Source organism: Plecotus auritus, assembly GCF_963455305.1.
Source record: "Plecotus auritus genome assembly, chromosome: 9".
Lineage (NCBI taxonomy): Eukaryota > Metazoa > Chordata > Mammalia > Chiroptera > Vespertilionidae > Plecotus > Plecotus auritus.
The window spans coordinates 117,331,078-117,452,973 of record NC_137783.1 but is presented as its reverse complement, the minus strand read 5'-3'; the positions used below and the strand labels follow the sequence as shown (position 1 = coordinate 117,452,973).

At 44.1% G+C, this 121,896-nt stretch overlaps 1 protein-coding gene and 1 pseudogene across 2 annotated transcripts; one reads left to right on the top strand and one right to left on the bottom strand.

The window, feature by feature from the left end:
* Window positions 1-1,928: 1,928 nt before the first annotated feature.
* Window positions 1,929-77,756, bottom strand: SWAP70 (switching B cell complex subunit SWAP70). The gene is made up of 12 exons (XM_080641994.1): window positions 77,577-77,756; window positions 47,760-47,900; window positions 35,025-35,198; window positions 25,828-26,055; window positions 22,061-22,207; window positions 20,624-20,732; window positions 18,256-18,437; window positions 13,594-13,701; window positions 11,940-12,106; window positions 4,858-5,056; window positions 3,630-3,726; window positions 1,929-3,331 (listed from the first exon to the last, which is right to left on the bottom strand). Exons 1-12 carry the CDS (start codon window positions 77,673-77,675, stop codon window positions 3,225-3,227), a joined length of 1,758 nt encoding a protein of 585 aa, XP_080498120.1. The 5' UTR covers window positions 77,676-77,756; the 3' UTR covers window positions 1,929-3,224.
* Window positions 77,757-105,127: 27,371 nt separating this feature from the next.
* LOC308234038 (melanoma-associated antigen B16-like) lies at window positions 105,128-106,009 on the top strand (annotated as a pseudogene). The gene has a single exon. The product of its transcript is annotated as a melanoma-associated antigen B16-like (transcript).
* The last annotated feature ends 15,887 nt before the right edge of the window (window positions 106,010-121,896 follow it).

Genomic DNA, 121,896 nt, shown 5'->3' with positions numbered 1-121,896 from the left:
GCAGGGGGTGTGATGAACTCATCCTGGGAAAGGGTCAGGATCTGATCTGTCCCCTCCGGGTCCTTCTCTGCACACTGAGGGGCCTGGGCCCGCTGACCTCTCGGGACGAGCCAGCTGCCGCATCCGAGAAGCACTGAGGCCACAGGCAGCAAGCTGCACGCATCTGGAGTATAGAGCTGACAGTTTATTGTATAACCACTGCCCGTTCCAGCATCCCAGGTTCTCTTGTGCCCTTTTCCAGTTAACACCCTCCCACACACACACCCCTGGGACCCACGATTCTGACCTCGGCGTCCACATATTAGCTGGGCCAGTTCTGCAAGTCAATACGAATGGAATCATTCAGATGTTCTGTTTGGCTTCTTTGCACAACAGAATGTCTGAGGTCCATCCTCGTGGCTGCACCTCTCAGCGATGTTATTTTAATTACAGTGTGGCCTCCAGTCTGACTGTGCCACGATTCACCCACCTGTTCTCTGCTGATGGGCATTCGTGGTGCTTCTGGCTTGGGGCCATCCTAAAGGTGCGGTGACCCTCCTCGTGGGGTCTCTGGTGGACTCGTGCCTCCTCCTGGTTGTGGAACCACGGGCCTGGAAGGCGGCTGTGTCTTCAGTAGATACTACCATCTAGTTTCCCCGAGGTTGAGGGGTGACTTTTGCAGGTCTCCAACTGAACATATAAAGAAGGACGTAGAAGCGGGGAGAGGAAAGAACATTCCTTAAACTAATCTCAAGACAGATTCTTTCAACAAGTTTTGGGCTCCTGCTATGAAGTGGTAAGAGCTGAGCAGAGCCTATCCCCCTTCCCTGCGGCCTGACCTTGGCCGATCCTCACTCCTCTGGGCAGCTGTGCCGTGTTGGAGGCTTTGCACCAGCGCTCGGCTCCGTGAGGTACATCACCAGCTGGTGGTGCACAGAACACACCCTCGCCAGCTGCTGGATGGTTCTGGCGGACCATCCGGGTGCAGAGCTCAGCCACTCCTGGAGAGAAACCAACGTCACAGCAGCTTTTACACTTCCCGCCTCTGCAACCTGCATCACAGACTTTCAGACAGACCCAAAGCAGCTCCGCCGATCTCCGTGGAAAAGGCATTCAGCGTTTCTGAAGCACAGGGCCCCACGCAGGTGCCAAAGCCCCGGCCCACCGCTCTCTGCCAGCTCACGGAGCAAACGGCCTCTCTCCCTTCCAGGTGCACCCCATTTAGACCAACTCCTGGGGCGCCTTATGGGGAAACCTGCCTCCCGGAGCCGGTCGTGTTCTGGGCAGTAGAACCACCTCAGCACTGCTGACATCTTAGGCCGGACAATTCTTTGCAACCGGGGGCCGTCCTGTGAACTGAGGGACATTTGGCAGCATCCCTGGCCTCTACCCCCTGGATGCCAGGAACACCCCCCGCTGTGACAACCGAAACTGTCTCCGGACATTGCCAAGTGTCCCCTGGGGGGCAAACTCATGCTGGTGGAGAGCCACTGCAGCAGCGAAACCGGTTTTTAACAAAACACCGGCCAGCACACCCTCTCCCTCTCGAAGGGAGAGTTCAGCTTCCCGAGACTCCACCAAGTTGGAGGAGTGGCCTCCTGTGTCCACAGCAGGAGTTTGACTCTGGGCAACCAAAACAGAACCAATCTTGGCACCAAACAGAAACCCACACTGTTTACTCTGGGAAAACTGAAAGGCACATGAATCTGGGAAGCAGAGGTAAGAGGGCTTGGAGGTAAGGGCAACAGTGAGGGAGAAATTGTCTCTGTCAGTTCCCGTCTGTGAGCTGACATGGTTCCCCACATCAGTGACTCAGACACCGGACACAAGGCCACAGTCAACTCAGTGGCAACATTGGTGTGAGGCCCACTCCCCGCACCCAGCGTTTTCAGGAAGTGCCCCTCTCCCAAGCCCATCTCCTTGTATGAAAATACACACACACACACAACTCCATGGTCCTATTTTATTAAATCAGACAGTTTTAAATGTATGTTGTTCTGGGGTGTTTTTTGTTTTTTTTCTTAAAAGTCCATTTTTTAAAAATCATACAAAATATGTTTAATATATCTTAGAAAATTAGCAAAAAAATTAAGATTGTTCAGCATATTACATTGTACATTTAGATAAGAATGTTTGAAAACTTATAAATATTTTGTTCCCTCTCAAGATGGCACGTGACAAAAATACAGTTTTAAAATGTTTTCATAAGTAATTCCTATAAATGATCATATTCCTGTTTATTACGTAAAAGGCCCGATTAGGACAAGCATGCCCACACCCCTGAAACGTTCTGTACAGTAACTACAAAAGTAACACAAGGGGTCCGTCAGCACGCTGACAACTGAAACCATTTTAAATTGTAGGAGGAATTCAGTTACTTTCAAAATATCATTCCAAACGGGATCTACTTAGTTCATCTGTGGGCTTTGATTCATAAATACAGCAGGTCCTTGAATAACATCGTTTTGTGCAACACTGTTTTGTTACCATGTTGAGGCGATACCACGAAAACTTAACTCTGGTCTTTATGGATCAGCCTGTGGGAAAACTGGCTTTGCTGTATATGTCACTTCACTTAGGGTCGGAGAACCTGTCCATAATGTTAAGTGAGGACTTCCTGTATCTGTCTGAGCCAAAGCACTGTTTAAAAGGATGCCTACCGCCCAGACAGTGCCCCCGAAGCCGGATGTAAGTCAGCGGCACGGTGCTTTACACAGACACCTCTGCACAGCCCCACCCTCGGACTGCGACCGCTCAGTCGAGGCACAGGCCACATGCAGCTGCTGGCTCCTGTCTCGGAGCAGTACGGTCAGGGGCACCCCGCATGAACGGCAGGGCAACTGCCAATCTAGCTTAGAAACCAGTTCTGGGAGGAGGACGCGAGCTGCAGAAGGAGATGGCGGACCCGAGTCCACAGAGGTCCGAGCATCCGGGGACCCAGAGCACCAACCCGCCCCCCCAACAGGACGGCGGCGACGCTGACAAGAATCTGAGAGCTACCAAGGGATTTCCAGAAGCGGCAGTTTTCAGAGAAAGAGTCTGTGAAGAGCCTGGCAGGGTGGACTTTTTCCTTCCCAGATAAGCCCTCGTCTGCAGGGAGATGACCAAGGCTTCCGCGGCGTCTGGACCGAATGGGAGGCTGAAGGAAGAAAAGTTAGAAGCAGCAAAGCCAGTTCCTGTTGTCTTTCGCCTAAAGCCGTCCAGCTGCACGCGGAGCCCACGCGGCGGCCGGGACGCGGCGGCGGTCACTCGGTGCCCTTCTTCCCTTTCCAGCTCTTCTCTCGCTCCTCCAGCTCCGCCTGGGTGAACGCGGCAGGGCCCCAGTGGGTGATGAGGTGGGGGTTTTTGGAACCTGAAAGACAAGCAGGCTTCAGATACCGGAAGTACCGTGTCCTGTCACTGACGTGATCGTGACAAAACAGGGCCTTTTCCACGGGTTTCTTCTCGGAGGGACGTCCGAGTGCCCGGCAGCCAGAGATGTGCGCCAGGGAGCACCGGCCTCCGGTCTGTTCAAGGGCAAGGAAGTCAGAGACGCTCACCCTGCACAGCGTGGCTTCTTACGTTTGGGCTGAAGAAGCTTCTTTGCACAATTCTGATTCCCGTCCCGTAAGGAAACAGAGAGAGACACCGAGTACACACACGGCCGTTACCTGGTTCTATCAGGCGGATGAGCCCTTCGTGCTGGGCCACTTTGTCCTTCCAGCTCTTGGTCTTACTAGTTGCCATCTCCAGCTTCTTTTTAACCCCCTGCAACAGAGGAGGCTTTTGGTTTGGCAACACACACTGGTAGCTGAGGAGACAAATAACTGGCCCCTTCCCATAGCTCGGGCTTTCTCTGTAAGTCACTCTAAGAAGCAGGAACCATCAGCGCCCCCATTTGCAGGTGGGAAAACTAGGATTCAGAACAGCTGAGTGCCTGCCTGAGGTCACACCGAGGACCTCGCCCACACTGATCACAGGTGAGTGTCAAGTCCCGTGTGCCTGCCTCTCAGCTCCAAGTCCACCCTCCACTGCCCAGCCGCAGCTCCAGGGTAAGTCTCCCCCGCAGCGGGCACCCTCTCAGCTCTGTCAGCAGAGGGGGCTGAAGGGGGAAGGGGCTTGGCTTCCCAGTTCCACTGGGCTCTTCGCAGCGGCTCCCGTGACATGTGGGACACCCGTGGTGACCCCAAGGGGTTTCAGTGGCAGCTCCCTGTGGCAGCTTCGGCCAGGGCCCCAGAGGCGGCCCCCAGTGAGCTCCACAGGCACAGCACCTCGGGGAGCTTCCCTGCCGTCCAGTGGCCACGGCTGTGCCTCCCCAAGGAGGCCCGGCTCCCAGCACTGGGCTTACGGGGACCCTCCAGGCGTGTCCTTCCTGGGTGCTCTGCCTCAGTCCTGCACCTGCTGTTCCCATGTTCTTAGAGTTTTCTTTACCGCTTCATAGGTAATCCGGTTATAGTTAATACTTGTTTATATTAAATTTTCCCCGTTCCAGTTACTGTGTGGGTTCCATCTCCTGAGTGGACTCTAACTGACACGCCTCACCGCCTTTTTCTTTCTTCCAGCTAAGCAAAATTCTTACTACGGCTTCTTGCCGCTAAGCAAATGTTCTCTTATTTTAAAAAAGCTTGTTTGCCCGGCCGGTGTGGCTCAGTGGATAGAGCATCCACCTGCAGACTGAAGGTTCCCGGGTACGATTCCGGTCAAGGGCATGCACCTCAGTTGCAGGGGCACGTGCAGGAGGCAACCAATAGATGTGTCTCTCACATCGATGTTTCACTCTCTCTCCTCCTCCCTTCCACTCTCGCTAAAAATCAATGGAAACATGTCCTGGGTGAGGATTAACAACAAAACAAAAAGCCTGTTTTTAACCATTTAAATGCACTTTGCCGGGGAGGTTACCTCGTACTGCTCGAGTGCCTGCTTCCGCTCTAGCTCCAGCTGCTCCAGCTGCGCCATGGCTTCCTGAAGGGCCCGCTCCTTGATGATGCGCTGGTTCTCCAGCTCCTGCTTCTCTGCCTCGGTCATCTCGATGGCCTGCTGCTGCTCCAGGTGCCACCTCTCCAGCTCCGCCCTCTTGGAAGACTCCTCCTCCAGCAACCTGCAACGCAGGGAGCTCAGGATCGTGGGCCCAGGCCTCCACATCTGACCCCACGTGACGAGGCACTCCGAGCGAAGAGACTCTCGAGGTCACCTGTCCGCCTCTCTCGTGCTGCAAGGAGGAAACTTGGACCCAGAGAGGCCCGTGTTCACAGGACGTGACCCACGCCTCCCGCTCCAAACTGTTTCACCCTCTTTTGCAAAAAAAATTAATGGCACTTAAGGAGGCTCACTGTGCCTCGAGCTGAGCCAACAGTTACGTGTATTCCTAGTTAATCCTCACAATAAGCTGAAGGTGAAGACAGTGAGGCACAAAGGTTAAGTGACCTCACCCAGGCCATTTGCCTGGCAGGTGACAGGGCCACGTTCTGGAATTTCCCTGGTTCCTCCAACATTCAAACATTTTTCATCTGTAAAAACCTGTTACAGAGGAAAAGGCTGATAAACTAACGAAGGTGAGGGAAGAAGGAACTAACAAAAGGTAGAATAATAATAGAAACCATTTACTAAACAATTACTACATGCCAAGCACTTTACCTTCATCATCACCAACCCCACAAACAAGGTGCTATCATTTCTACGTTACACGTGAAGCCACTGAAAAGCAAACTGCACACGTAGCCATGGGTTTCAACCCAGGTCTGTGTGACTCCAAATCCTATATAATAAAAGGCTAATATGCAAATGGACCGAACAAAAATGGCAGAACAACTGGAACCACCGAACAACTGGTCGCTATGACGTGTGCTGACCACCAGGGGGCGTGCGCAGAACATGGTAGGCGTCAGCCATGGCGGGATGGTGGAGCAGGTGAGCGAGGGTACCAGACCAAGGCCGGGCGCCGGTCACTGTCATCAGGGCGAGCCTCTGGTGGTTACTGAACATTCTTTGCTCCCATGCACCACGTTCCCACCTGGCTCGCACCTGCTGCTGGCGCCGGCTCCGCTCACACCCACTGATGGCGCCCGCCCCACTCGCACCCACTGCTGGCGCCGGCCCCACTCGCACCCACTGCTGGCGCCGGCCCCACTCGCACCCACTGCTGGCGCCGGCCCCGCTCGCACCCACTGCTGGCGCCGGCCCCGCTCGCACCCACTGCTGGCGCCGGCCCCGCTCGCACCCACTGCTGGCGCCGGCCCCGCTCGCTCCCACTGCTGGCGCCGGCCCCGCTCGCTCCCACTGCTGGCGCCGGCCCCGCTCGCTCCCACTGCTGGCGCCGGCCCCGCTCGCATCCACTGCTGGCGCCGGCCCCAATCGCTCCACGCCATCAGTGTCAGCGGGTGCGAGCGGGGCGGGCATCGTCAGTGCGTGGGAAAAGCGGTGGTGGGAGTGGGGCTGCAGGCAGACAGGGGTTGAGGGGGGTGGGGCCGCAGCAGGAGGGGGCAAGTGGGGGCACAGAGGATGGGCCGAGACCTGCCACTGTGCCCACCGCAGCCTCATGGCCCACAGTTCCTTTCAAGGTGCATGAATTGGTGCCCTGGGCCCCTAGTGTTACTATAACAGGCTACCCGTCTGAGAATTTGCAGATACTTAGGTATTTAAATCAACTAAACCAACAGACAACCCAAACCTGTACCCAAAGTACAGACTCTGTGGTCAGATGCCAGCCCAGGACAGGATGCACCTCTAGTGTCTGGACCATCAGTCACAAGCCACACAGCAGGCCAGTTTCTACTCGAGAACGTCTGCTCTTCTAAAACCAACAGCCAAGGAAGTAAAGTAACAGACTCCACACCCCTTATCTGAGCCCCCCCGCACCAACTGCCCCACCCTAACCCCAACCGCAGCTCTGTCAAAATTCCCTCTACAACATCCTGCGATGTGGTTAACCAACTCAGCTCGAATGCCCTGTGTGATGGGCCACTCGCTGCTTTGTAGATTGGGCCAGTTGCTTTGTGGGCAGCCTCAGTCCTTGGAAAGATCTTCCTCAGCCAAGACGAGCCCTCCCGCCTCCCATCCCCCGCTCCACAAAGGCCAGTTGGTGCCCCTTCGATGTCTCCTGGGCTGCGATGTCCACACCTGCAAGTGTGGTCTGACCAGCACAGCCTATTCCCGGGCTCGCGTGGACCTATTCCCCCTCCGTGGTCCTTTCTAGGTGCTGGGACACAGCAGTGAACAAGACTGGAAGGGCTGCTTCTTCACCCCAGTGAGAAAGGATGGAGGCGGATGGACACTGGCAGCGTGTAGGCGCCCAGCATCTGAATCGCCTTCACACGTCTCGAGAACCTGGCATAGAAGGTGTCTCGATGGAAAGTAGGGAGCGTCTCCCGCTACAGAAGCCACAGGCGACACCTGCTCCCCCTGCCCCTTGGCAGCCTGGGCTTGGCTAAGCAGCTGCCCCTCCTGGATCTTTGTCCTGAGGAACGGACACAAAGAAGCAGAGACAGTGGGGAACTTACCGTGGCAGCACTATCCACAATCCAGTGGTGGCAGGAGCAACCACCGGCACGGTGCCATGTCGGCACCACAGGCCTCCGGACTGGACTCTCCCCATGGCCTGGTCTGAGCTGGGGTTTGGTTCCCGCCTGGGTCCCAGGCCTGGCCACCTGCTGTTCTGTGGAACTGGTGAACTACTTAAGAACCTTCCACGGGCCCTAACCGGTTTGGCTCAGTGGATAGAGCGTCGACCTGCAGACTGAAGGGTCCCAGGTTCGATTCCGGTCAAGGCCATGTACCTGGGTTGCGGACACATCCCCAGTAGGAGGTGTGCAGGAGGCAGCTGATCGATGTTTCTCTCTCATTGATGTTTCTAACTCTCTATCCCTCTCCCTTCCTCTCTGTAAAAAAAATCAATAAATGTATTAAAAAAAAATAAGAACCTTCCACAGAATTGTTTTATTACTTTAGCTAATGCAAGTTGGTTTCTGTGGTTTGCAAACAAGCCCCTGACCAAAGAATCTAACCTCTCTGTTTCCTCATTTACAGAAAAATTATAGGAACAACACCCACCATCAAAGGTTTGCTGGTGCATTAAATGTGACAATGCGTGTACGGTCTTAGAACAGTACCTATCACGTAGAAAATGCTGACTAAAGCAGCTTTTGTTATTACGGAGGAATTATTGCCTCATTAGCTCTGGATTCTCACATTCACTGAGGCTACCTGAGAGTAGATGACGTTTTTGGCAATCACATCACAAGGAAGTAAAACTCCGAATCTTTTCGAATGAATTTCTATTCAGCCAGGTCTCCTGGACCCTGTACTTGCTCTGTTGATATTTTTTTTTAATTTTTTTTTTATTGATTTCAGAGAGGAAGGGAGAGGGAGAATAGAAACATCAATGATGAGAGAGAATCATTGATCAGCTGCCTCCTGCACACCCCACACTGGGGACTGAGCTCCCAACCCAGGCATGTGCCCTGACCAGGAATCTAACCGTGACCTCCTGGTTCATATGTCGAGGCTCAACCACTGAGTCATGCCAGCCGGGCTTCTGTTGCTATTTTAAACTATCTTCTTGGTATCAAACCATCACTGCAGCCTGTCAGTATCTTTTGAAGAATTCTTATTTTGACATTCTACATATTATCTCTCTTCCTCATCTGCAAACGAGATAAAGGAACAGAAGCCAACACTCTGAGTGACTAGCAAACGCCAGGCCTTCCACAAGCCGTCTGCATGCATTATCGCATCTCCTCACCCCTGCAAGGTTGGCAGTTAGCCTTCGTCTATGGATAAGGAACTGAAGGCTCAACACAGTGAAATAGCTTTTCTAAAGTTACACAGCTAGAAAGCAGCTGGGAACCAAACCCAGACCTCATTCCAGAGCTCAGTTCCTCACCACCTTCACATACATGAAAAGTATCACACGTGGAAGAGACTGTTGTTCCGAGAGGCCCCAGTGAGTAGAACTTGGATCCGTTTAGTTACTCACAAAATACCTGTGGGCACTTGCCGTGTGCCAGGCACGGCACCAGCTGCTGAGACTGCAGACATGACTGAAATATGCCACAGGCCTTACAGGTCCGAAAACATAGTGGGCAGAAGCTATAATGGGACAAGTAATGGCTCAGCCTCAAGAATGTTCCAATAGTTGGGTTTTCCCAATGTCAACTGAACAGTTTTCTTCTGAGTTCCCATTCAGAAGAGGCTAGCGAACCTTCAGGTTACACATCAAAAAAAATAAACTTCAATTTTAATATATCAAGAAATTGACAAGACCCAGATGGCTCAAGTCAAAGTTCTTGTACTTAAACAAGTTACTATATAAAGCATCTCTGGGGAGCCTGGCCGGAGTGGCTCGGCGGTTGAGCATTGACCCAGGACCAAGAGGTCGCTGGATGGATTCCCGGTCAGGGCACATGCCTGGGTGGTAGGCTCGATCCCCAGTGAGGGATGTGCAGGAGGCAGCCAATTAGTGATGTTCCTCTCTCATCAATGTTTCTATCTGTCCCTCTCCCTTCCTCTCTCTCTAAAATCAATGAAAACATATTTTAAAATAAAAATAAATAAAGTATCTCTGGGGAAATACTGAGATAATGTTAAGACACTGACAGAGATGCCAACTATTTCAAGAACAATGTAATATTGCTAGAAGAAAGGGCGGAGGATTAACTAAAAAGCCCTCGACATATGCCCTTCACCTAAGGTTGTTTCATTTCCTCAGAGGGAGACTTAAGTGTTTCTATCTCAACTCCATGAGGACTTCCCTTGATTTGCTACCGAGAAAGGCCTGTTCTGGGAGTGGGAGCAAGGAGAAAGCCCCCTGTGCCAATCTGACAAAATGACCCTCTGAACCACGCCCCGCCTTCCGGGACTGCCATGCCTAAAAATGACCACCAGAGGGCGTCAGTTTATCCATTTCAAGTTCCAAAAACTAAGTTGAAAGAAAAATAATTTATAGTAAAATAATTATATTCATAAAGTGGCCTTTGCATATCAAGAAAAAGTTAATTTTTGTGCAGTAATTTCAGCTTACTGGTGCAAATCTGTGCATATGTAATAGCTACATTTGCATTCAAAAGGTTAAGTACATTTTGCTATGGACTTAAATCAGAATGTACAAAATAATCAGCCAGAGTTTTTTAAATAGCAATACTCATTCTTGGCTCCTACCCACAGATACTTTGATTCAGTAAATGTGGGACAGGCCCTACATGTGTATTTTTTTTTTTTAAACTTTACAGGTGATTCTAATATTTACCACTAGTTAAAATCTACAAGTTTTATCCAAAATTATCCCTCAAAGAGCACCCATTTGATAAATACAAAATAACTAATAATAACAAAAGCATAATATGCTAATTAGACCAGACATCTTTCCGGCCGGACGAAGCCGGGGCCGCGAGGGAAACCCGGGTCCCGGGTGCGGGAGGGAAGCCAGTGCCGGCAGCAGGGGGAAGGAAGGCAGATTCTTGCATGAATTTCGTGCACTGGGCCTCTAGTATTTTAATAAATTTCTAGAGCTATCTGGTTCCCTCTGTGATCAAATCTCTGCTGTGTTATAATCAACCTCTCTCAAAACTGCAGGGAAGTAAAATATATATCATAGCTCACCTGCTAATTCTCTGCACAGGGTAATCTATAAACTCCCAACACACCAAAAATTATAAAGAGGCCCAAATCCATCTTGTGCCCGTAGAATGCCTCTCTTTGGAAGTCACATGGGACTCAAACCTTCCCAGTAAGTGAACCTTGTGCCAACATCACTGCCAATGGCAACTGGGTGGCAGTTCTAAGAATCTAGTTAACATCACAGGACACTGAGCACACACCTGTGGGACTGTAAATGCCAGGCAAAATGCTAAGCATTTGATTTTCTACTCAGAAGATAATTTTTCCTTAATAGAATTAAAATTTTCAAAACCTATTTATTTTTAAAGTCGTTTTGGCAAAGCATACAACGAAGACCTCCTCTCTTCTCTTCCTGCCTAAGTATTAAACGAGCCTCCTCTGCCGCTCCACGGGAGAACGGCAGCCGTGGGAAATCTACCCCAGGCCGTCCCGCAGCTGTTCCCCAAAGCAGAGTCACAGCTCACAGCCCGCGTGCACCTGCACTGACCAGCCGGGCCACTGGGGTCAATGTTTTCAGTGTGGACAAGACATCTTAAGGAACGCAAATGGGGAAGCAAGTGGAGAGCTCCAATTTCACGTTCGGGTCTTCATTCTACCCCGTCCTCCCTGCTGCTACAAAGACCAAAAACTCAGCGTTCTCATCCAAAAACATGACTATCATAAATAGTAAACCTGACTTTAAAAGCTCTAAGCAGGGGTGGGGAACCTTGTTGCTGCCAAGGGCCATTTAGATATTTATAACATCATCCACTTAATATAATTCACTTAATATAAATGTATGTTGCTAAGACAAAAGCTCCTAGATTTATTGAATTTCGAGTCCCACCTGCAGTTGCCTTGGCAGGGCCAGACCAGATGATTTCATGGGCCTTGTACGGCCCATGGGCCAGACCATCCCCACCCCTGCTCTAAGGGAAAAAACAGTCTAGCTTTAAGAAGTTCTAAAAGTAAGATTTTGAATAATAATTATTTAAAGAATCTCACTAATCCTGAATGACCAACCGAAAACTGCTTATTTCCTCCTTATCCCCCAAAAGCGGCTGCAACTCTGGCGTGAAGCAGGCCCCTGTCTCCATACCAAGGACCCTTCTCTGGTCCGGAACATGCCGGTGAAGCCAGGGTCTCACCAGAGCTGATCCTGGGTCCCTGGGCATTCTAACTGGGCACCCCATCCAACACACGGAGACTGCTCTGAAATACAGGTCAGCCCGCAGCCCCAGAAGCGAGGCTCTCCCAGCGCCCGGGACTGAGAATAGACAATGCAGCCACCGAGCCTCCAGGTCTCTCCAATCTGGCACCCCCCTCCCTCTCCACCAGCGTGAGTCATTCCCAGAAACTATGCAAAGGCGAGTACACAAACGGAGCGGTACCTGGCCTGAAGCTTCCGCACAGTCTCTTCGTCTTGCCGGGCCTGCCGCTCATCCTCAAGGGCCTCCTGCAGCTTCAGGTACATGTCTTCCAGCTCCCGCACTCGTTGCAAATACTGTTCCAGTTCACAGGACTTTTGGGCAACCTGTTCTTCCATCTGCTGCCGGATCTGACGGTAGAAAAGGGTCATGTTCAGATGCAGGCTGGCCCCACCCTCAGAGAAACCCTCCCACTCCACCACCGTCCTGAGGGGTTGCCACTGCCCACAGCTGCAGCCCAGCAGGATGGGGGGGCCCTGCCCTTCGTCCTTGTCAGAAAAATAGAGGAATCGAGCACCCCCCTCCCAGTACCAACACCAGAACCAAACCCAGAGAGTCCGGGACAAACTACAACCCCGATGCTGTGTTCCTGCCCTAGTACATTCTCCATCCTTTCCGCTCCACACCTTAGAATCAAGTCAAGGGAAAAAAATGTATGTTTCTCTGTATAATTTCTCTTTAGATTATTTTCTGTCTTAAAGCTACAAGCCCTTTACCAACAGCGTCTTCTCTGAAAGGAATGACCCTTTCCCCAGTCGGAACTGCTGAAGGAAAAAGGAAACACTGATGTGCTGAGCCTCCTGCACTTACCTGGCAGCCCAGCACCCACCTCCCTCCCTCTCTAGGGCACCACCAGCCCTGGGGAGACTCAGGCAGGGAATTTAGTGTCCTGACAAGTTTATGGCTTCTCCCTTCGGGGTTTAAGTTTGGATCTCTGCCTTAACAAGGAAAAGACAAGGGCATCCTAAATATAATAGCGCACGCACGAGCATATCCAGCTTATAAAATATTTGCACTTGTATTAGCTCACGTCATCCTCATAACAGTCATGACGGATCATATGATAACCCCCTATTTAAAGACGAGAAACTAGTGCTCAGTAAGAGGGAGCAGAGGGGAAACAAACCCCGACCCCTGGCCGTGAGGGTGGCCCTCCTCTGTGCGCTGTTCTCTCACAGCTCAAACATGTCCATTTCAACGCTGAGGGACAAAAAGTACCAAAGGCAACGGGATGAGCATCTGCTTAATAGGCGCTGGGCTCAGCACTCTGCCACACGGTCAGAACTCAATGTGAGTCCTGCTACCTACGGGAGTCTTGGGGAGGGGAACCTCTTAGATGAATCAGAGCTGCTGAGGGCAGCAGACCAGAATCCGTATGTTTTCATGATTTCAGGACCTCGGACTCGGCTCATTACCGAGGAGAAATGTCATGGAACCGATGTGCACTTTTTCCATAGCTATTTATTTTCCACTTTGAGAAGGAAAAGGGATGCTGGTAATAATTATACCAGGATGGCAGAGACTGTCCCAGTCAAACCAAGACATAGTCACCCTAACCACAGCCCTTATCACCCCCTTCCTTAAATTTCCACTTCAGGGTCTTGAAAGCAAGGTTTATGTCTTTTACCTTTACATCCTGGGCATGGTGCCCAGCACATAGAAGGTGCTCAATAAACCAACAATGGATGAATGAACAGACACGTAACTTCCCCAAAGGCCCACTGCAAGACAGTAGCAGAGCCACGCAGACAACACGACCTCACTGCAGCCTCGCAGGCCCACCAACCAGGCTGGCTCTGGGAGGCGCCAGCAGCATTCCCCAGAGTGCGGTACTCACGAGCTTCTCTCGCTCCAGCTCTGTGCTGAACCTGGCCTGTAGTTCCACTTGCGTCTCAAGGCGTTTCTTTTCTTCTTCTGCTGCCCGAGATGCTGCTTCTTCCAGTTTCTACCCAACCGAAAGCCATCCATAGAAATGCATTTGGAGAGAGAAATGGTCACACTTAAACATGTGCGAGAATCCAAACATTCTTAATGCTCCATAAATACAGAACAAAAACTTTAGATCTGCTGGACTTCCATTCCAATAATTTTCCCAGGCAACATACAAAACAAATTAGCTAAATCAATGACTATTTATAAGTCTGAACAGCATTTTGCAATGGAGTCACTGAGTCACATTCACTTGCAAACGCATTCATGAGGTTCGAGACCCACTTCTTGGGTTCTTACTGCACAGTATTGTCATCTTACACGTTATTCCTTAAGCCTTACGAGAGCCCGACTCCCAGAAGGGTGGCCTGAGGAGCTCCATATTCCCTTTCCCTGTGAAACAACAATTAAAAACAACCACTTAAGCCCAGCCTCGGTGGCTCAGTAGTTGAGCCTTGACCTATGAACCAGGAGGTCATGGTTCGATTCCGGGTTGGGGCACATGCCCGGCTTGGGGGCTCCATCCCCAGTGTGGGATGTACAGGAGGCAGCCGATTGATGTTTTTCTCTCATCATGGTTGTTTCTATCTTTTCTCTCCCTCTCCCTTCCTCTCTGAAATCAATAAAAATATATATAAAAAAAAAGAATGGGGAGAATGTATGTTCATATTTTCTTGTAAATATTAAATAAACCTAGAAGGATACACAAGAAATAAAAAATAATGGTTACCTTAGGCAAGGGGTGGGAGCTAGGCAAAGGGAGAAAAGAAGTGGGAGGAAATATCTTCGCCAAATCCTTTTTTAATTTTTAATTTTGAACCATATAATTATATTACCTATACCAGTGGTCGGCAAACTCATTAGTCAACAGAGCCAAATATCAACAGTACAACGATTGAAATTTCTTTTGAGAGCCAAATTTTTTAAACTTAAACTTGTTCTAACACCACTTCTTCAAAATAGACTCGCCCAGGCCATGGTATTTTGTGGAAGAGCCACATGCAAGGGGCCAAAGAGCCGCATGTGGCTCGCAAGCCGCAGTTTGCCGACCACGGACCTATACAAATGATTATATTTTTTAAAGAAACAACAGTAGAAGTGAAACATTATTTTGGGAGGAGGAATGAATAGACAGAACAAAATTCTCTTGATGATACTCTAATGGTAGATGTACGTCATTACACGTGTCCAAACCACAGAATGTAGAACACAAAGAGTGAACCCTAAAATAAACTATGGCTCTGGGTGATCATGAGTATCAGACTCATCAATTGTAACAAATGTACCCACTCTGGTGGGGGGTGTTGAGCATGGGGGAAGCTATGCATGTGTTGGGGCAGAGGCATATGGGAAATCTCTGTACCTTCCAGTTAATTTTATTGTGAACCTAAAACTGACCGACAAAAATAAAGCCTTTTTAAAAAAGTATTTAAGTAAAGCCTTTAAAGAAATCTATAAAAAAAAAAATACCAGGATTTCTTATAGCTTCTTCTCGATCAACTAAGGCCTAGCAAGTCATACAAAATTCACCAATATGTAGCCCAATTCCAGGCTAGGGCAAGAATTTCATTTCTTGATAAGAAAAAGAAAATTAAAGATTTTTAAGGGATCTGTAACAATTTTTCAATACCTATCCATCAAATCCCAAATCAGTTGCTTAAATAATTCTATGAAGCCCGGCCAGCATGGCTCAGTGGTTGAGTGTCGACTATAAACCAGGAGGCCAGGGGTTTGATTCCCAGTCAGGGCACATGCCCGGGTTGTGAGCTCAATCCCAAATAGGGGCCATAAAGGAGGCAGCTGATCGATGATTCTCTCTCGTCATTGATGTTTCTATCTATCTCTCCCTCTCTCTTCCTCTCTGGAGTCAATAACAATATAAATAAAAATAATTCTATGAAGCTATGTAATCAGAAAGCTGTCCAAGTGGCCTAGGCCCTGTCAACTCAGGCAGGCACTCACATAACAAAGCAGGAAGGGAGACCTATATGCTACTGGGAGACCAAGTTCAAAAGAATTTAAAAGGACAACAGATAGATGAATCTCAAATGCATGATGCTAAGTGAAAGAACTCCTGAAAACAAACATGCTGACTTATTCCATTTATATGAGCATTTGGAAAAGGCCAAAATACAGGAACAGAACAGATCGGTGGTTTCCAGGGATTGGGGGGAGGGGAGGGTCTGAATACAAGGAGCAGAGTGAGGAAATGCTTTGGGGCATTGGAGTTTGTCTGGATTCTGTCTGTGGTAGTTACAGGAGTCTAGGCGTGTATAAAAACTCATAAAACCAAACATAAACCACAAACTTGCTGCTTGCAAATTCCTTTTAAAGACAGGACACAGAAGCTTCTAAACTACTGGCAATATTCTATCTTCACTTGGTTAGTACTTTCAGAAATAGTCGCTGTATTTGTATACACATATTTCATGCTCTCCTTTGTATGTATGACCCATTTCGTAAGTTATAAAGGAGGGGCACCATGTTCAGATCCCCACTCGTAACACCCACCACACTCTGTGCACAGTGGGTGGAGGGAGCAGCAATCTCATGCTGCAGGTGTTCATCCGAGCCTGTGAAGGGAGGTTTTTTTTGTTTGTTTGTTTTTTATTGCTTTTTTTACAGAGAGGAAGGGAGAGGGATAGAGAGTTAGAACATCGATGAGAAACATCTATCAGCTGCCTCCTGCACACCCCCCACTGGGGATGTGCCCGCAACCAAGGTACATGCCCTTGACCGGAATCGAACCTGGGACCTTCAGTCCGCAGGCCGAGGCTCTATCCACCGAGCCAAACCGGGTTCGGCGTGAAGGGAGTTTTTAAAGAAGACGTACTACAGCAGGAAGAGGCGAGATGCAGGAGTGATTTGGAAGAAGAGCAGCAAGACCTTAGAGCTGCTTTTAGAAAGTAGTTGTGCTGGATAGGAACAGCTATTTTTAAGATTGTATGTCCACATGGTTCTTAATGTTATAAAACTATATTTTAAAATTCTTTGGGAGTCCACGAGGAGGAAGTCAGCATGAAGTGTGGCATTTCCATGGGTTGCAAGGAGAGAACCGCACCAGGAATGAGGGGCCTTATGCGGACTCCGTTGTAATTAACCTGGTTACGAACAACAGGAAAGGAGCAACGGGAAGGCCAAACATTATGGGCATGTCATTTGTGCAGCTTCGCCAGGAAGGGGCAGCTCTGCACTCCCCAGGGAGTCACTGGTCTGGTCTAGTCCCTGCGAATCTCTGCGGGAAGGAGTGGGGCTGATACATAGCCGCTGGCCCGGTCAAGTTTGGATGAAATAGGGAGGGTGCTTTCCTGTCGGTCACACCTGGGAACAGATCATTGGCCAGAGTGGGCATGGCCACTGCAAGCGCGGGTAGATTTGAGACACTTAATCCCCTAAACAAAGAAGTTCGCGCTCTTGTGCTCGTGCACTCTTGGCCGCTGGCTCTCTCGGGACTCTTGGTGCAGGAGGCATCCTCTCTGGGCTCCCCGTGGAGCCCAGATGGCCCATGGCCACGTGCACCTCACCCACGAAGGACTAACGGACTACAACCAGCCTGATGCTGAACTGGACCCGGCTGCAACATGGAACCGAAACGCGGGCCACTGGCTCTGATTTTAGCTTTACTGAATCCCTAGCTGCCCTCCTTCCAGGACTGGACTAAGGGAAATGGGACTTGGGAAACCCAGAGATGTAATTCCACGCAAATAAAAGTCACTCATCTTCCCATGCGAGTCTCAGAAAATTCTTTTCCTTGAGATGTCGTAAGGATCCCACCCAAAGCACTCAGTGGGGAAAGGACATCCCCCTTCCACCGATAACAATACTATAAGCAACCCCATATCCCAGGGCAAAGGTGCTGCAGAGGAGGAACAAAGGTCTTTCGGCTCATGGTTCACATGTGCTCAGTGATTCAGGCAGACAGGCTCAACCCAGAGGTATCCCAGGTAAAGACCAGGGCCACACAGTGGGCACTCACCACCAACCCCCCCGTCAAAACCATGACATAACCAAGGAACAAGGTCGCCCAGTGACCATTAACAACTACCCTGTACAGCCTATGGTACTTGACCCCTAGCCCTGAGATGGGAGGAGAAGCTGCCGCAGACTGGACCTCTGACTCTGAACAGTAAGTAAAACCCGCAATTCTACACTAAGGGTCTTATAAGGTCCTCCCGAGTGAAGATGAGAGCAAAGGGGAAAAACTGAAAAAGCAACAGACTCTCCCTGGTCGTCCAAAGTGACCTTGACATCTTTGGGGAACAAAGTTTCTCAACCTTCTCTGACAAAATTCAAGTGTGCTTTCTTATAAATATGCTCTCTGGGCAATACAGTGTCCCTGCTGCCCTGAGGCCCTCATACTTTCAGGGCTGGGAAACCAGGGTGTCTTGAGGGTGTAGATACACTTCCTGAGAACACAGTTCACCGAAAAAATCTCCCCAAAACTGCAGTAAGCTGGTCTTGGTAAAACCAAGCTCGGAAGTGAGGCAGCTGTGGCTCCTGCAATGCAAAGAGCCCTCCGAGCCCAGCCCAGCGTCCGGGCCCAGCCCAGCGTCCACTCCCCTCTCCTCACCTTCCTCACGGTCTCCAGCTCCCGCTGCTTGTTCTCGTTGGCAGCCTGGAGCTCCTTCATCTGCCGCTCCAGCTCCTCCTGCTCAGCCAGCAGCTTCTTCCGGCGTTCTCTCCGACCCTGGCGGGCTTCTTTGTGTGGTGGGGGGCTGCCCAACTTCAGCAGATGGATGGTAGAATGAATGGCTGTGAAAGGTGTGGGAGAAAGCACAGGAAATGCCCGTTACTCTGTGTAACCCTTACATGCAAATGGCACAGTGGGAAGAAAGCCAGCAGACCTCAGTGTAGATTCTGACTCTGCCACTGAGTATCGGTGTGACCTTGAGCAAGTCACCAAGGTCACCGTGGCTTGAGCATCAGTTTCCTCATCTCTAAAATGAGAGAGATCATCTCTGAAGTCACTTTTAGCTCCAAAATTCCAAAATTATATATCTGTGCTTAAATAGATGCTTGATTCAGGAATACCACACACTTTTGAAGAATTTATTTAAAACAACACTTTCAAATAAATAACACTTTCAACTCCCTTCCCCATACTTCTCAAAAGGCTAAGATTTAGCCATAGTAAGGGCTCAGATTCAAAGCTCCGGAATCTGATTTGCTACCTGCTGTGTTGAGTTTGCCCGACAACTATGCCTTTTGAAACCGGCTCCCTTATACCTGCTTCCTGAGATGTTAATAGTAGCGACCATTTATTGAATCCTGACTATATGTGTACCCTTTCCGTGCATTATCTAATTTTTATATAAAACCTAATTTCTTTCCTGATGGTTTCAATTGTATAAATTTGTTTAATAGTTAATACTTTTGTTCCAATTCAGAAGCATGAAAGGACATAGAGGAAGTCTCTCTCCTATTCCTATCCCCAAGTACCGGGTTCCCTCTCCACCAGCAACTACTGCTAACAGTTCCTTCTGCATCTTTCCTGAAATAGATTAAGAATATACAAGTAAATATGTATATACATCCTCCACCTCCTTTGGACACAAACAGTGGCATAAGCACACTCTTCTGAGCCTTGGTTTTCTCATTTAATTTATCCTTGAGAGCTTTCATATCACTACACAAAGTATACTGCACAGTACTCCACTGCGTACCTGTACCATAACGTATTCAACCATTTCCCAGTTAATGGACATTTAGGTTGCTTGCAACATATCACAAGCATTTCTGCACGGATGTATCATTTTAAATACATTACATATCATTTTAAGTATAACTTCATTATTTAATTATTAATCTTTACAACAACCCTGGGGGGCAGTACTGTTATTGTTCCCATTCCACAGGAGAGGAAAGCAGCTACAGAATTCATAACTCAGACCACGTGACTCAGGAAAGACAATTCAAACCCAGCTGGGCTTGCCTCACACTCTTAAACCACATCAAAAAAGAGCAAGCTTTCAATGTAATCTTTTCTTGCCTGACACTGAGGGTCCCTATGACTTTGATTAAATTTAGTTTTAAATCCTAGCTCTAAAAATACTAGTTCTCTCTGTATACCCCTCAGAAACCTAGCCTTTCTCCTGGATAAGCAGCCACCCCCGAGGCAGCAGAATACAGCCCAGACCTGACTAATGGTCACAAGGTCCAGACTAAAGATAACATCTTGACCTAAGTTATGTTTCGGCTCCTGAGCCCTAAAATGGAGACACCCAGCTACTTTCCCAAGAGCCCAGACAGAGGGTCGCCTGAGCAGACCTCAGAACTGTCCTCTAGACCTGAAGAAATGATTCATTACCCTTACCTCCCCTCCAACCAATCAGCTCCCAGCATGACCTGAACCCCCAACCCTCAGTGTCTTGTGATTTTTGCCCTATATAATCTTAACCTATGTGCCACAGAGGTTTTTAGCATTAGCTGCCCATCTCTGGATTGGTTACTTCAATATTAAACTATTTTTCTTTCTATACTGCAAACTCCTGCGCCTGCTTTTGTTTGGGCCAGTGCACACAGGCACGTGGACTCAAAAAAAAAAAAAAAAATGGGGTCCCAGGAACATAACTAAGTCCAAGAATACCATATTCAGAATCTCCCCATCATTTAAAAATGTATAACATATAGTGTCTCATTCTTGATAGTCACTTTAAAATTCTTCACAGTTGTTAAAAGGGGAAATTCCACACTCTTCAAATAGTACGAGTAAATAAAACTCAAAATGTCCAGCTTACAATTTTCCCGTAAGATGATTACAAAAATGAAATTGACTAAAAATTTGGAAACTGCTCTTGATTTTTCTTTAAGCTACCATGTTACACCCAGTACTAACACAGACAATGAGGGAACAAGGCCTTAGTATCTTTCATGAACTTCAAAAATAGAAAGTCAGAGCTTTCAAGTTATATCACGACCAATAGTAAAAGTTACCTTACCTTGAATCCACTCCTGCTTCTTCTTCTTATCTGAAGCACTGATCTCAAAGGTCTTATCAAGACACTTTATGAGAAAAAGGCATTTCTTTCCATCTTTGTCAGGCAAAGACTAAAACAGAAAGCTAAGTTAGTTCTTTAAGATTTTTATTTATTTTTTATTTTTCATTTTTTTTACAGAGAGAGAGAGGGAGGAAGAAACATAGATTTCTGTTGTTCCACTTATTTATGCATTCATTGGTTGCTTCTTGTATGTGCCTGACCCGGGATCAATCCCACAACCCTGGCATATCAGGCCAATGCCCTAACAGTTATGGAGCCACTTGGGCAAGGCTAAGATATTACTTTTACGTTTTTAAATTAAATTCAGTCTTAATTATTTATACAAATCTGGCTGAATGCAATGTCAATGAAAAATATCTCTAAATGCATTTAACTGATTCACTAATTCTATCCCCTGAGCAACTTTACTTACGGGAACAATGGCTCCCGATGAGTATACCAAATCCTGACTGGGAGAACGACCACCTGATGGGGATGCCATGCTTTGGGCTTCCCTCAGCACAGTGATGACACCTGAGCACGTCCCTTACAAGAACCCTGGGAGGTATACCCACGGAGTTACTACAGGAACTCGCTCCCATGAGCTATGCGGCTTCTAAGCCAGAGTGATGCCCACACCTGCCAGAGGTGTGCACTCCTCCTCTCCTCGCACCTGGATTCTATGCTGGCAAGCTGTGGCTGCTGACCTACATCCTTATGAGGAGACTGGTATGGCCTATTGTAATCTTTGTGACTTTCCATGTTTAGCTGAATCTAAAAAAAAACCAACCCTTAATGGGCATTTGCACACCTCAGAACATTAATATCTATACCATTTCATCCATCAAAATACATTATCGTTTATGAGTAAGATCGGAGGTATTCAAAATGTTCTTCAACAAAGACAGGCCCAGTAATAGTTCAGATATAAATACTCAAAAATGTATGTTCTTGAGGACTTCACTTCTTGACAGAATTAACAGTTATGAATAAGATGTACTGAAAGTCACTCAAAATATTCAAAGATATTGCTCACTTCCTCTTCAGTTTTAGTCATTGCACTCAAAATGGCCCAGAATTTCTGGCATGTTCATTATTTCAATTGATTTTTTTGCTTTATTTTCTTTTGATGACTCCGTTTTATTCAATAAATGATTCCGTAAATGTACAAACAAACGCTATTTAATCCCTATCCTTTGTTCACGAGTATAAGACCAAAGACAAACTCATATTAGAAAAAAATTCTGTCAGGTATCTTTAATTTTTATTGCAACTTTAGCCTATATTATGTTGAAACGGAAGTTTTCAGATTATTCTAAGGCCCTGAAGTCTACAAGGAAGATAAGCTACTTGAGCAGCAGGGGGCAGCACCACAAAGAGGTAACAGTAGGCTCTTACCTCCACACAGCAGTTTTCATCCAAGACAATGTCTCCTTTCTTATCTTTCAGATCCTCACTCACATAATAAGAAATCATGTTGGGTTTTAGTACAAACCAGCGTTCAGTCCAGTTTTTCCGTCTATGGCCTTTTTTCATCATGTAACCCTATAAGAGATTAAGTCTGACATAAATGCCTGTCCTTTTATTTATAAGAGCTACTATCTCTCTTCCTTGATATTACCTACTCCATTATCTGATGTATTGTTCTTGCCCTTTGTGGATCATGAACCCTTTGAGGATCTATGAAAGCCAGGGACACTATTCCCAGTCAAATTCACATAAGCACATGTAAACAAAAGCCTATGCAGAATTTTAGACACCCCTCTCTTCCCCTTCCTGCAAAGCTAAATAGACAATAGACTTTTTAAAATATATATATTTGTATTGATTTCAGAGAAGAAAGGAGAGGGTGAGAGAGAGAAACATCAACGATGAGAGAGAATCATCGATTGAATCCCCATTGGGGGTTCACCCTGCAACTCGGGCTTGTGCCCTGACCAGGAATCGAACCATGACCTCCTGGTTCCTAGGTCAATGCTCAACCACTGAGCCATGCCAGCCAGGCAGATAGTAAACTTTAGAATCCCTGATGTTAATAGCATTGTAGTTTTTTTAAATTCCATACCTTTTAGGGATACTTATTGAAATATCCTATCTAATAAAGAGGGAATATGCTAATTTACCCTCACACCATCACAAAGATGGTGGCACCCACAGCCAATAAGGAGGGAATATGCTAATTGACTGCCCCACCCTCAAAGATGGTGGTGCCCACAGTCACAACATGGCGGCACCCAGTCTCCTCAGCCCTGCCAGGGTGGCAGGCACATGGCAAGGCCAGGCCCACCCCACACACCTGCCTCTGGAGTCCCCCAGTCCTCTCAGCCCCCCAGCCGCCCAGGGCCAGCCCAAGGTGCAGGCAAGCCTCCGATGGCGGCTGCCCAGCCGCCCAGGGCCACCCGAGACTCAGGTAACCAGGGCCGGCCGAGGCTTGCGCTGCCAGCAGGGGCAGCAGCAGAAGTGCAATGGGGTGTCGCCTTCCCCTGATCGCTGGGTCGCCTCCCACCCCTGAGGGCTCCCAGACTGTGAGAGGGGGCAGGCCAGCTGAGGGACCGCCCCCCTCCTCTAGTGCATGAATTTTCATGCACTGGGCCTCTAGTTTATAAATATTGCCCTAGCTCAGCCTTGGGCAAACTACGGCCCGCAGGCCGGATCCGGCTGTTCTATCCGGTTCTCTTGCTCTCCCCTCTCTCTGCTCCTTTACTTTGAATTTATATTAGTTCACACAAACACTCCATCCATGCTTTTGTTCTGGCCCTCCAGTCCAGTTTAAGAACCCATTGTGGCCCTCGAGTCAAAAAGTTTGCCCACTCCTGCCCTAGCTGGTCTGGTTTAGTGAATAGAGCGTCAGCCTGCAGACTGAAAGGTCCCGGGTTCAATTCTGATCAAGGGGGCACATGCCTGGGTTGTAGGCTCAATCCCCAGTAGAGGGCATGCTGGAGGCTGCCAATCAATGATTCTTTCTCATCATTGATGTTTCTATTTCTCTCTTCCTCTCCCTTCCTCTCTGACATTAATAAAAATATTTTTTAAAATAAATATTTATAAAATGAAATATCTGAGATTTGTTTCAAGACAATACAGGAGAAGCAAAAGTAGGCAGTGTAGGATTCACCATGTATTGGTGGTTGCTGGGACTGGGTGGTGGGTATACAGGAGTTCATTATACTATTCAGTCTATTCTGCTTAACACACACACACACACACACACACACACACACACACACCAACAGTACTCTCAGTAAATTAAAACCTCAGTCAATAAAAATGCTAAAAGGTGTTAACGGCCAAGTATTATCTACTCAGCCAATCACCTTCTAGCACCAACCTACCTTTCTACCTGACCTCACAGTATTCTGGAGGATGAACTCTGCTCCAGATGAGCAAAGAAAGAATGAAGCGATAGTTCACGATACTGGCTTCTACGTGTAGCTTCTATGCATACTTATAAGTCTGTACTTCCTCCCCATATATCAGCCTCAAAGGTGTATAATTCAAACTTTTACTTCAACAAAATTACACCTTATTATAGCCTTTCAAGGCTGTTCAAGAATAGCTGGCATTTAAATATTAAATGTACTGGGGGCAGAGCAAAAAAGGCTAACGGAGTAAGAAGAACTAATTGGTAGTTACAAAATAAGCACAGAGATGTAAGGTGAAGCAGAGGGAATAGTTAACAATGTTGTAATTACTACGTATGGTGCCAGGTGGGTAACGGAAATAACAGGAGGAACACTCTGTAAAGTATATGATTGTCTAACCACAATGCTGTACACCTGAAACTAATACAAAATAATACTGAAAGTAAACTGTAATTTTTTTAATGTTTTTAAGCCATCTCATTCTGAAATCCATCCATAGTCCTTATCCTGCTGTCCTGATGGGCTTAGTCCTCCTTCACAAAGATCATGTCTTATATCTCCTCGAAGCACCAAAAACCTATATAAATTAAGCCTCAACTACTGGTTATTAATGGGCTCCACTAGGAAAAAAGAACAAAGATGACAATATCACCTACTGAGCAAAAAAAGGACCAAAGTAAGGAAATCACAAATTGGAGTTGTTATTCAATATTATAATACTAGTGGCCCGGTGCACAAATTTGTGCATGGGTGGGGTCCAGCCAGCCCGCCCCAATGGGGGGGGGGCCTGATCAGGGATGGGGCCGGCTGGGGGAAGGGGCTGCGGGTGGTTGGCTGGTCAGCCCTGCCCCCTGGTCAACGCCCGGTCAAACTCCTGGTCGAGGGGACAATTTCCATATTAGCCTTTTATTATGTAGGATAAGAAATTTGAAAGATCCACTAATAAATATATACATTCCATTTAACAAGCATTAAGCTCCCCATATGATTACCAGTTGCTTTGTAGGTGCTGAGAAAACAAACATCATAATCTAATAAGTGCAATTTTGTTACATAAAGGGGTTTTCTTCCCAAAATAAGGGTATTTTTCTGATTTTATTTAAACAATATACAACCATATACATAAATTCATGTATAGTAGTAAGTCCAATAATAAGAAAGGAGCCAAGAAGAAAATAAAGTTTTCAGAACTTCCACAATCCAGAGGCGATCACTCTAACACTCTGCTGAGCGCCCTTCCTGACAGCTCTGTGCTGTGAAAGGGACTACAAAACGATGCTCAGCAGCATGCCATGGAGATCTTTCCGGTGAATAGGTATGGATGTACACATGACATGAGAGTACTTTAAAATCAGTTGGAAATGTGATCATTTAAACAGTTCTTTCAAAATAGCAACTCCGCCTGGCCGCTGTGGCCCAGTGGTTGAGCATCAACCTAGGAACCAGGAGGTCAGTTTGATTCCTGTCAGGGCATATGCCGGATTTGGGGGCTCAAGCCCCAATCAGGCAGAAAGCAGCTGATCAATGATTCTCCCTCATCGTTGATATTTCTATCTCTCTCTCTCCTCCCTTCCTCTCTGAAATCAATATTTTTTTAAAAAAATAGCAATTCCAATGCTTAACCATACTTCAGAAATGCACCTGTAATTCTGCAAAAAGAAAGCCTGAGAAAATAAGAATCTTTGTTCAGCTCTAAATCAGTGTAAAAGTGACTTATACTCATCTTTGTGATGAAAATTTGTCTGATTTCAAACATGTCAAATTCCAAAGGTGAGAAGAAACACAGTGTTATAGGAGTCTTACCTGTTTCAACACATCTAATATCAGCTCATTGAAGACTTCATTAATGGCCATGGACACGGTCTGCCGGTCCATGCCTTTGCTAAACTGTCCGGTTCCAATGAGCTCAATCAGCTCCCACGCCGAAAGGCCATCTTTCCCATCATCAAAGTTGACTTTATAATCTTCAAATTGTTCTTGCTGCCAAACTCCTCCCATGGCATCTGTCAGTTTCTTAAGCAGGTATTCAATCTATAGAAAGAATTTAGAAGTTATTATTTACTAGTTAAAAAAATAACTTTTTAACTTAGGTACATATCTAAGTTATTTACACTGATAAGGTCCATTTGAGAAACATTCTTTTACAATTCCAACAGTGGATCATGACACTGTCAGGGAGAAGGGTATGGACAAATGCCACCTGTTCTATATTTACCTAGAATAAGTAAAGGAATCAAGCCCTGATAACCCTCTGATAGTATATTTGTATACATTTCTAAAGCAAACTTCACACATACACTACCATACGCAAACTAATTAATGTGATCTGATTACTCTCTCTTGGATAAATATTTTAATATATCAGGATATTCATTTTTTAAAAAGAAGAATATTCGTCTTTTTCTAATATGCAAGCACCCAATTATATAAGCATCTCAAAGTAAGATGTGCGCCGAAACCGGTTTGGCTCAGTGGATAGAGCGTCGGCCTGCGGACTGAAGGGTCCCGGGTTCGATTCCGGTCAAGGGCACGTGCCTTGGTTGCGGGCATATCCCCAGTGGGGGGTGTGCAGGAGGCAGCTGGTCCATGTTTCTCTCTCATCGATGTTTCTAGCTCTCTATCCCTCTCCCTTCCTCTCTGTAAAATATCAATAAAAATTTATTTTTTTTAAAAAAAAAAAAGATGTGCAAGTTACTCCCCAATTTACACATTTTCGATATAAGGCAGTTATTTTAAATTCATGCTGCCTCCTCCCGTTAAGAACTCTGACAATGTTGTAAACAATGTAGAATTTCTAGCTTGGCCTGGAAGAGCTTATTAAATCCTAAACACTGAGTCATAGCCCCCTTCCAAATGGCTTCCCTTCCTATTACTGATTTTGGTTGGGAGGAGAACCATTCACCATGGCAGGATCCTTGTTCCCCACGGCCTTACATCAAATCGGTGACAAAATCCTACTGTGTTTACCTCCCTGGATAGGTGGTTTTCAAACTGCAGGTTATGACTCAATATGAAATCAACTTAGTGGGCAGTAAGCAGCATTTTCTTTAAGGAAATGAAAAAATGTTTCAGTTTATCCACAATAAAGACAAATGTTGAGTGACAAGTCTTGCTTTGTGTGTGCATGTATCTGTGTATGCTGGGTCGTGAAATAAAATGTTTATCTTCCTATAGGTTGCAGTCAAAAGAGAATGAAAAACTGTCCGAGACAGTTCTCAACTCCATCTCCTCCTACCCCATCTGCCTGTGTTCAGGCCTCCCAGTTGGTACCCTGGCCTCCAGCATCGCCCCCCTTGTGTCTGTATTCTGCCAGAGAGATTTTTCTAAAACAAAACCTGAGCCTGTGACCCTTACCTTGAAACCCTGCTTCAAAGATAAGGGCTAAGCTCCTCTGCATCCATCGGTGTCATTGCCCTGCCTACTGTCTCGCCCATGACACATTTACACTCCCCAGTACTATCAACACCACTGGGCAGGGGCCCCCACTTGTTCTTTGAAGGACTGGGTAGTAAATATTTCAAGCTTTGTGCATCTCCGTTTTATTTTCTACTTTGTTTTGGGGTGGGGTTTTTTTACAACCCTTTGAAAACCGTAAAAACAATTCTACACACAGACAATATGAAACAGACCGTGGGCTGGCTTCAGTCAGCGAGCCATAGGTAGCCAATACTTGCCATAGATTATAAGTAGTTTACCCACATGACACACTTGCTTATGCTCCGATGCCTTTCCCCACACTGCTCTCTCTGTCTAGAATACCTTCACCCATTTCTCTACCTAACAGATATTTATTCACATCCTACATCGTCTAAGATATGCCTACCCAAACTGAGATGTGTGGACCAACAGCAGCAGCACTGAGAAACCTATTAACATTAAGTGTCTCAGATCCCACTAAAGACCCAAAAGCCAGAATCTGCCTTTGAACAAGAACCCCAGGAACTTATAGGCACACTAAAGTTTGAGAAGCAAACCTGCTCTGACCAACCCTAACCCAGGGCAGGTGTTCTATGTTGCTGCATTTAGCATACTGAATTAAAATGATCTTCTTACTAACTGGCTTCCCCACTGTTTTATGAATTCCATATAGGAGGGACCATGTCCCACTCATCTTTGAATCCCCAGAACTCAATATAGTACCTAGAACGTAGCAGAGCTCAATTAATGTTTGTTAAACTGAAATAAATTAAGCTAAGCCTTGCCTCATCAATTAAATGAGTCTAATAACACTCATCAGCCCCGCCAGCATGGCTCAGTTGGTTGAGCTTCGACCTACGAACCAGGAGGTCACAGTTGGATTCCTGGTCAGGGCACATGCCCAGGTTGCAGGCTCGATCCTCAATAGGGGGTGTGCAGGAGGCAGCCGATCAAAGATTCTCTCTCATCATTGATGTTTCTATCTCTCTCTCCCTCTTCCTTCCTCTCTGAAATCAATTAAAAAAATATATTTTTAAAAATAAAATAAAATTCATCACATATACCTAATATGGAGATAAAATGAAACAAATAACAGGACATTTTGCACAGTGCCAGGCACACTAGGTACTCCATCAATGTTACTTCCCTTCTGCACTGAGTGGACTATTATACCACCATTTAAAATTACTTTTAAGAAAGCATTTATAGCCCTGGCTGGTTTGGCTCAATAGATAGAGCATCGGCCTGGGGACTGGAGGGTCCCAGGTTCGATTTCGATCAAGGGCACATGCCTGGGTTGTGGGCTCGATCCCCATTAGGGGTGTGCAGGAGGCTGCTGATCAACGATTCTCATCATTGATGTTTCAATCTCCCTCTCTCTTCTTCTCTGAAATCAATAAAAATACATTTTTTTAAAAAAAGAAAGCATTTATGAAAGTACATAAAGTGAAGAAGAATGAAAAATTAAATTTACCTATGATTTATACTCCATAACGATTATGTAAATATTTTGACAAATATTAGTACAAACATAGAAACAGTAAGTCTGTTACAGATAGGATTGTGAATTATTTTTTTTTCTCTTCTTAACATTTCCATTAACTTGGTTAAAACTTTGTGAAATAAACTTTAACAGAAAAATAATACAAAAATAGAAAAAACATATTTGCAAAGAAATGTACATTCATAAAATATCACAAAGTCAAAAATATCCTGAGTTCTACGATTTAATTTGATAAGATTGTAAAAATCCTCTGGTATGGAGATTACCTAATCCTTTAAATCTAACGTATGTTTACTTATTGGAGAAAGACACATTTAGGTCTTTCCTTCTCTTGTTGGAGATCTATCATCTACTATTAAGCTTATCAGAGATTATTTTCTTGGCTCTTAAACAGAAGAAAGAGGGATTGTCAGCGGAAGAGAGAAAAAGGACATGTTAAGAGGAAGACAAAGGAAGAAAGGAACAGGGAAGAAGAGAATGAGACAAATAAGAGAGAAAAAAATATAAAGGCAAGAAGAGATTGAAAAAAGACAAAGGAAAGAAAGAAATAACATTAAAATAAATAACTGCCCATGGTAAACTAACTTAGAGGCATTAACAGGTACAGAAATTTGGTGGAGAAACCAAGATGGCAGCATAGGTAAACACCTAAACTGCTGCCTTGCACAACAATTTCAAAACTACAACTAAGGAAAACCAAGATGGCGCTGTACGTGCTGCCTCTCACAATCACACCAAAACTACAACTAAAAGACAAAACGTCTATCACCCAGAACCACGGGAAAGCTGGCTGAGTAGAAGTTTGACATCTAGAAAGAAAGAGAAAAGAGCATTGAGACGTGCACAAGCGCAGGAATCATTGTTTACTGCACTGGGGCGCGGGGCGCGGAAACTCGGAGAAGAGGAAGAAGAAAAAGGTAAAGATAAAAATTATGAACAACAAATACATATCTATCAACAAGTGAATCTAAAAATCAAGTGAATAAAAAATCTGATGAACAGAATACACTGGTGAATATAATAGAATCAGGGGCATAGAAAGGGAGTGGACTGACAATTCTCGGGGGGAATGAGGTATGGGGGGTGAGGGAAGAGACTGGACAAAAATCGTACACCTAAGGATGAGGAAAGTGGGGTGGGGGGCGGTAAAGGCAGTTGGTAGGGTGGGAACCAGGTGGAGGGGAGCTATGGGGGGGGGGGGAAAAAGAGGAACAATTGTAATAATCTGAACAATAAAGATTTATTAAAAAAAAAAACAAAAAAACAGAAATTCAATCTCCCCAAGGCAACAAAATGAAGGGCCAATGCTGCCTGATCACAACGTGGGGTAAGTGTAGTAACGGCACAACTAGAAGTTTCAGTAGGAAGCCAGCATTGCATACGGCCACAAGTATGAGGAAAAGTGGACGTGGCAAGGAGGTGCATCCAACTGACCATTTGTATTTGTGGACACCCAGCCTCAGCTCTGCCTCACCTGCCCCTAGTGAACGAACCCGAGCCGCACAGTCCAAGCTTTAGTTCTTCTTGCCTATCAGACAACCTTCTATAATGTTTGTAACCCAGAAAGGACCTATTACTAGCAAACCTTTCTGAAGGTGACCTCCCAAACCTTTCTGAGTTGGTCATCAGCACCAGCATCTGCTCAGCATTGCCAGTAACTGTGCCAGACAACCAATTAGATTCATTTCCTGATGACTTTCCACACAATCGTTTACTTATCATAACCAAGTAACTTAAGGACCTCTTAAATCATCATATTGGGCCAAGGAGAGACAAGCATTCTCAGCTATTCAATTACACTAATAAATCACGTGCTGCATGTTAGTCTGGAATGGCCTGCATCAATTCTAAGAGCTCATTCAGTTTCAGGAAGCAGCTTACTTCCTCCTTCCAAGCAAGTTTCACCAAAAATAACAAAGAATAAACTTTTAAACTGCATGTGATTTGCAATGCCTTTGGCTCCAAAATTTATTTTCTTAAATGTTCTTTCCCTGTCATCATTTAAAAGGGCCTTTATTGGCGTAACAATTCAGGTTTTATTTCACAGAGGGTCTCTTAAAACTATTTCAGGTTTGATATTTATTTCAAGGCAACTCTTCCAAATAAGCTCACAACAGACACATCCTGTTTTTGTTCTTGGCTCTGTGGGAAGTGAATACTAATGTGAAAACTATACTTTGACACATATTTCCAGGAATACCATTTGACAAAAATTACAAACCCATCTCAAATAAGGACATGCCATTTCTTGACTTTTGCGTAGTAAGTAACTTAAATATTTATTCAATATTCTTGACACTACTTTCTGGGTGATGGAAAACTAAGTCAAAAGCAAACTTATTTATACCACTTACGTTATTCATAAACTACTGCTGTTACTTATATAGCATTAATCGAAGCTGGAGAACAAAATCTTACTTAAAAACATTCTGGACTTAAAATGCAAATGATCATTATGGTACTTAAGAGTATTGGAAAAATAAAAAAATTACTTTAATTGTATAAAGTCTAAAAACTGTTGAAAAGATTACAATTAAACTTAGTATATACTCATAACAAAGACATTACATTTCAAGTTTTATATTTTAAATACATCTTTTTTCACATTAAATTTTATTAAAATCTATAAGTCTAAAACTAGACCAAAATATAGTTTTTTAAATGTTATTACAGCATTTAGGAAGAAAGCAAAATCTAAGAGAGATGGCCACTTTAAGAAATATTATGATTCTAGTGTTTTCCATAAAATAGTGTGACCTCGAGTCTGCAGTGCTTGATCAAAGAACAGGAGATGTGCTGAGAGTACAAAAATTCAAGGCCACATTTTAAACTCCAGGAGGCTGGCTCAGCAGCCAGACAAAGCATTTCCACATACATCTGTTTCAACAATCCCTTCTTTCCACACACAAGTACTCCTGGCCATGGAGGGAAAATCTGTAAAACTAACTCTAATTCGCCTTTTAACTGGAAGAAACGTCGAGGGAGTTAAGGATGTCAAAACACAGAATAAGTCCAAACAATAACATGACAAGGTAGGCTGCCTGGCTATTCTATCACATCAAAGACAGGCTGTTCCCTTCCCAAATGAGACTAATTTGTTTGGAAAGAGGACCAAGACGTTCCTGTCAGCCTGCCAAGATGAAGGTGAGCCTGCCACGGAGTTCTGGCTAGGCCCAGCTGCAGAAAGGATAGTCACGTGGGCCCCAGGTCTTCGAGCCACCTGGGAAACAAATCTTTCGAGTTTCTTAAGCAGAGAAGTCAGGAAGATGATGCTGACTGGCTCCCTTCACAGCCTGTGGCTCCGTGATGATTTAAAGCCAATGACAAGTCCTTCTCATCAATCAGTGCTGCCCTGAGGAATAAGGTAAGTCTCCTTACTCACTAATTTTGAGTTCTGAAATCAGGATAAGATCACTTTCAAGTTCACCCGGAATATTTTAGTAATGGAAAGAACCAAAACATCACAGGTCAGAGACCACCCCTCCTCCAGTTCCAAGGAAAACACTAATAAATTTGGAGCACTTAGTGTAACTACAAAATGTCTTAAAAGATGATACTGGAGATTTTACTAGCATAATTCGTCCAAGCAGCAGCTTAGTTTTTATAATAGCATTGGTATATCTTTTTCTATACCTATAAATATTCTATCCCCTTCTACTGGTATATTTCTCTGTATTAAGCTGGACATTTTTTTAACTTTTCTATTCTTTTTTTTTTTTTAAGGTTTTTAAAATTGATTTTTAGGGAGAGGAAGAAACATCGATTGGCTGCCTTCCGCAAGCCCCCTACTGGGGATCAAATCCACAAGTATATGCCCCCTGACTGGGAATCGAACTGGCCACCCTTTGGTGCACGGGACCATGCCCAGCCAACTGAGCCACACCGGCCAGGGCAAGCTAGACAATTTCTGTGGACAAAAATTCCACAGCATGTTTTACTTTGTATTTCCCCTTTTATATCCATGGGCAATTACATCACCATGGCTGTCAAGCACTAAGAAACTGCTCCCACCTGCAGTGAATCTGCCTTGCCCTTGATAACCAATGACCACCTCATTGCTAAATCCAAGGCCAACTTCTCCCTCATCACACTCTAATTTTTCTGTAACAGTGAATGCCAGTAACTACTTTTCTGCTTCTTAGAACTTTTTCTTTCTTGAGCACCCATGACTCAACACTCTCTCAGTTCTCCCACTTCACCCTCCATACAATTCAGCTTCCTTTACCAAATCTACTTCCTCCTCCTGCTGTCAAAATGACCCCAAAATTACGCACAGCCTTATCTACTACCACTCTTCTTCACAGCTATCATGTTTCACTTAGAAAGGATATATGCCCTAGCCGGTGTAGCTCAGTGTATAGAGCATCAGCCTGCAGACTGAAGGGTCCCAGGTTCAATTCCAGTCAAGGGCACATGCCTGGGTGTGGGCTCGATCCCCAATAGGGGGCGTGCAGGAAGCAGCCGATCCGTGATTCTCTCTCATCATTGATGTTTCTCTCTCTCTCTCCCTCTCCTTTCCTCTTTGTCAATAAAAATATGTTAAAAGAAATTATATGTATCAGTCTTCTTGACTGCCCAGCATCTAAAACCCTTCGTATGTCTGGGGAATCCCATACCTCCCAATGTAAGAGTAAAAATGTAAATGTACCCTTTCCAAGCCTCCTTTGCAGCTAGCTTATGGCACGTGACTAGGCCATACCAATTAGATGCATCATCCCAAATGTGAACTGGATAGTGGGCACCATAGAGAACTCTCCTTGGTAACAAGAAAGCTGCAGGAGGACCTGAGTCTCTGGGCAGCACCCAGTGTGCAGGGCCAGAGGTGTTCCTTGGTACAAGTGCAACACCTACCCTCTGGTGGCAGCAACCTCTTCCTTGTGGTTCCTCACTGGAGCAACCAGTACAGTTCCAGCCACCACACCTGGTTTTCAGGCCTTCGTGGCAATTCTTTGAACTACCCAACATCCTTTTTGCACATTTATTTTTGCCTTGAATCATCTAGTCCTGGTGTTTCCAAGTAAGCATCCTTCACGCATCTCAGAACATGCCCTTTGCTTTCCTGCCCCGCATAACCTTGCCCACTGTGTTTCTTCCATCCAGAATTCTTCTCTATTAGTCAAAACTCTTCCGATCTTTTTAAGACCCAGCACTAGTACTGCTTTCCCCATAGATATAATGGCTAATACTTGAATGAGCACTAAGGACCAGGCATTCTTCTCATTTGATCTTCACAAGTACAGTGGGAGGTAAATATTTGCATTAGCGCCATTTTACAGTTGAGGAAAATGCAACAAAAACAAATGAAGAAAATTGTCTTTATTGATTTCAGAGAGAGGAAGGGAGAGCGTGAAAGGTATAGAAACATCAATGATGAGAGAGAATCGTTGATCAGCCATCTCCTGCACCACCCCTACTGGGGATGGGGCCCGCAACTCGGGCATGTGCCCTGACCAGAATCAAACTGTGACCTCCTGGTTCATGCATCAACACTCAACCACTGAGCCACACCGGCTGGGCTACAGGTATAATTTTTAAAGGGCAGTAAGACATCACAAAACCTTACTCCTCTATTTGTTTTCTTTTGGAAGCTTAGGAAAAATAACTCAGAACAAAACAAGCAATGTCCTTTTTCATCTACTTTGGGAAGTACAGTTAAAAGTCACCATCCTGGACTTTGAAACAAGAATAGTATTTCCTTACATAAAACAGCCTTGAAAACATTCTGGATCCTATATGTTGCCCATATTGCATCACTTGACCAGTTCTTACGGTTTTATCAATATGCAGGTAGACAAAAAATTATGATGTAACTTGTACTGAATAAATATTCTTTGGACATGAGGATGCATTGGTCTATAATTACAGCAGTTTTAAAGAGGAAGAGTCCCACCCTGTCTGCAAGTCTCCAGGGATATTACATGACCCCAAATCACTTAAGTTTTGGACTTTTTTTAGATTCAAGCCTTTCTGCCTCTGATCCAAAAAGTCTAGTCCAATACTTTGTATCTACAGTGACTTAACACAAACACTTCCAAGTTCGATCTATTAAAAGCAAAGATGGCCCAGAGCCACACCTTACCTCTTCTGGCACAATAATTAATGGATACTTGTCCTCAGATAAAAAGTTGAAAATAACCCACACTTTAAATGAATCTTCTTCCTCAATGAGCAGGGGACTCTTTGTGAGGTTTTTTTTGACACAGAGGGTCCAACACATCCTATTTAATTCAAGCTTGTCAAAGTTGTCTTGGACCTAAAAAGGAATAAGGAAAAATTCTAATGAACCAATCCAAAATAAATAATATAATATAAGCCCAGTAAAACAGAAAAACAAAGCCTACTATATGCTTCCATTTTAATCAATCCAGTTAACCAATACATTTTCAGTGTATATGCTTAGGTACCACACTTTTAAAGGCTCAAATAAGAATTTATATTAAGCCCAGCTGGCATGGCTCAGTGTTGAGTGTCAACCTATGAACCAGGAGGTCAAGGTTCGATTCCTGGTCAAGGCACATGCCCAGGTTATGGGCTTAATCCCCAGTGGGGGGCGTGCAGGAGGCAGCCAATCAATGATTCTCTCTCATCATTAATGTCTATGTCTCTCTCTCTCTCTCTCTCTCTCTCTCTCTCTCTCTCTCTCTCTCTCTCTCTCCCTTCCTCTCTAAAATCAACAAATATTTAAAAAACAGAGTTTAAATCAAAGTTTAAATGCTGTCTGTTAATTCCATGCCAAATTGCTTGTAGAACTCAGTAGATGGACAACATCTATATGATGAAAGACATCTCTATAGGATTCGTTTCAAAGGCCACCACCATCAACTCCATCCACCCGCACCCCTAAAAAAACATTATGTGGAAGACATGCCACACAGGAAATGACAGGCACACAAAAGCACACAGCCTTGCTCTGAGGAACCAGAGATTCCGTGTGGATTCTGTGGTGAATTGTAGGGTTCCTGGCGGCGAGTGGCTAAATTTATGGCTGGAAAAGCAAATACAGAACAAATCACAAAGAGCTCCATAATTTTTTTTTAATAGCCTATAGGAAAACCCGAGTGGAAGGATTTTGGAGCAGAGAATGAGCAGGTCATCTGCAGCCCAGATTACTACTCTGCAGAAAAGAGGTGTTAAAGGTGACCCTTGGAGCATAAGAGTTCAAGGTAAAGTATTCCAAAGGACGGAAAGGAAATGGCATCAGCAAAAGCACGGCAGGAGCAGCACACCCTCCCTGCTTGGGAAATAGCCACAGGATGAAGGACACAGAAACAAGGGCAAAGGAAAGATAAAGTTTTCCGTTTGGGAAGTTCTGGTAAGACATTAGATGGAGGTGTCCCAGGACCATAGAAGAGGTGAAACTAAAGAGGAGAGGCAGATCTGTGCATCAACTGCCCGCCAAAGATGACTGAAACCACGACGGCCAATGACACCACTCAGAGAGACCACAAAGGGAGAAAAGAGAGATCAGAAACAGGACCGCAGGGGATACACCCATTGGTAAAGCAAGAGGAGGAAGAGGAATCAGGATAACTGAAAAAGCACTCAGAGTGGTAGAAGAACCACAAAGATCTGAGAACTGGGTGAGGAAACAGTTGAGAAGGTTTGATAAGTAGTGTGAAATGCTGCAGAGAGACTAAGGAGGGGCTGTTTAAAAGACCACTGGTTCTGCATGCACTTCGATGATCTCTAGTTATCTTCAAGACAGCTGAAGAGCGTGGGTAAAAGATTGCAGTGGGATCAGAAACCAAGAAAATTCTCCATAAATTAGTTTTCCTAGGAAATAAGTTGTGTGTTTGGCTTCTTCCTCCTCTAAAACCTAATTCACTATTCCTTAGTTTAATGATACTCAGGTGAAAGAGTATTAAATGATAGCATTTACATCTTTTTTAAAAGTACAAGAATCAGATCATATATGAAAAGCCCACAGCTAACATCATACTCATCAGTGAAAGACTGAAAGCTTTCCTCTAAGATCAGGAACAAGGCAAAGATGCCCACTCTCACCACTTCCTTTCTACACAGTACTGGTCAGAACAATTAGGCAAGAAAAAAAATAAAAGTCATCCAAATTGGAAAGGAAAAAGTAAAATTATCTCTGTTTGCGGATGATATGCTCTTTTTTTATTTTTTTATATATTTTTATTGATTTCAGAGAGGGAGAGAGAGAAACATCAATGATGAGAGAGAATCATTGATCTGCTGCCTCCTGCATGCCCCACACTGGGGATTGAGCCCGCAATGTGGGCATGTGCCCTGACCGAAATTGAACCATGACCTCTTGGTTCATAGGTCAGTACTCAATCACCGAGCCACACCAGCTGGGCTGCCTTTTTTATATATCTGTAGTCAACTCTAAAGAGTCTACAAAAAACTATTAGAACAAATAAACAAATAGAGCAAAATTACAGGATATAAAATCAACATTCAAATATCAGTTATATTTCTATACACTAATAATGAACAATCTGAAAAAGAAATTAAGAAAACAATCCATTTACAATGGCATAAAAAAGAATAAAGTACTTAGGAATAAACTTTTCCAAGGAGGCAAAAGTCTTGTACATTGAAAACTACAAAACATTACTGAAAGAAATTAAAGATGACAAATAAATGGAAAGACATCCCATATTCATGGATTAGGAGACAATATTGTTAAAAATGTCCGTATTCCCAAAGCAATTTAGATCTAATGCAATCCCTATCAAAATCCCAATGGTATTTTTTGCAGAAACAAAAAACATTATCTTAAAATTCATATGGAATCTCAAAGGACCATGAATATCCAAACAATCTGGAGAAGAAGAACAAAGCTAGAGGACTTGCACTTCCTAATTTCAAAACATATTACACAGCCACAGTAATCAAAACAGTTTGCTACGGGCATAAAAACAGACCGACTAATAAAACAGAAAAGAGAGCCCAGAAATAAGCCTTCATGTGTATGGTCAATGATCTTTAACAAGGGTGCCAAAGCTACACAGTGAGGAAAGGAGAGTCTCTCTTCAACAAATGGTGTTGGAAGAAAATATCCATATGCAAGAGAATGAAGATGAACCCTTACCCTAGATCAGTGGTTCTCAACCTTCCTAATGCCGCGACCCTTCAATACAGTTCCTCATGTTGTGGTGACCCCCAACCATAAAATTATTTTCGTTGCTACTTCATAACTGTAATTTTACTACTGTTAATGAATCGTAATGTAAATATCTGTGTTTTCTGATGGTCTTAGGCTCTACAGCAGCGGTTCTCAACCTGTGGGTCGCGACCCACAGGTTGAGAACCGCTAGCAGGGTCGCCTAAGACCATCGAAAATAATTTTATGGTTGGGGGTCACCACAACATGAGGAACTGTATTAAAGCGTCGCGGCATTAGAAAGGTTGAGAACCACTGCCCTAGATCATATACAAAAATTAATTCAAAAACGGAGGCAAGATATAAATGGAAGACCTGAAACTCCTAGAAGAAAACATAGGGAGAAAGCTTCATGACATTGGAACGGACCATGATTTCCTGGATAGGACACGAAAGGCACAGGCAACAACAGCACAAACAAATGAAATTACATCGAACAAAAACAATCAACAGCGTTGGACAACAGTGAGCCAGTCCTTGCCATCAGAGAACTTACACTCCAGGTGGGAAACAATACAGCAATTGCACAACCACCTACGTGATAAAAACTGTGGTACGTGCTCTGAAGGTAAAGCAGAGGATGCTTGAGAACACATGAAGGCAGAGCTGGTTAGCTCTGGGAAGGGTGGGGTGCTACCTACAGAAACCTCCCTGGGGAAGTGACAATCAAGCGAAGACCTAAAAGGATGAACAGGAATCGGCTGCTTGTTATGGGCACAGGAAGCCTTATGGCAGAGGAAGCAGCATGTCTGAAGGATCTGTGGCAGGAGAGGTCTTCGTAATTTGAGGAACAGAGAGGAGGCCAACATGGCTGCACTGCAGTGAGCAAGAAGGGAGTGGAGAACGTAGAGGCTGGAGAGGTTGGCAGAGGCCAGCAGAACACAGCCCCGCATGCCATGATAAGGATGTTGGGCTTTGAGATCATCTCTAAGTTCATTCTAACTATAAAGGGTCTAGGAATCTATGGCTCCATATTCCATCTCATCTAAGATTACAAACTGCTCCCAAATCCCAGTTTATATCATGCACATTAAACTGACAGTCTCACATCTTTTGGAAAATTGTTAACGGCTGTCACTGATCTCAGGGTGTCCAAATGGAAGATAATTTCCTAGAAAAAAATGTGTAGAGTTGTTTTCTGTGTTTTTTTTTTAACACTAAGTCTATGTAATGGCTTGTCTCATAGAGGACAGGCACCGGAATAGGTTAGACCAGTGGTCGGCAAACTCATTAGTCAACAGAGCCAAATATCAACAGTACAACGATTGTAATTTCTTTTGAGAGCCGAAAACTGACTTCTGTGCATGGGCCACGAAGTTTCAATCGCACTGTACGTGCGCACGTGGTATTTTGTGGAAGAGCCACACTCAAGGGGCCAAAGAGCCGCATGTGGCTCGTGAGCTGCGGTTTGCCGACCACTGGGTTAGACTGTATTGCTATAGCAAGCTCAAATTGGGTCAGAGTTCTTCTTATTTTTAACATATGTTTGCTTTTCCCATACATATGAATACATATGAACCCATACATATGAATAAGATAGCAGTTATGAACGTCAATTCTGACTCAAAGTACTAAAAGTATTTACAAAACTAAACTCATGTTTATAAATTAAAATTTTCATACCAACTAGTAACACTTCTTTTTTTTAAATATATTTTTATTAATTTCAGAGAGGAAGGAAGAGGGGGAGAGAGCTAGAAACATCAATGATGAGAGAGAATCTTTGATTGGCTGCCTCCTGCACCCTCCCCACTGGGGATCGAGCCCACAACCCGGGCATGTGCCCTTGACTGGAGTTGAACCCGGGACTCTTTAGTCCACAGGTCGATGCTCTATCCATTAAGCCAAACCAGCTAGTGCTAGTAACACTTCTTTAAAACATTAAGCATAGTGCCTGATACACAGTGGACTAAATAAATGTTAGCATTTTTATCTTTATACTAATGTTTTCAAAAATATTTTGATGACATGGAAAAGGAAATATTAATGTTAAGTGTTCAATATGATCCCAGCTTGAAAAATCATACAAATGCATTTTTAAAAACAATGACTCAAAATAAACAGATCAAAATTTTTAAAGTGACTGCCTCAAGATGATAAGGGTAATATTTTCTGAATAAGTTCTTTTTTAAAAAAATTTACAACCACGAGCCTGTATTTACAATACAAGAAACCATTTTACAATTAAGAAAACCACTTTAAAAACAGCATTTCACATTAATCGTCAGGGAGCTACAAATCAAAACACAGTAAGATGCCACACCTCACACCCACACAAGGATGACTATAACAAAAAAAGATAGAAAATAACAAGTGTTGGTAATGATATGAAACAGCTGGAACCCTCACATATTGCTGGTAGGAAAGTAAACTTCACAGCTGCTTTGGAAAACAGCTTGGCAATCCCTCAAAAGGTTAGACATATAGTTGCCTTATGACTCAGCAATTCCCTTCCTAAGTATATACCCAAGAGAACTGAAAACACACATCCACACAAAAATTTGAACATGAGTGCTCAAAGCAACAAATTCATAATAACCAAAAAGTGGAAATAACTCAAATGCCGATCACCTGTTGAGTGTACAAACAAAATGCGGTATGTCCACAATGGAATATTATTCAGCCACTAAAAGGAATGAAGCACTGTTATATGCTACAATGTGACCACATACTTTATGATTCCATTCATACGTAAGAGACCAGGATAGGCAAATCCATAGAGACAGGAAGTAGATTAGTGGTTGCCTAGGGCTCTGGGGGAGGAGAGAGTGAGTGCTAATGGGTATGTTTGTTTTTTTGTGGGGTTTTTTTGAGGGAGAACAAAGAAAATAGTCCAAAATTGATTGTGGTGACGGTTGCACAAAATTGTGACTATATTAAAAACCACTGATTGTACACTGTAAAAACTTTTATTGTATGTTATGTGGATCATATCTCAAAGCCATTATTTCAAAAACAAAAAGTTATTTCTTTAAACTACATCACTCTTAGATTTATATTGCTGGTCAAAGTGTCCAAATGGCATAAGCTCATCCATAGTACTCAACATAGGACCTCTTTATTCACTCAGAAGTTTTGAGGACGTTTTGAGTGCTAAAGGCATATTCATTCAACTAACAGATATCTGAAAACTCATTTTATGGAAGAGCTACAACCGACATAAGAACTCAAGCATCTGGTAAGAGTACAAATGTCAGCCTAGGAAAACTGAATGTAGCCCTAGCTGGTTTTGCTCAATGGATAGAGCGTCGGCCTGCGGACTGAAGGATCCCAGGTTCGATTCTGGCCAAGGGCACATGCCTGGGTTTCGGGCTCGATCCCCAGTGGGGGGCGTGCAGGAGGCAGCCAATCAATGATTCTCATCATTGATGTTTCTATCTCTCCCTTCCTCTCTAAAATCAGTAAAATATATTTAAAAAAAAAAAAAGAAAGAAAACAGAATGTAGAGGCTGCTGGCCTCAAGAGAAGGGACGCTATATTGAACTAAAATATTTCTCTTTGTGTGTTTATCCTTTGCATGTCTATATGTTTCCAAAAAAGACCAAAAAAAAAAAAAAAAACAGAACAAAATGCAACAACAAAACGGTTTATGTTAGAAAGTAGCAGATTTCCCCAGTTAGGACTCAGCATATTGCCAGGGGAGTACTGGTTTTAATCATAGAGTCCAGACCAACCTTTAACATGTAGAATTCGGGAAAAGAACCGACAATTATTTGAACCAAAGAAACTAATAGGTAATTAAAACTCACGAAAGAATTAGATTGCCTCGTAAACATGCTGAAGCAGAACTCGTTTTTGATGTAGTCTATCTGGGCTCAATAGTAAAAAACTAACACTGTACCACTTTCTTCATTTTTTCCCTGTCAGATAATCTGGGTATAGTGTCTCTTTGCCAAAAGGGGGTGGGGGGAGGGCAGTGAGGGAGAGCTCACAAAATATTCTTCCTAAGGCCCGACCAGTGTGGCTCAGTGGTTGAGTGTCCACATATGAACCAGGAGGTCATGATTCGATTCCCAGTCAGGGCACATGCCCGATTTGCTGTCTCTGTCCCCAGTGGGGGCACGCAGGAGACACCGGATCAGTGATTCTCTCTCATCATTGATGTTTCTCTCTCTCTCTCCCTCTCTCTTCTTCTCTGAAATCAATAACATATATATATATAATTCTTCCTGGGCCCTGGCCAGGTAGCTCAGTTGGTTAGAGTATCATCCTCACAGGCCAAGTTGTTGGGTTCGGTCCCAGATCAGGGGACATACAAGAATCCACCAATAAATGCATAAATAAGTGGAACAACAAATCCTTGTTTTTCTCCCTTTCTCTAAAATCAATGTTTTTAAAAAAATTTTTAAAGAGTTGTTTCTAAATGCTTACAGAATTCCATTCTTTACTAAAGAAGGAATTTAACAAACAAGCAAAAAAACAGTTAACACTTAGAGGAGGCAAAATATTTGATACAAGAACATCAGATATATTAATCATTTGAAGTCCTAATAAATTCTATCAACATGAAGAACAACAGGAATGATTAACTCTGAAGACGCAAATATAGAAACCAAATGGAAAAATTATGTTTTGGAAAGCAAGTTTCAAATAATTTATCTCTCAGTCTCAACCTCTTCAGAATAATTCTCCTAAGCAAAGGCAGAAAACCACTAAAACAACCTGGGGGGAGAAATGACCAAAATGAACACTAAGGAACACCAGATACTAATAAAGAGAAAATAATCCTCTTAAAACACGTGAGAGAAAACCTGAGAACTAAATGGAGGCTGAGATCAGTTGAGATGATCAGAATGGCTTTTAAGCTGCTCCACCCCTGCCCTATGTATCCAAACTGGGAAACATAGTAATTCTAGAAGGAAATCATTTTAATCCTTCAGTAATAAAATTAAAAGAACATTGGTCTAGCCCTGGCTGGTTTTGCTCAGTGGGTAGAGCATCGCCTGCGGACTGCAAGGTCTTGGGTTCGATTCCAGTCAAGGGCTCGATCCCCAGCAGGGGGTGTGCAGGAGGCAGTGATCAATGATTCTCTCTCCCTCTCCCTTCCTCTCTGAAATCAATAAAAAAGTATATTTAAAAAAGAACACTGGTCTAGAAGTTAAATGGCTTAGGTTCACAAACTACCTCTTATTTGCTAGGTAACCTTGTGCTCTTTTTCCTCCTGAGTTAAATGGGAATAAGAATTCCAGTTATACATCACAGGATTAGCATGAGGATCAAATGAGACAGTATATATATATGAAAGCACATGTTGCAAACATTTTATCATTATTTTTTCTTTGCATGGCTGATAACAATCTCTCAATTTTATGTTATCATGCTTCAGTCACTATTTGCATTTTTTCCCACTAAGTTTCAAAACAAAGCACTAATCTTTGCTCAATTTAAACCCACACCATGGAATCCTTGGCAGCTTTATTTGGATTGAAGGACTGGCAAAATTCCACTCCAGGTGGCTAAGCAATAGTAAACAAGGGCTCACTGTTTCATCACATCCTCACCCGCTCTGTGAATGAGGTTTTCTCCAAATTTAGTGGCTAATTTTGGACTTTTTAAATGCTGCTATATTTTCTTTCCCAGCTACAAAACTTTAAAATACCCTAAATACTAAAATAACGAACATTTTAAAGTGTAAAATTCAAAATGCTTAAAGTTACACCCAGGAAAACAAAATGCAATATTAGGACACAGCACTTCAAGATATTAAACCATGCCCTGGCTGGTGTTGCTCAGTGGTAGAGCATCGGCCCTCACGTGGAAGGATCACAGGTGGGATTCCCAGTCAAGGGCATGTACCTGGGCTGCAGGTTCGATCTTCGGCCCCGGTTGGAGGCAACCAATTGACGTCGCTCTCACATCAATGTTTCTCTCTGTGTGTCTCTCTGTGTCTCTCTCTCTCTCCCCCTCTCTCCCTCCCTCCCTACCACTCTCTCTAAAACAGCAATGGAAAAAAAAATCCTCAGGTGAGTATTACCAACAACAATAAAAAAGATATTAAACCATATCTCTCTATCTATTGGCCCAGACCACACAAATTCTAGCCCTGAAAAACAAAGCAATTTACAGATTCCTGAGGCTTTCCCAACATGTTCTATATGTTAATAATAGACATTATTGTCTTTATTTTTTAATATTAAACACATGCACACAGCAGGTCATTAAATATTTGCTGAATATGAGACATATTTACATATAATGCATCGATAGAGCACGAGTGAGCTCCCTGAACAAAACAGCAGCCAAGCAAAGCTCCAGAAGATAGCACAGCATCAACTGAGGTTCTGAGAGCTCACACATGAGTTTCTGTACAATTTGATTAAATCGTCTTTATTGAGATACTAGAGGCCCGGTGCACGGATGTGTGCACCAGTAGGGTCCCTCAACCTGGCCTGTGAGATCAGCTGAAACCAGCAGTCCCACGTCCCCCAAGGGATGTAGTAATGCGTGAAGTGTCAGGCGCCGGGAAGAGCCCGAGCCTGGGCCAGTGCTGCTCCTGCTCATCCTGGCCCGCTGTTCCTGCCAACGCCACCACTCAGCAGGCTCTCTGCCGCTCCGCTGTGGTCTCCACGCACCCATCCTAGAGCGATACCGGCGCACCCACGATGGAGAAGTGACTGCGGGCTCATGCCCAGTCAGTCCCGATGCAGGTCCCCATCCCGGCCCCAGAGCGGATGGGGGAGGGGCATGGAGGAGAGTCCACAGGAGAGGCTCACCAGCCATGAACCCAGCGTCTGGCGCCTGCTGGTCAGCTGAGCTGTGCTCCCACTGTGGGAGTGCACTGACCACCAGGAGGCAGCTCCTGCATTGAGCATCTGCCCCCTGGTGGTCAGTACATGTCATAGCTACTGGTCGACCAGTCAAACGGTCACTTAGGCTTTATATATATAGATAATTCATGTACCGTAAGAGTCACTCTTTAAAGTGTGCAACACACTAGTTTTTAGTATATTCACAAGGTGTGTTTTTGTTGGTTGGTTGGTTTTTTGTTTGTTTGCTGGCTTATGTAGTGGTTAGACCATCATATACTTTACATAGTGTTCCCCTCAATATTTCCAGTACACTATCTGACACCATACACAATATTATTGACTATCGTTCCTATGCTTTACTTTCTTCCCCGTGACTATCAATTAATTTGTGATTCTTGGTCCCCTCACCTCTTTCACCCGGTGCCCCAACCCTCCCTCCCATCTGGCAGCCGCCAGTTCTCTCTTTGTATCTATGAGTCTATTTCCATTTTGTTTGTTTATTTTGTTCTTTAGATTCCACATATAAGTGAAATCTTATGGTATTTATCTTTCTCTGACTTATTTCACTGAGCTTAATACTCTCTAAGTCCTCCATGCTGTAGCAAATGGTAAGATTTCATTCTTTTTTATGGCTGAGTAATATAATATTCCATTGTATATATGCACCACAGCTTTTTTAAAATATTTTTTATTGATTTTAAGAGAGAGGGGAAGGTAGAGGGAGAGAGAAACATTGATGTAACATCAATCAGCTACCTTCTACAGGCACTCTACTGGGGTTCAAGCCCGCAACCTGAGCATGTGTTTTGACTGGGAATCGAACCAGCAACCTTTCAGTGCATGGCACAACACTCAACCAACTGAGCCACATCAGCCAGGGCACATCACAGCTTTTTTATACTACACTGGTCTATTGATGGGCACTTGGGTGGCTTCTATAACTTAGCTATTATAAATAACCCTGCAATGAACATAGGGGTGCAAATATTCTTTCAAATTAGTGTTTTGGGTTTCTTCAGATAAATCCCAGAAGTGGAATCACTGGCTCATAAGGCAGTTCCATTTTTAATCTTTTGAGAAAATTCCACACTATTTTCCATGCACCAGGCCTCTAGTATGCATATAAGATCTTTGGTTAATCTCTTCCTGCCCTACCCCCTCCCCCTTCCCTCTGAGATTCATCAGTCTGTTCCATGTTTCCATGCCTGTGCATTGAGCGTCTGCCCCCTGGTGGTCAGTGCATGTCATAGCTACCAATAGAACGGTCAAACAGTCGCTCAGGCTTTTATATATATAGACTAGAGGCCCGATGCATGAAATTCGTGCCAGAGTAGGCCTTCCTTCCCCCAGCTGCCGGCACAGGAGGTTCTGAGAGCTCACACATGAGCCTTCCTTCCCTCCGGCCGCCAGCAGGCATCCAGGACCCAGGCTTCCCTCTCAGCCCCGCTTCGTCCAGAAGGATGTCTGGTCTAATTAGCATATTATGCTTTTATTATTATAGATGTATTTGCCTATTTAGAACATTTCACATAAATGGAATCATACAATATTTGGCTTTTGAATTTGATTAAATCTTATTTCATTATAGTGTGGTTTCTCTCTCTTTTTTTCTAATTAACGCATGGTCAAGGTAATGTTATCAGCTCTGCAAGGAAAATATTTAAAATACAAGATTATATATAATATACGTATATACATATGTACATATATGTATATATGTGTGTATATATATATATATATATATATATATATATATAACATACACACACAAAAAAAGAGCAAAAAAGTATATTATGAGACTGACTAGGAAATTATAGATATAGTTACAAAGAGTACTACATAAATGAAAACACTAATTTTGACTATCTTTGCTACAAAGTTTCTGAAAAATATAAGGATTTTTTCAGAAGAAGCCTGACCAACATTTGGCATTTTCCAAACTACTAACTTAAATTATTATTATAAATTTTAATTACTGTACTTTGCTATTATACAACGGCACTAAATAACAAAAAGAATTTATACATATAAAAAGCAATAAAAATACAAAGAAGCCACAGGAAAAAATATATATAAATAACTGTGGTAATTAGGTGGTGGGAAATAAGAATTTTTTAATGCATTTTATTTTTTAATTTAAAAGTATTATCACTGTCACTTTAATTTATTGAATTTTAGAGAGAGGTGGGAAGGGAGAGAGAAAGAGAGACATAGATTTGTTGTTCCACTTATTTATGCATTCATCAGTTGATTCTTGTATGTGCCCTGACTGGGGATTGAACCTGAACCTTGGCTTATCAGGACAACACTCTACCTGGCCAAAGCTCTCACTGTCACTTTTTTTAAAAAAGGCTTTTTTTATTATTGTCTTTAATTTTAAGGTTAAATTAAAATTTCGTGCTTGGTGTTATGAGTAGGCAAAAGCAGGAATTCCCAACCCTTCATACGATTACTTTCATACCTAAAATAAATGTGATATGGAAAATGACACTAATATATTTTTCAGTTAAAAAAAGTGGAACTATATGTACAGCACGATCCTAATTCATGTAGAAACAAAACATTATGTACTAGTGTGTAGTATGTGTTTGCATGTGTATTAAAAAAGATCTGCAGCCTGGCCAGCATGGCTCAGTAGTTTTTTTAAAAGGGAAAAAAGCACCCTAAGAGAAAACAGGTACAGGTTAATACAATATACAGTTCTTAACCTCCAAAAATGAACCAAGTGGGGAAAATATCAAACCAAGTTTTAGAAGACAGTAGAGATAAGGGAGAAATAGGAAGAATCATTGGTCTCTCATTCTTTCCTTTCTTTACCTCTTGATGCTTCACAAGTGAAGTCTTTAGTGAACCCACCAACCAGGGGCTCTGGGGCCCACTTGAAATATGCAAATCAAACAACGCTATAAGCAAGAAGAGGTTAGAATCATACCTTTTCCAGAATGAACTTGTTTAAATAGGGCATGTAGCCCTGATTGGAGACGGGCCCCTCATCATCATCCCTGAAGTGCTCTTCCAGGGCAACAGGATCGTGGGGAACCTTCAGCACCGTGCACAGGTTATGGGAGAGGACCTAGGAGGGAGAGAAAGGCGTTAAAGGCCTCCACTAACCAGCTCATGGCACCTTCACTGCCTGAACACAACTGGCTGCTCCCTGCCCTAGGGAGAGAGAGGTGGGGAATAAACTAGCAACTGGGGGTGAATACTGCTCGACTGCCAGCTCCTCACTTGTTACCCAGGAGCGTCTCTCATTCCTCCCCCAGTTGTGGTTCACTTCAAACGAGTCTCTTACATGCCCTCACTGAGCGAGGCTCCATGCAAGACCCATGACCACAGTACTTGTAGTCTTTTATTAACTGTCCCACGTTAGAAAGAAAAAGGGGAGAAAGAGCAAGAGAATGTGTTCAAAATTAAACTTCTCCCCAAGGAGAGCAGGGTCAGTCAATGAGAGCTGTAAGAAAGAGCCTTGGCCCTAGCCATTTTGGCTCAGTGGATAGAGCGTCAGCCTGCAGACTGAAGGATCCCAGGTTCGATTCTGATCAAGGGCACATGCCCGGGCTGTGGGCTTGATCCCCAGTAGGGGGCATGCAGGAGGCAGCTGATCAATGATTCTCATCACTGATGTTTCTCTCTCTCTCCCTCTCCCTTCCTCTCTGAAATCAATAAAAATACATTTTTTAAAAAGAAAGAACCTCGTACTGACTGGGCAGCTGCAGCTGGGGCTCTGGGCAAGGTGCCTGGCCCCGGCCAATCACAACCTCCCGGGGCTGCCATTTCCTCATTTGTTCCATAGAAAGGGCCAAGTTAATATACAAACATAACGAACATTAATTGGTAACCTCTACATGTCCAAACATCTCTAAAAATCTATGATGGTAGGCTGTTTTCAGCATTAGTATTTAGAAGTGTAAAGGTAAAAAGAGAAAGACATCAAGGGCCCAGTTTAGAAATATGGAAAAAGTCAATAGCACAAATACCTCAGGAGTTACTAAAATGGTCAAAGTATTTTGTAGAAAATAAGCATTCCGTATGTAAAGGGCTACTGGCTACTGGCCTGGGTGACAGCCTAAGTAAGTAACACACTTTCACATTCAGTTGAATTGGCAGTTTGGGCTCTACCTCAACACCAATCTTGTTTCACATTAAATGAAAATTTAAAAAAAAAACAATTTCCTTTAATGTCATCCGTGTATTCCTAACAGGTCAAATTACATAGCTAAGGCTATGCTTCCTTTAACAGAGATTATTACTAAGTGTTAAATCCCAAGGTTAAAATTTTCTGTTTTTTCAGCCCTACCCATTTAACCACTTAAGGAACCACATTCATCTCAAAGAAGACTTTCCATTCTATTAAGCAAGTCACGTTTTTCTGCATAAATGTATTTCAGTTGGGATTTTTTAAGATTTAAAAAATTGAATCTATAAAAAGAATATTTGCATATCTTCTTTCTACATTTGTTTTGCTTCTCAAAGCTTCATTTCTGTGCAGATCCTTTTCTACACACTCTACTGGTTTTAAGGAAGTAAGTAAAGTAAAGGAAGTAAGTTCGCAAATGGTTATAAATGAAGTAATGAGGACTTTTATTGGCCCCTACAAAGCAGGCTGTGTTTTTCAAGCAAACCCTCTATTTGTAACAGAGCACGGTGGAGCTTTTACTGAAGAATCTTACACCACAGTCAGCAAAACCCTAAATAGGTATTTCCTTGCTCTACTTATCTGGTAAAACCTATAAAGTAATTATCTACCCCCAAAGAGATTTTGTGAAGATTAACTTTAAGAATGTAAAGTGCTTAAAAATTGTAATGTACTACAGGAATATAAGTTTTAGATAAATGAAGAGTATATTTCTCAGAAAAGGCTCAAAGGTCATTCAAATTTTAAAATCATTTGGGGCTTTACCCAAGTAAAAATTTCCCAACCACTGGTTAAATTATGGTCCATCCATAAAACTTTAAAAACAATGAGGAAGCTCACTGTGTAGTGATATGAAAATATCTCCAAGATAAATTAGATGGAAAAAAAAAAACGTACCTAAGACTACATTAGTGTGTCATCTATATGTAAAAGAAGAAAACATAAGGAACTCCAGGAGGATATATAAGAAACTAGTAACAGTAGGGGAACAGTGGGGGAAAGACTAGTTTGATGTTAGACTAGAGATAGATGACTTTTCACTGTGCCTTCCTCTTTTCATTGTCCAAAAAAAAAAAAACTATTCAAAAATATACTACCTATTTTAAAGAGTAAATATATAAGAGCACACAGCTAAATCTATTTATTGTCAAAGTCTAAACTTTTTCTTCTACGTTAACCTACTCCCTAGAGATTAGATATAAAAGGAAGACATATTCCACAGCAATGAACCATGATTAACAGATGAATGAGATGTAAGGGCAATAAATGAATTCAGTAAGAAGAAATTGTGTGTGCTACAGTGACTTCCTAGAGGACGTGAAAAGTAACATGGGCCTTAACATAAGGAGAGCTTTGGATAGGAAAAGGTTTGGGGGAAATCGGAAGGCTTTCCAGATAGAAGAATATGAGAAAGCAGTTGATTAATGCAAAATCCTCAGGATACAAAAAGGGGACACCAATCTCTCCCCAATGCACCCCGCTCTCTACTTTTGGGTTTCATAGATCCTCCAACTTAAAGTCTTGGCAGGGGGCCTTGAACACTATATTGTCATCCTTGTTACCTTACAGCTGGTGAGTACTGGCCAAAGAGATTAAATTCAAAGAGATTCAATTTGTTTTTCTTGACTAAGGTTACGGTACCTGGCAGAACTGAGCCTAAAACTCCAGTTTTTTTAATCCCTAGTGCAACACTCTCTAGTAATAAGGAACATCACGTTTTTCGTAGGTAGGTAGTTCAATTCATTGACCCCACTGGAAAAGATTTAGCTTTGAACTTCAGACTTCAGCCTTGGACAATAAGACAGTACTTTTGTTAAGTATAGGGATAGCCGGATTCAGTGACAATTTTCAAACCACCTTCATTTAGTTAAGCGAATTATGAGGAAGGCAGCACCTTATAGCAACAAGGACCCTATGTGAGGAGACCTGAGTGTTGGCCCTGCTCACGTGGTCTGTTCCTGTTCAGTGGTTTGCCATTTTCCCTTTTTGAAATATTTTAATATTTTGCTACTTAATCACTTGGTCTCTGTATACTCACTGCAAAATGAGTTGGACTTGTCTCTAAAATTTTAAAAGCTCAATCCTTAACTGTCAACCCACACGTTTCAAGAATTCAACAAAAAAACTATATAATTTAGATCAGAAATTCATCTTTCTTCATTGTTAGTAAGGCCTAGAATAGGCAAGTCTTCTTCAAACAAAACAACAAACTGAAGAATAGGTAACTGAGGTTTTGTTACTGCGAGAGAAAAAAATGTGTGCTACCTTTAAAACTTTTTTAAAATTTTTATCAGCATTTTTTAACAAGCCTAGACAGTAAGTCAAGTTTTTCTTAAATAAAATGTATCAAGAAACCAAAATCTTGAAGGTCAGAATAAAAACTAGTCACAAGAAGCAAACACTCTATAAGCTTAAACAGTAGTTGATGCTAATTTTTTAAAATATATTTTTATTGATCTCAGTGAGAAAATGAGAGGGAGAGAGAGAGAAACATCAATGATGAGAGAGAATCATAGATCGGCTGCCTCCTGCATGCCCCACACTGGGATGGAGCCCACAACCCGAGCATGTGCCTTGACCAGGAATCAAACCATGACCTCCTGGTTCATAAGTCCACGCTCAACCACTGAGCCACACCAGCTGGGCAATATATCCCACTTTACTTTTTTTTTTTTTAATATATTTTATTGATATTTTACAGAGAGGAAGGGAGAGGGATAGAGAGCTAGAAACATCGATGAGAGAGAAACATCGATCAGCTGCCTCCTGCACACCTCCCACTGAGGATGTGCCCGCAACCAAGGTACATGCCCTTGACCAGAATCAAACCCGGGACCTTCAGTCCGTAGGCCGATGCTCTATCCACTGAGCCAAACCGGTTTTGGCAATATATCCCACTTTAAATGCCTGTTCCTCCAAAGGCCATTCCCTTAGCGCCCATGTGATTGCTAAGCAGCTTTGCTCTCATAGCCCTGATTTGAAGAATAAACTACTGTTACTACAACAGATCCATAACCATGCCAGAAACTCATCTCTCCAGCTCCTTCCTAGCTGTCTGCTGCTCTGCAGGCACTGGGCTGACAAGAGATGACTAATTAGCTGCATGAGCCCTGCTTGCGTGGTCTGTTCCTGTTCGGTGGTTTGCCATTTACCCTTTTCAAGCATTTTGCTCCAACTATCATGAAAATGAAATCAAGAATGATGAACAGCTAATAGTGTTTTAACACACACAAGTGCATAATGTTTACCCTCCTCCCTCCCAAAGATGTAGAGATTATAAAGGTTCTCTGAATGTGCCCCCCTAGTCACAGTTTCCCTTTACAGGATGTGCGTAATGGGCAAAATTCAGCACTGAAAAAGAGGGGGGTGGAGATCTCTATTTCAACAAGCTTATCTGAACGGACACGATTATAGAATTATAATTCATAATAGGCAATCTTTTTTTAAAACATGAAAATTCCTTTCTGATTTATAAAATTTCAAGCTAATGGCAAATTACCAGAAAACTCTTCCTAACAATGAGCCAGAATGACCAATTTCCTACCAGTGCTATGCCCTGCCTTAAGAGCATTGTCTTAACAGAAGTCCCGCCCCTTACCACGTGGAGTCATTTTCCCTTTCCTGATAATACCCTTCATCCTGCTTGTCACTGCTTAGGTCCTGCTTGCTTTCTTTAAGTTTGGGTTGGGGCAAAAGTAGGTTTACAGCTCTGAGAACGTGAAACACAGTATTAGTATTTATTAATTATTGTTTATATGGAAAATAATACAATAATTAATACTAACACTGTGTTTCACATACAGCTGTAAACCTACTTTTGCCCCACCCTGTAATCTTTATTATATTCAGCCTCAGAAATCTCAGTCATTGTTCACTCATGCTATTTGCTATGGGAATGCCATCAATCACCATTCCAGACACTTTTACCAAATTCATCTTCAACTGCTATTTATACCACATTACCTTGTTTAAAATTCATCAAAAGTCTACAAAAGTAAAACCCAAGTGAGGCAGGTTAGTAAGAAGCTAGGAAAATTCCTTGGCAAGTGGAATGGGGAAACTGTGACAGAAAACTAAACAAGGCTGAGCAATTTACAGCCAGGTCATAAATCGCAAGGCCTTATCTTCCCTAACCAAAGACACTTAGGAGCAAGTGGTTTATGCATTCCAGACCGTGCAGGCAGACCAGCCTGGGTTCCAGGTCCCAGTGGTCCCTCTCCAGTGACATTCTTTGAAGACAAAACTGACCAGCCAAAACCGGTTTGGCTCAGTGGATAGAGCGTCGGCCTGCGGACTGGGAGGTCCCGGGTTCGATTCCGGTCAAGGGCATGTAACTTGGTTGCGGGCACATCCCCAGTAGGGGGTGTGCAAGAGGCAGCTGATCGATGTTTGTCTCTCATCGATGTTTCTGACTATCTATCCCTCTTCCTTCCTCTCTGTAAAAAATCAATAAAATATATTTTTTTAAAAAAAAGACAAAACTGACCAGAGAATGATCCTGATCCCTCTATACACTAATTTTGATGCATCAGTATATCAAAGGACACACCTGGAAAGTTGGCAAATATTCTGAATGAGACCTCCCCTAAAATTCCCACCTTTAGAAAACAGATAAAAACTCTTAAGACAAAGAACCCAGGACTCATTCTCCCTTGAGCACACCTGCACATCCCCCTGAACCTTCTTTTCTCAGGAGTGTATCTTCACTTTCTTCCTCCTAAGCTTTAAAGCTTCCAGGAGACTTGCAACCAGGGGAGCAGCAGGCAACAGCCGCTTGTCTCCAAGGGCCCTCCTTTTGCCTCTGTAATTATTTCTAGAGTCCATAAAACTCAGCTGGCTCACATCTTCTGCCTCCATGACTTTCTTTCTAAAGGTCTAAGGCACCTAGCATAGATTCAACTCTTCCTCACGTTTCGTAGGCCCACTCCTGTTGCTATGATCTTGCCTCTTAAGCCCTTCCTTTGTTTCACTGCCCCCAACTTTAATAAATGTACTCTCAAAATTACTTGGACTCAAATCGTGAAATCTTTCCTCCACGAAGTCAAGAACTCACACATTCCAGACGAGGCCAGGACACACCAACTTCAGTTCGGTCCCTTTCCAGTGACAAAGTAAGTATCTGAGCTCCACATTTAACTCACTCAACAAGCCAACCCCAATTTACCTTTCTATCCTTATTTTTTTCCTAACCTCTGCACCAACTGTACAAATTCAGCCAAACAAGTTGACTCCACTGTACCCCAAACAAAACCTGCACCACTCTTCTTCCTCCTCCAGCCCTGTTACTACCCCTACCTAACATAAATGCCATGCCTTTCTAAAGCCTCCACCACCCAAATATTACTTCCAAAACACTCTGTATTCCTTGTTTTACACTACCACACGTAATTTTTCTCTTCCCTAAGATTATAAATTTCTGAAAGGCCCATGTCTTACCCATCCTTGCATTCCCACAGCACCTAACATGCTATCCAGAATGCAGAAGGCTTTCAATAAATGTCAAACAAATTAATTCCAAAAATTCTCAGTAAACAGTAAAACCATAATCCTATATAATAAAAGGCTAGTATGCAAATCAACTGAAAAGCAGAACAACCAGTCGCTATGACGTGCACTGACCACCAGGGGGCAGACCCTCAACGAAGGAGCTGGCCCCTGGTGGTCAGTGCGCTCCCAAAGGGGGAGTGTTGCTCTGCCAAAAGCCAGGCTCAAGGCTGGCAAGTAGGGGGGCTGGGCCTAAGCCATCAGTCAGACATCCCCGAGGGCTCCCAGACTGTGAGAGGCCGCAGGCAGGGCTGAGGGACGCCCCCCCCCCTTTCCAAGTACATGAATTTCGTGCACTGGGCCTCTAGTACTTTAATAATGACAACAATCTTAGGAAATAGCCTACTGCTATCTCCTTATTTCATAGATAAAAAGACTGGGGTCTGAGACTTGGCCTCAGTCTCACACTGATTAGTGCCAAAGTAGGGAGGAGAACCCAGGTCTCCTAAGTGCCTGTCCCATAACAATGCCCTGTACTGGAAACATTCCCTTCTGCCTCATCATATCCTTCAAGACTGGGAAACCTCATAAACTCTAGGAAACCTTCACTGCCCCCGCCACCACCCGCCCCGTGCACTGAATTCCTGTTCAGCATTTAAATAAATTGTTTCATGTGCTAGCGATATCTCAAATATCTAACTACAGCTCAGTGAGGGAGGAAACCCTGCCTAATATTTTTCTTCCGTACCCTTCATAGGGGCCAGCACAGAGCTAAGGGAGAATTCGGTAGGAGCATTAACACTTACGGACAGCTTAAGGCAGGAAATCTAACACAAAACCATCTGTTGCGATGTTGCCCACAGAATGTATGCCACTCTATTACAGTCGATGCCACTGGATTGCATTTTTTTTTAAATATATTTTATTGATATTCTACATAGAGGAAGGGAGAGGGATAGAGAGCCAGAAACATCGATGAGAGAGAAACATCGATCAGCTGCCTCCTGCACACTCCCCACTGGGGATGTGCCCGCAACCACAGTACATGCCCTTGACCGGAATCGAACCTGGGACCCTTGAGTCCGCAGGCCGATGCTCTATCCACTGAGCCAAACCGGTTTCGGCTGGATTGCATTCTTAATGAACTGCCTTTATTCAGTTATTTTGGATAACTCATTAACTTAGCCATCTACAGAAAATACTGCCAAATTTGACCATATAAAAAACTGTAAACTTCCCTTTAAAAAGAGACACACAAAAAAAAAAGAGAGAGAGAGAGAGAGAGATACCATAAACCAACAAAAGTCTAGTGGCTCCAATATTCAAATCACCCTTGGAAATTATTAAGTAAAAGATGAACACCTAATTAAAAAACGGACAATGGACATGAATATGAAATGCACAAAAGGAGCTCTGACTAATAAAGATAGGAAAAGATGCTTGCCCTCACTAGTAATCAAAATAATGCAAATTTTAAAAGCAATTACTTTTCTCCTGGTGTTTGAGCACACACAGGGGAGTAAAGATTGCCAACACCCTAACACCGGAGAAAGTATAGAGCAGGTTTTCTCCAACACTACTGACATTTTGGGCCAGATAATTCTTTGTTTGGGGAGCAAGAGGAGGTGTCGTGTGTATTATAGGATGGTCAGCAGCATCCCTGGCTGAAAACATCAAGACATCTCAAATATTTGTGGATAAGAACATGGTTAAACAAAGCATGATGCATCAACACAGTGAACTAGTCTAGAGCCATTAAAAATAACGGTGTCTGTAGCTATGTGTATTGATATGGAAAGATACCTTAACACCCTGTTTAAGAAAATAGATTACACAAAAAGACAAGCAACCAAATGGGAGAAGATTTTTGCAAATAATACCTCCAATAAGGGGCTAAAATCCAAAATATATAAAGAACCCATACAACTCAACAACAAAAAACAGTTCAATTTTAAAATGAGCCGAGGACCTGAATAAACACTTTTCCAAGTAAGATCTGCAGACGGCCAACAGATATATGAAAAGATGCTCAACTTCATTACTTATAAGAGAAATGCAAAACAAAACCACAGTGAGGTTCCACCCCACACCTGTTAGAATGGCTATCATCAGTAAGACAAGAAATAGCAAGTGTTGGAGAAGATGTGAAAAAAAGTGAACACTTGTATACTGCTGTTGGGAAGATAAACTAGTGTAGCCATAATGAAAATCAGTATGGAGCTACAATATGACCCAGAAATCTCTTCTAGGTATTTACCCAAAAATTTGAAAACACTTGTATTTGTAAAGATATATGTACCTCTATGTTCCCTGCAGCATTATTCACAGTAGCCAAGACATAAAAACAACTTGAGTTTCCTTTGACTGGATAAGGAAAAGGTGGTCCATATATACAATGGAACCCAGTGGGCTATAAAAAAGATGAAAGCCATGGCAGCATGGCTCAGTGGTTGAGCATGGACCTGTGAACCGGGAGATCACAGTTGGATTCCGGGTCAAGGCACGTGCCCAGGTTGCAGCTCGATTCCCAGTGTGGGACGTGCGGGAGACAGCCAATCAGTGATTCTCTCTCATCATTGATGTTTCTATCTCTCTCTCCTTCTCCCTTCCTCTCTGATATCTATAAAAATATTTTTTAAAAGATGAAATATTGCACTCTGGCCAGTTTCTCATTGGTTAGAGCATCAGCCTACGGACCAAAGGGTCACAGGTTCGATTCCTGGTCAGGAGCACGTACCTCGGTTGCAGGTTCAATCCCCAGCCCTGGTCAGGATGTGTGCGGGAGGCAACCAATAGATGTGTCTCTCTCACATCGATGTTTCTCTCCCCTCCTCCCCACTTCCACTCTCTCTAACAATCAATGGAAAAAATATCCTCGGGTGAGGATTAAAAAAAAAAAAAAGATGAAATATTGCCATTTGCGAAACATGAATGGATCTTGACAGTATCATGCAAGGTGAAATAAGTCAGATGAAAAAAAGACAAGAACCATTTGATTTCACTAATATATGGGATATAAAACAAAAAGTGACAAATGCGCAAACAAACAAAAAAAAATTCATAGACACAGACAATAGAATGGTGATTACCAGAGGGGAAAGGGGGTGAGGAGAGGAGAAAGAAGGTAAAGGGAGTCAACTATATGATGGAAGAATATAGATATTGTATTATAAAGTTGTACACTTGAAATTTATGTTTTTAGCCAACGTTACCCCAATAACTTTAATTACAGTTTTTAAAAATTGTTAAGATGGTAAAGAAAGGTTACTAAAGCATGTGAAATATTATCTCATTTATATAAAAGGCTATAGATGCATGTATATGTGCATGTGTGTCCATGTAGAGTAAAGGGAGAGAGAGGGGGGGGGAGAGATGTTAGAAAGCTATGCACTGAAAAGTTAATTGCATCTGCCTTTGGTCACGAAATTTCGGGTGCTTTTTCCTTTGCCTCTATATTTTAATGTGCTGTTTGAATATTCTAGGTATTATCTTCATAATCAGAACGAAGTGAAGCTTTTATAGTTATGGAACATTTTAAATATGTCTTGGGATTCCAGGTAGAAAGCACCAATAAAATTGTAAAATTTGAAGAGCTCATTCTAGGACTATAAAGTTGATGGAGTTAACTCACTTGAGTCTTCCATGAAGAACTACGCTTTGCTTCTTGAAGAAACCACTCTATAGGCAACAAAGTCTCCCAGTCTGAGACAGCCTCCTTAGATTCCAGCCTCACACTGGGCTACAGCATAACGAATATCTTAAAGAAGATAAACCATTTGTAAGAATCGTCTGTGTGTCTCTCTCCTGCTACTCTGTAAGGTCCTTACAGAAAAGGTCTGTATTTTTTGGGGTGCAATACCAAATCCTGATGAGAGGGTACCTGATGTTCATCAACCATTAGCTAAATGCACCCCATTTAAGAATCTTCATGCCCGCCCGATGTTGCTCGAACCAGGAAGTCATGGTTCGAGTCCCAGTCAGGGCACATGCCCAGGTGGTGGGCTTGATCCCTAGTAGGGAGTGTACAGGAGCAGCCAATCGATGATTCTCTCTCATCATTGATGTTTCTATCTCTCTTTCCCTCTCCCTTCCTCTCTGAAATCAAAAAAATTTTTTCAAAATCTTCTTTGTTTCTTTTTCTTTTCCATTGTCTTTATCTAGATCTGGGTCTTTAAATTTTTTTACTATACTATCAGTATATTCTTTCCAGAAAGAATTTTTAATTGGAATCTCTAATACAGACCACTTTTAGATTAAAAAACAATGTCCCCAATTAGTGATTAACACCACTAGAACTAGCAGGCATAACTCATGTGCCCTGAGGTCTTGTAAAGCAGTCCACTTCCTCAAAATTCAAATAGAGGTTTTTGAAGGAAGGGCTCAGTAAGAATTAACAAATGTGTGAGAGAGAACTCCGTAGAAGAGAAATTAGGGAATTCAGTTTAGTAGTACACTCTTCTCTGAAGCCATTGTGTTCACCCAAGGTGATGATCAAGATCCCAAATCCACTACTCCACTCTGACCACTCTGTCTCCTGATGTATGTCTCCTGTCATAAGCTCTATCCCTATCAATCTTGTGAAATTGCTTTCTCAAAAGGATTCTGCGGCCAACACAAAGATGCACTCCTCAGACCCCTCCTCACAGAAGGAACTGCAGCCCTAGCCGGTTTGTCTCCGTGGATAGAGCATCGGCCCGAACACTGGAACACTGAAGGGCCTCGATTGATTCTGGTCAAGGGCATGTACCTTGGTTGCAAGCTCAATCCTGATCGGGCACATGGGGGAGGCAGCCACTTGATGTGTCTCTCTCACATCGTCATTTCTCTCTGTGTGTCTCTCCCCCTGCCTTCCACTCTCTCTACAAATCAATGGAAAAATATCCTCGGGTGAGGATTAGCAAAACAAACAAAAAAGAACTGCAGCCCAGCTATAAGGACTGTGGTTGGCTGAGAGCCGCCAGCTATTAGTGCGGTCAGGGTCCACCTCAGCCAATGACTGAGCAAAGTGGTGGTTTCATTTCTTCCCAGCACGGGGTCCTCTAACAGGCCATCTGCGTTCCAGTGCTCCCAGTTTTGTCAAGTCCATATTGTGGTTTGACAGCTTTCCCAATCCTGCTTCCCCGTTTTTCACTTAGGTGTTTCTCCCCAGTAACCCTTCGGTATTCTCAACATTGTCTCAGCATCTGCTTCCGGGGGAACCCAACCTAGGACACACACCTCTGAACTAGGCACTCTCCCAAGCCTCGGGCACTTCGCCGTGGGCTCATCCCCTCATCTTAGAATTGTTTTGGTCCCATGGCATACTATTTTCTCAGTTCTCCTTCCTCTACCAAGGTGCCTTTATGGGACCACCTCCTTCACGCCTCATTCTCCCAAGCTGGACATTTCCTAAAGCCCAGTTTTCCGGCCCTGAATTCTTTCTCTTATTCTCCTCTTAAAAAGTGCTTTTATTCTGACAATGTTAAGTCACTTCTTTTCTAATGACTCTCCTATATCTTCCTGGTTTTGTCCCCTCAACTGAGCTCTGGTTTATATCACTAATACTAGAGATTTCTATGCTAAATTTGCTTCCCATTCAAATAACCCAAACAAGAACTCATCACCTTTCTCTCCAAAACAGGTTTTCCACCCTCACTCTGACTTTGGTACCACCATTCCCTTAACAACAAAACTCTGGACTTCCCTCTTCTTATACTTCTTTTACTTATAGTTTGTCCTATTTCTGGCTCTAAGTCAGCCCCTGTCCCCCCAGGCCACCTCCTCTGTCCATGGAGTGAGCGGCCCTGTCAGCTTAAGGCTCACCAGAGAATGTGAGGCTGGAGAAACAAGGGTCCCTGGCCCTCAGGTGGCCCTCATTCTCCCCTCTGAGGCCCCAACGGAGCTGTTGAATAGCCACTACTCACCAGGATGTGACCTTGGTAAACACACCAAGCTAACAAAGTTAATTCAGAAGGCTAACCCTTGAAGATCTCATCCTCTATCCATATTTTACAAATGAGGAAAAGGAAGCCAGCAAGGAGAAATAACTTCCCTAGCCACCCAAGTCTCCTGGCTCTCCAATCAGTTCTCCCTCCTGATACTATTTTTTGTTCCTCCGATTTACTTTCCAAATCATTCATCCTAAGTGTTCTTACAGAGGAGTTTCACACATCCCTTGAGCTCAGTGACAAATATCTCTTTCTCTAGAAGCATTCTCTGACCTACCTCCTCCAATCCTCACCACAGGCTTGATAGATTCGCTTCCTTTGGGTTTCCCAGCACTGTGCACTTGCCTCATCTCACTATATGTGAACTGCTGGTTTGCTGGTCTGTATCGCTCACAGGACTGAGTTCTATAAGGGTAGGGAACGTATCTGTTTTGATTCCCACTACCACCATCCCAGTCCAGCATTCGTCAACTTACTCTTCAACTTTCATAGCAGCTCCCAATTGGTCTCCCCATCTCCAGCCTCTCACCTCTAATCATCACACCCACAGCACCAAAATAATCTCAAAACTCTACCTTCATCATATATCTATCCCAATAGTTTTAACTTCCCCTTTACAGGATCAGTTCTGAACTACTCATTCTAACACAGTCGGTCAACAAATATATACAGGGTGGCCCAAAAACATGTATACACACTTTACAGCTGATGAAATTCAATTGGTGCTTCTTTCTTTTCAGCCAGACTAAGCTTTGACCGAAGAAAATTCATCCTAAAATGCTACTGAAAATTTGAAAACTGAGAAACCAAGATGGCGGCATAGGTAAGCACCTAAACTGCTGCCTCGCACAACAATTTCAAAACTACAACTAAAAGACAGAACGGACACCATCCAGAACCACAGGAAAGCTGGCTGAGCGAAAATTCTACAACTAGAAGGAAAGAGAAAAGCTCACAAAGAATTGGAGGTACGGCAAAGGGTCTTTGTGCGCACAGAGGGAAGGGCGGCTGAGAGCCTGGCTGACTTTCTCTGGCGGAAGGGGGAAGGAAGCCCCCGACCGCACTGAACCTCAGTTCTGACTGCACTGAACCCCAGTTCCGGGCAAGCCTCTGGGGACCCATGCTCTTACGGGGGAAGTCTGGACTCTCGGGCGGAGACTCGGGAGCCAGGGAAGGCAGAGGCCTGAAGGAGCACGCGTGCCAGTGCGCACAAAGGCTGCGGAGGTTGCCACAGGCTTTCCCTAGCAGAAGGGAGTCCGAAGCTCCTGACTGCACTGAGCCCCAGTTCTGACTGCACTGAACCCCAGTTCCAGGTGAGCCCCTGGGGACCCACGCTCTTGAGAGGGGAGTCTGGACTCTCGGGCGGAGACTCGGGAGCTGGGGAAGGCAGAGGTCTACGAGTGCGCGCAAGGGCAAGGCTGCCTGGAAGCCAAGACTGTCTGCTCCGCCCTGAGACTCCACCCCATCCAAGCTGAGCACAGAGGCTATTGCAATTTGGCAAGTCTAATCCTATAAGGCTGTCTCCAGCACCGAACTTCTCACAGCATAGACACAGCTGATCCTTACAGCCAACTGGCCTGGAGGTCAATTCCTCCCAGTGATACCAACAACAATCAAGACTTAACTACAACAAGGCTGTACACACAGTCCACAAAGGGGTGCACCAAGAGTGTCCACCTCAGGTTAACTGGGGAGGCCGACCCACTGGGCCATATAGGAAACCTAGCACACAAATCTACCCTACCAACTCAGGGAAGCAGTGAAAATGCGGCGTCAAAGAAACAGATCACAAATGAAAGAAATGGAGGAAAACAAACGACTGGATATAGAATTCAAAACCACGGTTATAAGGCTTTTCAAGAATATCCTAGAAAAGGCCGATAAATATAACGAGACCCTCGAAGATATGAAAAAGGACCAACTAGAAATTAAACATAGACTGACTGAAATAAAAAATATTATACAGAGACCCAAAAACAGACTAGAGGAACACAAGAATCAAGTCAAAAAATTGAAATACACAGAAGCAAAAAACACTCAACCGAAAAAGCAAAAAGAAAAAAAAAAAAATCCAAAAAGTTGAAGATAGTGTAAGAAGACTCTGGGACAACTTCAAGCGTACCAACATCAGAATTATGGGGGTGCCAGAAGAAGAGAGAGAGCAAGATACTGAAAACCTATTTGAAGAAATAATGACCAAAAACTTCCCCCACCTGGTGAAAGAAATAGACTTACAAGTCCAGGAAGCGCACAGAACCCCAAACAAAAGGAATCCAAAGAGGACCACACCAAGACACATCATAATTAAAATGCCAAGAGCAAAAGACAAAGAGAGAATATTAAAAGCAGCAAGAGAAAAACAGTTAATTACCTACAAGGGAGCACCCATACGACTGTCAGCTGATTTCTCAACAGAAACTATGCAGGCCAGACAGGAGTGGCAAGAAATTTTCAAAGTGATGAATAACAAGAACCTACAACCAAGATTACTCTACCCAGCAAAGCTATCATTCAGAATTGAAGGGCAGAAAAAGAGCTTCACAGATAAGAAAAAGCTAAAGGAGTTCATCACCACCAAACCAGTATTATATGAAATGCTGAAAGGTATTCTTAAAGAAGAGGAAGAAGAAAAAAGTAAAGATAAAAATTATGAACAACAAATACATATCTATCAACAAGTGAACCTAAAAATCAAGTGAATTAAAAGCCTGAGGAACAGAATAATCTGGTGAATATAATAGAATCAGGGGCATAGAAAGGGAGTGGACTGATAATTCTCAGGGGATAAGGGGTATGGGGGGTTCATGAAGAGACTGGACAAAAATCATACACCTATGGATGAGGACAGTGGCGGGGGAGGTAAGGGCAGAAGGTGGGGTGGGAACCGGGTGGAGGGGAGCTATGGGGGGAAAAAGGAGAAACAATTGTAATAATCTGAATAAAGATTTATTTAAAAAAAAAAAAAAAAGAAAATTTGAAAACTGCCTTCAAACATTATTCAAAGTGTCCCAAAAAAATGTATACACACTTTCACAGCTGATAACTTACTTAATTTTCATTCCTTTTCAGGTTTAACTGATCTGAAATAATGGGTGAAGTCAGACTAAGCTTTGAACAAAGAAAATTTATCCACTAGACTTTTAAGGGGACACACAAAAATAAAATTTACAGTACAAAACTGGCAACAGTTGGCAAATTGAGGATGCACAAATTCCGAATGAAATGATTCTTGATGTTTGCAATTCCATTGCTTTGCATTATCAGCAGTGCCTAGACCAGACTGGTTATCAGTTTGAAAACAGGCATTGATAAAAGACTTTATTCATTCCTGTAGATACTTTTAAATTTTTTTAATAAACTGCATGTTAATAAACACTGACTTTATAATCACTCAGAGTGTGTATACATTTTTTTTAGGACACCCTATATTAACCATTTATTCTGTGCAAGAACAAAAAACATCTAAAATTTAACCCTATCTCCCTTTGAATCCATATTTTCCACCACACCTCAAAACAAACATTCTACACCCCGAGTACTTCCTCACTGCTCACAAATACTCTGATTTTGGGCTCTTATCTACAAAGCCACCACCATACTTGCCATCCTTCTGTGACTGTACTAGACAAGAGATCTGTCCCATTTCCTCCAGAAACAGCTGATGTTCTATCTCCTCAATGAAACGTTCCTTGTCTACAACTGTCTTCATTTCTTTCTCTGTTTCTACAGCAGCTTTATATATTGCATTACATAGAAATATAATGCAAAACACATATGAAATTTTAAAAAATTTTTTAAGATAATGCTTTGTCACCCAGCTGCCGTGGCTCAGTGTTTGAGCGTCAACCTATGAACCAAGAGGTCACAGTTTGATTCCTGCTCAGGGCACATGCCTGGGTTGTGGGCTCGATCCCCAGTGGGGGCATGCAGGAGGCAGCCAATCAATGATTCTCTCTTATCATTGATGTTTCCATCTCTCCCTCTCCCTTCCTCTCTGAAATCAATAAAAATATATATTTTTAAAAGACAATGCTCTGTCTTCCAAATGAGAAATGAGGCTTTTTATTCTGTTTATGAGGGTATTTATGCTTCTAAATGAATATACTAGAGGCCCAGTGCACGAATTCGTGCACGGGTGGGGTTCGGCCAGCCTGGCCCTGATCAGGATGGATTGGGGCTGGGCCTGTTAGGAGGAGGAGATGGTGGGAAGTTGGCTGGCTGGCCTGCCCCAATCAGGGCCCAATCAGGGCCGGGCTGGCTGTAGGGGGAAGGGTCACAGGCGATTGGCCAGTAGACCCCCACTCCTGATTGGGTGGGGGGCCGATTGGGGGCGGAGCCAGTTGGGGGAGAGGCTGTGGGTGATGGGCTGGCTGGCCCCACTCCCAAGGGGGTGGGGGGGATGATCGGGGGCCAGCAGCTGGGGGGAGGGGCTGCGGGAGGTTGGCCTGCTGGCCCTACCCCTGATCAGGTTGTGGGAGCCCATCGGGTGCGGGTCCAGCCGGGGGGAGAGGCCGTGAGCTGATGGGGGGGCTGTCAGGGGTGGGGTTGGCCAGGGGGAGGGGCCACAGGCAGTTGGCCGGCCGGCCCCGCCCCTAATCAGGGTGTGGGGGCTGATCTGGGGTGGAGTGTGGAGAGGGGTGCAGGAGGTTGGCCAGCCAGCCCTGCCCCCTATTGGGATAAGGGGGGCAATCGGGGGTGGGGCTGGCCAGGGGGAGGGGCTGCGGGAGGTTGGCCAGCTGGCCCCACTCCCGATTGGGCCGTTCGCTGGCCACAGTGGGCATCATAGCGACCAGTCGTTCTGGTCATTACAGCGTTCCGGTAGGTGGCTTTTTATATATATAGATGGTTGTTTTATTTTTTGTTAATCCTCACCCAAGGATATTCATCCATTGATTTTTTGAATGGAAGGGAGTGGGAGAGACACAGAGAGAGAAATACATGGATTGGTTGCCTCCCACCCACACCAGGGCTGGGGATGGAGCCTGAAACTGAGGTATGTGCCCTTGACCGGAATCAAACCCAGGACCCTTCAGTCCACAGGCCAACACTCTATCCACTGAGCCAAACCAACTAGGGCTGACCAGCCACTTTTCAATGTTTAATATGCAAATGTGGCTAATGGCTAACGTACTGGACAGCAGGGTCTGGAGCACTCATTTTCCACTCTCTGTAGAATTTGCTTCTATGTTGTCTTATTGGAGTCATTTCATGTATTATCTTCTTTATTAAACCATACATTCCTCGAGGTAAGGAACAATGTTGTATATTTATTTCTTCCCCATAGTCCCTAACCAAAGGTGCTCAGTAGATTAAAACCTTCAAATTCATAAAATGTTTTATAGATCAATTTTCTTTAACATTATTGTTTGGTAGGAAATAGGTGGCTAGCAAATGTTCTGTGTCACATATAAAGGTTGGGAGCTGCCGAAACCGGTTTGGCTCAGTGGATAGAGCGTCGGCCTGCGGACTGAAGGGTCCCGGGTTCGATTCCGGTCAAGGGTATGTACCTTGGTTGCAGGCATATCCCCAGTGGGGAGTGTGCAGGAGGCAGCTGATCGATGTTTCTCTCTCATCGATGTTTCTAGCTCTCTATTCTTTTCCCTTCCTCTCTGTAAAATATCAATAAAATATATTTTAAAAAAATAAAAATAAAATAAAGGTTGGGAGCTGCATCTGTGAAAGCATGCATGTTGTTAAATGTCATCTTATTTCCAATTAACAGATAATCTTCAAGCACAAGAAGTAAATATCCCAAAGTCACCAAGGTACAGAATCTCAGAATTCCAGTCTAGTTCTATCTACTAACAGTCTGCTGTCCCATTACCTAACAGCACTTCCTCAAATCATCACTGAAGAAAGTCACTGAGAGTTAAGTCAGCTGGCCACCAGCTCCTGCTCTCAACTCCAAATTAACAGCAATCTGGCTGAGATATCCATCATCCTGTGAACTGAAAGAAATGATAGAATGTGCTGCCTAGTAAGGCAAAGACTATACCATCCTCCCAGAGTTTTCTAGTGAAATACTAATAGCTTCTACCATCTGGCCAGTTGTCCATCTGAGCAGAACCACTAACTGGTGTCACTCTGGCTGGTCACCATGCCCACATATACCACTCTCCTGGTCCCAATCCAACATAATCATAAAGCTAATCATTCCTACAGAAGCAAAAGGTATAGAAGACATAGAAGAGTCCTAAGATGGCCCTGGCCAGTATGGCTCAGTTGATTGGGTGTTATCCTGTGCACCAGAAGATTGCCTGTTCGATTCCTGGTCAGGGCACATGCCAGAGTTTTGGGGTTGATCCCCAGTGTGGGGTGTGCAGGAGGCAGCGGATTAATGCTGTGCTTTCACATCGATGTTTCTCTGTTCCTTCCTCTCTCTCTGAAAATCAATAAACTATTTTAAAAAAGAGAGAGAGAGAGAGAGAGAGAGTCCTAAGATTTTTAAAAAATTAGTTCTTTGCCCTTGACTCAGTGGATAGAGCATCGGCCTGCAGGAGGCAGCTAATCAATGATTCTCTCCCATCATTGATGTTTCTATCTCTCTTTCCCTCTCCCTTTCTCTCTGAATCAATAAATATTTTTAATTAGTTCTTCTAATATTGCAGAAATCTCTCTCTAATTATAAGATCCCCTTGTATGAAATTCAAGTACATGTAGATTTACTCCTAAATACCTTTCTACAATTAATTAATTAATTAATTGCTAAGGATTGCATTTTCAAGAAAACACAGATTTTGAGTGTATATCCTATCTAATAAAAGAGTAATATGCAAATTGACTGTCACTCCAACACACAAGATGGCTGCCCCCATGTAGTCAAAGATGGCTGCCCCCATGTGGACACAAGATGGCCGCCACAAGATGGCCAGCAGGGGAGGGCAGTTGTGGGTGATCAGGCAAGCAGGGGAGGGCAGTTGGGAGGGACCAGGCCTGCAAGGGAGGGCAGTTGGGGGCAATCAAGCCTACAGGGGAGGGCAGTTAGGGGTGACCAGGCCGGCAGAGGAGGGAAGTTGGGGGCGACTGGCCCTGCAGGGAAGGACAGTTGGGGGGGACCAGGCCTGCAGGGGAGGGCAGTTAGGGGTGACCAGTCCTGCAGGGGAGGGCAGTTAGGGGCAATCAGGCTGGCAGGGGAGCAGTTAGGCATCAATCAGGCTGTCAGGGGAGTGGTTAGGGGGTGATCAGGCTGGCAGGCAGAAGCGGTTAGGGGCAATCAGGAAGGCAGGCAGGCGAGCAGTTTGGAGCCAGCAGTCCTGGATTGTGAAAGGGATGTCCAGCTGCCCGTTTAGGCCCGATAGGATCGGGCCTAAATGGGCAATCAGACATCCCTTGAGGGGCCCCATATTGGAGAGGGTGCAGGCTGGGCTGAGGGACACACACCCCCATGCACGAATTTCGTGCACTGGGCCTCTAGTATATATATATAAAAAAAGAAACAAGCTGAAGGTAGAATGAGAAGAATAAAGCAGAGCAGAAAAATACATTTATGAAATGAAGCTTCCGTGAAGATGAAAAAAGCTGAGGCAAAGGGGCTACCTTAGACTTATGTGGTAGGAAGGAATGGGACACACACAAGTGGGAGTTCACTGAGTTCCCATGTACTGAATTCCACTGAGGGGACTATAATAACCCTCCTGTGGAGAGGGAATGAGAGGTACCACTCAATGGAGAGGGCGAACCGTAAGTGGGAAAGGTCACACAAAGCCTCTTTCATCTCTAGCTTCCAGCTGTGCACCTCTGGGACTGCAGCGAGACCCCAAAGGAAACACATAATGGGGATCAGAAAGGTTACAAGCTCTGAGTCTTAAGAGTAGTAGAAAGACAGAGGGCTGCACACTACTGAAAGGGCCTCACGATTGCATATTACCTTTGATTAAAGCAAAAGTTTACATGTATTTAAAAATACTTCCAAGCTCTCCCATATAAAGTTCCCAGCAAGTAAGAAATGGAGAAAGGAAATAACCCAGGATCCATTATTACTATTTAAAATGTGTTTAAGCCCTAGCCAGTTTGGCTCACTGGATAGAGCGTCGGCCTGGGGACTGAGGGTCCCAGGTTCAATTCCGGTCAAGGGCATGTACCTTGGTTTCAGGCACATCCCCAGTAGGGGGTGTGCAGGAGGCAGCTGATCGATGTTTCTAACTCTCTATCTCTCTCCCTTCCTCTCTGTAAAAAATCAATAAAATTTATTTTTTAAAAGTGTTTAATGTCTCTTATATGCTCTTTATTTGGAGAGCTATCTTTTCTGTTTTGTTTCGGTGAAATATAAAATAATATTTACAGACTTTTAATGGCTCACTCATGACTCCAATCCCCTAACCCCACTTTTTAAAATTAGATGTTTTCATTCCTCAACAGAAACCACTTTTACAGCAGGGGTTAACAGAAACAAAATCACTAAGGATTAGGGAGGGAATACTATGCATGCCAAGTTCACAAAAATCAACCATATCTTTTACATTGTGCTTCACACAATAAATGCCCTTTACTGCCTCTCGCTTCCTTTGTGTTTTCCACTCACCACTGGCCTGGCTCATTTACTTTTGTAACCAGCAAGGTTAAAAAATGTTGAGGCTAAATGCATATATGAGAACAGAACACAGGGCATTATTCACAAGATACATAAAGCATCTACAAAGCAAAGAATAAAATCATTTAGTTGAAAATCTATCTTTGAAAAACGAATAAGATTCAAACTACCCATGTTGTTCTTAAAAAAAAAAAAATTTTATTTAGATCCTCACTGGTTGTAGGCCCTTTTACTTCAAAAGGGCAAAACAAAACAAAACCTTAGGTTTCTAAAAAGAACAGGATAAAGTGCAGAGCCAATAAGCTTATTTCAAGACATTTCCAGCACGGACATATAATTCACCCTGCAACCACAATTGCAAAGTGAAGCTATAATAGAAGTTGCAAAAATATCACTGGATTTTGCTGTACTTAAGAGGATGAGGACAACACGTACAATAACGAGAGTATTGCTAAGGTACATTTTGATCTCTGGAAGGAACATAAGAAACTAGTAATAATGGTTAGCTCCAGGACAGGGAACTGGTAGGGCCAGATGTTGGAGGAAACTTTTCACTTTTGTGAATGTCCTTTTGAACTTCATGAATTTTATACCATGTAGATATGTAAATTATTCAGAAAGTTTATTTTTTATGTACATGTTTAAATAATAAATAGGTTTCATCTTTTTAAGTTCTTGGAATTACATGTATTTCTGAGTAACACTGGAGATTTAGTATCCTTCAGCAAGGATACTAAAATTCTAAATAATTTCAAGATTATTATAACCATCAGTGGAAAAAATAATTATTGTCTCTACTTTAAATATGCCCTATACCTATTTTCATTATGACTTCTGCAAATTTATATCATAACCTAAAAGTATGTCTATTTTAAATGGCATGTTAGTAAGGTTTCCTAAAATATGGAATCCACACATATCCTCATTACACACACACACACACACACACACACACACACACACACACACTCACAAGAGCACAAACACCAAAACCAAACCAAGGAAAACAAAAATTTTTTTCTGACATTAAACTCAGTAATACTTACTCAGCTACCTATAGCTAGCTACCTAGCACTTTCCTATGGATATTTTTTTGAAGTTTTCATCAATCTCTTAGTTCTTAATACTCTCATAGAGTATACCAAAATTGTATTTAAAACAAACAATAATTTGTTCTAAGGAAGGATTATTCATGAATACAAGCAAAAGCAAGTGAAGAATGTGTTTCTAGAAATTTCTTTCCCCACCATTAGCCTATTGCTATCTACTTCAGCAGCTGTGAAAACCAGATCTCGACACAATTAGAAAAAGCTTGACATAAAACAATAGTTTAGTTTAGTGTCTTGTTCTCTGTATTCCAGCCTAAAAAACAGACTAAGACCCAATCAATATGACAATAAAATGAGTTGCCTTCCAACAATCCAAATGCAAATTAAGCTAATAAGCACTGATGACTTCTATGGGGTGCATATGCTGAGTATGGGGGTGAAAACTGATACAACTGCAACTCAGGTGGGGAGCCAGAAGTGCCACAACTGGAGCCAGAGAGATGGAGGTCCCCTGCAGAGGGTCCACGATTGCGGGGGAGGCGGGGAGAGCCCCAGGAGATCACAAGAAATGCAGGAGGAAGAGGAAGAATCAAGGTAAGGAAAGAGAGGCAGCAGTGGTTTGCCTTTCTTTTTCTTTCTTTCTTTTTGGTGTATGTGGAGGGTATTTCATAAAGATCAAGAAGATACTCTCCTTAAAGGTAAAAAATAAAGTTATTTCCAAGATGATGCCAATACCCCAAACTTTTCATAACTTCTCTTTTGTTTTATTTTTATTGATTTCAGAGAGGAAGGGAGAGGTAGAAACATCAATGATGAGAAAGAATCATTGATTGGTTGCCTCCTGCATACCCCACCCTGGGGATCCAGCCTACAACCCAGGCATGTGCCCTGATCCAGAATTGAACCGTGACCTCCTGGTTCAACCACTGAGCAATACCGGCCAGGCTCATAATTTCACTTTTAAAGAAATATGTAGTTCATGAGCTTTGGCAAGGAAAAATTTATCTCATTACTTTACAATCTCCAAAACAGATGTATAAAATCTATATATATAAAAGTCCAGCAACTGGAACGCAGAACGACCAGAATGACCAGAATGACTATGACACACACTGCAGCAGCCAACCAGCCTGATCCAGGCCCCGACTGGCCTTCCCCCCAGCCAACCCAGCCCCCAATCGGCCCCCAACACCCTGATCGGGGGCAGGGCTGGCCAGCCAACCGCCCATGGCCCCTCCTCTCCCAGCCCCGCCCGATGTACGCGCATCGGGGCAGGCCAGCCGGACCCCATCCATGCATGAATTTGTGCACCAGGCCTCTAGTAATTATAATAATAAAGTGTTCTTATTTCTGGTTCTGGTCCCCTATCTTCTATTCTTCCTCTCACCACCTACTGTAACCATTCCCCAAGGATATTGATAAATCTTTTCTCTCCTTTTTCCAAGCTTCAACTACCAGATCCTGTACCAACAGTCCCACACTTCCCAACATCATCTCCAGTTAAATATCCAGCCATCAAAGACCTCAAAAACAAAAATCATATAGAAAACCGGCGAGGGCAGGTGCTCTAGCTGATTCACCCTAGCGGATTTGGCTCAGTGGATAGAGTGTCGACCTGCAGACTGGAGGGTCTCAGGTTTGATTCCAGTCAAGGGCACATATCTTAATTGCAGGTTCCCCGGCCCTGGTCAGGGTACGTGCAGGAGGCAACCAATCGAAGTGTCTCTCTCACATCGATGTTTCTCTCTCTGACTCTCCCCCTCCCTTCCACTCACTCTAAAAAAAAATCAATGAAAAAATATTTTCTGGTGACAATTAACAACATCAACAACAAAAAAAATCAGTCAGGGCAATATTTCTGTATTTCTTATCTCTACAACCAGACTTTACATTTCTTAGAGATACAGTAATTGTCTGATATATACCTATCTATATCTATAGATACCTAGCCTTCTCTAATGATCATTTTCTTTATTTTCCTACCAAATTTAAACTCTTTGAAGGCAAAGACTCATATTTGTTTATTTTTTCTCCACCTTTACATTTAGCATTGGGCACAGTATCTAGCACATTAAGTGTTCATTAAATAATTAGTGAATGTATCCATTCATTGTGTCAAAAATTGACAAATGTCAAAATACTTTAGAATGCCCATCGTTTTTCCAAAGTGATCAACTGGATATGTAATATCATTTTGGATATGTAATTTTCAGTCTGCTATTTTATGAAACAATTACAATAGTCCCTATAATTAGCAGATATGTTCCAAAACCCCCAGTGGATGCCAGAAACCATGAATGTACCAAACTCTATATACACTATGTTTTTCTCTATACAAACATACCCATGATAAAGTTTAATTTATAAACTAGGCAGAGTAAGAGATGTTAATAATAAAATATAATAATATGCCGAAACCGGTTTGGCTCAGTGGATAGAGCGTCGGCCTGCGGACTCAAGGGTCCCGGGTTCGATTCCGGTCAAGGGCATGTACTGTGGTTGCGGGCACATCCCCAGTGGGGGGTGTGCAGGAGGCAGCTGATCGATGTTTCTCTCTCATCGATGTTTCTAGCTCTCTATCCCTCTCCCTTCCTCTCTGTAAAATATCAATAAAAATATATTTTAAAAAAAAATAAAATAAAATAAAATATAATAATATGACAGAACAACTAATAATGACTAATAATAAAATAGAACAACTTCAACAATACTATAATAAAAGTTCTGTGAATGTGGTCTCTCTCAATAACTGATCTGATAATCAAGATGGCTCCTAAGTGGACTAACAGGTAGATAGTGTATATGGCGTGAATATGCTGGACAAACAAAAGATTCATGTCCCGAGCAGGACTGGGATGGATGGTGGGGTGAGGAACTGGGTTGGATGGGTTGGGGGGGAGAGACATGACATCAATCATATTTCATCACACTACTGAGAATGGCGGGCAACTTGAAACATGAATTATTATTTCTAGAATTTTTAATTTACTATTTTTGGACAATGGTTGACTACTGGTAACCAAAACAATGGAAAGCGAAACCATGAGAAGTTAAACCACGGATGGGGGATGGGGGGAGGCCCTACTATATATCCTCCCAGGAGATATTAACTATGAAGAGCTCACAAATACTAATCTTTTTATGAAATTATCATGGTACCTTACACAGAGTAAACACACAAAAGGTTGTTGTATGAACAAATGCATGATTGAACAAATTAAGGCAAAAACCCTAGGCCTAGCCAATACATTGATGAACATCAAACGTCACAGTCAAAACAAATAAAGACATAAATAAAAGTTGTTGTTCTTTTTATATTTTCTATTCCAGGAACATTAGCAAGATGAACAGAACTAAATCAATACCAAAGTCTCTCAGTTAAGTAGACAGGAAGAGAAAAAATACAACTGCACAGTTGCATTATCAGCATCTTGTGGATGAAAACTATGAACTGGGATTTGAATACTTCCTGCCAAGCCTGTAGTCAAGAATAATCTGAACACTTCTTCTAATAGCAGCCGCAAGGACAATTATGGAGCGTAACAAAGTAACAGAAAATATCTCATGTGCAATCAACTGGAAGAGAAAAAAATGAAGAAGAGTTTGAAAATCTTGGTTCTAAATTTAGCTACTAATGTACTTACAACTGTGACTTTGGGCAAGTCACCAAACATCTCAGAAGCTTCATCTATCTTATCTATAAAATTAAAAAGTTATCTGGGAGGATCTGGGAGAAATAATACTATTCTTCTCTTGAAAGATCTTTAAAATAAAAACAATGGTTGAAAATTTTTAACATTGTTTGATGGGGTTTTCAATGTATGAAAATTAATCAATATGACAACAACAAATAAAGCAGGGAGGTAAAAGCGGCCTATGTGGTGATAAGGTTTTTACCTTCCTCTTAAAGCGGTAAAATATTAATTCTAAATAGACTGTAAAAAGTTAGGTAGATATATTATAATCCCTAGCACAATCATTTAAAAAACTATACAAATAAGTATAGTAAAAAACTCAGTATTAAAATGGAATCCTAAACCCTGGCCAGGTATCTCAGTTGGTTAGGGGTTGTCCTGATACACCAAGGATACGCCAAAGCACATACAAGAATCAACCAAGGAATGCATTAGTAAGCGGAACAACAAAATTGATGTTCCTCTTTCTCTCTCACTCTCTCTCTCTCTCTCAAATCAATAAATAAAAAATAAGATGAAATATTAAAATAAATTCAAATAATCTAAAAGAAGGAAGGACCCAGCCAGTGGGCTCAGTGGTTGAGAGTCAGCCTATGAACCAAGAGGTCATGGTTCAATCCCCAGTCAGGGCACATGCCCAGCTTGCAGGCTCTCAATCCCCAGTAGGGGGCATGCAGGAGGCAGGCAATAAATGATTCTCATCGTTGATGTTTTTCTTTTTTTTTTTTTCCTCATTGTTGATGTTTCTGTCCTCTCCCCCCTCCCTTCCTCTCTGAAATCAATAAAAATATATTTTTTTAAAAATAATAAAAATAAAATAATAAAAGGAAGGAAAAGAGAAACAGAATAAAAAAGATAAAACAAACTGAAACCAATAAAAAAAAAATAGTAGCCCTAAGTCTAACCATATCAATAATTATATTAAATGTAAATGGTCCAAATACACCAATTAAGAGACACAGACTATCCAAATAGATTAAAAAACAAGACCCAACTATATAACATCTACAGGAAACCACTTTAAATATAGTGGCACAGCCCTAGCTGGTTTGGCTCAGTACTCGGACTGAAGGGTCCCAGGTTTGATTCCATTCAAGGGCATATACCTCAGTTTCAGGTTCAAACCCCAGCCCTAGTCGAGGTGGCAACCAATTAATGTGTCTTTCTCACATCCACGTTTCTCTGTGTGTCTCCCTCTCCCTTCCACTCTCTCTAATAATCAATGGAAAAATATCCTTTAATGAGGATTACATACATACATACATACATACAGTGGTACAGGTAAATTAAAAGTAAAGACAGTAAAAAGTGGCATGCTCTCCCTCTCTCTCAGGTGAGCATCTCCTAAACTCTAAGGGTCCCCAGGAGAGTTGCAACCAGAGGCGCAATGGGCAGCGACAGCTCCTTCCAGACTAACCTTTTGAACCTGTTTCCAAGCCCCCTTTTCTCTGACTTATCAGTGACCCTGCCTAGGCCCTCTCCTATAGCTTCTTCTATCCTAAGCCCTTCCTTGTTTCACTGTCCCAGCTTTCATAAAAGTATTCTCAGAATAAAAATACAACCAGGCCGAAACCGGTTTGGCTCAGTGGAAAGAGCGTCGGCCTGCGGACTGAAGGGTCCCGGGTTCGATTCCGGTCAAGGGCATGTACCTTGGTTGCGGGCACATCTCCAGTGGGAGGTGTGCAGGAGGCAGCTGATCGATGTTTCTCTCTCATCGATGTTTCTAGCTCTCTATCCCTCTCCCTTCCTCTCTGTAAAATATCAATAAAATATATTTAAAAAAAAAAAAAATACAACCAGTAGCCCTAACCGGTTTGGTTCAGTGGATAGAGCGTTGGCCTGCGGACTGAGGGGTCCCGGGTTCGATTCCGGTCAAGGGCATGTGCCTTGGTTGCGGGCACATCCCCGGTGGGAGGTGTGCAGGAGGCAGCTGATCGATGTCCCTCTCTCATCAATGTTTCTAGCTCTCTATCCCTCTCCCTTCCTCTCTGTAAAAAATCAATAAAATATATTTTTAAAAAAAAATACAACCAGTAAAAAGCAAAATGCAGCTCTTTTCATGATCACCAAAAACTAGAAATAATACCCATGTTCTTCAAGGGTGACAGGATTAACTATGGTACATCCATACACTGGAATATTACTTAGCAATCAAAGAATTATTGATATACACACCAACACAGATGAAACGCTAAGGCATTACACTGACTAAAGGAAGCCAATGTGGCTCAGTGGTTGAGCTTCCTTCGACTTATGAACCAGAGGTCGTGGTTCCATTCCCAGTCAGGGCACTTGCCGGGGGGGAGGGGGGGGTGTTGTGGGCTCTATCCCCAGTGAGGTGTGTGCAGGAGGCAGCCAATAGATGATTCCCTCTCATCAATGTTTCTATCTCTCGTTCCCTCTCCCTTCCTCGATCTAAAAATCAATTTTTAAAATGGTGTGTTTTTTTAAGAAAAAGAAGCCAGTGTCCATCTGGCCCATGTGGCTCAGTTGGTTGGGTGTCCTGACTGCACTGCAAGATTACTGGTTCATTCTGGGTCAGGGCACATCCTGGGTTGCCTGCTCAAGCCCCAGTAGGGAGCGTGCAGGAGGCAGCCAACGGATGTTCTGCTCTCACATCAATGTTTCTCTCCCTCTCCCTTCCTCCCCTCTCTAAAAATCAATAAAAATATTTTGTAAAAAGCCAGTGTCAAAAGGCTACATACTTGTACAACTCCATTTATATGACACTGTGGAAAAGACAAAACTATAGCAATTAAGAACAGATCACAGACTGCCCACAGCTGAGGATGAGGGGCAGCACGAAGGAGCTTCTTGGGATAGGAGGACTGATGGAAACCTGATTTTGGTAGTGGTTAAATCAATCTGTTAAAACTCATAGAACTATACAACAAAAATGTCGATTTTACTGTGTTAATTTAAGAAAGCGGGTAAAATAAAGATTAAGTGGATGATTTCTGCGGACCCTCCCAGACTTCCGTGTATCCTTCAGAGCATGATTTTATAAATGAGAAAAAGAGAGGAGGGCAAAAGAAACCCAGGGAGAATGCTAAATCCTACTGGCACAAAAGCCACTACTCATAAGAACCTCCTGACTGCTGCACAAAGTACACAAAGCAAACCCAATCTTCAGAAATTAATTCCCAGAAGAGGCTAAGAAAACCCGACCTTCAGATCCAAAACGTGTATATTTGAAAACGCCTGTGAATGGTTCTTCTTGTCTGTTTCCATATTTTACACTTTCAAGACGCTGCCAAATTCTCCTGGCTAAGTGCCACTTCCCCTGCTTGGGGTTACTCCATTTACAAGCATTCCTTTATTTATACCTTATACTCTCACTTAACGATGGGATACTTGGCAGTCACAGTACAGAGTCCGCAAAAGCAGTTGCTCTGCAGGGTGCCAGAAAGATCAGTGCTCCGCCCGGGAAGCTAAGGTCCCTGGGGGACACAGCACACCCTCGAGTAGTTGCAGACCCGAGGACGCTAGGTGGGGAGTTCTTCCCCGCAAACCACACAGCGCCCTCCATCGCCCTTGGGTGCAGCTGGCCGGTTTGAGGACAGTCCCGCTGTAAAAGTCTCTGCCCAGTGATCTTGGGCAAGTCCCTTCCTCTCCCAGAGTAAGGGGTAAATTCTGGGCAGGTTCACTACGGGCGCTTCCCACGCCCTCTACGAGTCTGAAACTTTTGGGGGCCTCCCGCGCCAACAGAGAAGCGGGCTCGCCGCTCAGAGACCCCATCCGGCTCCCCGGGAGCCCAGAGGGGACCAACGCAACGCACCTGCCCGAGGGCAAGTGGGAAACAAACGCTGAGCCGGCCGCGGAGCAGCATTCCCGCCCGGCCCTCCCCGTAGTCATCCTCGCGGATCCCGCTTCCACCCCGTGGAGGAGCGCGCTGGGGAGGCCGGGGGCAGGGAGCGGCGGGCACCCACCTTGAGCTGGGACTTGGAGACCTTGCCGCTGTGGTCCAGGTCCAGGGCGGTGAACGCGTGCCAGATGGTCTTGAGCAGCTCGTCTTTCAAGCCCCCCATGGCCGCGGCCGTACTCCCCCGACTGCCCAGCCTGCGCAGCCAGCCTCTCCTCGTCGGACACCCTGGGCCTCCGCCGCCGCGACGGTCACCTGACCTCGGCAGGTCCCGCCCACGCCGGACCCGCCCCCTGGGCGCCCTCCCAGAGCCGCGGGCTGGGGCGGGAGCGCGGAGTGGCCCTCGGTCCCGGCTGGGACCGTAAACAGCACCCCGCAGCCCCCTAGTGTTCCCCAAGCCAGCTCGGGCCATTTTGGTGCTCGGGTGCCCTTCCCGCCAGAGCCTCCATCCCGAGGGGGAAGGTGAGAGTCTAAGTGAGCGCCCTGTCCGGTTCCAGCGGCGCCCCGCAGTGAAAAGGGGCGCCCTGGTCCTGATCCGGGGACGAGGACACTGTCTGAGGAGACGAGACAAGACCCCAAAAAGTCGCCGGCGGGAGCTCAAAAGCTAGTGCAGCCCCTAGAGGGAGAGGATGAGGTGGGGGATGGGAGGCGGGGAAGGGCTTCGGAGGGAAGTTGGTTCATTCATTTCGCAAACGTTTTTTTGATGCCTGCTATGCAGCAGGATCTGGGGGCAAGAGACGAGGCTTAAAGTGGGTTTAGAGTCGTTGTTGTTAATCCTCACCCGATCCATTGATTTTTAGAGAGTGAAAGGGAGGGGCGGAGACGGAGAGAGAGAGAGAGAGAAACGTGAATGTGAGAGAGGCACACTCACACATCCATTGGTTGCCTTCCTCATGTGCCCAGACTGGAATGGAACCGAGGTCCTTCAGTCCGCAGGCCTATGCTCTAACCACTGAACCAAACCGGCTAGGGCCAGCAACCTTTCCTTTAACCCTCAGCTATTGAGGGTCAGTTTACAATTTAGGAAGGGTTTGACCTGGGTTATGGGGCTCTTCCTGGTGTTTCTGCCCTTGCATAAAAACCTAGAGGACCCCAGCCAATCACTCCGCCTACCTTACTAATCAGAATGGGTGGACCTTTTAAAGAACTTATCCAACTCCAGAAGAGAGGCCTCCTTGTAACGGTTCCACTAATACCTGTTAATAGCAACTTGAGCTCTTTGTGGTTCAAATGTCCCACATACTAAATGAACATGGTTGCGCCAGAGGTCCTGGGAAGGTTCTTATGGTGCTTGCTTTCTAGGATAACTATTGCTGGATGATTCCAGCCTGGTTAGGTCACCAGGCACAGTGCCTCACCTCTCTGATCCAAGGCCAAATCTGAACATTATGGAGAGAACAAATACCACGAGTTTGCAAAAGGAGACGGTTCTCAGAAAAAGTTGGGGGTATTTTCCTCTTTTATGTCCCTAAATGCATGCGTACATACATACGTTATAAAAACGGAAAAGAGCATCATAAGGACAAGGGATTTGAAAAGAGCAGGAAAGGAAGGGGCTGCTTCGATGAGCTTGGGACCAAAGGGAACATGGCGGGAGCGGGGGGGTGGGGGGGGGGGCGGGGGGAGGAGCGGGGAGGAGGTTGGGGGGGAGGCAGGGGAGAGAATGGCCTAGTTGAAGGGAAGGGACAGAAGCGTGACCTGCCAGAATGCAATTTCTATAACTTTTCTTCCCCAAATCCAGCCCAAGTCTGCTAGTTAGCAGAAGCACATGACTTAACCTCTAATTTTCTTCACGTCAACTCAGCTTTCCCTGGGTAGTGACAAAATAAAGAAACCCTCCTAATTCCGAAAGTTCAGCTTCACCACTAGATGACACGCCTCCTTCTCTCTCAGGATCTAGAAGCCCAAACAGATATTTCAAAGCTTTTTTTTTTTTTAATCACATAACCAGGACATTCTGAACTCCCAAATTCCTACTTCTTCCACAATATCCATCCCCATAATCCAAACCAATTTTTTAAAAATACGCCATGGAAAAAGCTGTGCTTTGGAACCTAACAGTTTATATTAGTTATCTATCACTATGTAACTAATGACCCCAAAATTTAACAGCTTTAAGCAATAATAAACATTATCTCATATTTTCTATCGGTCCAAAATTTAGAAGCCAATTAGCTGCATAGTTCTGGCTTGAGGTCCCTTGGGAAATTTCAGTCAGGGTATGGGGCTGTAGTCATCTGAAGGGTAGGCTGGTGCTGGAGAATCCACTTCCAAAATAATTCACCCACAAGTACTTGTTCACAGAAGGCCTCAGTTCCTCCCTATGGGTCTGCCCACAGGCCACTTGAGTCTCCTAACAGCATGGCTACCGGCTTCCCGCCTCCCTCCTCCAGCACGTGATCTTAGAAAAAGAAGGGTAGAAGCTGCAATGTCTTTTATGATCCACCTTTGAAAGTCATTCACCGTCATTTATGCAATATTCTACTAAGTGCTCAATCAGACCTAGTTAATGTGGGAGGGGAACTGCAGAAGAGCATGAATACCAGTAGGCAGAATCACTGGGGCCATCCTCAGTGGTTGAGTGTCGACCTATGAACCAGGAGGTCACGGTTCGATTTCCCAGTCGGGGCACATGCCCAAGTTACAGGCTCCATCCCCAGTGAGGAGTGCGCAGGAGGCAGCCAACCAATGATTCTCTCTCATCATTGATATTTCTATCTCTCTTTTTCTCTCCTTTCCTCTCTGAAATAAATAAGAATAATATGTTTTTAAAATCCTGGGGGCCATCTTGGAAGCTGGCTATCACATGGAGAATCCAGGCTCCATGATTTGCTTATCTACGAGCAAATACCAGGATTCATTTCCTAATATGTAAAATGAGGGTGCTAATATTTATCTTAAGAAACTGCTCTGAGGCTTAAATGAAAAACTAATGTATGTGAGACACAGCATCATGGTATCTGGTAACTGTTGAGGTTTGACTGATGTGGTAGTTTTGTGCTGTATCAATTTAGCTAAGCTGAAATTTAGCTTCCCAGATTTCAGTCTGGTTCCAGGATAGGACTGGCCACAAGAGAAGTTTGATAAGATTTAGAAGGAACAAGTGAAACCACTCTTGTGCTCTGAATGGTTGATATAGGATCAAACTAAGTTTGTTACTGATCTGCTGGCAGAACAGCAGTGGGACCCCAATTCCTCCAGCTCCTATCACATCTCCTATTTCATCTTCTCCAAGCTCTGGGGCAAGGCACACATCAACTTCTGGGGAAAGGACATCAACTTCTGCAGACTACCTGCGTTACAATGTGATAGCTAGGGGTTCCCTTTGTCCTCATGGGTTCCAGTTTGTCCTTGTGGATTCTAGTTTGTCCTCACTCTCCCCCAAGTCAATCCAACTTTTCTTCCTGACTGCTAGCCATGATGAACTATCAATTTCAGGCCCATTACTGGATGCAGAGGTAGCACAGACTTTCATAGACGTTTTCACCAGCTTTCGTTGTGATCCCTGGTTAATCACTTTTCTCTCATCCTCCAGCTATCTCCTTTCAGACCTTTTCTTCCTTAGCTTCTTCTGCAGTTGTGATGTATATAATCCCTATAATAAATCCTGTTTTCCACAGTGGAGCTGCTTCCCTGATCAGCCCCTGATATTGACATTGGTGAAGTTAGATACAGCTGAATATATATACTAGAGGCCCGGTGCATGAGTTTGTGCACAGGTGGGGTCTGGCCAGCCCGCCCCGATCTAGGTGGGGGGGGGGCGATCAGGGGCAAGGCCAGCTGGGGGGAGGGGCCGCAGGCGGTTGGCCAGCCAGCCCTGCCCACTGGTCAAACTCCCAGTTGAACTCCCAGTCAAACTCTTGGTCAAGGGGACAATGTGCATATTAGCCTTTTATTATATAGGATATATATATACACTGAGTGGCCAGATTATTATGATCTCTGAACACATAATAATCTGGCCACTCAGTGTACATCTTATATAATAAAAGGCTAATATGCAAATTGTCCCCTCAACCAGGAGTTTGACCAGCAGGCAGGCCGGCCAACCACCCATGTCCCCTCCCTCTGGCCAGGCTGGCCAGACCCCACCCATGCACAAATTCATGCACTGGACACACACACACACACACACACACACACACACACACAATGAGTGGCCAGATTATTATGCATTCAGAGATCATAATAATCTGGCCACTCAGTGTATATGCCAGAGTCCCGGTGCATGGTGGGGTCCCTAGGCCTGGCTGGCAATCAAGACCTATCAGGGCTGTCTCGCCCAGTCCCAATTGGGGCTGGGCTGGCCCGTGCCTGCCAGCTGCAGGTCGGGGCCTACCAGCTGCCAGATGGGGCCTGCCAATGGGGCCTGCTAGACAGGGGGGATGGACCACAGGAGGTTTGCCGGCTGGGGAGGGACAGACTGGGGGAGGTTGGCTAGACATGGGAAGTTGGCTGTGGGAGCACATTGACCACCAGGGGCAGCTCCTGCATTGAGCGTCTGCCCCCTGGTGGTCAGTGCGCATCATAGTGACTAGTCGTTTCAGTGGTTCCTGTCGTTTGGTCATAACAGTCACGTAGGCTTTTATATATATAGATATGTATTATATTGACTTTGGACAGGGAGTGGGCAGGAGCTAAAATGAGCTCAAGTGAAAGCTGAAAGGACAGTGAGAAAATTGTTATTGAAGGTTATGAGTTGAATTGTGTCCCTCCCCCCCAAAAAAATTCATATGTTTAAGTCCTAACTCCAGTACCTCAGAATGTGATCTTATTTGGAGATAGAGTCTTTATAGAGGTAATCTGGTAAAATGAGGTCATCAGAATGGAACTAATTCAATATGACTAGTGCCCTTATAAAAGGGAAAAATTAGACAAAACATGTGCATAAAGAGGAAAACATGTGAACATAAAGGCAGAGAACAAGGTGATGGATCTTTAAGCCAAGGAATACCTACAATTGCCAGCAAGCCACCAGAAGCTAGGAGAGAGGAATGAAACAGATTCTTCCTCAAAGCTCTTAGAAGGAACCAACCCTACTGACACCCTGAACTTGGGCTTCTAGACTCCAGAACTGTGAAAATACATTTCTTATTCACCCTAAGGAAATTAATACAGTGGGATAAAAGGTGGCCCATTTATATAGTGAAAGAATGCTTGACAGCAGTGTTGCCTGAGGTAATGTTAAAATTGGAAAGGGTATCTAATGAACAATAGAAAGGATATTTAATGATCTTATGGATGTGGCTAAGGAGATATTTAATCAGAATGCTGAAATTGCCATTGGCTTTTTCTATTTGTCTAAGACTAAGTACAAGAAGGCAGTTGAATTAAAGAAGAAATTGTTCAATTTTCAAGAAGACTTTAAAGGGACTATAAAGGAGCCAAGAATTGCTAGGTTCAAAAATAGAACTGTTTCTAATCCCTAGTCTCTCCCAGTTTAAGAGTCTCAAAGCAGGATAGGGCCTAATAGCAAAGATTAAATTCAGCACACTTCAAGGAAGGTATGACTTCGGGATAAAAATTACCTCAAGATTTTTTTCAGCTCAGGGAACAGATGTGAGATTGAAGTGTATGTTTCAGATACACTCCCAATTAGACAAAAGGGCTCTATGATTTTTAAAAAATATATATTTGTATTAATTTCAGAGAGGAAGGGAGAGGGAGAGGGAGAGAGATAGAAACATCAATGATGAGAAAGAATCATCAAGTGGCTGCCTCCTGCATGTCCCACACTGAGGACTGAGCCGGCAACCCAGGCATGTGCCCCAACCAGGAATCAAACTGTGACCTCCTGGTCTATAGGTCGAGACTCAACCACTGAGCCACACCGGCCCTGCGGCACTGGCTTCAAGTGAATTCCATGAAAGGTTCATGATTTGTGGTAGCTGGGAGGTGGTGAGGACTGTGGCGGATAATCTCCAAGATGCCTGCCATTAACCGTGTCCCTCCCTATAGATCCATGCTGCATAATATACCAAGAGGTGAAGTCTCATTCCCCTCTTCTTGGATCTGAGCTGGACTTAGTATCATGTGGCAGGAGTGAAAGCCTGGGAATTCTACGGCCAAATCATAAAAAGCTTTACAGCTTTCATCCAGATTTCTTGGGATTCCCACTTTTTGAATTTTGCTGTCATGCTGTGAGTTCAATCCACATGGAAAGGCCGCGTGGAGAGAGAGAACAGGCTGTCCAGACCCCACAGCCCAGGCATCACACAAATGAGTGAAGGAGCCATCCTGGACATTCTAGTCTCAGCAGAAACGACATGGCGAAGAACCAAAACTCCAGACATAGTACCCCAGTCAAGCTGTCCCTGCCATCTCCAGCCATTTGAGCCAACTAGCTAAGGCCCCACACATTGGGAAATGAAGACAAACCATCCCTCTGTGCCCTGCCCAGACTTCCCACCTGCTGAATCATGAGCACAATAAAATTGTTCATGTTTTACGCCACTACGTTTTGAATAGTTTGTTATGTAGCATTAGGCAACCAAACAACAATGACAAGATAATGTTCCCAAGATAATGTTTCCTTCCGGAAACCATCAGAGAAGATTCTGGCTTAGCCTACTCAGACTCTCCCCCTCCCCTGCCTTCGAACAAGAGTCCTACCTGCCCAGGCTAGTTCTTGATCTGTTTTTTGTGTGTGTGTTTTTAGTATGTCTTTATTTATTTTTAGAGAGAGAGGAAGGGAGAGAGAGATATCAACATAAGAGAGAAACACCAATCGGTTGCCTCCCATATGCAACTCGATCCGGAATCGAACCCACAACCTGGGTATGTGCCCTGACTAAGAATTGAACTGGCGACCTTTTAGTGCATGGACGATGCTAAGATAACTGAGCCACCAGCCAGGGCTGTTGTTGTTGTTGTTTGTCATGGAGAATTAGGAAAAAAAGAAGAGAGAATAAAGACCACAATGCAGAGTTTTTTAGGGGAAGGGACAGTTATTGAGAAGAAAGGAAAAGCAGCTGTAGAGTGTGAAGGCAGAGGATGAGAAAAGGGGATTCTAGGAGATCTCATGGGAGACTACATAGCTCTACTGTGTTTGAAAGGCAATTCCTTTGGCTGGGTGGCCTATGTTCTTTCATTCGGGACTAGCTCAGCCATGGCTAACATTTACGGCTTTCTACGTGTTACAAATAAATGGCATCCTCCCCCTCCGCCTGTGGACTGCATTTCAGACTATCCTGTGTTTTTCTGCTAAATGATGCAAAGGAAAAGTATGGTAGGTGAGTGTATACAGGTGAACATGCTGCTCTGTTAGGGACAGGGAAGCCTGCAAATTAGGAGTGACAATGAGTCTGATCCTGAAGGATGCGTTGCAGTTAACTAGGCAGAAAGTGAGGGAAGAACCTTACAGACAGAAAGAACAGCCTGGACGAAACACCGTTTAGTCAAGAAACCCAAGGGGCCCTAACCGGTTTGGCTCAGTGGATAGAGCGTCGGCCTGCGGACTGAAGGGTCCCAGGTTCGATTCCGGTCAAAGGGCAAGGGTCCCAGGTTCGATTCCGGTCAAGGGCATGTACCTTGGTTGCGGGCACATCCCCAGTGGGAGGTGTGCAGGAGGCAGCTGATCTGATGGATGTTTCTCTCTCATTGATGTTTCTAACTCTCTATCCCTCTCCCTTCCTCTCTGTAAAAAAATCAATAAAATATATTTTTTAAAAAAAGAAAGAAAAGAAACCCAAGGGAAGGCCAGTATGACGGGAGTGTGGAGAACAATGCAGGAGTGCTGAGATGGGAGGAGAAACTGGAGAGGTCAGCATCCGAGGCCTCATAAGACAGGAGCACCAGGCTCATCAGATAACTGCAGAGTTCCTGCCTTCCCCCAAGGTCTGAAATACCCAGGAATCAGTGGGCGCAATCTGGCAGCAAGAAGCACAAACGCAGCCGAAACCAGTTTGGCTCGGTGGATAGAGCGTCGGCTTGCGGACTGAAGGGTCCCAGGTTCGATTCCGGTCAAAGGGCATGTACCTTGGTTGCGGGCACATCCCCAGTAGGGGGTGTGCAGGAGGCAGCTGATCGATGTTTCTCTCTCATTGATGTTTCTAACTCTCTATCCCTCTCCCTTCCTCTCTGTAAAATATCAATAAAATATATATATATAAAAAAAAAGAAGCACAAACGCTGACCGATCATGCCTGACAATCGGCAGATGTGGAAGTGGTGTCCCTAACACTGGCCACTCAGCAGCCATAGCATCCTCACTACTGCCATTACCCCATTGTTTTCCCAGGGACAAGAGGAAGCCTCCGGTTCCACAGGAAGTTTCATAAGCCCGTCCCCGGGTTTAAGCAGAGCCTCCGAGAGTCGGGGCTGCCCGCCTGTCCTCAGAGCCAGGTGAAATTGCAGTCTCCTCAACTGGCCTGTCTGCCCCCCGGGGTTGGGTTATTGTGAGGAACAAATAACAGCTGTGAACATATAATTATTAAAGCCCATCCAAGTGGGAGGGGCAGTGGGAATGAGCAAGGAGGAGAATAATTGAGTTCTAATGCCAACTAGGACAAAGCTTCAGAGGCCCTAGGGGTGGGGTGGGTGGTTTGCTCAAGATGCAAAAGCAGCAAAATCTGACCTTTTAATTATAAGTGTGACAGGGCTAACTAACTCCGAAAGCCTCTCAGACTTCACTAGCTGAGCCCAGTGTTTTACGGAAAATCCCAGTTTAATGATCTTTCACTGAGACTGAGGCAGGACAGTAAGAAACTGGGAAAATTCCTTGGCAAGTAGAATAGGGAAACGGAGACAGATAGTTAAACAGCAGTTTGCAGCCCTCTAGTAAATACCATTTTCCCTAAAGACAAGGACACTTAAGAGTAAATGGTTTGGCCCTAACCAGTATGGCACAGTGAATAGAGTGTCAGCCTGCGGACTGAAGGGTCCCAGGTTTGATTCCGGTCAAGGACATGTACCTGGGTTGTGGGCACATCCCCAGCAGGAGGTGTGCAGGAGGCAGCTGATGGATGTTTCTCTCTCATCGATGTTTCTAACTCTCTATCCCTCTCCCTTCCTTTCTGTAAAAAATCAATAAAATATATATATATTTTAAAAAGAGTAAATGGTTTGGCCCTGGACAGTGTGGCTCATTTGACTGAGCTTTGTGCATGTGGGAAGCAACTGGTCCATATTTCTCTCACATCAATGTTTCTCTCCCTTCCTCTCTCTCTAAAATCTGTGTGTGTGTGTGTGTGTATGTGTGTGTGTATGTGTGTGTGTGTGTGTGTGTGTGTGTGTTTAAAAAAAGAGTAAATGGCCCTAACTGGTTTGGCTCAGTGGATAGAGCATCGGCCTGCGGACTGAAGGGTCCCGGGTTCGATTCCGGTCAAGGGCATGTACCTTGGTTGCGGGCACATCCCAGTAGGGGGTGTGTGGGAGGCAGCTGATCGATGTTTCTCTTTCATCGATGTTTCTAACTCTCTATCCTTCTCCCTTCCTCTCTGTAAAAAATCAATAAAATATATTTTTTAAAAATAAATAAATAAGAGTAAATTGTTTGCACTTCTCCCCTATCAGCAGTTAAATAGCTTAAATCACCCTACCCAGGGAGACAGATAGCAGAAATGCAATTAGTGCCATTTGCCAACCATGCCCAAGGACAGAGGAAGTTAAGGAAATACATCTAATTTTGGCACATCAGCATAAAACTGATGAATAGTCTATTGAGATCCTCCCCCTAAGGCTTCCCCTCAAAATGAAGGTCTCTCCCAGGGGCACGCCCTTGCCTTTCCCCTCCCCCTTCTGCTCCTCTTCCCCCACAGGCATGCATCTCCTAAACATTAAGAGACCCCACAAGGCTTGCAACGAGGGAGGGCAGCAATGGGCAGTGGCAGTTCATCCTGGGCAACCTCCCTGAACCTGTCCCCAAGGATCCCTTTTCTCTGACTTTTTTTTAAAATTGATTTTAGAGAGGAAGGGAAAGGGGGAGAGAGATAGAAACATCAAAGATGAGAGAGAGCCAAAACCAGTTTGGCTCAGTGGATAGAGCGTCAGCCTGTGGACTGAAAGGTCCCAGGTTCGATTCCGGTCAAGGGCATGTACCTTGGTTGCGGGCACGTCCCCAGTAGGGGGTGTGCAGGAGGCAGCTGATGGATGTTTCTCTCTCATCGATGTTTCTAACTCTCTATCCCTCTCCCTTCCTCTCTGTAAAAAATCAATAAAATATATTTAAAAAAAAAAAAAAAGATGAGAGAGAATCATCCATTGGCTGCCTCCCGCATGCCCTACACTGCGGACTGAGAACACAACCCGGGCATGTGCCCCGTCCAGGAATTGAACCATGACCTCCTGGTTCATAGGTCGCTGCTCTACCACTTAGTGAACCAAAGCAGCCCAGCCCAGGCTCATTTCCCCACCTAGTCCTTCTCCTGCTATCCTAGGCCCTTCCTTGTTTCAGGGTCCCCAGCCTTAATAAACATCCTCTAAAATTCAACTGGACTCATGAAATTTTTCCTGCACAGTCAAGAAGCCACACACTACCAGCCAGCCCTAGGCAGACCCCTAGGGCCAGGTCCCCTTCCTGGTGACAAGACCAAGGCCAGATCTACTGCCCCACGAGGCATGGAAATCCATCATCCTGACCCACTGAGGATAGGGATGAGGGTAAGCTTCCCAGAGGTGGAGTGGGGTCTTGAGAATTCATAGAAGTTCGTAGGCAGCTGTAGAAGAGAAGGAAGGGCATTCCAGAAAGAGGTAGCTACATGTGCAATAGTATGAAAGAAAGGAGGAAAAAGCATGTGGGAGGTGAAGGAGGAGGAGGAATGTACCAGTACAGTGGTGGTTTTGATTATGTGATATTGTGATTTATAATAGGAAATATATTTCATCTTTGTTCCTGGCCCAGATCTCCCAAAACCCTTGGAATTCCCTAAGTGGAGAGAGGATAAAGGTGTCTTTGTTATGTTAATGATGTAGCTTGGAAAGCACCTAAGGGTGGGGAGTAACCCAGGACTACAGTGTTGGAACTTTTAGTCCCACCCCTTTGACCTCTGGGGAGGGAGTGGGGCTGGAGGTTGGATCGATCACCGCTGGCCAATGACGTAATCAAGGATGCCCTTGTAATGAAGCCTCCCTAGAAATCCAAAAGGACAAGGCACAGAGCTTCCAGGTTGGTGGGCCTGAACACTTCCATGTGCCAGGCCCCAGTCTCCACGGAAACAGAAGTTTCTGTGTCTGGGACCTCCCCCTATGCATCTCTTCATCTGGCTGTTCTTTCGTACCCTTTAATAATATCCTTTCTAATCTAATAAGTAACCTGGTTTCCTGAGTTCTGCCAGCTGCTCCAGCAAATCAAAGATTGGTCCTGGGAACCTCTGATTTCTAGCCAGTCAGGCAGGAGCACAGATAATAATAACCTGTGCTTAGATGCGATTGGCATCTGGAGGCTGGGCAGTCCTGTGAGACTGAGCCCTTAACTTGTGCGAGCTGATGCTACCTCCAGATAGTGTCAGAGCTGACTCCTGCTGGTGTTGGAGACTTGCTTGGTGTAAGAAAAAGACCCGCACATCAGAACTGGTGTCAGACACCTACGCTTAGAAGCCTTGGTCTTTGCAGTCAGAAAGAGAAAGGCGGTTTCTCTTTCTAAGAGAAAGGTGGTTTTCAGGAGAAACTGAATCCAAAAGCCAGGCAGACCCTCCAAATTAGTACTGAGATCTGAAAGGACTAGACAGCGAGGAGGGGAATCGGCAGAAATCAGAGAGAGCGAACAAAGTCCAAACACCAGGGTGGGAGGCAGAGCCTGAGAAAGGGCCTGGTTTGTACCAGGTTCCTGAGGTCAAAAGCAAGAGTGTCACCTGAGGACTTATGGGTAATGTCCAGCCCAGCTGTGACATACAAATAGATAAGATGAGCAAGAGAAAGTAGAAAGTAAGCTAAAACAAGCGTAGAATCCCAGCAAACACCAAAATTTAAGGAGTGGCTTAAAGAGGGGTTCGTGAAAGAGGCTAAGAAAGTGCCCCAACCCCCTAGCACCCTTCTCTGGCCCACTCTCCCTTCATAGTGGCCCTCATTCCTGAGCTAATTCATAGATAGATAGATAGATAGATAGATAGATAGATAGATAGATAGATGATAGGTTTCAGAAAGAGGAAGGGAGAGAAAAAAATGTGTATGTACACTGAGGGAGAAAGAGAAACATCTATGTGAGAGAGAAAAATCAATCGGTTGCCTCCTGTACACATACACAACCTGGGTATGTGCCCTGATAATACGTACCCACACCTCTACTGGGGAGTGAACCCACAATCTGGATATGTGCCCTGACCCAGAATTGAACCTGAGACCTTTTGGTGTACACTTTATATACAAAATGCACTTAACAGAAGAAGCAAAGCCGTGCCTTGGCCAGTGTGGCTCAGTTGGTCAGGCCTTGTCCAGTGCCCTGAAAGGTTGCTAGTTGATTCTAGGTCAGGACACATACCCAGGTTTCGGGTGCACATACCCAAGGGCACATACCCAGGTGAAGTGCATGCAGGAGGCAACCAATCGAAGTTACACTCTCACATCAGTTTTTCTCTCTCCCTCTCCTTTCCTCTCTTTCTAAAAAAATAAAAAAAAGAAAAAAGAAAAAAAAGAAAAGAAAAATCAATTAAAAATAAATAGAGAGATAGATAGATACAAATTTTAAAACATCATATTAAAAAAAAAAACAGAAGAAGCAAAGCAGCCAAAAATATTAACACCTACTTTGAAAATTAATAAGAACTGAAATATACCTTACATTTATCCTCCTTTTGTATTATAACTACCTTTCCACATACTTTTTCAAAACTTTTTACTTTGACACATGGACTTTCGCAAATGTTATAATTAACTGTAATTATTTTTCCTTTTAAAAATATTTTTATTGGAGGAGGAACCAAGATGGTGGCATAGGTAAACACCTAAACTGCTGCCTCCACAACAATTTCAAAACTACAACTAAAAGACAAAACGTCTATCACCCAGAACCACAGGAAAGCTGGCTGAGTGGAAGTTCTACAACTAGAAGGAAAGAGAAAAGAGCATTGAGACATGCACAAGCACTGAAAAGCTGAGGAACAGAGGTGCGCAAATCGGGCTGGTGGCGGGCGACTGGGTGCGCTGCTTTTTTCAACCCGAAGGGAGACAAGCTCCTGATTACTCTGAGCTCCAGTCTCTGGGGAGACACTGGGGACCCAGACTCCTACAGGGAGAAGCGGGACTGTCTGCCATCGGGTCGGAAAGTGAGGGGGGCTTTCTTACAGAGGTGTGTGCAGCAATCATTGCTTACTGCGCTGGGGCATGGGACACAGGGACTTGGAAACGCAGAGATGCAGAGACGGCTGACTGGCAGCCATTGCTGTTTGCCACGCCCTAGCCTAGTGACTCCCTGAGACCCCGCCCCGCACAATCTACAAATCCACCCAAGCTCCTCGCAGCAGCTTTTGCATATAAATGGCCTGCCCTATTGCAGCTTAACCTAACAAACTGCAGCTCTGGTCAGACAGCTCCAAAACCTCCAAACCCCAAGCAAAGAGTAGAAAACTGTAGTTCTTGCTGTAGCTCCTGCTGGGTGGCCTCAGACAGTAGCTGACCTGCACCCCATTGGAGATCCAGAAGCCAGTGGATCTAGTGGTCAGTGTGAGATGACACCAGATTTCAACTACTCACATCCATAAGTGACACATTCAAGATGCAGACTCAGTGAGCACCAAAGCCCCACTGAAGCAAGTCCTGCCCCATAAGCGTGTCTCCAGCACAGCAGTTCTTCCATTATAGACACAGCGGGTCCTCACAGCCAATTGGCCTGGAGGTCAGTTCCTCCCAGTGTACCAACAGCAATCAAGGCTTAACTACACCAAGACTTTGCACTCAGACCACAAAGGGGTGCACCAAGAGTGTCCACCTCAGGTGATAGGCTGAACCGCTGGTCACCTACCACAGAAAACCACTCCATCAACACAGGGAAGCAGCAAAATGTGGAGACAAAGAAACATGTCACGAATGAAAGAAATGGAGGAAAGCAAACTACTGGACGTAGAGTTCAAAACCACATTTATAAGGTTACTCAAGAATCTTCTAAAAACTGCTGAGAAACTTGATGAGACCTCCAAGGAGCTTAGTGAGACCTTTAAGGGTCTTAATGAGAATGCCAAAAAAATGACCAGTCAGAAATTAAGCATACACTGTCTGAAATAAAGAATATACAGAAATTCAACTGTAGATCAAAGGACCCCAAGAATCAAACCAAAGATCTGAAATATGAGGAAACAAAAAACACCCAACCAGAAAAACAAAAAGAAAAAAGAATCCAAAAATATGAAGATAGTGTAAGGAGCCTCTGGGACAACTTTAAGCATACCAACATCCGAATTACTGGGGTGCCAGAAGAAGAGAGAGAGCAAAATATTGAAAACCTATTAGAAGAAATAATGACAGAAAACTTTCCCTACCTGGTGAAAGAAATAGACTTACAAGTCCAGGAAGCGCACAGAACCCCAAACAAGAGGAATCCAAAAAGGACCACACCAAGACACATCATAATTAAAATGCCAAGGGCAAAAGACAAAGAGAGAATCTTGAAAGCAGCAAGAGAAAAACAGTTAGTTACCTACCAGGGAGCACCCATACGACTGTCAGCTGATTTCTCAATAGAATCTATGCAGGCCAGAAGGGAGTGGCAAGAAATATTCAAAGTGATGAACAGCAAGAACCTACAACCAAGATTACTCTACCCAGCAAAGCTATCATTCAGAATTGAAGGTCAGATAAAGAGCTTCACAGACAAGAAAAAGCTAAAGGAGTTCATCACCACCAAACCAGGATTATATGAAATGCTGAAGGGTATTCTTTAAGAAGAGGAAGAAGAAGAAAAAGGTAAAGATAAAAATTATGAACAACAAAATGACAACAAATACATGTCTATCAACAAGTGAAACTAAAAATCAAGTGAATAAAAAATCTGATGAACAGAATAAACTAATGAATATAATAGAATCAGGGACATAGAAAGGGAGTGGACTGACAATTCTCAGGGGGAAGGGGTTGTGAGGGGTGCAGGAAGAGAATGGACAAAAATCTTACACCTATGGATGAAGACAGTGGCGGGGGATAAGGGCATGGGGTGGGATGGGGAATAAGGTGGAGGGGAGCTATGGGGGGAAAAAGAGGAACACCTGTAATAATCTGAACAATAAAGATTTATTTTAAAAAATAAAATAAATAAAATAAAAATATTTTTTATTGATTTCAGACAGGAAGGGAGAGGAGAGAGATAGAAACATCAATGATGAGAGAGAATCATTTATCGGCTGTCTCTTGCACGTCCCCTACTATGAGTTGAACCTGCAACCTGGCATGTCCCCTGATCAGGAATCAAACCATGACCTCCTGGTTCATAGGTCGATGCTCAACCACTGAGCCACGCCGGCCGGGCTATTATTTATGTTCAACATTTTTTATGTTTTATGGCCAGTAAGAATGTTACTATACAGGTTTCATTGTACATACTATTTCAAACATTTTTTGGAAACATCCTTTTTCTTTGATGTGACAAGCCCTTCCTGATTTTTCCCAGCTCCAAGACATGGAATTGGCTGTGCTTTTAAAAGCCTTGGTTTCTTTTTAAGGAGCATATTAGAATAAAAAATCTGGTTGTTGCATGTGCAAATAAATTTGGTAGTGAGTAAAGTTGTTTCCAGGTGATAAACCTGAAGAATATTTGTATTTTTTAAACCCATCATTTTGCATCAAAACTTTCCATTTTTATCCAACTTTAAGTTATTTTTGTTCTAATATCAAAATATACTTCCCTATTATACCACATATTTCCTTAATTTTTAACTCCTCACCAAATCTATGATTTGTAACCTTTTTCTTTAAATCTCTATTTAAATCACCTATCATCATTCCGAAATCTCTTCATTGATGCAAATTTGTTTGCATTCTTTTTTTGGTCCAAGATAAATTTAGTATTCAACTGTAAGAAAGACTTTCCAGTTAGCTGTTCTATTCTATAACTTGGCTACTTATAACTGACCTGTTTTCTGCTTCAATTGTAATCCTTTTTTGGAAGAATCTAGACATAAATATAAAATAAATGCACAGTTTAGTGTTATAATCAAATAAAAATTGTTAACAAAGCAAATCTGATACATATTTTATGAGTTATTGTAATAAGATAATTAAGCATGTATGGGAAAAGTTTGCATAAATGATGGTAATTATATACCTGAAGATAGTATGTTAAGGGTTAGATGATGGGAGAGATGGGGAAAGAACAGGCAGCTGCTCTGGGCACCCACTGAACAGTTGCTAAATGGTTTCTTTTTAAAAAAATTTTTATTGATTTCAGAGAGGAAGGGAGAGAGAGAAACATCAGTGATGAGAGATTGGCTGCCTCCTGCATGCCCCCCACTGGGGATCGAGCCCACAATCCAGGCATGTGCCCTCGACTGGACCCGAACCTGTGACCCTTTAGTCTGCAGACCTACACTCTCTCCACTGAGCCAACCCAGCAAAGGCACTAAATGCTTTCTTAGCAGCACTGACAGGGCCTGGCCTCCTCAAATTAGCAGAGGGGGCAGAACCTCCACCCAAATATAGGTCCAGGAGAGGAAAAGCCCACCTGCATGTTCATCATTGTATCCCCTGCGCCTAGTCTAATACCTGATGCAGAGAAGATGCTCCATACTTATTTGTGAAACAAAGAAAGAAAGCAAGAAAGGAAGGAAAACGTGGAGGAAGAAAGGAAGGGACTGAATGCCTAATATATAAGACACATTTTATATTTCCATCATTTCAAACAATTGGGTCAGTATGAAACAGGGGCAGTACAACCAATTATATAATACTAACTGAGCAAAACTTTAAAAAAAAATCATTTCAGCCCTAACTGTTTGGCTCAGCGGATAGAGCATCAGCCTGCGTACTAAAGGGTCCTGGGCTCAATTCTGGTCAAGGGCACATACCAAGGTTGCAGGCTCAATCCCCAGTAGGGGACGTGCAGAAGGCAGCTGATCAATGATTCTCTCTCATCATTGGTGTTTCTCTCTCTCTCTCCCTGTCCCTTTCTCTCTGAAATTAATAATAAAAATAATAATTTACAAAAAATCATTTCAGGCAATCTCTGAAAGTTATAGGCATGAAGTACCACTGATAGAACAAGTAAAGTTTAATGATAAAAGGGGTCCAGCCCCCATATACTATATGATTTCATTTGTACGGAATGTCCAGAATAGGCAAATCCATGCAGAGAGAAAGTAGATTAGTGGCTGCCTAGGGCTTGGAGTAAGGGGGAAATGGAGAGTGACCACTAATGGGTTTCTTATTGGAGTGATAAAAATGTCTAAAACTGATTGTGGTGATGGTGGCACAACTCGGTGAATATACTAAAAACCATTGAATTGTATACTTTAAACGGTGACTTGTATGGTATGTGAATTTTATCTTAAAGCTGCTCTAACGGGGTGAGCCGCCTGGTGCATGTCAGCTCAGGTTTAGAAGGTCCCACCAAACCCCCTGTCCAGCCAAGAACCCATTATCAATAACCCCGACCTACATCAATAACCTACAATAAACAACCCACAATCTTGGCCAGTACAAGATGGTGTTATTTTAATTTGGGGTCTAGGAAAATTACTGTAATCCTAGAAAACTATCAACATTAATATTACTTATAAGAATAAGTATAGAGTTAATGAAAGAGAAATTAAATCCATGGTTTTAATATGTTTAAATTAGATTTAAATGTGGCTTTAGCCTTTGTGATTATTTTATTTTCGTGTTTCTGTCTGTTGTTTGGTGTGTTAGGATGTTTGAAATGTTCAAGAATCCATTTTTTGGGGGGGACTTATATTATAACTTGGATTGTTCATGGGAATTTAAGTTATGTAGTGATCAATATTACTCGCCAACATTCATTCCACTTTGGGACAATTAGTAAAAGCCAACTGGCAGTCCCATTCTCCTTGCCGGTGATTGGTTTAGAAATGGGCCGTGCCACAGCGCTGGCCAATGAGATGTGAGTAAAAGTCCAGTGTGGGGCTTCTGAGAGAGATTTCCACAGTCCCCAAAAAAGAGAAATAAGAGTCCCACTTCCTCCTCTGAATTGTTGTGTCTTCCTGTGATAAGACTGCAGCAGCCACAGCGCTACAAGCCTTGAGGGTACCGCCAATCATGGAGAAGGGCGGAGCCAGGAGGCAGCGTGCACCCACAGTCCCACCGCAGGGCTTCAGGATATGTGAGATCATACATCTCCTTACTGTTGAAGCCATTTGAGTTAGGGCTTTCTGTTATTTTCACCCAAAAGAAATATAATTTGTAATCAGGATTTAAATGTAAAATGTCGTTTAAGAATTTTTTTTTTTTTTTAGATTTTGTTTATTAGGCATATACATCTGATCATCTGAACTTCAGTTATACTGGAAGTTGTAGAGAGATTTCCTCTGCACACAAGAAGCCCCCTGGATTTATTTATATTTTTTTTAATCCTCATCCAAGGATATTTTTTCATTGATTTTAGAGAGAGAGGAAGAGAGAGGGAAAGACAGAGATAAATATTGATTTGAGAGAAACACATCAATTGGTTGCCCTGACCAAGGAGAAGCCTGCAACTGAGGTACATGCTCTTGACTGGAATCGAACCTGGGACCCTTGTTCCACAAGCTGACGCTCTATCCACTGAGCAAACTGGCTAGTGAAAGGGTTAACTGGAGAATACGAGGCTTGAGCCTTACAGAATCTAACAAATGTCAAAGGGAAAGCTCGTTCTGCCAGCCTCAGCCTTGCACAAACATGCTCCCCTTGAGTGGTTATTTTACAGAAATTCCTGAAGACCATCACCCCCGCACCGCCCCCCAAAAGGGACATCTGGTGCCAGCAGAAGGACAAAGGGCAAGGCCGTAAAACTACGGACCTGATACGTGTGTCAAGCCGAAGCCCCGTCTGAGCGCATAAAAAGCCTGCTCCCTCCCCAATTCACCGCTGGCTCTTTCTCGAGTCAGACCATCTGCACCCAGGTGCCTGGAATAAATTATCATGTTGATTACACTGAGCCTTGAGTCCATTCTGTGTGACCCTGGCCCAACCCCACACCTTTCAGCTAGGGCAAGCCCCATGGATTTTAAAGAACCTGGAAACATGCAAAGAATCAAATTTCAGAGATTGATCCCCCTTGATCCTCATGTAAGAACCTACTGGTAGCATGACACATGTCTTCAGCTGTGGCATTAAATATAAACTCAGGGAAGGCATATCTGCAGGAATCACAAACATTGATCTGTGTTGTTTCAGGTGGAAGAAGGGAGGTCAGAGAGCCCAAAGGAACACATCACTGGCAGCTGTGCTATCAATGACAACAGGGGAGGGACTTCACAGGCCCAGAGCCCCCAGTTCAAAGGCCTTCAGGGCCCTGGAAGGTTCTAAACTGGGTGGGGCTGAGGCAGTAGGAAGTGGTGGTCCCACCCACAAGGAGCATCTCCGCTCAGACCCAGATGTTACTGTAAGAAAACGCAACTTCAGTGTTGCCAGATCTTCCCCTTTTCAAGGAAAGCCTGAAACCTGGATCATGTGAGTCTATCAATAAAGTTTTAGATTAGGGCAACCAATTCAACTAAAAAAAAAAAAAAAAAAAAAGGCACTGGGGCTAAACAGAACACATCGACAGGATGCCACTGTACCCTCAGCCCAGAGGCTTAGAGCACATCCATAGAGTGGGCACCTGTGGAAGGTGAGACATCTGCCTGTGCTGCCAGGCAAGGCAAACATACTGCTCCCACAGGAGCCTCTTAGACATGTACATTCTGCGCTACATAGCTGAAGATTCGTGATTCCTAATCATCGCCAGCAAGAAGGATCAGCAGCAAGGTGCACCTGCACAGTTGAATGATATCTGTTGCGTGGGGCTGGCTAGTGTCGTCTGCTTAAAAGACGAAAGCCGACACACAACTCTCATTTCAATCCTTGCCAGAACCAATTTGCTATCAGGTTGGCCAATTGAGAGAGACAGAATTATTGATGTGTTGTTCCACTTATATTTATGCATTCATTGGTTAAATTTCTTTGCTGTGTTGCTAGGCTTTATACATTAGGATCATGTTGTAGAGTGAACGCGAGTAAAGACCACTGGAGTCCAGACCAAATTAAAATTTAGGGAGCCTTTATTGCCGGCCGGCGACTGTCCCCTCTCCACTCAGGGAGATCAGAGAGCAGCCCCGACCCTTTGTGTCCGACTGTATTTAAACCTACTCACTACATCCTGTTTTTTTGCAGAGCAAACAGTCTAAAACAATTTAAAACAAAGCAGTTTTCCTTAATTAAAGAGCCAGCCCTATGTGTGCTTAGTGGTTATCTCGCTGCTGGCCTTGAAAACAACACAGTTCTGTCCAATTAAAAAAATGCACCTGGCATGGCATTGAGAGTATGGGCATCTCTAGTCTCTGGCCTACAAGATCAGACAGCTAAGTTTATCTTCCTCATTATTCAAGCAGGCTAGAAAGCAAAGTTATTTTTTAGAATAAGAGTTCGTCTAAAAAAACAGCAGAGAATTCCAAACAGTAGTTTTACAAAATAGGCGTTAGCCTTCTCACTAGGAGGAAGCATGCTCAAAAATTCCCACTCCCCAACAGATCAGTCATTTAGTTGCAACTGAAAGAGAGGGGGGGAGAGAGAGAGAGAGAGAGAGAGAGAGAGAGAGAGAGAGAGACTGAGACTGCTAGTCCAAACGAAAGATGAGTCTCAAGAGGGTCTTGTTACACCTCTCGCAGCTTCCCAGCACAGCCCAGCACTAGTAGCCCTGTCTGCAGTAGTCACACAACAAATACCCCCTCTCCCCACCCCACCCCCCGCCCGCCTGGTCTTTTGAAGATAAGAGTAAACCCAAGGCCTGTGAATGTGTCTGACTCATAGAAAAATCTGCTCATTTCCATGGGTCTATTTGTGTGTTACAGTACTTTAAAATAAGTGCTATGACACATTGTAGCAGGAGGAACTTAGGTGAGATATTGAGAGCACTGTCCTGACTAACAGATTGTGAAACATTAGAGCAGGTTACCAATGGGGAAGTGGAGACTCCATCTCTGCAGGACTTGTCCGCAGGGTGGACACCTGACTCTGCTGGTCAGATGCTATCACTGGTGAGGTGGGAAGCTGGTATTTGCGCCATGTGCCTGCTCCAGGCAGACAGAACTTTCCTTTTTTTTTAAGATTTCTTTCTTTTTAAAAAAAATAAATTATATTTATTGATTTTGAGAGAGGAAAAAAAAAGAGAGGAAGGGAGAGAGAGAGAGAATTATTGATGTGCTGTTCCACTTATATTTTTGCATTCATTGGTTGATTCTTGTATGTGCCCTGTCCGGGGATCCAACCTGCAACCTTGTGCATATTGAGATGATGCTCTAAACTGAGCTACCAGCCAGGGCCAGATCTTCACTCTTTTTTTAAAAAAATGTTTTTTTATTCATTTTTTTTTTTTTGAGAGAGAGAGAGAGAGAGAGAGAGAGAGAGAGAGAGAGAGAGAGAAACATCGATTAGTTGCCTCTTACATATCCCCTACTGGGGATCAAGCCCACAACCAGCACATGTGCCCTGACCAGGAATCTAACCTGCGACCTCTCGATACCTGGGATGATGCTCAACCAACTGAGCCACAGTGACTAGGGCCAGATCTTCATTCTTACTAAGAGCTGCCTTTTACAAAGAGGCAACCTGCTTACTGTCCTATGTCCTTTATTTTATCAATTCTCATAGAAACCTGGTCATATCAATTATGCCCATATTACAGATGAGGAAACTGAACCTCAGAGAGATGAAATAAGTTGCTCACGCTCACCCTGTTCATAAGTGACAGCTAGGATTAGAACTCGCCTCTGTGTGGCTCTCTATGGGGCCATGCTGCTGCAGGTCCCTGGACAGAGCACCCGTGGCTACTTGTGGGGGAGAGAGACCAAAGGGCAGGTTCAGGGTAGGGGGACACTTTCCCAAAAGTGTGGTGAGAGCATTGCTGAGGCCCACAATGGAAACCAGTGTCAGCGAGAGAGGTAAGATGCCCACCGGGGAAAAGACTGAGACACCAAGGGAGGCCAGGTCAGAACCTGGAAGTCAAGGGATATCCTCCAGAAAGGAGCTTGCCCCGACTCGCGCAGTCCAGGAAGTGAAGCTAGTGAACAGGGAGTTCCTTTTCAGCAACACTCAACTTTGCTGCGGAGCCTGCCGAGCACCCGGCTGGATGCTGCTGACCGGCACGCTCAGATTTTCCTTTGCTGCCTCCTGACCTGCAAACAATGCACTTAGGCAATTCTCATTCCCACTCCTCCAGCTCCCAGCAACTGTCTTCGAGGTACAGGGGCTGGAGCACTGTTTCCAACAAGGACTCTGCAACTTAATTAAGTGCTTACTATGTCCATGTTGCGAATACCTGTGATCAGGGACCTCTCCTTCTCTAAGAAAGTGTCCCTGTTGTTTCTACCGTGTTAGGGCCCCATCCCTGGAAGAGAATCATTGCTACAATTTAAGAGAAGGAAGGTTGAAACTCCTAGGTCCCTACAGCCACAGTGTTTTATGTGTTAAGCCACATCACTGTTCCTACTTAACACTGTGGCTGAGAAGAGTTAGTGCCTCTGCTGCAAAATCAGCCCCAAAGCAGCTCTCTGTCAGCTCTGGAGTGGGGCCACCTATAGGCTGGGCGAGCTGGGTCCTCCACGCTCTCCTTTAAGAGTTTGTTTCCCAGATTCCTGTATGGCCCTGGTAGCTCGAGGCTCCATGTTCAAACATGTTCAAATAGGAACTCTAAAGAAATGAACACAACCCACAGATGAGAGAGAGAGAGAGAGAGAGAGAGAGAGAGAGCGCAGATTCTATGGCTGGGCTTCCAGCTGTTCAACTAGAACTGATACCCAGTTCTTTTCATTAAACTCAAAACTTCCTAGAAGCTCAGGCCTCAGTGAGGGAGCCCCAAGCCAACCCTGATGGTCAATGCCTTTGGGAAATCATTTCACTCAGTCTGTACCCCGTGATAGTGAGGGCAGGAAGAGAAAAGTTAACCAGAAATTAGATAAACACATTAATAAACAAACCAGAAGGACTTTTCTCTGAATGGCCTAGGTTGGCCAGGTCAACAAATCAATCAATGCAAGGACACATCTTCCTGAAATAATATACCTCCCCCAACCCCTTTGAAAAGAGCAAGAGCTACTTACCTGTGCCCCCAGTGAAAGGTTCACTTCTCACCGGGGAGCCTCCCCCACCCACTCTCATACCATGTGCTGCCCTCACAGCTGCACCCCAGGGTCCTGGGTAGAACAAGTCTCCTGGGCCCCAGCAAATTCAAGCTTCAAGTGCTCCAGGCCAGTGAGGGTAACAGACTTTAGCTAGGGCTTCTGACAAAGCAGATCTCAAGCTCATCTGGCCTTGAGACACACAGCAGTTCAAACCTGGTCCTGGGACTGCTGCCAGCCATCTTGCTGCTCTTTGAACCGAGACTGACCCGGCTGGCATGGCTCAGTGGTTGAGCGTCAACCTCTGAACCAGGAGGTCACAGTTCGAGTCCCAGTCAGGGCACATGCCAGAGGTTGTGGGCTCAATCTCCAGTGGGAGGTGTGAAGGAGGCCGCCGACCAGTGATTCTCTCATCATTGATGCTTCTATCTCTCTCTCCCTCTCCCTTCATCTCTAAAATCAATAAGAGTATATTTAAAAAAGAAAATGAACCAAGTCTGAAGGTGACAAGACAAAAGGCAGAGCTGAGAGAAGGGGAGGTACAGAGTCCTGGTGATATTATTTGAGCTTTGAATTCACCCACACCTGAAGCCATCTTTGCCTCTACCTAGACTTTTCACTTGAATAAACCAGAAAGTGCCCTTTGGTCAAAAGCCAATTTGGTTTGGGTTTTCTGTCAACTCAAAACCACAAAAATGATTAAAGAAACTTTAGCTTTGAGAGGTAGCTATTTCCATCTCTGTTTTGTTTAAGAAAAATGGAAGCTCAGAGATGTAAAAGAGACATAACTAAGCTGTAGCAGAACCAGATCCTGGTATCAACTGGCAGACTCAGTCCCTTGCCCCACAGCTGCCTCCCTCAGGCACAGAACCCCGAGGAAGCACGGGTGACCTCATGCTGGAAAGGTCAGCCAGGCTTCAGAGGAACACCTGTGGAGCCGGGCTTGGAAAGACAGGTTGGATTCACCTGCAGTGTTGGTAAAAGTATTACAGCTAAAGGGAGTGTCATATTCAAAGTCGTAAATATGAGAAAGCTCAGGGGGTACAGAGACAATAGCAAGGGCTTTGGTTTGTTAAAAGTATTGGTGTAGCCCTGGCCAGTTTGGCTCAGTGAATGGATCGTCCGCCTGTGAACTGAAGGGTCCTAGGTTCAATTCTGGTCAAGGGCACATGCCTGGGTTGTGTGCTTGGTTCCCCAGTGGGGGGGCATGCAGGAGGCAGCCGGTCAATGATTGTCTCTTATCATTGATGTTTCTATCTCTCTTTCCCTCTCCCTTCCTCTCTGAAATCAACAAAAATATATTTTAAAAAGTTATTGGTGTACTAGAGGCCCAGTGCACGAATTTGTGCACAGGTGGGGTCTGGCTGGCCTGCCCAGATCAGGGTCGATTGGGTTGGGCCGGCGGGGCAGGGGGGCAGGGGCGGGGGGTGGAGGGAGACGTGGGAGGTTGGCCGGCCAGCCTCACCCCTTGTCAATCTCCTGGGTCAAACTCCCGGTCGAGGGGGCAATTTGCATATTAGTCTTTTATTATATAGGATAACAGGAATCAGAGTTAAGAAAAAGTTAGGATCAGAACTTGAACTTTATCCTGAGGGTCAGAAATTCCCAACTCCACTGTATTAAAATTAGCTTCTGTTGACTGAAACTCAATTTTGGCTACTGAGTTGTAGTAGATCTTAGGGATGTGGTTTATTGACAAAGGAAAGAGGACTCAAAAGAACCCAGTGAGCCCTAACCGGTTTGGCTCAGTGGATAGAGCCTCAGCCTGCGGACTGAAGGGTCCCAGGTTCGATTCTGGCCAAGGGCATGTACCTTGGTTGCTGGCACATCCCCAGTAGTGGGTGTGCAGGAGGCAGCTGATCAATGTTTCTCTCTCATCGATGTTTCTAACTCTCTATCCCTCTCCCTTCCTCTCTGTAAAAAATCAATAAAATATATTAAAAAAAAAAAAAAAAAAAAAAAGAACCCAGAGAGGGGAAAGAGTCAAATTCTTGGCTTTGAGTTCCACAATAGTGTCAAAACCAAGATAAGCTGATGGAACCGAAGCAGGACTCACCTCTCACACAAAGAGAAATGCTAGATAATTTTTTTTTAAGACATCTGAGATTGAAAGCAAGAAAGGGAAATTCCCAAGTGCCAAAAATCAAAACGGAACCCCAGATGAGCATGGTGAACAGAATCCTGACTAAAACAGGATAGGTCTTCTGGATTAAGGAGGGGTTTTAACGTTGATGTGGCAACGGAAGATGAGGCCTCGAGCCCTGAGAAGATGGGGAGTTGGAACAAAGGTCCTGTCAACTCCCCACAGGAGGACAGAACAACCCTGTTTGCCAGCCTGGGAGGAGCAAGGAACTGGCCACAGGCCTGTGTTACAGGAGAAAATGAGTCATCTCGGTTACCCTGGACCCCCAGCCTGTTTCTACGTCAGTGTGGGACCTGAGCTCACACTGTCCTTCGGGTGCAGGTCACAAGATATTGAGCAAAGTATAAGAATGTCATACCTAGACAGCGAGGTAAAATGGGAGAACAGCAAATATGAGAAACAAAATCTTCAAAGCAACTTATGAACAAAGAGGAGACTGTCTACAAAAGGCTAACAAACTTTAGCAAACTACTCCTCAACAATGAATGCCAGAAGACAAAGGAAGATCTCAGAATTGCTGACCTATTGAGCTGCGAAGGGCAATGAGAATGAGAACCAGGAGAATGCTGGGTAGCTGAACAGAGAGTGGTGTTTAAAGAACTGAGCAGTTACACCAAAAGCTTCCAAGCAGTCAAATATGATTCGGACAGAGAAATGTCCATTGGGTTTGCTAACCTAGAGATCATCAGAGACTTTGAGTTGGTGGTTTCACTAGAAGGGTGGGGTCAGAAAGCAGGTGTGAGGAGGTTGAAGTCAACACAAGGAAGTGAGTTTATGTCTCTAAAACTCCCCTGGCTTCAAACACATAGCCAGCCATGACATTTAAAATATGAAAATGATTTTCAAAAAGCACAACTGGACTCTTACCTATCTCCACGAGCCAGATGGAATAGAAACTCAGTGAGATCCGTGGGGCTGAAGTCACAGGCTTGTGGGTTCTAAGTCTGGAAGCTGGACCCTGACAGCCGGGCAAGAGTTCAGCTCCTGTGGGGGTAAAAAGGGCTCCCCACAATGTGGGGGAGCGATGCTCACAGCTTGATACAAGAGGCTGATGGGGGCTCCACTGCTGGTGAAAAGAAGCTGAAGAAAACAGCTGTCTGTGAAGTCTGGCTTTCGTGGAGCCCAGGGAGGGGAGGAACAAAGAGAACACCTTACTACCAGGAATTACCAAGCTGCCTGCTGGCCCATGACTAGATCTGCCATATCCCTAGCATCCTGAGTGGAACGCCATGATCTGGTTCTAGGTTGAGGCCCAGAGGGACAGATGGAGGCACCTGAGAAGGGGTGAGAAGAAAGTAAGAGAGAGAAATCAAACAAAACAAATATTTTCTCACTCAAAAAGAGCTCTTGAACCATAATTCCAAAACATGGAAAAACCTACTTGGTGAGAAAAATAGCCTTTGAAATTACCAGTCAGAAAAGAAGTATAAAAAGACTTTAATATAGAAGGTTAAAATGTTCAGACCTTCCATTTCAAAAGGAAATTATTAAGCAAAAATAAGCTGAAATAAGTTAACATGGAAGATAACCAATTAGAAATCCTTGAAATGAAAAAATACCCTAATGGAAAACTAAAAGACCATAAACGGGAGAAACTCTATAATAAATAAGCTCAAAGAGTAAATTAGAGAATTGGGTGAAAGAACTGAGCAATTCACTCAGAATATTGCATGAGATGAACAAAAAGAAACAGCTGTTAAAATCATGGGAAGCCAGTAAAAAGGTTTAAATGTTTATGTATTAGGAGTTCTAGAGAAAGAGAATTGAAAGTACTGGTAGAAATTGCTGAAGATTCCCCCCACCCACCCCAAAGTTGAACAAAAAGCCTTAGGGATGAGAGAAATTCACACTCCACCAAATTACTACTAAAGAATGTTGGGGGCCCTAACCGGTTTGGCTCAGTGGATAGAGCGTCGGCCTGCGGACTCAAGGGTCCCGGGTTTGATTCCGGCCAAGGGCATGTACCTTCGTTGCAGGCACATACCCAGTGGGGAGTGTGCAGAAGGCAGCTGATCGATGTTTCTCTCTCATCGATGTTTCTGAATCTCTGTCCTTCTCCCTTCCTCTCTGTAAAAAAATCAATAAAAAAAAAAGAATGTTGGGGAAGGGGAAGTTACAGGTATAGAAAGTAAGAAATTCCTCCTGCAGACAGGGGGCTGAGAGGCTTTGATCTGAGGCCCAGTGGATTCTGGTCAGCTGAGGGAAAAGTCCCTGTGCTGACCCAGTCAGGCAGTGATTCCCCAGTGCTCCCCTTCCTGTTCACACTCCCACCCACAAGAGTCGAGCACTGCTACCCACAGAGTCGCCATGCCTTTTCGTCAGAAAAATCCACAATGCTCACCTGATCAACTCCTTCAGTGAGACCCACAGTGAGATCCTGGGCCTGGAGGTTGCACTGCTCTCCAAGGCTCTGGGGGAGACCTGTCTCCTCCCATCCTCTAATGCCTGGCAATCTGAAGGAGGCTCCTGATGCTGGTATCCCCAATCCTCCTGAGAGTCCTCCGAGTTTCTTCGACATCACAGCCACCTCATCAAGCAGATCAGATGAGGGCTCCAGTAGCCAAGAGGAGGAAGATAGCACCTCACAGGCTGGGCCAGACCCCAAGAATGTGCCTATAGATGCTCTAGATAGGAATGGGTTGACTAATTTCATAAAAGAGCCAATAAGCAAGGCAGATATGTTGAAGACTGTCACCAGAAAGTACAAAGACCACTTCACTGAGATCTTTCTGAGAGCCTGTGAGCTCATCGAGATGATCTTTGGCCTTGATGTGAAGGGAGTGAATCCCACCATCCACTACTATGGCCTCCTCATCAAAATGGGCCTCACCTATGAGGGGATGCTCATGGTGAAAAGGGTGTGCCCACGATCCGCATCCTGATACTTACCCTGGTGTGATCTTCCTGAAGGGGAACCGTGCCACCAAGGAGGAAGTCTGGGAAGTTCTGAATTTGATGGGGATACATTCTGGGAGGAAGCACTTCATCTTTGGAGAGCCTACAGAGCTCATCACCAAAGATTTCATGAAAGAAAAACAACTGAAGTACCAGCAGGTGGCCAATAGTGATCCTGCACAATCTGAATTCCCGTGGGGCCCAGGAGCCCTTGCTAAAACCACCAAAACACAAGTCCTGGAGTCTCTGACCAAGATTCATGGGACTGACTCAAGTTCTTTCCCATCTCAGTAGGAGGGGGCTTTGCACGATGAAGAGGCTCCAAGCCAGAATTTCAGCCAGGATTGTCTCTACTTCCAGTTCCTAGCAGCTTGTCCCACTCCTGGGGAAGTCAGGGGTGGTTTCCTCATGCATTGTTTGAAGAGGCGGTTCCTGTTCACAGAACTTAGGGCTAAGATGGAACTGAAAGGAACACAGTACATATGCCTATGTATTCCTATTTTATATGTGTAACTTGCAATTTATTTATTTATGTTTGACATATGTATTAATGAAATATTGTTTATTTTCATATAGATTTAATTAGCTTAAATATCCAGGTTTATGGTGATATTCGTCACACATCTAATGCTCTAATGAGGTTTAATAGTAAGAGCTTTGTTGTTTCTAAAACCATGAAAGCATCTCATGTTATTATCTGGAATAAGATAATAAGGCATTGCTATAAGCATTTACTGAAACTGTGAGGGAAACCAATTTTAAAATAGTTGGGTTCAAGAAACAGCTCAAATGAAAGGGTGTCAAACCTTTTTTTAAAAAAAAAATTAAATGATATATGTTTGAATTTGCTTAACTTGTTTGTGGATGTGTAAGAAATATATCTTTTTTCTTTATATATATTTATTTAAATTCTTTATTATTGAAAGTATTTTTTTTTTATTGATTTCAAAGAGGGAGAGGGAGAGAAAGATAGAAACATCAATGATGAGAGAAAGTCATTGATTGGCTTCCTCTTGCACGCCCCACACTGGGGATCAAGCCAGTAACCCAGGCATATGCCCTGACCAGGAATTGAATGGTGACATCTGTTTCATAGGTCAATGTTCAACCACTGAGCCACACCAGCCAAGTTTAAGGCCCTAGCTGGTTTGGCTCAGTGGATAGAGTGTCGGCCTGTGGACTGAAGGGTCCCGAATTCGATTCCAGTCAAGGGCACATGCCTGGGTTGCGGGCTTGATCTCCAGTCGGGGGCATGCAGGAGGCAGCCAATCGATGATTCTCTCTCATCATTCATGTTTCTACCTCTCTCTCCTTCTCCCTTCCTCTGTGAAACCAATAAAATATATTTTTAAAAATTTAAGAAATTCTTATCACTTAAAAGCCCTTACTACATGAACTCCTGGGTTTTGATTCTAACACATTTTAACATCTCTGAAATCATGATGCCTATTACAATCAATTAGCAACTTTTATTTTTCATTTTGTTTTCCCTTTTTAAAAAGTCTACGTTTTTATTTGCTCAGTTTTCTCTGTTCTTCTTATCCTAGTGAGACTTCAAGCTTCCCACCAGCTCAGTTATATTTACTCCCGTGAGGCGCTCTACCTCTTCGTCTACTCGAAGACGTCTCCCCGGGGCCTGACTTGCTCCAGTGTGAACTGGTTGTCCTCTAAGCCAGCAGCATCGTCGTCTTGGATTCTCCATTCACCATCCTTTGGGGATCTCCTCTCTTGTGATGAAGACCTGGTCTCCTGGTTCCTATTCTCCCTTCCTCTTGGTTTAGCCCTTATTTTAATGGGCTCCTTTTGGGTTTCTGACACCTGAGAATTTCCCTTTCTTGCTTTCAAGCTGCCGTAGTGATATCATCCTGTCTCATAGCTTTATATTTCATCTACGTCCGGACAACCTGCAAATTATATATCCACACTGGAATCCTCCAAACCTGCATACTCAACTGCTCCTTGATAGCTCTCCACTTGTGTGTCCATTAGAAATCTCAAACTCAAAATTCCAAATCAGAACTCCTGATAATCCCCCTAGCCCTGCCCCTTCCTCAGCCTTTGGCTTCTCGGTAAATGGTGTTCTTCCAGGTGCTCAATCTGAAAATCTCAGAATTGCCCTTGACTGTTCCCTGTCTCACACATACAATGCCATCAGCAAATCCTTCCAACTTTACCTTCAAAACATATCCAACTTCAACAATAAAGATTTAATTAAAGAAATAAATAAAACACCACCTATCCAGAAATCAGTGAACGCTTGCAATCTCCATTGATAATACCTTGGTCCCAACCACCATCACGTCTTGCCTTAATTATTGAAAGAACTTTCAATTCAGTAGTGTTGAGCTGTCACATTGGTGCCCCCAGTGACTATAGCTTCTGTGTTCATGTTGTTGAGCGGCCCCTTTCCTCTAACCTGGCCTGGCCCTGTACCCTGCTTTAAATAAGAGAATGTGCAGGACTGATGCTTGCTAGTGATCAGCCTAAGCCTTAAGAAGTCCTGGCAGCTTCCACTTGTGCACTTTGGGAAGTCCTGAGCTGCCACATAAGAAGTCTGGCTGTCCTGTTGGAGAGAGGCATGAAGGAGAGGCTAGAGATGGCCTGGAGGTCAGCCAACAGCAAGAACCAAGCTGTGAGAATATGACCCCCGCGTTGCCATTACAGCCAGCCCCAGCTGTCTGTGAACATATAGTGGACATTCCAGGCCCTGTAGAAACTGCTCACCCTGCTGTACTCAGGCCAAATTCCTCACGGTCCACAGAGCCATGAATAATAATAAACGTTGTTGCTTAAGCCTCTAAGTTATAGGGCAGTTTATTTTGCCCCAATAGATAACCTAAACTCTAGTGTCCCTGCTTCCTCCTTCACACACACCCTTCAGCCTCTTCTCCCTACAGCAGCCAGCGAGATTCTTTTAAAATATGAGATGTTGCCCTGGCCGGTTTTGCTCAGTGGATAGAGCATCAGCCTGTGGAATGAAGGGTCCTGGGTTCAATTCCGGTCAAGGGCACATGCCCGGGTTGCAGGCTCAATCCCCAGTAGGGGTTGTGCAGGAGGCAGCCAATCAATGATTCTCTCTCATCACTAATGTTTCTATCTCTCCTTCACCCTTCCTCTCTGAAATCAATAAAAATATATTTTTTTAAATAAATAAAATATGAGATGTCATATCACTCCTCTGCTCAGAATCCTCCAATGCTTCTTCTTAGACTCAGAGTAAAACCAAAATCTTTTTTAAAAAAACTATATTATTGAATCTATTGGGGTGACATTTATTAATAAAATTATATAGTTTCAGGGATATAATTCTATAATACATCTTCTGTATAAAACCAAAATCTTTACCACAGCCTCAAGATCTCAGCAATGGTAAACAATTGGGCAAATCCTTGTGCCATCAAAAAGAAAATTTACACTTTTAAAGGTTGTTTAAAAATAACACGTAGCCCTGACCGGTTTGGTTCAGTGGATGGAGCATTGGCCTGCAGACTGGGGGGTCCCGGGTTTGATTCCAGTCGGGGGCATGTGCCTTGATTGCGGGTGCATCCCCAGTGGGGGGTGTGCGGGAGGTGTCTGATTGATGTTTCTCTCCCATCAATGTTTCTGACTCTCTGTTCTTCTCCCTTCCGCTCTGTGAGAAATCAGTAAAATATATTTTTTAAAAAATAAAAATAACACGTAAGCCTGGCCAGTGTGGCTCAGTGCTTGAGCATCAACCTATGAACCAGGAGGTCAGGGTTTCATTCCCAGTCAGGGCACATGCCCGGGTTGTGGGCTCAATCCCCAATGAGGGGTGTGCAAGAAGCAGCCTATCAATGATTCTCATCATTGATATTTCTATCTCTCTCTCTCTCTCTCTCTCTCTCTCTCTCCCTCTCCCTTCCTCTCTGTGAAATCAATAAAAACATATTTAAAAATAAATAAACAAAAAATAAATAAAAGATAAGAGAAAAAACACTCACAGAGACCATACATGGCCGGCAAAGCTTGAAATATTTACCATCTGGTCCTTTTTAGAACAGGTTGTCAACCTCTGCTCTGCACAGTCCGGCCCCTGGTGACCCTGGCTCATCTCCTACCCTTGCACATTCCCTTTGTGCACCTGGCTCCAGGAAGACTCGTGATTTCTTGCAATTTCTTGAGGTTATTCCAACCAGCCAGGAATGCTCTTGCCCTGAGGTCTTTGCCCTGCTGTCTTCTCTGCCTGGAATGTTCTTTTCCCAGCTATCTGCCCGGCTGCCTCCTTCTCTTCCCTCAGGTCTTTACTCAAATGGCCCTTCTCAAGTGGACCTTTCCTCATCACCTTATGTAAAATGACAACCCTCCTGCACACACTCCCTAACTCTCACGATTTGTTTTTTGGTTTTTCTTTGTATCATGTATCACTATCTTGTGTGTGTGTGTGTGTGTGTGTGTGTGTGTGTGTGTGTGTATTTATCTTTTTGTTGTCTTGGCTCATTTTCTATATTCTGCCACTAAAAGGTAAACTCCATGTGGGCAGAAGCCTTTATCTGCTTTCTTCGTGGGTGGATTCTGTTCTGGGTGCTTGGTGGGTGCCCAGTATGTATTTCTTGAATTTATGAGTCATGAAAACCACCACATCCCTCTGTTTTCTGCACAGCCCTTCTCAGCACCATAGTTAGGAATTTGTCCACAAACTCATGAGAACCAGGGCCATAGAACAATGCTCAACAAATATCAAGTATCCGATGTAGCATTTATTCAATAAATAAATTCACTTCCCACACATATCTTAAAAGAGGGAAGGGGGCTCTGGCTAGCTCCCTCAGTTAGTTAGAGGTTGCTGGTTCAAACCCCATACAAGAAGCAACCAGTGATGAGTGGAACAAATTCATGTTTCTCTCTCTCTCTCTCTCTCTCTCTCTCTCTCTCTCTCTCTCTCTCTCTCTCCCCCTTCCTTTCTCTCTCTCTCTGAAATCAATAAATAAAAAAATAAAAATAGCGAATGGGAAGTCAACAACTTTTTCAATAATTTTCACTGTGAATGGGAGCAAAGAAATGGGACAGTGGCTGGATGAGAATATAGGGTCAAGGGAGGGTTAAAAATGGGGATACAAGTAATAATCCAGATTGACACAATCAATAGCACGGGGGAAAGGAGAGGGTTAAAGAAGTAGAGTTCTTGGAGAGGAGAGAGCAACAGGATGCAGAGCATGGGAGGAGAGGCTGCTGGTGATGGGCAGAGATCTCTCTTTCCACTGAACAGGAGGAAAGACCAGCTCCCAGCAGAGTTAGAGCCTCGTCAGCGGGAATATGAGGCCATTCCCTTCTCTTGGCTTCTAGTTCCTCACTGACCTGTGGGAGATGAGGTTATCTGCTGAGGAGAGAATAGGTATTGGAGGTTTGCAGAGAGAGAAAAGGCAGATTGTAGAGAAAGATAGAGCGGTTACTGGGGAAATGTGAGAGGGCAGCTAGGCAGTTATTGAGGCTCATTTAAATGGAAGCAGGCAGCCCAATTGGTAATTTTTCTTGAACAGCATCCAGCTGCTCGGTTGTAGGTGCAGAAAAGACAGTCACGTTCAGTCACAGTAGCTGGAGCAAAGCAATGGTTCCCAGTGTGTGGTCTCCAGACCAGCAGCAACAGAATCATTGAAAACTGGGAAGACGTGCAAATGCTCAGGCCTCATCACAGCCCTCCTGAGTCAGAAACTCTGCAAGTGGGGCCCAGAACACGGTGTAGTTTTTTAAAAAATATATATTTGTATTGATTTCAGCGAGGAAGAGAGAGGGTAAGAGAGAAAAAAACATTACGAAGAGAATCATTGATCGGCTGCCTCCTGCACGCCCCACACTGGGAATTGAACCACAAACTCCTGGTTCATAGGTCGATGCTCAACCACTGAGCCACGCCAAAAACTGTGTTTTAACAAGCCCTTCCGGTGGGTCTGGTGCTATGCCCAGTCAAGTCTGAGCCACACTGCAATAAAAGGAAAGAACAAGAGGGCCGAGGATACTTATAAGGGAACAATTATAATGGGAAACCAGAGTCTTAATTAAATATGAAAGAAAATAAGGTCAAATAATTGTAGAGTGCTGTATTTATTTTCTATTGTTGCCATAGCAAATTACCACAAGCTAAGTGCCTTAAAAAAACAAACAAACAAAAGAAAAACGCCCACTGATTATCTCATCGTTCTGTAGGTCAGAAATCCAGGTTAACGCTCAATGGAGTCCTCTGTGCAGTCTCAGAGAGGCAGAAATCATGTGCTGATGGGACTGCATTCCTTCCTAGAGATTCTACAGATAAATCTTTTTCTAAGCTGACTCAGGTTGTTAGCAGAATTCAGCTGCTTTAGTTACAGGGCTCAGGTCCTCATTTCCTTGATGGCTGTCAGCCAGGAACCTCTATCACCTCTTACAACTGCCTGCGCTCCTTGTCATGTTGCTCCCTGGCTCTCCTACCCAGCAAGTTGGTGATCAGAAGGGTGACTTAAGATAGGGGTGTTTAAACTGGGGCTTCAAGGGGTATGCAAGCATGGACAGTTTGAAGGGATCCGTTTAAGGGGATCCTTGACTTCCATAGGTACTTTTGCCTAAAATGGATCTAAGGATGCAGCGTCAGGGTTACCACTATGCCTGTTGTTATTTCCCACCACCCTTTTCACAATCCCCCTTCTCTTTACAAAAGAAAGATCTCTCTCTCTCACCCATCCTGAATTATATATTATACATTGACCCAGGACATAAAAATTCATCTCTTTAAACAGACACCTAAAATCGCCTTTGGGCCCTAACCGGTTTGGCTCAGTGGATAGAGCGTCGGCCTGAGGACTCAGGGGTCCCAGGTTCGATTCCGGTCAAGGACATGTACCTTGGTTGTGGGCACACCCCCCAGTAGGGAGTGTGCAGGAGGCAGCTGGTTGATGTTTCTCTCTCATTGATGTTTCTGACTCTCTCTCCCTCTCCCTTCCTCTCTGCAAAAAATCAATAAAATACATTTAAAAATAAAAATAAAATCGCCTTCGGGTCTTTCCCTGTCTTCTGCATTTTGCTGTTCAGTGTCCAGCATCACATTGGAAACAGGGACAGATGGCACCTGTTGAGATGTTCCATTTAGACATATGATGGAACAGGACCAACGAATAATGACAAGTTGTAGTCTTTCTTCCATCTCCAGATGCTGTGAAATAATGTGTTGCTTCAGGAACGGAATCCTGTAAGAGCAAAGCAAAGAGAAGTTCAGAAGGAAATACCGAGAGGGGCAGCACCTTATACGATCCAGGCGTAAACCCAGGACAAGGCTTTCTGCCTCCTCTAGCCATTCAGTTTAGAATTAGAGTTCAGACGAGATATGTTTGTTGCAGGGAAACACAATACATTTATTTATTTACTTACTTACTTACTTATTTACTTATTTTTATTGATTTCAGAGAGAGGGAGGGAGAGGGAGAAAGAGCTATAAACATCAATGATGAGCCCTAGCCAGTTTGGCTCAGTGGATAGAGCGTTGGCCTGCGAACTGAAGGGTCCCAGGTTCGATTCCGGTCAAGGGCATATGCCTGGGTTGTGGGCTTGATCCCCAGTGGGGGACTTGCAGGAGGCAGCCGATCCATGATTCTCTCTCATCATGGATGTTTCTATCTCTCTCTCCCTCTTCCTACCTCTCTGAAATCAATAAAAATTTATTTATTTATTTATTTATTTATTTATTTTAAAATAAATCTTTATTCAGATTATTACAATCGTTTCTCCTTTTTCCCCCCATAGCTCTCCTCCACCCGGTTCCCACCCCACCTTCTGCCCTTACCTCCCCGCCACTGTCCTCATCCATGGGTGTATGATTTTTGTCCAGTCTCTTCATGAACCCCCCATACCCCTTTCCCCCTGAGAATTATCAGTCCACTCCCTTTCTATGCCCCTGATTCTATTATATTCACCAGATTATTCTGTCCCTCAGGTTTTTAATTCACTTGATTTTTAGGTTCACTTGTTGATAGATATGTATTTGTTGTTCATAATTTTTATCTTTATTTTTTCTTCTTCCTCTTCTTTAAGAATACCTTTCAGCATTTCATATAATACTGGTTTGGTGGTGATGAACTCCTTTAGCTTTTTCTTATCTGTGAAGCTCTTTATGTGCCCTTCAATTCTGAATGATAGCTTTGCTGGGTAGAGTAATGTTGGTTGTAGGTTCTTGTTATTCATCACTTTGAAAATTTCTTGCCACTCCCGTCTGGCCTGCATAGTTTCTGTTGAGAAATCAGCTGACAATCGTATGGGTGCTCCCTTGTAGGTAATTAACTGTTTTTCTCTTGCTGCTTTTAATATTCTCTCTTTGTCTTTTGCTCTTGGCATTTTAATTATGATGTGTCTTGGTGTGGTCCTCTTTGGATTCCTTTTGTTTGGGGTTCTGTGCACTTCCTGGACTTGTAAGTCTATTTCTTTCACCAGGTGGGGGAAGTTTTCGGTCATTATTTCTTCAAATAGGTTTTCAGTATCTTGCTTTCTCTCTTCTTCTGGCACCCCCAGAATTCTGATGTTGGTACGCTTGAAGTTGTCCCAGAGTCTTCTTACACTATCTTCAACTTTTTGGATTTTTTTTTCTTTTTTGCTTTTTCGGTTGAGTGTTTTTTGCTTCTTTGTATTTCAATTCTTTGACTTGATTCTTGGGTTCCTTTAGTCTGTTGTTGGGTCTCTGTATAATATTTCTTATTTCAGTCAGTGTATTTTTAATTTCTAGTTGGTCCTTTTTCATATCTTCGAGGGTCTCGTTATATTTATCGGCCTTTTCTAGGATATTCTTGAAAAGCCTTATAACCGTGGTTTTGAATTCTATATCCAGTCATTTGTTTTCCTCCATTTCTTTCGTTTGTGATCTGTTTCTTTGATGCCGCATTTTCACTGCTTCCCTGAGTTGGTAGGGTAGATTTGTGTGCTAGGTTTCCTATATGGCCCAGTGGGTCGGCCTCCCCAGTTAACCTGAGGTGGACACTCTTGGTGCACCCCTTTGTGGACTGTGTGTACAGCCTTGTTGTAGTTAAGTCTTGATTGTTGTTGGTATCACTGGGAGGAATTGACCTCCAGGCCAGTTGGCTGTAAGGATCAGCTGTGTCTATGCTGGGAGAAGTTCGGTGTTGGAGACAGCCTTATAGGATTAGACTTGCCAAATTGCAATAGCCTCTGTGCTCAGCTTGGATGGGGTGGAGTCTCAGGGCGGAGCAGACAGTCTTGGCTTCCAGTCAGCCTTGCCCTTGCGCGCGTGCGCACCTGCAGACCTTTGCCTTCCCCAGCTCCCGAGTCTCTGCCCGAGAGTCCTGATTCCCCCCACAAGAGCGTGGGTCCCCAGGGGCTCGCCTGGAACTGGGTTCAGTGCAGTCAGAATTGGGGTTCAGTGCAGTCAGGAGCTTCGGACTCCCTTCTTCTAGGGAAAGCCTGTGGCAACCTCCGCAGCCTTTGTGCACAGTGGGGCGCGCGCCTCCAGAACCCTGCCTGCCGGGACTCCCCCGGGTCTCCCCCGGGTCTCCGAGTCTCTGGGTGCCTTTCTCTCTACCTGACAGTCCAGACTCCCCCTGTATGAGCCTGGGTCCACGGGGTTTCGCCCGGGACTGAGGTTCAGTGCAGTCAGAACTGGGGTTCAGTGTGGTCGGGGGCTTCCTTCCCCCTCCCACCAGAGAAAGTCAGCCGCCCTTCCTCTCTGCGCACACAAAGACCCTTTGCCGTACCTCCAATTCTCTGTGAGCTTTTCTCTTTCCTTCTAGTTGTAGAATTTTCACTCAGCCAGCTTTCCTGTGGTTCTGGATGGTGTTCGTTCTGTCTTTTAGTTGTAGTTTTGAAATTGTTGTGCGAGGCAGCAGTTTAGGTGCTTACTTATGCCGCCATCTTGGTTTCTCTAAAAATATATTTAAAAGAAAAGAAAGAAACATCAATGATGAAAAAGAATCATTGACCAGCTGTCTCCTGCACACCCCCTTCTGGGGATCGAGCCTGAAACCCAGGCATGTGCCCTGACTGGGAATTAAAAAATCTTCTTGTTCATAGGTTGACACTCAACCACTGAGCCACACTGGCCAGGCACAATATATTTATCGAAATTGAAAAATGAAACCTGATTGGAAAATTAATTTGATAATACACTGGTTTAGATTGGATAAGTCAAATCTGCAGCTCCAAAATCTGACAAGTTATACATAGGCCTTTAATAAGATAAAAGCATTTCATTAAATAATTATATTAGCAAGGTACACTAAAGTTATTATTTTATGTTCCAAATTTTTTCTAAGTATATTTGGTTAGATAAGGTGCCTCTATATGAAGGAATAAACGATATAAGTAATATTAATTTGTTAAGTCTTGCTAAAGCCTTTCTTAGTATGCTTCCCAGAAACTGAAAAGGAAGTGAGTCTGAGTAATAAATCCTTTGAAAGTCAGTTGGTTTCTAATACTTTGCTTTCAACAAAACTAAAAATTGAGTTGTCAGCCAACAGATTATTAAAAATAATTTTTGATAATAGGTTGCTATGTGACTTTTGGATATCACTCAGAAGGGGCTCAAGTAATTGAGAAAGTCTATAATAACAGAACTCCTTCCATTCTCATTTATTTATTTGAACAAAGTAATATTTAACCACATGGAGTAATAAAAACACAGGCTATCAGTCGATAGTCATTGGTGCAACAGGAATCACCAATTTGGGGTGTGATGAAGAAGGAAACTATCAGTGCAAACAGCTCCATTGTAAAACAACACGGCCAGGAAAACAGTTTGGCTGTGGAATAATAGCTCAGTAGTGTTATATCTCAATTATAAAGCAGCATGGCTGTGAAGAGGCCCTGGGTCCCCTTTGGCTAGGCCAGTGGTCTGCAAACTCATTAGTCAACAGAGCGGCAAACCGCGGCTCGCGAGCTGCATGTGGCTTGTGAACCGTAGTTTGCCGACCACTGGGCTAGGCAGCTCTGCTCCTAGAGATGTTTTAACTGCAACCTGGGAAGCAAAACACTCTTCAGTCTCTGGTGAAAGGAAAGTGCACTCTCTGAACCAGAGGGGAACTGAACTGCCTTAGTAGACAGAAGTCCCCATCTTTGGTTCCCAATTGGTCCATTCTCATGCAAATGAGGACTCCAAATCCTCGAAGTTTGAGTGGTCCAAAAAGTACTGTCCTGATTGGTCATAATGGAGACCCTCTGATTGGTTGGTGAAGATACTGATGAGAATATAGCTCCACGTGGATGGGGAAAGTCTCAGTCCTATTGGTTGAAATAGGATTCTAGGAACTCCTCTATAAGCACTGGCTTAAATGGAAGGAACACAGTGCAGGCAGATGGTTTAGAGCAGGCTTCTCCCTGAAGTGCAGTTTGTGTGAGAGGCCCCTGTGTAGAAATAGCTGTTTCTTTAAATTTAAGCCCAGTTAAGCTACTTGAAGTCCTTCTCAGTAGGTATCTTCTTTCTCAGGGTCCACAAGACGTATCCACCTCATTAAGAGAGACATTTTCACTGAAATTTTGTTTCCATATACACTAATAAAAGAGAAACATGCAAATTAACCATCACTCCTCTACACCCACCAGCCAATCAGGAGTGAGTATGCAAATTAACCCAACTAAGATGGTGGCCACCACAGAGCTGGAGCAAGCAGGAGGCTTGGGTTGCCCCCAGCAATGGAGGAAGCCAAGCTTCCCGCCCACCCTGGCCAGCCCTGGCCTCTGCTCAAGGCTACAAAGTTTCAATTATAGAAGATAAATAAATCCCAGATACCTGCTTCCAGCTGGCCCTGGCCTCCACTCAAGGAGGCGCTAAAAAAAAAAAAAAGGAAAAAGAAAAAAAGCCCTTTACCCAGGCTGGCCACACCCTCATGGAGTGAGGGTCCCCCTGGGGGGCTTGGCCAGCCTGCAAACAGCCATCAGCCCCTCACTCAGGCTGGCCACACCCCCATGGCCCGATCCCTGTAAACGGGCAGTCGAACATCCCTTGAGGGGTCCCAGATTGGAGAGGGTGCAGGCTGGGCTGAGGGATACCCTCCCTGCCCCCGTGCACAAATTTCGTGCATCGGGCCTCTAGTGTTTAATAATTATTTATCATAATTTATAAAAACATTTCTGTTGTTTTGACCAATTATGTGCTACTAATGATTATAACAATTCTATTTCAGTCCAGAAGAAATTTAACATCTATAATCTAATGATTAAAGGAGATACTTTTTATTTCAATTCATATATATTTTCTTATTGCAAAAAAGACTAATAACAATCACTAAAAGACTTTCAAGAATAAAAATATGTTACTTCAGGGTAAAATTCCGTGTGGAGAAATGCAATGGATTTCACAAGTTTAAGGAGAAAAAGGCACAAGATAAAATTCCAACTTTAAAAAAGACCTTGTTTGTCTTTTTATTTTATTTTATTTATTATATATTTCTTTATTGATTTAAGAGAGGAAGGGAGAGAGAGAAATAGAAACATCAATGATGAGAGAGAATCATTGATCAGCTGCCTTCTGCACGGCCCCTACTGGGGATCGAGACCACAACCTAGGCATGTGCCCTTGGCCAGAATCGAACCTGGGACCCTTCAGTCTGCAGGCCAGCACTCTATCCACTGAGACAAACCAGCTAGGGTTGTCTTTTTATTTTTTAATAATAGTGGGCATCTAGCTGCCATGGTACTTAGATTCTATTAGATTTTTTTTAAGTGTTAAAAAGATTTAAATGTTAATATATTAATAATTCAGAAATTACATCCTTTGAAATTATTTTTAATATATTTTTATTTATTTCAGAGCGGAAAGGAGAGGGAGAGAGAGAGATAGAAACATCAATGATGAGAGAGAATCCTTGATCAGCTGCCTCCTGCATTGCCTCTACTGGGAATCAAGCTTGAAACCTGGGCATGTGCCCTGATGAGGAATCAAACCTTGATCTCCTGGTTCATAGGTTGATGCTCAAGCACTGAGCCACACCAACTGGACCTTTGAAATTATTTAAAAATAAGGGGCCCGGTGCACGAAATTCATGCATGGGGGAGGGGTCCCTCAGCCCAGCCTGCCCCCTCTCACATACTGGGAGCCCTCAGGGGATGTCCTACTGAAGGCTTAGGACCACTTGCCATTGGAGCAGTCTGTCCTCCCTTTGTGGGAGGCGACCGGGCAGATCAGGGGAAGGCACCAGCTCCATGACCTCACTACTGCAGCCACTGCCAGTCACCGCAGCCACCAAGATATTTTCATCAACATGGACTCCAGTCCCTTCACCATGAAAAAATGACAACTTTCTTCAGGGATTTTCAAGATGTGCCTTTCATAAGATATGACATTTCTTTATTTTTCTTTTTATCCTCACCTGAGGATATGTTTCCATTGATTTTTTCCCCTTCTCTGCCCCAGGCTGTAGGCTTGGGAAGCGGGTACCCCCATCCCCCAGGCTTAAAGCCTCCGCGGGATGGCGGCTGGGAGTGACCTGGGTGCCGAGGAGGTTCCTGGGACCCAGGTATGTATGCAAATTAACTGCCATCTTTATTGGGTTAATTTGCATACTCACTCTGATTGGCTGTGGGCGTAGTGGAGGTACGGTCAATTTACATGTTTCTCTATTATTAGGAAAGAACTAGAGGCCCGATGCATGAAATTCACTGCCTCCTCTGCCTCGGCCCCCAGCCTCCACAGCTTCATCCAGAAGGTCATCCAGTCTAATTAGCATATTACACTTTTATTATTATAGATTATAATACAAATTCTAAAACTGATTTTGGGAATACAGAAGCTAAAAAGTTTGAAGACTGCTGGCTGAAGACAAAAGCAGGAAATACTGGCCTATAGTAGGGGCATCAGTAATCTTTGCTGAATTTAATTAGCAACACATGTAAAACTAGAGTCAGGGAGACCAACAAGAGATTGTTGCCATAGTTCATATTCTCTGATGGGTTGGCCACTCTGTGCTGGGAACTGCAGGTACTATGTCTGATCTGGAGATCGAATAGTAACCACAGGCTTGCCCTTGTGGAGTTTACAGGCCTGGAGAAAGGCACTGAGGCCAAAACCAAGTCACTCGCTGGCTTATATGCATGTCTGTGTTTTTAGCCCCTATATTCCTTTTTAAAAAATAAGTCTAACTTGCTGAAAGTCTAAGTCCAAAAACTGAGACCTCAATTGCAGGATCTCCTTGAAACTGACTGATTTTGTTACCCAGCCCCCATTCGCCACCAATTTTTTAAAAATATTTTTTTATTCATTTCAGGGAGAAAGGGAAAGGAAGAGAGAGAGAGAAACATCAATGATAAGAGAGAATCATTTTTTGGCTGCCTCCTGCATGCCCCCTACTGGGGATTGAGCCCACAACCCAGGCATATGCCCAAACCAGGAATTGAACTGTGAACTCCTGGTTCATAGGTAGATGTTCAACCACAGAGCCATGCTGGCCAGGCAGGGAACACCTCTTAGATGAGGTGACATTTGAGCAGAAACATGAAGAAAGTGAAGAAGCAACGTTTTTGCTCTGGGAAAGGCTTTCTAGGCAGAGGAGCACAAGTGCAAAGTCCTGAGGCAGGAGCATGCTCTGCATGTTACAGGAGGCCAGTGTGCCAGGAGTGAAATGAGTGAGGAAGAGTGAAAGGGGAAGAAAAGGAGTGGGGCGAACCGGCACGGCCATGGCACACTCAGCCCCAGGGCACCTTATGTGCCACGCCAGCTCAGCCAGGTTCAGTGACCCTGAGAGGGGGCGGTAAAGGATTGAGAAAAGACAGACAAGAGAATGAAAGCTGGGTCTGGGTGGGACGCTGCTTCTCTGATGGAGAGACAGCGCCACAGACTACAAGCCGTGTCTTTATTTTATAGACAGATGCCACGAGGCAAAGTAAGAGCGTGGTCAAGATGTTTACAACAGTCTCATGGGTTTTGATCCTACTCAATTACATGCACCTGATCAAGCTTTGTTTACTTGCAGCCTATATCACTCAGGCACGTGGAGCCACGTGTTCGGACCATAGGTTCAAGCTTACAACTATGGCTGTTGGCTATAATTGTGCTGGGAAGGCTCTGCCCTCCAAGCTGGGACTTGCACGTGGCCATGAGAGGACTGTGCCCTCTCATTAGCCTGAGGCTTGAACCTGTCCACATACTGTAGCCGCTCTCCACAGAGTACACTCAATCTCCCTTACCTTGCTTCATTTCTCTCTGTTGCACTTATCATTGCCTGTTTGTTGTCTGTCTTCCCTAACTAGAATACAAGCTCCACAGCAACAGAGATTTTGTTTTGTTCATGTCCGTATTCTCAGTGCTTAGACCTGTCATGTAGTAGACATTCATTAACTATGTGCTAGATGGATGAATGAATGAGTGAATGAAACATGGCTTTTCTGGAGCTTAAAGGTTTATCATGACAATAGAAACTGGCCAGAGAAAATAGACCTCAGCAAGAACTCTCTGAACACAATATTCATGGCAATATCACACACACACACACACACACACACACACACACACACACACACACCAACACCCTGAAACCCCTGCAAATGTGCAACAAAGGGAAATGATGAAGTGTGCCTGTAGGGTGGAAAAGTATGCATTCATTAAACATTAATTATGAATACAGCAAAATGTTTATGGTATGTTAAGGAAAAGTAGTAGATTGTAAAACAGAACAGTTCTTTTTTATTTTATTTTTATTTTCATTGATTTCAGAAAGGAAGGGAGAGAGATAGAAACATCAGTGATGACAGGGTATCATTGATTGGCTGCCTCCTGCACGGCCCCTACTAGGGATTGAGCCCGCAACCTGGGCTTGTGCCCTTGACCAGAATCGAGCCCAGGACCCTTCAGTCTGCCCGCCAACGCTCTATCCACTGAGCCAAACCAGCTAGGGCAGAACAGTTCTTAATATAAAATTACTGTACCGCTATAATCACAGCAATGCAAAATGTGATTATATACCAAAGGACAGTTGATATTAAAACAAAATTTGTTACTGTGTTAGGCCTATTAGTGGGCTTATAGGTGGTTTTGTAATCTTTTTATCTTCACAATTAAAAAAAAAAAAAAGTCTTGTATTCTTTTTTCCATAAAAGGAACATGTCTTAACTCCCTGGGCACATTGGCTGAGGAAAATCCCAGCCCTGTGAAGTCAGCACCCAAGTTCCCCCAGAGACTCCCATGGGAGGCAGAGGGGTCCTGGGCCAGGCCCAGGCACTTCTGAGTGGTTAGTGAAGCATAGAGCGTTTGCATGACTAACCTG

Coding starts and splice junctions, on each gene's coding strand:
- SWAP70 (XM_080641994.1), bottom strand. CDS start 77,675: ATGGGGGGCTTGAAAGACGAGCTGCTCAAGACCATCTGGCACGCGTTC. Junction 20,733..22,060: donor ATGAAAACTGCTGTGTGGAG/GTAAGAGCCTAC, acceptor TTTCTGTTTTAG/TCTTTGCCTGACAAAGATGG. Junction 18,438..20,623: donor GAAGCAGGAGTGGATTCAAG/GTAAGGTAACTT, acceptor CACCTTTCACAG/CCATTCATTCTACCATCCAT.